This window comes from Hylobates moloch, unplaced genomic scaffold (genome assembly GCF_009828535.3).
Source record: "Hylobates moloch isolate HMO894 unplaced genomic scaffold, HMol_V3 SCAFFOLD_3, whole genome shotgun sequence".
Lineage (NCBI taxonomy): Eukaryota > Metazoa > Chordata > Mammalia > Primates > Hylobatidae > Hylobates > Hylobates moloch.
The window spans coordinates 93,574,780-93,718,958 of NW_026652278.1; the positions used below are offsets into that span (position 1 = coordinate 93,574,780).

General features: G+C 41.1%; 1 protein-coding gene and 1 pseudogene across 3 annotated transcripts; both read left to right on the forward strand.

The window, feature by feature from the left end:
- The first annotated feature begins 19,534 nt into the window (after positions 1 to 19,534).
- LOC116479553 (small ribosomal subunit protein eS4, X isoform-like) lies at positions 19,535 to 20,303 on the forward strand (annotated as a pseudogene).
- A 46,803-nt stretch (positions 20,304 to 67,106) lies between these two features.
- On the forward strand, positions 67,107 to 114,859 carry KIF5B (kinesin family member 5B). Of its 3 annotated transcripts, none has more exons than XM_058436568.1 (26): positions 67,107 to 67,249; positions 74,710 to 74,797; positions 83,125 to 83,198; positions 84,157 to 84,261; positions 84,768 to 84,816; positions 85,376 to 85,431; positions 85,989 to 86,076; positions 86,218 to 86,342; positions 87,931 to 88,035; positions 88,259 to 88,404; positions 89,084 to 89,232; positions 89,885 to 90,078; positions 91,156 to 91,224; positions 92,986 to 93,192; positions 95,694 to 95,837; positions 100,880 to 101,068; positions 101,659 to 101,776; positions 102,631 to 102,696; positions 102,791 to 102,896; positions 103,959 to 104,060; positions 105,355 to 105,415; positions 105,530 to 105,601; positions 105,767 to 105,871; positions 106,563 to 106,779; positions 108,212 to 108,362; positions 112,348 to 114,859. In XM_058436568.1, the coding sequence occupies exons 1-25, from the start codon at positions 67,124 to 67,126 to the stop codon at positions 108,340 to 108,342; spliced, it is 2,892 nt and encodes a 963-aa protein (XP_058292551.1). In that variant the 5' UTR covers positions 67,107 to 67,123; the 3' UTR covers positions 108,343 to 108,362; positions 112,348 to 114,859. The 3 variants fall into 3 exon arrangements, with proteins under 3 accessions (XP_058292551.1, XP_058292550.1, XP_058292552.1); XM_058436567.1 differs by having other exon boundaries at positions 112,354 to 114,859; XM_058436569.1 differs by lacking the exons at positions 67,107 to 67,249; positions 74,710 to 74,797 and adding an exon at positions 81,216 to 81,233 and having other exon boundaries at positions 112,354 to 114,859.
- The last annotated feature ends 29,320 nt before the right edge of the window (positions 114,860 to 144,179 follow it).

Sequence of the window (144,179 nt, forward strand, 5' to 3'; positions counted from 1 at the left end):
CCCGTGGGAGCTGGGGACAAGTGGAAGCGCCATCCCTTCTAAGTTGGGGTGGGAGCTTCCTGGGTGCTGCTGCAGCCGCCCAAACCTCAGCTGCAGACCTGGGCCTCCCACTCCACAGAGTAGGCAAGGTCCCCACCCTCCCAGGCACAGCTGCAGCTGCCCAAGCTGCAGCTGCAGACCTAGGCATCCCTGCACTCTTGGAGGCCCAGGAAGGCACCCCCACCCCCACCTTTATAGGCTTGGTAGTGCCTGCTCCACTGCCTGGCTTCTCCCTGCTGTTAGTGCCTGGTCTGATCTTGGAGCAAAGTTGGCGGGAGCCTGGGCACTATGAATGGCAGCAGGAGGCAGACAGATTCCTGGGCAGAAGGGGGGGCAGGTCCCTGGTAAGTTCCCACCTTCAGGCCAGGGAGGGCCTGAAAGCTGGAAGCTGGGCTGCCAGTCCTGCAGACCGCAGTGGGAGCTTGTGGTGGCTTTTCTGGGCCCATCCATGGCTGCTCACGGACCAACTGTTGCACACTTCCTCCTCTCTGAGGCCCATAAAAGCCCCAAGCTCAGCCAGAACTGAGCAGATGTTAGGACAACCAGCAGCACAGAGAAGCTACCCACTCTGAGGCCTCCTCTATGCTGAGAGCTTCAGAGACTTGCAGAGACATTGGGCAGCCAGCTGTGGAGAGGAGCAACCCACTCCAGGGCCTCCTCTCTGCTGACAGCTGCAGAGACAACAGGACAACCTGCCTGCAGAGAGGAACTTCCCACTCCAGAGTCTCCTCTCTGCTAGGAGGTGAACACTCATCAAGACACCCTGGCTGTGGAAAGGAGCTGCCCCTGGCGGGTCTCCTCTGAGCTGTTCTATCGTTCAGTAAGGCCCTTCTTCATCTTGCTCACCCTCCACTTGTCTGTGTACCTCATTCTTCTTGGTCCCGGGATGAGAACTCAGGGCCCATCAAATGGCAAGACTAGAGAAGTTGTAACATAAACAGGGCTGAAGCCTGCCCCCTGCTCATCATGTTGTGGGTGAAGAGAAGGAGAGAAGAGCTGTGGCCCTTTGGGGAGCCCAGACCTGGGAGCTCCCTGAGCCAGGGATGTGACTCTCTCTTTGGGGCCCTGAGGTTCCTGGTGTCTCCAAGCTTCTAGGCACCACTGCAATCCCCAGTGCCAGCTGAGGAAGCTGCTTGTGGTGCGCCTGGTCTTGCTGCAGCCTCATGGAGAGCTGGTGCTCATGCCGGCACCTGGAGCTGCTTGCCCCCGGCTGGCACGTCTGACCGTGCACAGTGGCCAGACCTCACGCTTGCTCATACACTCCTCGCTGTCCCGCACCTGGCTCACCCTTGGCAGGCATGGGATCCAGGCCGGCAGCATGAGCAGAGCGCAACCTGCCAGGTCAAGTGGGCGGAATGAGCCCAGTGGGCCCAAGCAAAGATCGGGTAATGGCGCCACCAGCCACAGAGGTTTCCAGCCAGAAAAGCAACACCCGAAGATCCTGTAACAAAACTACTCTTTGTTTTCCCCCAAAGCCTTGACATATCAGGAAGGGCAGTAAGTAGTGGCTCTAAAATCCCTGCTGCTTTTGCATGGGTACCCTTCCCTCTCCCTCTGGAATCCCTGGAAACCAAGATTTCTGATCATATCCTAAAGAGACCTGTGCTTTTGTTTCCTTGGCCTGCTGAAATCCTATTCACCCTACAGGGTCCAGCTCCAATCTACGAAATTCTTCCACCCTAGTCCTTTGCCTACACTGCTAAGCATGTTATTAATCTTCCAAATTCCTCTCCACAGTGCTGGGAAGAGCCAGCCTTAGCTCCTAATAGACACTTATTAAGTATGTGCCAAATGGAACCAAACTAATGGGCTAACAGATCCTCCCACCCCAGGACCTCTCACACAAACTATGGCAACATTGACAGCTCTAGGGACTGCCACAAGGAGCTTATGCCCACGCCATTATTTTAAATCAAACAAAGAGGCAGCTATTACAATACGTAAATCCACCCTTTCAGATAGAAAAGGAGGTAAAATAATGATCCAAAGAGTAATCACAGTAGGTTCGTTGCCTGACACATACCACAAGTCAATATGCTGAGAGATTGGGTTGCAGCAGAGAAAAATGTAATCCTAGGGTCACCAAACCAGGAGATGGGAGGGAACCTCAAATCCATCACCCCAAGGAATTTGAAATTAGGGTTTTTAAGGGGTATTCAAACTGGTTGCTGGAATTCTGGGTCTGAGAAACATCTTAAGCAATCCTTAAACAAAAGCCTTATGATTCTAATGTCAAAGATCCTGTATGTAGGAGCAATGGGGATGCAGATGTCAGCATCTAGTGCACCTGACTTTTAGCAACAAGGAAATAGGTTAGAGTGTAGCCTGATGAATGCTTAATTGTAATTATATTTTTGTCCAGAACCATGGACAAAATCCTTGCAATCCTTGTCAACCCTGTAGGAATGGTTTCAAAGATAACATTGAAAAGACACAGTCATGTTTTTCCTCCTTTTAAATGTTTTCATTCATGTTAAATATCTAAGCATTGGCCTGGTGTGACAGCTCATGCCTATAATCCCAGCGTTTTGGGAGGCCAAGGCAGGAGGATTGCTTGCGGCCAGGAATTAAGAGACCAGCCTGGGGAACATAGTGAGACCCTGATCTCTACAAAAAATTCAAAAATTAAAAATAAATTTTAAAAAGCATTTAAGCACCACTTCTGGTCTTCCAAGTCCTCCACTGGCTCCCAGCTTGGCAACTTCAAGGTACCGTTTGATCCCAACTTTAACAGGGGCCACCTCCCTCTTTGTCAAACTTCAAAGAGTAGGATGTAGGAAAAAGCAAACTTTTTTTTTTTTTTTTTTTTTTGCCAAAATTCTTTCTTTGAAATTTGTTTTTCTGTGATGTCTGGGAATTTCTAGTGAGAAACGATAAAGTAAAATAAGACAATCTCACTCCAGCCTTTGCCTTCAAAATCCCCCTTCATCACCTGTGTTTCTGCATCACCCCCAAACAGCTAGTGCTGTGTTCTGACCTTTTCTTTCTCTGCATTCCTACCCTGGCACCAGCTGCAAACAGGGTCAGACATTGCCCCTATAGGCCTTAAAAACTGATGAACAAAGACAGCCAGATACTCTCTTCTATTGTGGGGAAATGGGGTGGGGGCATTTTTCCCTGGCAGAGACTCTCGAGTATGTTACCTTCCAGTTTGAGCCACAATCACCATCATTCCCAACAACAAAACGGTAGTTCCCCCCACACAAAGTCACTGTGCTGCAAGGACCCTCTCTCCCCTAACGCTGCAAGCCAGTGGCCTATGTCTGCTGGCTCGCAGGGACCTCTAGCACCGAATGTCTTACCCAGGGAGATAGTACCCTGTGGTGGGAGCAAAAGTCACCTCTTTTTTTTTTAAATTTATTTTTATTTTACTTTAAGCTCTGGGATACATGTGCAAAACATGCAGGTTTGTTACACAGGTATACGTGTGCCATGGTGGTTTGCTGCACCCATCAACCCATCATCTAGGTTTTAAGCCACACATACATTAGGTATTTATCCTAATGCTCTCTCTCCCCTTGCCCCACAACCCCTGACAGGCCCCAGTGTGTGATGTTCCCTTCCCTGTGTCCATGTGTTCTCATTGTTCAACTCCCACTTATGAGTGAAAACACGTGGCGTTTGGTTTTCTGTTCCTATGTTAGTTTGCTGAGAATGATGGCTTCCAGCTTCATCCACGTCCCTGCAAAGGGCATGGACTCATTCATTTTTAGGGCTGCATAGTATTCCATGGTGTATATGTGCCACATTTTCTTTATCCAGTCTATCATTGATAGGCAAAAAGTCACCTTTTTGCTCCTGGCAACCTTTGCCCAGAGCATTCCGGTTTGTCTTTGTGTCTAACAACTCAAGAGAGATGGCTTTTTGTCCCGAGATATCACTTTCAATAGGATGGTGCTTATGTGGTACTTAAGTAAGCACAACATAAACAGTATCGCTGAGAAGGACAGTTCACGTTTATGTTTTAATTTGGTGGAGTATTATTGTTTCTTCGTCATTTGCTTGAATCACCATCTTTGGCTATTTTAGGAAAGAACAGAAAGGGAGAAGTTTCCTGATCCACCTGATAAGTTCTGGGCCTGCACTCTCCCTTGGAGTCCACAGGATTGAATTTAAAGAGCCAGCAGACTAAGTTTAAATAGAAAAGGATATTTTCAAAAAAGGCAAAGTGAGACTCTTTTTTAAAATGAAACCTGAAAACTTACCTTGAAAGAGATTCTATGAGTAAAGCTGCCTAAGGGAGTTTATTAAATTTTTACTCTTTGATTCTTTGTTTCATTTTTGTTTTAGGTAAGAGCAATCCAGGTTTCTGTTCAGAATATGATATTTTTTTTGACGGAGTCTCCCTCTGTCATTCAGGCTGGAGTGCAGTAGCATGATCTCGGTTCACTGTAATCTCTGCCTCCCGGGTTCAAGCAATTCTCCTGGCTCAGCCTCCTGAGTAGCTGGGATTACGGGTGCCCACCACCATGCCCGGCTAATTTTGTATTTTTATCAGAGACAGGGTTCCACCATGTTGGCCAAGCTGGTCTCAAACTCCTGACCTCAAGTGATCCACCTGCCTCAGCCTCCCGAAGTGCTGGGGTTACAGGTGTGAGCCACCGTTCCCAGCCAGAATATGATTTTTGATACCATTATTAGTTGGACTTCATATTCTCTTTCACCATCAGCAAGCAATTTTGTTCTCTATATAGTTATAATTTATTTACAAACAGAAGGTGTTTTATGGAGACCTTTGTTTACCAATCATAGCTTGAGAGTACACTGTATTTCTGGAATTCTCTCGTCTTCCTTTGAAGACCTACCTAAGAAGGCTACAATGATGGATGTGTGAAAGACTTCAAGTTTCTTAATATGGCTCATTACTTTCATGAGAAGAAAAATTACTATAGACTTAGTTAAAGCAAGAAAAAGGCTTTCTATTGGAGTGGTCATTTCACAGTTTTATATCAGAATTATTTTATTTTAAAGGGAATTACAGGTAAACCTCACAAGGCTGGGCACAGTGGCTCATGTCTGTAATTCCAGCACTTTGGGAGGCCAAGGTCAGAGGATTACTTGAGGCCAGGAGTTTGAAACCAGCCTGGGCAACATAGCAAGACCTGTCTCTACAAAAAATTAGCTGGGCATGGGTGGTGCACACCTGTAATCCCAGCTAGTCAGGTAGCTAAGGCAGGAGGACCACTTGAGCCCAGGAGTTTGGGACTGCAGTGAACTATGATTGTGCCACTGCAGTCCAGCCTAGACAACAGAGAGACCCATCTCTGACATACAGAACAAACTACAACAAAACAATAACCAAATCACACGAACATGGAATTTTCTTTGTGAACGCTTACTGACTTGGTTTCTAAAGGGCAGTGGAGTCATTTGTCTGTACCTGATTCAACAATATCCATCTTAGAATTCATGAAGATCCAATTAAAATGCCCCTCATTCCCTCCTGAACCCCCTTCACCCTCTGCCACACACAGATATTAAATTGTGACATCCCCCAGCACAACAGCATGTGCCCCCAATCTATTCCAATCTATCATAATCCTTTGTGTACAGTCCCAAGTCACCTAGTAGACGATGTGTTCTTTGAGTGCAGGGGCTATGTCATACTCTTCTTTATTTTATTTTTTTATTTTTTTGAGATAGAGCTTCTCTTTTGTAGCCCACCCAGGCTGGAGTGCAGTGGTGCAATCTCGGCTCACTGCAACCTCCGCCTCCCAGTTCAAGCGATTCTTCTGCCTCAGCCTCCCAAGTAGCCGGGATTACAGGCATGTGCCACCACGCCTGGCTAATTTTTGTGTTTTTAGTAGAGACCGGGTTTCGCCATGTTGATCAGGCTGGTCTCGAACTCCCGACCTCAGGTGATCGACCCACCTCGGCCTCCCGAAGTGCTGGGATTACAGGCATGAGTCACCATGCCTGGCCAAATGTCGTACTCTTCTATTTTGCATCTTCCACTGAACCTATGACTGTGGCTGTTACATCAGAAAAGAAATTAAATACTTGCTGGATTTAACTTATTTCAGTGTCTCCACAAAATCCCATTACCCTCATAGCACTCTTTAGAAGTTGCTATTTTCCCTCTAGAGTGACAGTGTACTGTGACTGTCACTCTGGAGTTATTGCAAAAAGGAGAGAAGTTTAGGAGGGACACAGTAACACACATGACATTTGCCTTTGTTGTCTTCCTGCTATTTTTAATAAACATTTTCCCCAGGTGCCCAATTCTGCCATGGAACCCTCACCTTGGCACCTCATAAGGGCCGGCTCAGTGCCATCAGTTCCTGTGACTTTTGTATTCATTTATTTGTTTCAAATGTCTTTTATACTGACTTTTTTTTTTTTGAGACAGGGTGTTGCTCTGTTGCCCAGGCTGGAGTGCAGTGGCACAATCTCAGCTCACTGCAACCTCTGTCTTCCAGGTTCAAGTGATCCTCCCATCTCAGCCGTCTGAGTAGCTGGGACTACAGGCACACACCACCACACCCAGCTAATTTTTGTAGAGATAGGGTTTCTTCATGTTGCCCAGAATGGTCTCGAACTCCTGAGCTCAAGTGATTGGCCAGCCTCGGCCTCCCAGAGTGCTGGGATTGCAGGCGTGAGCCACCATGCCTGGCCTATATTGACTTTTTAATGATATGTTCATTTAAGAAAAAGTTAGCAATACAGATAAGCAAGATAAAAACCACCTGTGAACCTACTCCTCGGGTGGGATCGTGTGGCATAACATTCCTGTCTATAAACAGAGTGAGTTTTGTTGGCTTGTTTTCTAGAATGAAGGTATCAAGTAACCTCTGAACAAGGAGAGACAAAAATTCCCCTGGCAGGGATCTTCCTTGTCCTGTGACTGTCGCTTCATCCATCCTCTTAGTTTTGCACTAACACGCTTTGGTAGAAACAGGTCCTGATTAGAGTTGAAGTGGATTTCTCTTTGGTTTTACAAAGCTGACCCTCCCTCCTAAACTCCTTCCCATTGACAGCAGTAAGTAGAATTTGGGGGAAGCTGAGCATGAGGGGATTGTGGGAAAACCATATGTGACCCAGCATGTGGTTGCTATTTGAAGCATCTGCAGACCTGCTCACCTCGGCACAGTGAGTTGCTTTGGGGAGCAATGGCTGGGTAGAAGAGTGTTCATTAAGAAGAGTTGTTAGGGCCGGTGCAGTGGCTTACGCCTCTTATCCCAGCATTTTGGGAGGCTGAGGCAGGAGGACCACTTGAGAACAGTCGAGCATGCAGTGAGCTATGATGGTGCCACTGCCCTTCAGCCTGGGTGACAGAGTGAAACCCTGTCTTCAAAAAAAAAGGAGAAGGAAGAAGCAGCAGAAGAAGCAGAAGAGGAAGAAGAAGAAGAAGAAGGAAGAGGAGGAGGGAAGAAGAAGGAGGAGGAAGAGGGAGAAGAAGAAGAAGAGGAGGAGGAGGAAAGAAGAAAAAAGAAAGAAGAAGAAAAAGGAAAGAAGAGGAAGAAGAGGAAGAGGAAGAAGAAGGAGAAGGAGGAGGAGGAGGAGGAGGGGGAGGAGGAGGAGGAGGAGAGGTAGTTAGTATCCAATATGGGTTGCATCTGAGACTCTGGGAGAAATCTAGACCAACCAGTGGGGTCATTCTAACAATGGTGGATAATGATTTTCCTTCAAAAGGTAGTAGGACAGCCTTTAGCAAAGACCCTGTGAGGCTGCAAGAAGCAATGAGGTGGGTTCGGGGGAGGGACTGTTGAGTCTAACTCCTGCTCTGCCTGGCATGGAAGCAGATGTGCATGTGTAGGAGGATGCTTGGTATTTAATAAGTTGGGTATTTAATAACTTTTTTAAAAAGGTAAAACATCATCTTAATGAGGTAAGAATTATGTTTTACCATAAAAAAGTAAAATGTAATAATAATAATAGATTGGGGGATTTGAACACATGGAGGTGAAAAGACCCCTTAAGAAGAGTTCTTTGGGATAAGAGCTAATAAAAAAAGAAAAAAGAAAAGAAAAGAAGATGTTAGTTTGCCTGGAAGTGGAACAAGTAGGCATTCAAGCAGTGAACTCTCTAAATGAGGCAAGATTATATTTGTGCACCAAAGTGGAAAAGCAAGTTATACCATGTGTGATTGCGCCTGCGTAAATGTGTGTGTAATTTTTATTGAGGGCATCACATAAACTGGTGCTGATTGCTTTAGTTCAGGGAACTTCAGGCATGCATGGCAGAGCACAAGAAAGATATTTCTGGATGAAATGGCCTTTCTGATCTTCCTCTTAAGCATGCAATGATTTCACTGATAGGTCAGTCAGATTTAGCCCATCTCATAACTGGTTATAGAAAATCAGGAGAGGCTGAGCGCGGTGGCTCACGCCTGTAATCCCAGCACTTTGGGAGGCCGAGGTGGGTGGATCACAAGTTCAGGAGTTCGAGACCAGCCTGGCCAACATAGTGAAACCCTGTCTCTACTAAAAATACAAAAATTGTCTGGGCATGGTGGCATGTGCCTGTAGTCCCAGCTACTCGGGAAGCTGAGGCAGGAGAATCACCTGAACCTGAGAGGTTGTATGAGGAGGTTGTGGTGAGCTGGAATGGCACCACTGCACTCCAGCCTGGGCAACAGAGAAAGACTCCATCTCAAAAAAAAAAGAAAAAAAAATCAGAAGAAAGCCCTAAAAAAGGTTCAGGAAAGAGCAAGGAGAATTGCTGAATTCTCTTACCAGACTCCGACCTGGAGTATGCTAAGTTCTGATAGTTCTCCCAAGCCCCAAATCCCTGAAGTCTTCCCAGCCACTGCCATATGCCATTGGCTTGTTAATAGTTGCAGCCTCTTCTCAGTCACAAGTTTTTATTTTTGCTTTTTCACTTTTGCTAACATTTAAAAACTTTTAAAATAAAAATTTCCAAACACAAACAGAAGCAGAAAGAATGGTACAATGAACTCCCATGTACACATTACTCAGCATCAAGAATTATCAGTGAGGTTCCATCTGTACTACCATCCACTCCAACAATCATTTTGAAGCAAACTCCAGACATCATATATATATATATATATATATACCTTAAAAGCAAGGATTCTTTTTTAACATAAACACAATACACAATACCACTAACACCTAAAAAGTTAACAAAAATCTCTTAATATCAAATATTTAATCAAAGTTCGGCTTTCTCCAATTGTCTTATAAATGTTTTTGTAATAGCCTCAAGTTTCATATGCTGATAGTGTGTTAGAATATTTTGTTTCTATCTTTAAAAATCCATCAATAAACGGGGTGTGATGCATGCCTACAGTCCCAGCTACTCGGAAGGCTGAGGTGGGAGGATTGCTTGAGCCCAGAAGTTTGAGGCTGCAGTGACCTATGATGAATAGTCACTGCACTCCAGCCTGGGCAAAGTAGCAAGACCCCCATCTCTTAAAAACAAAAAACTCATCAATAAGTGTGCATATATTTACTATGTGGTCAGCCTTGTTTTAAGCACAATAAGGAGCTAAGTGCCCATGCTGGGGAGTGGTGAAAAATGGGATCAAATAGACAGGATAGGGCTAGACTATGGAGGATATTTAAAAACAGCAGAGGAGTTTCAACTTGATTTGGTAGAGAATGGAGAACCTCTGAAGATTTTTGAGCTTGGCATGACAAGAGGAACTTCAGCTTCTCTGGTGAATGACATATTATAGTGACAATTCCCTTCACCTCTCACAATGCCTGACTTCCTGAAGAGTTGAAAGAGTAAGTGAGGTAATAAGCATTCTGTACAAACCTCAGTTGTGTTGATGGGAGTATAAAGATAGAAACTTGCCTTTATAGTCAAATGTTTTAATACAGATATTCTGCAAAGCAAGGGATATATTATATATATGTATAAATTGAAATGAAATATAAATTATATTTCAATAATGACATTTTAATGAAGTTTAAAAATAGTAAAATAACCATATGCATAGTGTTAATATAAACAAAGAGCATTCTTTTTTTTGAGAGGAGTCTTGCTCTGTTGCCCAGGCTGGAGTGCAGTGGTGCAATCACTTCTCACTGCAGCCTCAACCGCCTAGGCTGAAGGGATCCTCCCACTTCAGCCTCCTGAGTAGCTGGGACTACAGGTGTGCGACACCACGCCTGGCTAATTTTTTGTAGAGACGAGGTTTCGCCATGTTGTCCAGGCTGGTCTCGAACTCCTGGGCTCAAATGATCCTCCCACCCTGGCCTCCTAAGTTGCTGGGATTACAGGTGTGAGCCATTGTGCCTGGCCTCAAGAGCATTCTCGATGGTCAGGAGAGACAACATAAAAGAAAATAACTTTGAAGACTTAGAAAGTGAGTGTTTTTCTGACATCTTCTAAATATGCATCTTGAGTTTTTTAATTGTATAAGTCCTAACCAATAGCCTAAGAGCTAAGTATACAGATGAATACCATATAAAGGCAATCTAAGTCTAGTTATTTTTAACTCAGTGGATTATAAAATAAACCTAAGACCTCATTAGAGGTCAAGTTTTTGCAAAGATATAAAAATCGAGCTAGAGTTGGCAGGGGCATATGTGGTAGAATTTTGAAACACTTCGTAATCCGTGAGTCAGTGCCTCTGGAATGCTGGAGAAGAAAGAATGGCAGTAATCAATCCAAGAGGACCCAAAGGCATGCACTCTGTAGGCTGTTCCAAGCCTATTTTAGCAAGTGCACATGTCTCCAAAATAAAAGGTACTCTCCAAGTGGCGAGATGGCATCTGGATCATACAGGGTTTTGTGGTTTTTTAAAAAGTCATTTAAAATTATTGAAATTCAACTAGACCCTCCAACATCTTCAGAAGAAAAGAACAAATTTCAAATTTTAGAAAGCAGTTTAAGAAAAAGACATAATGGGACTGAGGTTTATCAGTATACATATTATCATGATCAATCTTTAGTATTATTAAATGAAACTGATGGATGTTTCATAAAAACACATGGATTCTGGGCAACCTTCCCTGCTGAAAGGCTGAGAGGTGGACCCTGGGGCAGACAGCTGGGCTCAGAGCGGAGCAGGGTGGGGATGGATGAGGATGCGCTGACCACCCCGAAGATCCTCATCATTGGCGAGAGTGGGGTGGGCAAGTCCAGCCTGCTCTTGAGTTTTGATCCAGAACTTGCAGCAACAATAGCATGATGTAACTGCACACAGTATGATGAGAATGTATGCCAGGTGAAACACAGGGATCACTGTCATAGAAGTTGCCTCAAATTCCAGTTGTCTGGAAAGCGATGTAAACTGGACCGCCTGCCACAAAAATATACTCAGTAAAGTAAAGTCTATAATATGTCAAATGTGCCAAGAGAAGATAACGGTAAACATATGTCTCTTTCCCGCTGTCTCAACTAGTAATTCAACGCTCTGCTCTGTATTTGCTTCTTCCAGGCAATCCAGGAACCACATCAACCTGGCTATTCACAGATGAAGGGGTAAAGAAACTGCTGTGTAGATATACAATGGAATACTCTTCAGCCATAAAGCTTCTGGAAACCCTGTCATCCGCAGCCACATGTAGAACCCTGTCCATCCACAGATGAAAGGATCAGGAAATTCTAACATATATACTGAAGGGAATAGCCTTCAGCCACCAAAATAATAAAACTATGTCGCTTGGAGCAATACAGATGAACCTGTCCATCCACAAATGAAGAGATCAAGAAACTCTAGTATGTACACAAGGCAAAACCCTTCACCCACCAAAATCATGACATATGTCACTTGGAGCAACACAGTTCAGCCGCCGAGGATGCCTCGTCCTCCACAGGCGGATGAAGGCTGTGGCCGCCACTCCTGCCTGGGTTGTGCCCTGACACCCCCACTGCTTCTCTATTTATACATCTTAATAGGGTTGCTGACCCAGCAATAACTGAACAGCTGATATGTACTTCACACTAAGCCAGGTGCTTCATATGTATCTAATTTGAAAAATGCTGAGCTAGTTACCTTCTTAACACCATGGAACTTCTACTTAAAAGTTTGTTTTTTAATCCCAGTGAGCTCCAAGCAAGTTTTAGGGGGCTCCCCAAAACCAGTAAGACTTTAACTAAAAGTAGAATTTCAGAGGACTATAATTTGATTAGAAACCAAACCCTAAAATTAAACATGAAGATCAATGTCTGTACTGAACCGGCCCATCTGGTGGACACAGGATTTGTGTTATTGACTAGAATGTTACCGAAAATTCACAATTTCTGGCATCCGTCGGTGTTCAGAAAACTGGATTAAGTACCAAATACAGCAGAGCACACCCAGCTTTGAGGCAAGGACCCCGTCAAGCAGTCAGGCAGTGCTTCTGTTAGGGTTCTGGGCACAAGTCTTCCTCATCGCTCCCACCTTCTCCTGGCCTCCCTGTAAACCCGAACCGCCAGGTACCTCAATTTTCTTCAAGGCCAGGCTGTTCTTAATGTTGGTAAATTGGTCAAGGAAATGGTGAGCCACTGCTTGCTCTGCACGTCGTCCTCAGGGTGCTCGGTCTTCAGGCAGTACAGCAGCCGCATGGCTTTGGCCCGCAGGAGTAACTGGCCCATTCCTAGGCTGTCCCCCAAGATGTGTCCTCTGAAGAAGCCGGTCAGGTAGAGGGGATGCCCGCCCTGTTTGTAGCTGGGGAAGGAGATGCTGCTCAGTTCGAGCGTTTTGTCCACCTGCCAGGCGTACAGGAGCGGGTTGGGGGGCACGCAGAGCGCCCTGTACCTCGCACACACCTGCTGGTACTGGATCTGGCTTCCATTTCCCCGTGCCACACGCAGATCCTGCACCGCGCCGTCCAGTTTGCTGACTTCTGCAAAGGTGGCCGGGTCCAGCAGTGAGTCGCTGTGGAAGACCGCCAGAAGCGAGGCGAAATTGGCCTCAGTGCTCATCCTGGAAGCCGAGAAGACGTAGGAGTCGTTGTTGGTGAAATGGCTCTGCAGGAAGCACCCAGGCCTTGGCAGGTGAAAAAGCAGCCGCGGGCCAGAGCTCCCCCTACCCAACCGTTTCCTGGAGAAATTCTAGGCGAGTCTATTTGAGCTCCGCCCCGAGCTGCCGGCGGAGGCGGCGTTTGGAGCACGTGGTTGGCCCCAGTCGCCCGACGGATCTGGAAGGTGTTTGTGGCCTGCCTGACATCTCAGGGGTTCGGCAAATACAAGGATCGCTTCTTCAAGGCCATCAAATGCGTGCCTATCCTACGGGACTCGCAATTTATTGGGAGAATTTGGGGGTTTCTCCTACACACACAAATGGCACCGAAATTCCACGTGTCCTGAGAAACAGATTTTACCTTTCCTGGTGTTCACCCTGTAGCAGTTTCAGGTAAGGCTTTTGTGAACCTGGTGCACTTGACTTAGTTATTGTTTTTATTCTCTGTCCACAAATGTAACATGAACATACATTCTCCTACTAAAAACAAGTAAACGCATAGAATGAAAAGTGGAAAAAAGAAATCAAAACCTTTCTATCCCATTCTTCTTAAAGGAAGTGTTAAAAAGTGTGTCCACATCCTCACAAACCCTTTCTATGCATATACGTGTATATCAAAGATATAGCAAATATACCTTTTCATAAATATTATTGTGCTATTTGTGCTATGCAGATTACATTTTTCATCTACAGTGGCAGAGGGTTTGAACATGTCAGTGCGTATATATTTATTTATTTATTTATTTATTTATTTTTGAGGCAGATTCTTGCTCTGTAGCCCAGGCTTGAGTGCAGTGGCATGATCTTGGCTCAATGCAACCTCCGCCTCCCCGGTTCAAGCGATTCTCCTGCCTCAGCTTCCCAAGTAGCTGGGATTACAGGCATGCGCCACCATGCCTGGCTAGTTTTTGTATTTTTAGTAGAGATGGGGGTTTCACCATGTTGGCCAGGCTGGTCTCGAACTCCTGACCTCAAGCGATCCACCTGCCTCAGCCTCCCACAGTGCTGGGATTACAGGCATGAGCCACACCACGTCCGGCCTTATCTTATTTTTTTGAACTGCTCTATGCTTTTCCAGTGTATGGATGAAACATAATACAGCAATAATTTTGTTGATGGACCCATAGATTGTTTAGACATTTGCTTTTATAAACAGCATTCAGTGAGTGAATGTCTTTTATTTAACCTATACTCAGGAACCATATCTGCGAGATAGTTTTTTAGAGTGGATTCACTAGGCCAAAGGATAGGTTATTTAAAATTTTTAGAACTATTGAGAAATCAAAATCCAAAAAAGTTGTATTAATTTGTACCCTCATAAGCAATATATAAATTTACCATAGCCTATCCCACAATGTTGGCAAAGCATTTGGTTTGTGCCATTGGTATCTTACTTTGGTTTAATTTTGATTTTATTGCTTAGTATCCTTATCTTTCCTTTCTGAGTGAACTATCATATCTTTTGTGTGCGTAATCCGTTCAATAGTTTTTCTATTGGATTGTTGGGATTTTCTTCTTGGTTTATAGGAACGGTTCATATGTTAAATAAATGACCACTTTTCTTGTGATCAGAGTTACAAGGGTCCTCCCCACCCACCTGCATTTTGCTCATTGCCATGGATTATTATTTTATTTTATTTTTTTGAGACGGAGTCTCGCTCTGTCGCCCAGGCTGGAGTGCAGTGGCACAATCTCGGCTCACTGCAAGCTCCGCCTCCCAGGTTCACACCATTCTCCTGCCTCAGCCTCCCGAGTAGCTGGGACTACAGGTGCCCGCCACCACGCCCAGCTAATTTTTTCTATTTTTAGTACAGACGGGGTTTCACTGTGTTATCCAGGATGCTCTCAATCTCCAGAACTCATGATCTGCCCGCCTCGGCCTCCCAAAATGCTGGGATTACAGGCATGAGCCATAGCGCCTGACCTTGCCATGGCTTATTTTTGTAGTTCATTAATGAATACTTTTCTTCCCTGAGATCCAAGTTTTTGTCATGATATGTTTTTGTGTGTGTGTGATTAAAAAAAACCCACATGGATTCTGATCATGAAAAATGCAGAAAATAGCGTAAGGACTATTTCCGAAGATTTTGTCTTGTCTTTTGGTGGTTCACCAGATGGACGCACAAGACTCAGTGACAGGGCCTTAAGATTCATTGCAGCAAAGCATACTGAGCAAAAATAGCAGGGAATGTACAAACAGAGGAGTCCAGGCAGGGTCCTGGGAGGCCCAGCATAGGCCTCTGATTTCCTTCCTCATTCACAGCTACACAGGAGCACTTTCTCTCTGGTAGAGCAATCTGGTATATATGAGTCTCAGAATCTGAGGGCTTTGTAACAGGTGGGTCACAAAGGTACCTCCTGCTATACAACCAGTCATGGCAACTAACACTCAAGATCCCAGTAAAAAAACCCAAGTGTCTTGATATTTGTGCAAAGAACCTGACAAACCAGTACAGTGTGGCCCATTGCTCCAAGTATATGTAGCAAAACCATCAATCATAGCCAGGTGCATTGGCTCTCACCTGTAATTCTAAAACTTTGTGAGACTGAGGCAGGAGGATCACTTGAGTCCAGGTGTTTGAGACCAGCCTGGGCGCCATAACGAGACCCTGTCTCTATGAAAACAAAATTAAAAATTAGCTGGGCATGATGTTGCGTGCCTGTAGTCCTAGCTACTTAGGAGGCTGAGGTGGGAGAATTACTTGAGCCCAGGAGATCAAGGCTGCAGTGAGCTATGATCACACCACTGCACTCCAGCCTGGGTGATAGAGTGAGACTGTCCCAAAAAGAAACAAAAACTATCAGTCACTACCATAAAGAACATTTCAGGAGCCATATGCCCAGTAAAGAGTCAATCATGGTGTCCTTGGAGACATGTAAGGACTAAGCATACAGACCTGTTGTGGTATTAGTTTGGTGCAAAAGTAATTGCAGTCTTTGCCATTACTTTCAATAACTCTTTCATTAGGGATATTCTGGAATGAACCAAAGGCAGCAAGCTTGCAAGATGGTATTACTCAAGAGAGTGTGCCCAGTATGCCCTACCACCCTGCCTTTCCCCATGTTTCTCCCTATGCCTACTTCCTCTCCTGTCCTTGTTTCCAGATCCCATGTACCTTTCAAGCTTGCAGAACTTTGAGACAAACTCCCAAGACTCTCATGCCCAGCTGGTAGCCATCGCTTGTACAGTCAGGACTGGCTATGCAATTTGTAGGATCTGGTACAAAATGAAAATACCCAGTTCCTTGTTAAAAAATTATTAAAGAACTTCGGGATAGTGACAATAAAGCATTAAACCAAGAGTAAGGCCCTCCCTAGAGTAGGTCACAGCTACACAGATTGCAAAAGCCCGAGGCCAGCCCCAATTTTTTTCTTTCATATTCTGTCACCGAGGCTGGAGTGCAGTGGCTCCATCGCTGCTCACTGCAACCTCGACCTCCCTGGCTCCGGCAATCCTTGGGATTTGGAGAAGCTGGAATACCACCACACCTGGCTAATTTTTGTATTTTTTGTAGAGACGGGGTCTCACTATGTTACCCAGGCTGGTCTCCAACTCCTAGGAGAGCCCTCTTTCTTCTTCCTTCCACTACATCCTCTTGCCTTGGCCTCCCTAAGTGCTGGGATTACAGGTGTGAGCCACTGCCCCTGGCCTTGTAGTGAGTTTTCACTGGCGTATGTGAGACAGCTACAGGGAACTGGAAAGTACCCCACTCACCTTCAACTCAGATCACTCCTAGGTCTACTCCATTGACAAAGTGACCTTGGAAAGTCACTTTGCCTCCAGACTCCATTTCCTCCTCAATAAAACAGGAATGATAATGATAGCATGTTTATGGGGCAATTGTGAATGTTGAAAGAGATATGTACATGAAAACGCTTTGTAAAGTAAAGCACTATGCAAATATTAGCTTTCTCTCTGGGGCTATGTCCATCTAGATAACAAACACTGGTCTATTATTTTCTCTCCCTTGGACAGTGCTGGAGGCACACTAGCAGATACTTTTCTTTGTTGTTGTGAGTTTCGCTCTTGTCACCCAGGCTGGAGTACAGTGGCGCAATCTCGGCTCACTGCAAACTCTACCTCCCGGGTTCAAGCAATTCTCATGCCTCAGCTTCCCAAATAGCTGGAATTACAGGTGCCTGCCACCATGCCCAGCTAATTTTTGTATTTTTAGTAGAGATGGGGTTTCACCGTGTTGCCCAGGCTGGTCTTGAACTCCTGAGGTCAGGTGATCCACCCACCTCAGCCTCCCAAAGTGCTGGGATTATAGGCATGAGCCGCCACGCTTGGCCAATACTTTTCTTTTTCACCCTTTCTCCCCAGACATGAATGCTTTTGTTATTATAGTAGTACAACATAACCTCATATTATGTTTCCCCAATTACAAAACTAATTTGTGTCAGTCAGGTTGAGTAACTTCTATGGATGGCGAATCTTATGCACTTTATGTTTCATTCCAATTCAACTTCAGAGAATGTCATTTTCAAAACTTGTCCCTAAATTGTCACTTTGTCACACCATGTAATACTGCGGTCACCTCTCTACAGAATATACTTTGTGCTTGTTAATTTCTCACCTTCCTAACTGCTGCTATGTGCACATAAAGATCTTGATAAATATTTGCTAAATAAATGAATTGGCAAATGAATAAAGAAAGAAAGAGAAGGTCATAGTCTGGATACATAAAAGGATTAAATGATGGAACTGGTTTATGATCACCAAACATAATTTCTTTAATGTCAGAAATAGTAGTTCTCCTAGTTGCTACCTAAAGACTTCAAACACACAGAAATGCATCCCAGATCATTGCAGCACTGGATCCAGAGAAGACGAGGTCCTGGTGGGGCAGACATGGAATAGGGTGGAGCTAGGTGAGTCACTGATTGGCCCACATGTATCACTATTCCCTGAATGGGAATAGTGCTCCAGCCTTGGGGTTCGGGGTCTGTTCCAATATATTCAAAGGGGTCATCCCCAGGCCAGATTAGGGGCTCAAGTTCACTCCAGGAAGAGCCAGCCCAGAAGTCTGTGGTCTTTCCACTTCCTGACTGACTTTCCTCTTTACAGAGCCCTCTTTCTTCTTCCTTCCACTACATAACCAACACACAATCAGGGCCACTGCTGATCCCTCCTAGACCGATTTCAATCCATGAGTCATCTCTAGGACTGACCCCATTCCCATGCAACACTCAGGAGTTGAGTTGATCCTCTTAGAAGTATAGTCCTTGTTATATAGTCCTTGATTCTGAAAGGCTAGTCTAGCTTTTAGAGGTGGCTTAAAGGAAAGAAACAAATGTTTTTCATTTCTGAACTTCTAGTTCCTATATGTATTTGGGCCAGGTGTGTAAGAGAGACTCACTAAATGTGTGTTGCCAAGCTGAATAGAGTTTCCTCTCTGATCAACTCAGAAATGAAGAGCTCACAATTCAGAATGTGTCTCTGACCCCCAGATAAGTCTCTTGGCCTGCACAGCTGGAGACTACCCAAGAAATTCCAATAAAATAAATTGCTTGCCCTAAAATAAAATTTATTTTATTGCAATAAAATAAATTGCTTGCCCTAAAAAAAACATTTTTAATGTTGTAAAAGAAACAAGTAAATGCCTCACAGCATACAGCGTTTAGGATGGCTAAGAAACCCAACATTATGATGACATTAAGGCTCTAAATGAGAATTGAGACTCCTCAGCAAAGTTTTTGAGTTAAAATTTTTATTGCTTGTGTTCCCGGGATCCTTAGATAACAGAGTTAAAATAATTAAAGTGCGGTTATGGCAACCCTTCCAGCTTTCATGATTTTGGAGATTGCTATGATTTGGGTATGGTTTGAGTTTATTTCCCCCAAAAACTCGTGTTGAAATTTGATCTCCAAGGTGGCAGCGTTGGGAAGTGGGTCTAGTGGGAGGTGTTTGGGCCACAGGGGTGGATCCCTCATGAATGGCTTGGTGCTGTTCTCACGGTAGTGAGTGAGTTCTTGAATTAGTCTTGGATTAGGTCTCTTGGGAATGGATTAGTTCTCAGAAGGGCGGGTTGTTATAAAGCCAGGACATTCCTCAGGTTTTGCCTTTCTTCACATATGTCCATTTCACCTTCGACCTTTCCACCTTGTTTGCTTGTTTTTTTTTTTTCTTTTGAGACAGAGTCTTGCTCTGTCACCAGGCTGGAGTGCAGTGACACGATCTCGGCTTACTGCCACCTCTGCCTCCTGGCCGCAAACAATTCTCCTGCCTCAGCCTCCCGAGAAGCTGGGACTACAGGCGTATACCACCATGACCAGCTAATTTTTTGTATATTTTTAGTAGAGACAGGGTTTCATCATGTTGGCCAGGGTGGTCTCGAATTCCTGACCTCAAAGGATCTGCCCACCTTGGCCTCCCAAAGTGCTGGGATTACAAGCTTGAGCTGTCGTGCCCGGCCTCTCCAACATGTTTTAACCTACCATGAGCCCCTCATCAGAAGCCAAGCAGGTGCTGGAGCCTTGCTTTTCATACTTCCTAGCCTGCAGAACCAACTAAATAAACCTCTTTTCTTTATAAATTACCCAGCCTGAGTTATTCTGTTATTGCAAAAAGAAAAGGTTAAGACATAGGTGATCTTCCTTCCTTGCCTAACACAGCCATGGCTGTGTCCCAAGAAGCATCTGAAGTGGGTAGCAGCTCCAAAGCATTGGATGCTGGATAAATTGACCAGTGTGTTTGCTCCTTGTCCATCCAGTGGTCCCCACAAGCTGAGAGAGTGCCTCCCCCTCATCATTTTCCTAAGGAACAGACTTAAGTGTGACCTGACAGGAGAGGAAGAAGATTTGCATGCAGCAGTTCATTAAGATTAATGGCAAGGTCTGAACTGATATAACCTACCCTGCTGGATTCATGGATGTCATCAGCATTGACAAGATGGGAGATAATTTCTGTCTGATCTATGACACCAAGAGTTGCTTTGATGTACATCTTATTACACCTGAAGTGGCTAAGTACAAGTTGTGCAAAGTGAGAAAAATCTTTGTGGGCACAAAAGGAATCCCTCATCTGGTGACTCATGATGCTCGCACCATCTGCTACCTTGATCCCCTCATCAAGGTGAATGACACCATTCAGATTGATTTGGAGACTGGCAAGATTACTGATTTCATCAAGTTTGACGCTGTTAAGCTATGTATGGTGACTGGAGGTGCTAACCTGGAAAGAATTGGTGTGATCACCAACAGAGAGAGGCACCCTGGATCGTTTGATGTGGTTCATGTGAAAGATGCCAATGGCAACAGCTCTGCCACTCGACTTTCCAACATTTTTGTTATTGGCAGGGGCAACAAACCATGGATTTCTCTTCCCCAAGGAAAGGGTACCTGCCTCACCATTGCTGAAGAGAGAGACAAAAGACCGGCAGCCAAACAGAGCAGTGGGTGAAATTGTCCCTGGGTGACATGTTAGATCTTTGTACATAATTAAAAATAACGTGGCATGATTAATAGCCAAAAAAAAAAAAAAGACATAGGTGATCTTCAGTCTGACAGCTAAGTCCTCCTGCATCTGTGTTCAGAATGCGTCAGTTATGTACTTGTTTAATTAAATAGAATAGTAAGTCAAAATGTTTTATTTGGGGGGAACTCATATTTCCTGGGAGGAGTTTTGTGAAATAAATGTTCAGCAGTTAGAGATTTTCCTTCTTGTTGCAGGGAATGGCTTTTCTCAGTTAGGCAATGATAAAACTTTCTACTATTAGGAAAGTAGAGTATAGTAACATCATGTATTTAAATGGAAAAATCAGTATAAGCTTTTGGCTTTAAAAAAGAAATATATTTTCTAGCTCTATCACTCTTGAATTTGGTCCCATGGCAACAGCAGCACATTTACGTGTAACCAGCTGCAGTGATTGTTAAACTCCTATCTTCCTTGTTGTTGTATGTGACCACTGGGGACAGTAATTCTTCCTGTCTTTTGTATAGTCTCTACAATTTCTGGGACTTTTTAACAGTGTTGTATTCAACATTTTTCTTATACAGATAGATGTAAGTATAAGTTGGTCTCTAATACTACTGCCTACCAAAAAGAGAAAGACTCCTAGAGGACAGCTGATTCCATGTCTTGCGGCAAGAAAATTCAGGATGGTTTTTGGAACTTCATGTCTTGCCAAAAAGCAAGAATGTCTTTAAGGATGCCAGAGCAATGCTATAGGGCAAAGTAACTTGCTTAAATGGTTTCCCATCATGAACAATAACAATTATTGTTAATAAATTAATTAGAACAAATTGAATCTATAAAAGGCCAAGGGTTTATGATACCTGAAAAGGGAACATTAGCATAAATTATACAAAAGTTAATGTACTGAAAAATAAGAGTGATTATAAGAAAATATGTTTTATTTGTATTGATTTTAATAAGTAAAAGAGGAAGTGTGTGTGTTTTCTTTCTTTCTTTAAGTTTTTACCTATTTATCGAGTATGGATGTATAATTCTTTCTATCTGCATAAGAAAAATGTTGAATACAACACTGTTAAAAAGTCCTAGAAATTATAGAAACTATACAAAAGACAGGAAGAATTACTGTCCCCAGTGGTCACACACAACAACAAGGAAGATAGGAGTTTAACAATCACTGCAGCTGGTTACACATAAGATGCAAAAAAGAGTTCAATAGAGTTAAATGTGCCAAATGTCTTAGAGAGGAAAGCTAACTGTGCATCTCCTAGGTAATTAAACTTCTTGATAGCCCTACTGGTTATAGTGAAATAGAACAAGAAATGAATACGGTTTTAATATGAAAACAGACTAGGTGAATATATAATAGCAGAACATGTTATCTAACACTAGCCAACCAGGACCATAAAGAAAAAGTAAACGATTTGGATTTTTGCTTGTTTTTGTGTTTTAGAGACAGGGTCTTACTCTATCGCCCAGACTGGAGTGCAGTGGGGCGATCCTAGCTCACTGCAGCCTCCAATTCCTGGGCTCAGTTGATGCTCCCACCTCAGCATCTCAAAGTGCTGGGATTGCAGCCATAAAGAAGAATGAGTTCATGTCCTTTGCAGGGACATGGATGAACCTGGAAACCATCATTCTCAGCAAACTAACACAGGAACAGAAAACCAAACACCATATGTTCTCACTCATAAGTGGGAGTTGAACAATGAGAACACATGGACACAGGGAGGGGAATATCAGACACCAGGGCCAGTCAGGGGGTGGGGGACAAGGGGAGGGAGAGCATTAGGACAAATACCTGATGCATGCGGGGCTTAAAATCTAGGTGACAGGATGCCGCAAACCACCATAGCACATGTATACCTATGTAACAGACCTGCAAATTCTGCACATATATCCCAGAACTTTAAGTAAAAAAAAAAAAAGAAAGAAAAAGTGCTGGGATTACAGACATGAGTCTCCGTGACCTGCTCAAAGTAAACTATTTTGAAGGAAGATAGCAAGTTGCAAAAAATAAAACATAGGCTAAAAATGATCTTGAAAAGTTTTACTGAGATGATAAATGGAGCCTTACTGTAAACAAGAAGGTCAGCCCCCATGACCAGAGATCAAATTAGACTCACCTAAGAAGCCCTCAAGTCCTGTGCTCTGATGAATAATCTTTAATAAGCCACATCTTACAACTTTGGCTGGACTATGGAGTATTTTTCTTTTGGGTCTGGTAAGATTACTGCAATCCTGAGAATGTATCAAAAAAATTGTTATGAAAACTCAAGATGTTATTAAAATAAAAATAACTATAACCCAAAAAAGGTATAAAAACAACTACAAACATAATAAAGTTAGCCCATTATTCTGATGTCTCAAAAATAATTTAAGTATAATAATACATTTTATTATCGTTTGTATGTTTTATTTACCATCTGAAGTGTTTGAAATGTCTTAGAAATCAACCATACTAATAAATATATTTGTAATTATAGTTTAAAATTTTGGGGGGAAATGTAATTAATTAAATTCTTAAATGTTCAAGAAAATTTAGTTTTCAAATATTAGATATATGAAGTTTAATAATCTGAGCATTAAACAAAGTACACATAACTATGAGTATTCTTCTCCACATCCCAAAGCTCCTGGTCATTGAAGAATGTACCCAACAGTTCAGAGGGATAATGATATGGTTAGGCTTTGTGTCCCCACCCAAATCTCATCTTGAGTTGTAATCCCCATAATCCCCACGTGTCAAGGGCAGGACCAGGTGGAGGTAATTGGATCATGGGGGGTGGTCTCCCCCCTGCTGTTCTCGTGATAGTGAGTGATATCTCATAAGATCTGATGGTTTTATAAGTGTCTGGCACTTCCCGTGCTTGCACTCACTCTGTTCTGCCACCCTGTGAAGAAGGTGCCTGCTTCTTCTTTACCTTCCACCACGATTGTAAGTTTCCTGAGGCCTCCCCAGCAATGCAGAACTGTGAGTCAATTAAACCTCTTTCCTTTATTAAATTACCCAGTCTCAGATATTTTTTCATAATAGTGTGAGAATGGACTAATACAGTAAATTGGTACCAAGGTAGTGGGGCACTGCTATAAAGATACCCAAAAATGTGGAAGTGAATTTGGAACTAGGTAACAGGCAGAAGTTGGAACAGTTTGAAGGGTTCAGAATAAGACAGGAAGATGTGGGAAAATTTGGAACTTCCTAGAGACTTGTTGAATGAATGGTTTTAACTAAAATGCTGATAGTGATATGGACAATGAAGTCCAGGCTGAGGCTGTCTCAGATGTAGATGAGGAACTTATTAGGTTCCTATTATTAGGAACTATAGCAAAGGTGACTCTTGCTATGCTTTAGCAAAGAGACTGATGGCATTTTGCCCCTGCCCTAGAGCAATGTGGAACTTTGAACTTGAGAGAGATGATTTAGGGTATCTGGCAGAAGAAATTTCTAGGCAGCAAAGTGTTCAAGATGTGACTTGGTGCTCTTAAAAGCATTCCGTTTTATGCATCTGCAAAGACATGGTTTGGAATTGGAACTTATGTTTAAAAGGTAAGCCAAGCATAACAGTTTGACAAATTTCCAGCCTGACAAAGCAATAGAAAAGAAAAGCCCATTTTCTGAGGAGAAATGCAAGCCTGCTGCAGAAATTTGCTTAAGTAATGAGGAGTCAAATGTCGATCTCTGAGACAATGGGGAAAATGTTTCCAGGGCATGTCAGAGGTCTTCTTGGCAGAACCTCTCATCACAGGACCAGAAGCTTAGGAGCCAAAAAATGGTTTCATGGGCCAGGCCTAAGGCCTTGCTGCTTTGTGCAGTCTTGGGACTTGGTGCCCTGCATTCCAGCTATGGATAAAGGGGCTAAGGCAAAGCTCAGGATGTTGCTTCAGAGGGTGCAAGCCCAAAGCCTTAGTGGTTTACATGTGGTGTTGGGCCTGTGGGTGTACAGAAGTCAAGAATTGAGGTTGGGGAACCTCTGTCTAGATTTTGGAGGATGTATGGAAATGCTTGGGTATCTAGGCAGAAGTTTGCAGCAAGGGCAGAGCCCTTACAGAGAACCTCTGCTAAAGCAGTGTGGAAGGGAAATATGGGGTCAGAGCCCCCACACAGACTCCCCACTGGGACACTGTCTAGTGGAGCTGTGAGAAGAGGGCCACTGTCCTCCAGATGCCAGAATAGTAGATCCATCAACAGCTTACACCAGGCACCTGGAAAAGACACAGACACTCAATGCCAGCCTGTGAAAGCAGCTGGGAGGGGGGCTATACTCTGACAAGCCACAGGAGTGGAGCTGCCCAAGACGATGGGAACCCACCTCTTGCATCAGCGTGACCTGGATGTGAGACATGGAGTTAAAGGAGATGATTTTGGAGCTTTAAGATTTGACTGCCCCACTGGATTTTGGACTTGCATGGGCCCTGTAACCCCTTCATTTTTGCTAATTTCTCCCATTGGGAATGAGTGCATTTACCCAATGCTTGTACCCCCATTGTATCCAGGAAGTAACTAACTTGCTTTTAATTTTACAGGCTCATAGGTGGAAGCGAATTGCCTTGTCTCAGATGAGGCTCTGGACTTGGACTTGGGTTAATGCTGGGAATGAATGAAGACTTCGGGGTACTGTTGGGAAGCCATGATTCGTTTTGAAATGTGAAAGGGATATGAGGTTTGGGAGAGGCCAGGGGTGGAATTATCTGGTTAGGCTCTGTGTCCTTACCCAAATCTCATCTTGAATTGTAATCTTCATAATCCCCATATATCAAGGGCTAGACCAGGTGGAGGTAATTGAATTAAGGGGACGGTTTCCCTCATGCTGTTCTCCTGATAGTGAGTGAGTTCTCACAAGATCTGATGGTTTTATAAGCATTTGGCATTTCCCCGTCATGCACAAAGGAGAAGTGTCTGCTTCTCCTTTGCCTTCTGCTATGATTGTAAGTTTCCTGAGGCTTCCCCAGCAATGCAGAACTGTGAGTCAATTAAACCTCTTTCCTTTATAAATTACCCAGTCTTGGGTATTTCTTCATAGCAGTATGATAACAGACTGATACAGGTAACATGTAGCAAGAATAACTGGGATTGACGTCAGTATCCAGTGAGAAAAGTGGGAACGAGATGGGGAGGAGTGCACAGAGAGTTTCAGTTATGCCAAGTTTACAACTTTAAATGGGGCTTTTGGCTGAATAGGTGCCCATTACATTATATGCTATATGTTTTTCTATGTTAAAATATTTCAAAATAAAACAAGTTTACAACTGTACTTGAATGAGGAGAAAATCTCCCAATCAAAAATATGGTTTTAGTCCTAAATAAATGGCTAGGTTGGTTAAATTCACATTGAAAAACTTTTACATGTTGTAATCTTACCTCAAAGGCAGAATTTTACAAGTTGAAAACCATTTTAACTGGTCAAGTGAGATAAGTACGTTGCAATTAGCTTTAATGTTTGATCTTAATGGCACTAACCATTAAATATATATTTATCTATTTCATGTCTTAGACATTCATGAAACCCTTAATTTCCTAGAAATTAAGTCACGATGCCTCTGTGGACTTTTGACTTGTGCTATACCTTCAAAAACTGTTCATATAAAACATTTACTGTACTAACATGTTCCATAAGTTGGGTTAACCAAGCAAGTTGCCAGTAGTAAACTACTTTTACATTAACTTTGGGAAGCAATAGCTATCATGGAAAACAAAAATACAGCAGTAAATAAATAATCTTTCAGTGCATTGTAGTGGATTCACATCACGGAGAGAAAAGAAATATGAAAACATATATAACTAGTGCTATTCTGTACCTTATACAGCTTTGCAGTGGCCAAAGCCATCATAATATGGGCTGAGAATTGTCATCAGGCTAGGTCATGTACTGGGCCATCATCAACACTGGGAAGTTTGTTACTCACAGCCACTTAAAATGCATTCTGGCGGATCACTTGAGGTCAGGAGTTCAAGACCACCTTGGCCAACATGGCAAAACTGTCTCTTTTAAAAATACAAAAATTAGTTGGGTGTGATGGCATGTGCCTGTAATCCCAGTTACTCAGGAGGCTGAGGCAGGACAATTGCTTGAACCTAGGAGGCAGAGGTCGCAGTGAGCCAAGGTCATGCCACTGCACTCCAGCCTGAGGGACAGAGTGAGACTCCATCTCAAAACAAAAACAAAACACATTCTTCACAGTAGTCTGCAGAGGGAAGCTCTGTCTAGAAGGTATTGGCAGGGCTCATGTCTGAATTGAGAGCTCAAAATCTCTGGAATTGACCAAGCTGAAAGAAAGATTACTTGTTTTCTCACAGATGCTGTATTAGTCTGTTTTCACACTGCTGATAAAGACATATCCAAGACTGGGCAATTTACAAAAGAAAGGGGTTTGGTAGACTAATAGTTCCACATTCCTGGGGAGGCCTCACAATCATGGTGGAAGGTGAAAGTCACATCTCACATGGTGGCAGACAAGAGAAGAGTGAGAGCCAAGCGAAAGGGGTTTCCTCTCATAAAACTATCAGATCTCGCGAGACTTATTCACTACCATGAACAGCCCCCATGACTCAATTATCTCCCAGTGGGTCCCTCCCACAACACAAGGGAATTATGGGAACTACAATTCGATACAAGATTTGGGTGGGGACACAGCCAAACCATATCAGATGTCAGCTGAGATCTGGTGGCAAAGTGGAACCTCCAGGAATTCTGAGATGAAGGACCTGAGTGCCAAAGTGCCCATACATTTACTTATTTCGATTGTATTGATTCCAAGCAACTATACTTAATGCATGTGTACTGACACCATGGGTCATCATTTCCACGATCAATTCTGTATTCGCTGATTCCACGCTTTCAGAAACTTCAGAAATTGATGTTTGCTATTTGAGTCCAGACTGGCTCTCAAAGATTTCTTTTTCTTTGTTTGTTTCTTTCTTTTCTTTTTCTTTTTTAAGACAAGGTCTCACTCTTTCACCCCAGCTGGAGCACAGTGATGCAATCACAGCTCACTGCAGCCTCAAACTTCTGGGCTAAGGTGATCCTCCCACCTCAGTCTCCCAAAATACTCAGATTACAGGCTTGAGCCACTGTGTCTAGCCCAAGATTTTATTACTTTTGTAACTTGTACCCTTAACTTTCTGCTTGTAATATGACCTTTTTTTGTTTGTTTTACTGTTAAACTAAACTCAAGACAATAGGATTTGAGGATACCTCCCTTTATTGACATAGTCAGTATTTGCTAAAAGTGGAAAGCAAGTAAGGAAGACAGCACAGCACTCACCACTGCAGCCAGGGGACCTCAGCCCTGCAAGGGTGCTGCAGTGGAAAGGGGCACTGCCTTATGCACTCGAGGGGTGGGGGCCCTGGCTCCTGGCACTTGCTGGCTGTGTCAACTTCACTTAGTAATGTTACTTCTCTGGACTGCAGTTTTCTCAGTGAAAATGGATTAACAATACCTTTCTTATTCAGGGCCAGGGTTAGGGTGAGGTGAGTGAAACCAGATCATGCAAGCACAGCCACATTCTTTCCCTAAAATTTTGACATTTTGCTCATCATGGATTTTCTTGCAGTTATTTTATTTATTTATTTACTTTTTTGAGACAGAGTCTTACTCTGTTGCCTAGGCTGGAGTGCAGTGGTGCAATCCCAGCTCACCGCAACCTCCACCTCCATAGTTCAAGCAATTCTCCTCCCTCAGCCTCCTGAGTAGCTGGTATTACAGGCACCCACCATCATGCCTGGCTAATTTTTGTATTTTTAGTAGAGATGGGGTTTCACCATATTTACTAGGCTGGTCTTGAACTCCTGACCTTAAGTGATCCCCCACCTCGGCCTCCCAAAGTGCTGGGATTACAGGCGTGAGCTACTGCACCTGGCCTCTTGCAGTCATTTTAATTTTGCAAATATTGCATTAAAATATTATTTATCTTACTGAGTTTTTGGGCATCCCCCTTAATTATGTGCCTGAGGCAAGTGCCTCACCTCCCTCACCCTAGTGTGAGTTGTACCATCACCCAAGGCAGAGTCGTGGGAATAATCCTAGATTCTTCATTCTTAACCCCACCCCACATCCAAACAATCTCCAAGTTTCATAGAATCTAGTCTCTCTCTCTCATTGCTTTCTTGTTCTCTATTACCATTTGTTTCATCTCTCATCACTCCCCTGTGAGATGACTGCAAGAGCATTCTAACTAGTCTATTCTGACTAGTTCACCTGTCTTCCCTCCAATGCATTCTCCACGTCACTGCCAGTGAGGCCTTTCTAAAGGGCAAATCTGATCCCACCACTCTTTGGCTTTAAAGCCTTCAAGATGTCCTCTAGCTTTCAGGATAACCTAAACTTATTCCCACGGTCTTTCACATCCTGGCCCTTGCCTAGTTCTGTAGTCTTGTTTCCTGCCATAACCCCCACTCGCACAAGCATGGTGGTATTTCATGCTGCCAGGCCTTTGCGCATACTATTCTCTGTCCCTGGAATGCCCTTCCCCATTTCCTTATCTAGCAGACTTATATTTCAAAGCTCACCTCAAGGATACTTCCTCTGGGAAGAATTGGCCAGCCAGATAGTTGAATGTATATATCTAGTCTCTGTGTTCCCAGAGCACTTCATGTGTCCTCTATCATCGCTTCCATCATGTTAGACTGAATTCATTGATGTACTTGCTGTATTGCTCTCCTAGCACAGCACTAGTGAGACTCAATAAATGTTTGTTGAATGACTGACGGACTGAATTACATAAAAGGACATAATAATGCACTGTACATAGTAAGTACTTGAAAGTATTATTCTCTTTCCTTTTTTGGTTTTGCACCCAGCTACTGCAACAATAAACGTATGGTTGTTGTCTTCAACAACCAGATACTTTTTAAGAACTGATACTTTTCTTCAAGGATCTCAGGGTATTTGCTGAGTCTGTCACTGCTGGTTGGAGGCTTTGATTGAATGTATTCCATTTTACTAAATAAACAGTGCTGATCCCAGCAGTCTAAAGGGTGGATGAGAACTGATTCTTGCTCTTTAAGAATATTCAATCTAATATAACTGAATGTGACAAATACTCAATTTATGCTAACATAAGGCATTTTGCAATAAAGTACCATACAAAAGGCTGTGGGGGTTATATCACTTGGACTTGAAGAATCAGTGGAGTAAGAGATGGAGACAGAAACTTCCACATGGGGGACACAGAGGCACAGAGGTGGTGAGCCATGGAACATTTGGAAATAGAAAGTAGGTCTGATGGGGTACATAAGAGGACCTGAATAAGCAAAATTTGTAAAGGTGGTTGAGAACACATTTCAGAAACCCTAAAATATCACATGGAGGAAATATGTGCTTCACCTGAGACAATAAGAAACTATAGAAGGGCCGGGTGTGGTGGTTCATGCCTGTAATTCCAGTGCTTTGGGAGGCCTAGGTGGGCAGATCATGAGGTCAGGAGTTCGAGACCAGTCTGGCCAACATGGTGAAACCCTGTCTCTACAAAAAATACAAAAAATTAGCCAGGCATGGTGGCAGGTGCCTGTAATCCCAGGTACTCGGGAGGCTGAGGCAGGAGAATCGCTTGAACCTGGGAGGTGGAGGTTGCAGTGAGCAGAGACCACGCCACTGCACTCTAGCCTGGGCAACGGAATGAGACTCTGTCTCAAAAAAAAAAAAAAAAGAAACCATAGGAGGTTGTTGAGGAGTGTCATAACCAGATAATTTCCCAAAGAAAGTTTAGTCAGGTAGTATACTGTCATGGATATGTACTACATAAAAGGAATCCAGTCATTGTGAACTACTTTTATTTAAAAAAAAAAAAAAAAAAGGCCGGGCGTGGTGGCTCACGCCTACAATCCCAGCACTTTGGGAGGCTGAGGCAGGTGGATCATGAGGTCAGGAGATCGAGATCATCCTGGCTAACACGGTAAAACCTCATCTCTACTAAAAATAGAAAAAATTAGCCGGGCGTGGTGGCTGGCGCCTGTAGTCCCAGCTACTCGGGAGGCTGAGGCAGGAGAACGGTGTGAACCCGGGAGGCGGAGCTTGCAGTGAGCCGAGGTCGCACCACTGCACTCCAACCTGGGCAACAGAGCAGACTCCGTCTCAAAAAAAAAACCAAAAAAACACACAAAAAAACAAAAAACAAACAAAAAAAGAACTTGGCCAGGTGCTGTGGCTCACGCCTGTAATCCCAGCACTTTGGGAGGCCAAGGGGGGGTGGATCATGAGGTCAGGAGTTCGAGACCAGCCTGGCCAATATGGTGAAACCCCATCTCTACTAAAAATGCAAAAATTAGCCAGATGTGGTGGCACACACCTGTAGTCCCAGCTACTCGGGAGGCTGAGGCAGGAGAATCACTTGAACCGGGGAGGCGGAGGTTGCAGTGAGCTGAGATTGTGCCATTGCACTCCAGCTTGGGCAACAAGAGCAAAACTCCATCTAGAAAAAAAAAAGGCACAGAGTGGCAAGTTGAATAAAAAAACAAGGCCCATTCATCTGCTGTCTTCAACAGACCCATCTCACCATAACAACACTCATAGACTCAAGATAAAGGGTTGGAGAAAGATCTATTACACAAATATAAAACAAAAAAGAGCAGGGGTCGCTAGTCTCATATCAGATAAAATAGACTTTAAACCAACTGTAAAAAAGGACAAAGAAGGACACCACATAATGATAAAGTGTTCAATCCAACAAGGTGACTTAACTATCCTAAATACATATGCATCCAACATTGGAACACCCAGATTCATAGAACAAGCACTTTTTGACTTACAAAAAGACTTAGACAGCTATACAATAATGGCAGGGGACTTCAATACTCTGCTGACAGTGTTAGATCACTGAGGCAGAAAGCTAGCAAAGAAATCCTATACTTAAATTTAACACTTGTCCAGTTGGACCAAATAGACACACTCCACCCATCAACCACAGAATGTACGTTCTTCTCATCAGCACATAGAACATAGTCCAAGATCAATCACATGCACAGCCATAAAACAAGTCTCAATAAGTTCAAAAACATTGAAATCATAGCAAGCATACATTCAGACCACAGTGGGATAAAATTATAAATCAATAACCAGGAGATCCCTCAAAACCACAGAATTAAATGAAAATTAAATAACTTGCTCTTGAATAACTTTTGAGTAAACAATGAAATTAAGAAGAAATTTCAAAATTATTTGAAATAAATGAAAATAGAGACACAACATACCAAAATCTCTGGGATAGAGCTAAAGCAGTGTTAACAGGAAAGTTTACAATGCTAAACACCTATATCAAGAATTTAGAAATATCTCAAATTAATAATCTAACATGGCACCTAGAGAAACTAGAAAAATAAGAATGAACTAACCCCAGAGCTAGCAGAAGAAAATAAATCAGAACAGAGCAAAATTGAGACCCAAAAATGTATATAAAGGCTCAACAAAATCAAAAGCAATTTCTTTGAAAGAATTGAGATTGATAGACTGCTACTAGACTAATGACGAAAAGAGAGAGAAGAACCAAATAAACACAATCAGAAACAGCAAAAATGACATTACAACTGATCCCACAGATAATACAAAAGGTCCTTAGGCAAGATTATGAACACTTCTATGCACATAAACTAGAAAATCTACAGGAGATGGATAATTTCCTAGAAACATATAAACTCCCAAGACTGAATCAGGAAGAAATAGAAACCCTGAATGTACCAATATCAAGTTCTGAAATTGAATTAGTAATTTTAAAAAAACTTACCAACCAAAAAGAGCCTTGGACCAGGTGGATTCATAGCTGAATTCTACCAGACGTACAAAGACAAGCTTGGTACCAATCCTATTGAAACTATTCCAAATAGTAGAGGAGGAAGGACTCTTCCTTAACTCATTCTACAAAGCCAGCATCACTCTTATACCAAAATCTAGCAAAGACACAACAAAAAAAGAAAACTACAGGCCAATCTGCCTGATGAACACAGACACAAAAATCCTCAACAAAATGCTATAAACCGAATCCAGCAGCCCATCAAAAAATCAATTCTCTATAATCAAGTAGGCTTTATTCCTGGGATGCAGGGCTGGTTCAACATACACAAATCAACACATGTGATTCATCACACAAATAGAGTTAAAAATGAAGGCCGGGCCGATGGCTCACACCTGTAAAAAACAAAAACAAAACAAAAAGCCATATCATCTCACTCAATAGGTGCAGAAAAAGCTTCCTTTTTTTTTTGTTTGTTTTGAGACGGAGTCTCGCTCTTTCAGCCTGGAAAGCAGTGGTATGATTTTGGCTCACTGCAACATCTGCCTCCCAGGTTCAAGCGACTCTCCTACCTCAGCCTCCTGAGTAGCTGGGATTACAGGTGTGTGCCATTATGCCTGGCTAATTTTTTGTATTTTTAGTAAAGACAGGGTCTCACCATGTTAGCCAGGCTGTCTCCAACTCCTGTCCTCAGGTGATCCACCTGCCTTGGCCTCCCAAAGTGCTGGGATTACAGGCATGAGCCACCACGCCCAGCCATCTCAATAGATGCAGAAAAAGCTTTTGATAAAATCCCAAATGCCTTCGTGATGAAAAGCCTCAATAAACTAGGCACTGAAGGAACACACCTCAGAATAATAAGATCTATGACAAACTCACAGCCAACATACTGAATGGGCAAAAGCTGGAAGCATTTGCCTTAAGAACTGGAACAAGACAAGGATACCCTCTCTCACCACTCCTATTCAATGCAGTACTAGAAGTCCTAGCCAGAGAAATCAGGCAAGAGAAAGAAATAAAAGGTGCCCAGATGGGTAAAGAAGTCAAATTGTCTCTCTTCACTGATAATATGATTCTATATCTAGAAAACCCTAACAACTCCACCAGGAGGCTCTTACTGCTAATAAATAATTTCAGTAAAGTTTCAGGACACAAAATCAATGTATAAAAATCAGTAGCACTTCTAGACACCAATAACATTAAAACTGAGAGGCAAATTAAGAATGCAATTCCATTTATAATAGCCACATTAAAAAATACCCTGGAATACATTTAACAAAAGAGTTGACAGATCTCTACAAGGAGAACTACAAAACACTGCTGAAAGAAATTATAGATGATACAAGCAAGTGGAAAAACATCTCATGCTCATGGATCAGAAGAATCAACATCATTAAAATGACCATACTGCCCAAAGCAATCTGCAGATTCAATGCTATTCCTATCAAGCTATTGACATCATTTTTCACAGAATTAAAAAACTATTATAATATTCATATGGAACCAAAAAAGAGCCCGAATAGCCAAAGTAATTCCAAGTGAAAAGAACAAAGCTGGAGGCATCACACCACCCAGCTTCAAACTATACAACAAGGCTACAGTAAACAAAACAGCATGATACTGGTACAAAAACAGACACATAGACCAATGGAAAAAGAGAGAGACCCAGAAATAAAGTGCATACCTACAACCATCTAATCTTTGACAAAATCAACAAAAACAAGCAATGAAGAAAGAACTCCCTATTCAATAAATGATGCTGGAATAACTGGCTAGTCATATGCAGAAGAATGAAAGTAGACCCCTACATTTCACCATATACAAAAACTAACTCAAGGTAAAAGAAAGACTTATATGTAATATGTAAACCTATACAAATCCTAGAAAAAAACCTAGGAAACATTATTCTGAACATCAGCCTTGGCAAAGAATTTATGACTAAGTCCCCAGAAGCAATGGCAACAAAAACAAAAATTGACAAGTGGGACCTAATTAAACAAAAGAGCTTCTGCACAGCAAAATAAACTACCAACAGAGTAAACACACAACCTAAAGAATGGAAGAAAATATTTGCAAACTATGCATCCAACAAAGTTCTATTTTCTAGAATCTATAAGGAACTTAAACAATTCAAAAAACAACCCCATTAAAAAATGGGCCAAAGACATGAACAGACAGTTCTCCAAAGAAGACATACATGTGGCCAACAAACATATGAAAAAAATGCTTGGCATCACTAATCATCAGAGAAATGCAAATCAAAACCACAATGAGGCCAAGTACAGTGGCTCACGCCTGTAATCCCAGCACTTTGGGAGGCCGAGGCGGGTGGATCACAAGGTCAGAAGATCGAGACCATTCTGGCCAACATGGTGAAACCTTGCCTCTATTAAAAACACAAAATATTAGCCAGGCGTGGTGGTGCACACCTGTAGTCCCAGCTACTTGGGAGGCTGAGGCAGGGGAATTGCTTGAACCTGGGAGGCAGAGGTTGCAGTGAGCTGAGATCGCACCACTGCACTCCAGCCTGGTGACAGAGCAAGACTCCACCAAAAAACAAAAAAAACAAAAAAAACAAAAAAACCCACAATGACATACCATCTCATGCCAGTCAGAATGGCTATTATTATTATTATGTTCTTTGAGATGGAGTTTCACTCTTGTCACCCAGGCTAGAGTGCAATGGCAGGATCTCGGCTCACTGCAACATCTGCCTCCCGGGTTCAAGATGTCTCTTGAACCTCAGCCTCCCGAGTAACTGGGATTACAGGCACCCACCACCATGCCTGGCTAATTTTTGTATTTTAAGTAGAGACGGGGTCTCACCATGTTAGCCAGGCTGGTCTCAAATTCCTGACCTCAGGTGATCCACCTACCTCCGACTTCCAAAGTGATGGGATTACAGGCGTGAGCCACTGTGCATGGCCTAGAATGGCTATTATTAAACAGGCAAAAAATAACAGATGTTGGCAAGGTTCTGGAGAAAAGGGAATGCATATACACTGCTTGTGAGAATGTAAATTAGTTCAGCCACTGTAATTTGTCAAAGAACTTAAAACAGAACTACTGGCCGGGTGCGGTGGCTCAAGCCTGTAATCTCAGCACTTTGGGAGGCCGAGGCAGGTGGATCACGAGGTCAGGAGATGGAGACCACCTGGCTAACCAGGTGAAACCCCGTCTCTACTAAAAATACAAAAAATTAGCCGGGCGCGGTGGCGGGCCCCTGTAGTCCCAGCTACTCGGGAGGCTGAGACAGGAGAATGGCGTGAACCCGGGAGGCGGAGCTTGCAGTGAGCCGAGATTGCACCACTGCACTCCAGCCTGGGTGACAGAGCGAGACTCCGTCTCAAAAAAAAAAAAAAAAAAAAAAAAACACCAGAACTACCATTCAACCCAGCAATCCCACTACTGGGTAGGTACCTAAAGAAAACAAATTATTCTACAAAAAAGATACATGCAATCGTATGTTAATTGCAGCACTATTCACAATAGCAAAGACATGGAATCAACCTAGATGCCCATAAACAATGGACGGGATAAAGAAAAGGTGATACATATACACCCTGGACTACTACATAGCCATAAAATAGAACAAAATTGTGTCCTTTGCAGCAACATGGATGCAGCTGGAGGCCATTATCTTAAGCAAATTAATGCAGGATCAGAAAACCAAATACTGCATGTTCTCACTTATAAGTGGGAGCTAAACATTGAGTATACACAAACATAAAGATAACAGCAATAGACACTGGGAACTACTAGAGGCAGGAGAGTGGGAGGAGGGCAAGGACTGAAAAACTACCTATTGGAAACTATGCTCACTGCCCGGGTAATGGAATCATTCATATTCCAAACCTTAATGGCACACAGTTTACCCATGTAACAAACCTGCACACGTACCCCCTGAACCTAAAAGTTGAAAAAAAAAATCCCCAAATGATTGCAAGAGCTCACAATTTAAAAAAAAAAAAAGGACTACGAACTATATTTGAGCAACCTAAGATCTTTTGAATTTAGGAATATTTGTTGTGCAGAATGTGAGTTTTATCAAGTTAGAAGGAAAGACTGGTAGAAAATTGTCACTTCATTTACTGAGTAGGTGATGTTTCCATTCCTCCTACTCAAGGAAAATTTTTAGTTTGGAGGCCTTGCCGTTTAATCCACCTAGATCTTGCAATCAGCAGAGAAGATGGCTAGAACTCATCTCCTCTGTTCCATTCTTTTTTTTTTTTTTTTTTTTTTTCAGAGACAGGGCCTTGCTCAAAAAATAACTAAAGATAGATTACAGACTTAAATGTAAGACCTGCATGTCTTGCTATGTTGCCCAGGCTGGTGTGCAGTGGTGGAATCACAGCTCACTACAGCCTTGAGCTCCTGGGCTCAAGCAATCCTCCCAATTTTTTTGTAGAGATGGGATCTCTCCAGGTTGCCCAGGTTGGTCTCCGACTCCTGGCCTCAAGCAATTGTCCCTCCTTGGCCTCCCAAAGTGTTGGGATTACAGCCATGAGCCACTGTGCCTGGTGTCTGCTCCACTTCTGTCAAGACCTCAAATGTGGCAACCTCTGTGGAAGAGATATGCAAGATAGGCCAATTTCTAGAAGCCAGAGTAACTATTTCTCTAGAAAGTGACGTATTCAAAGTAAAACACCAGTGGCGTGCATTAACTATTTGAAAATACATGCATGTGTGCCATACCTTAAGGAAATCTGATATGAAACCTACAAATCTGAAGACATAAGAGATGAAGAGATGAGGATGAGGGGTTTTTTGTTTTGTTTTGTTTTGTTTTGTTTTGACAGAGTCTCACTCTGTTACCCAGGCTGGAGGGCAGGTGTGCGATCTCAGCTCACTGCAACCTCTGCCTCCTGGGTTCAAGTGATTCTCCTGCCTCAGCCTCCTGAGTTGCTAGGATTACAGGCATGAGCCACCACACCCAGCTCATTTTTATATTTTTTGTAGAGACAGAGTTTCTCCATGCTGGCCACACTGGTCTCGAACTCCTGACCTCAAGTGATCCACCCACCTTGGCCTCCCAAAGTGCTGGGATTACAGGCATGAGCCACTGCACCCGGCCAGGATGAGATTCTTCATCCTCATTTAAGATAATTAGGTGTACGCATAACTTTGGGGGAACAAATGAGTGATAAAAAGCCAAGTTTTCCATACCACATCTATCTTAAAAAATCTCAGGTCACAAAGAATCAGGTGGCACAAGTGTCAGACATGAGTTGGGAGGGAAAGAGAGAAAACTAGTTGGAAGCTTTTGAATCATCATCACTCCTAAGAAAACAACTTCTGGAGCAACAGGGCAATGGTGTCTACTGATTCTCAAACTTCGGTATAAATTGGAATCACAAAGCAATTTTGTTAAAAGTACATATGCCTGGGTTCCATCTCTGGAGATTATTTCTGTAGGTCTTGGAGTAGGGGTGTGGACGTGGAAAGGAATCAGATATCTGCATTTAAAACATGTACATGCATTTGTGGGGCGCCGTGGCTCACACCTGTAATTCTAGCACTTTGGGAAGCTGAGGTAGGAGGATTGCTTGAGCTACGAGTTTGAGACCAGCTGGCAATATAGTGAGACTTCTGTTTCCACAAAAAATAGAAAAAATAGCCTAGGATGGTGGCATGAGCCTGTAGTCCCAGCTACTCAGGAGGCTGAGGTGGGAAGATCAATTGAGCCCAGGAGGTTGAGGCTTCAGTGAACCGTGATCATGACAGCATATTCCAGCCTGTGCAACAGAGCAAGACCCTGTCTCAAAATACACACACACACACACACACACACACACACACACACAGAGACAAACAAGTAATGTTGATACCAACAAAATCTGGGAATCACTAAAAAGAGGATTACCGAGCTCTGTATCTCCCAAATCCCCAAGCACCCAACTGCAACTGTCGTCTTTTTTTTTTTTTTTCTGAGATGGAGTTTCACTCTTGTTGCCCAGGCTGGAGTACAATGGCGTGATCTTGGCTCACTGCAACCTTTGCCTCCCAGGTTCAAACAATTCTCCTGCCTCAGCCTCCCCAGTAGCTGAGACTACAGGTGCCCACCACCACGCCTGGCTAATTTTTGTATTTTTAGTAGAGATGGGGTTTCACCATGTTGGCCAGGCTGATCTCAAACTCCTGACCTCAGGTGATCCACCCACCTCGGCCTCCCAGAGTGCTGGGATTACAGGCGTGAGCCACTGTGCCCGGCCCAACTGTCATCTTTTTGTGTTGGTGTTCATGTAGTGTTTTCTAATGGAAACACTTGCTTTGAATCCTTCACGGTTAGAGTAAAATTCTTCCAGATGTCTGCAATCCCATTATCTTCACATTCTTCCCGTCTCTTCCAATGAGGTGACATGGAAAACTAAGAATAGAAACAAATGTGCCTTTGGAAGATGTGTTAGTCCAGATGCACCGAGATGTGGCTGCCAAGATGGGATAAAATGTACAAGGGTTTTATTAAGGAAAATGACTAGTGAAGGAAAGTGGAGAGAGGCCGGAGAAATCTGGGGAAACGCTCAAGCCACAGGCAAATTTGACTGTGAAAGAGGAACACAGAGAGGGAATCTTTGGTAGAGGTGTCCCAGACCACCATGTAGTCCATTCAGCAAAGTTGGCAAACAGTCCCCAGGCCAAAACTGGTCACCAGAGGAGCCTCCTGTCTTCTAGGAACAGATCTCCCAAGAATCCCTGCTGCACTGTCATTGGCTGGGAGCAGCCTAAGGGAATGGCACCCCCAGAGCCATGGATTTCAGATCCAGCAGCTGGGCCCTTATTCAGTCGCAATCCTTGCAGCTGAACTGAGACATTCTCATGGTCGCCACAGAAGAGCTCAGTTTTGGTCGACAAACTGAGAAAAGAGAAATGAGGACTATGTGACAAAGTGTTATATGTTGGTTGCTCTGATCAACAATAAGACACACCCCACCATGTTCGCTTTTGAACATTTTTATTATTTATTTATTTATTCAAGACAGGATCTTGCTCTGTCGCCCAGGCTGGAGTACATTGGCATGATCATAACTCATTGCAGGCCAGGTGCGGTGGCTCACTCCTGTAATCCCAGAACTTTGGGAGGTCGAGGTGAGTGGATCACTTGAGGTCAGGAGTTCGAGACCAGCCTGGCCAACATGGCAAAACCCCATCGCTACAAAAATACAAAAAAATTAGCCAGGCGTGGTGGCGTGTGCCTGTAGTCCCAGCTATTGGGGAGGCTGAGGCAGGAGAATTGCTTGAACCCAGGAGGCAGGGCTTGCAGTGAGCCAAGAGTGAGCGAGACTCCATCTAAAACAACAACAACAACAACAACAAAAACTCGTGGCAGCTTCAACCTCCCCAGACTCAAGCAATCCTTCCACCTCATCCTCATGAGTAGCTGGGACTATAGGTGCATGTCACCACTCCTGGCTAATTTTTTAAATTTTTTGTAGAGATGGAGTCTTGGCATGTTGCCCAGCCTGGACTTGGACTCCTGGCCTCAAGTGATCCTCCTGCTTTGGCCTCCCAAAGTGCTGGGATTACAGGCGTGAGCCACTGCACCTGGCTTGAAATTTTTTTAAATTAAAGAACATTACTCTAGTGGTCCATTAATCTTTCTCCTCTCTTTCCCTTTTCCTTTCTCCCCACTCTTCAGTCCCCATATTAGGATGTGGAGAAGTTTCTAATTTACATTTATTTATTTATTCAGTTTAACCCTATATTACCTGTCAGCTTTTAATTCTCTGATATTCTCCATCATCAGTGGGTCTCTCAGCCCACTGAGCACACCACATATATCACTTTCTCCATCTGGGTTTATGCTGCCCTGACAATCTGTCAAGACAATACATCTATACTGGCTGGACAAAGAGCTTGTGTCAGGAGAGGCAGGGTGGGCTGGAGTGTGGAAAGCTGAAGACCACCACCTACCAGTCATTTCTAACCCCCTTCCTTCCCCAAGGCCTGTGCCTTTCCCATTGATTTTGTATTCCTCTCAGCATCTGGTTCAAACTGAGCATATGGTAGGTAGACAAAGCACACAGAAATTCCTCTGCAAAGATGGCCACAAAATTCTATGCATGAGATTCAAACAGTCAAATTACTACAAAGTTTTCAGCGAAAGCTTCAAGATCCAGAAGAAAGTGGAAAAAATGAAAATTTGTGCAGAGAGTGGAGGTGATAACTTCTAACCAGCATGCATAGAAAACTTGTGGTCACTCATTATTTTTGAGGTATCATTTTGTGAACATTCACAGGTGCAAAACTACATAATAAAGCGAAAGTAGACGACTCTCGGTGTACTGCCTATGGGGTAGCCCTGTTCCAAAGGGGCAGTCAATCCGTCAATCAATATGTTGATTCTAATACAGATGATGTTATTGGTTACTTTGGAAAGATCTCAAGTGGATTTATGTAAACACCTTTGCAAATTTAAATTGCCTATAAGACAAGGGCTTCTTCACTTATCTATAGGTTTTTTTTTTTTTGAGATGGAGTTTTGCTCTTGTCGCCCAGGCTGGAGTGCAATTGTGCAATCTCGGCTCACTGCAACCTCCACCTCCCGGGTTCACATCATTCTCCTGCCTCAGCCTCCCATGTAGCAGGGATTACAGGCACCTGCCACCATGCCCAGCTAATTTTTTGTATTTTAGTAGAGACAGGGTTTCACTGTGTTAGTCAGACTGGTCTTGAACTCCTGACCTCAGGTGATCCACCCCCCTCGGCCTCCCAAAGTGCTGAGATTATAGGTGTGAGCCACTGCGCCCAGTCCACTTATCTTAGATTAATCATTAACCTATTTTGTAGCATCTATAACCTAATATATCCTATTTTTGAAGATTTAGATTCTTTCTACCTGTGTGATAATCAGAATTCTATAGACAATGACTTTGAGAAAAAAGTGACTTTGAAGTTAATTGTATCTTCTAGAGATTCTCTCGCTTATCAGTGAAATCTTGGAATTTTTTTTCTATAATTAATAATGTAAGCTTCACACCTGGAGAAGAAAGAATCCACGTCATTCCAGTGGACATGTTATATTATTCATTCATTAAATTAACAAAGCAAAGAAGATTCTAGAAAAGGTTACTTAAATATGGCATTTTGCACACTCCTGGCCATTATTAATACCTTGGATGTTCCTGTACATGTCACATACAGTCATGGACTCTCAGACAGATCCTGGGATGACACACTGTCGATGACTGTAATTACTGATAACATTTCGATAGGGTAGATGTTTACTGTTGTTTCCTGAGCACCCAGCAACTTATTAGGATCTGTCTAATCCCTGCCATTTTAGAGCTTCCTTTCCACATGGTATCTATTTACCCTCCAATGACACCGTGCTTACCATTTCAATCTGAAGTTTCCAAAGCACTTTACAAAGTGACTAAACATAACTTGTATCCCAAGAAGTCTTTTCAAGAGAAGGGTTGCAGATAGTTCTCACTTTGCACAGTTCCTACAGGCCCAAATTTCAGTTACTGCAGTTTAGTTAAATAACAACAGTCCCCCAACAACATGGTTCGAATTTCAATTCCATGCCTTACAATATGGCACTCCGTATTTTTGCAACTGCATAAAGTACAGACTTTGCCACTAGGTCTTCAGTCCACACATCACTTTGTAAGTAACTGATGTGCACTGTGATCAGTGGCCAATCACATCAATTATTTCCATGTCTGTGCATTTTTGGTCACTGCTCATCTGTTATTCGGTTCATCTACAGATGGCAAAATGGGGAGGTGTGTTGCCTCCCAGTGATAAATTCACATGACATTTTACACAAATGGGTAATAGAAAGAAGGAACTGGCTAACAAAGATGAAAATAGAGCAAAGAAGAAGTGATAATTCTGGAAGTGAAATTAGAATAGTGAACACTTTAGCTATAGAAGAAATAACCTGTTGCTGGGCATGGTGGCTCACACCTGTAATTCCAGCACTTTAGGAGGCAGAGCTGGGTGGATCACTTGAGGTCAGGAGTTCAAGACCAGCCTGGCCAACATGGTGAAAACCTGTCTCTACTAAAAATACAAAAAATTAGCCGGGTGTGGCGGCACACGCCTGTAATCCTAGCTATTCCAGAGGCTGAGGCATGAGAATCACTTGAACTGGGGACGTGGAGGTTGCAATGAGCTGAGATCATGCCACTGCACTCCAGCCTGGGTGATGGAGTGAGAGTCCGTCTCAAAAAAAAAAAAAGAAGAAGAAGAAATAGCTGTCCATGGGAATGCTGACCCTGCTACCATTAGAGCCTTCAACATGAAGCCAGAGGAACTTAGTTAAGGTGACTTAATTTAAATGAGAAAAGCAATGTAACAGAAAGAATGAAGATGTCACAGAGGCAAAAAAAACTTTACACTAAAGGAACTCATGGAGACACTGCATGATATAAAAGCACAAAGGATAAAATGTCAGAACCTGACCCAGACTTAGAAAGGCACATGACAAGGCCGGGCACGGTGGCTCACGCCTGTAATCCCAGCACTTTAGGAGGCCGAGGTGGGCGGATCGCTTAAGGTCAGGAGTTCAAGACCAGCCTGGCCAACATGGTGAAACCCCACCTCTATTAAAAATACAAAAATTAGCTGGGTGTGGTGACACACACCTGTAATTTGGGAGGCTGAGGCATGAGAATCACTTGAACCTGGGAGGTGGAGGTTGCAGTAAGCCGAGATCACACCACTGCACTCCAGCCTGGACTACAGAGTGAGACTCCGTCTCAAAATGAAAAAAAGAAAAAAAAAAAAAGGAAGGCACATGACAACAGAAAACATTCTCACTTCATATTGTAAGTTACATGGAGAGAAAGAGACAAGCACTGTACGAACTATGCTTCATAAGTTTTTTATAAAGAAAGAAGACACTTTAATGTGTAATGTTTCTAACGTTTTAACTTATATTAAATATTCATTTTACTATTTTTTTCATTTTCCTATATCTTTATACCTGACAGAGAGTTTTTACTGTTTTGACAAACTTTTTTAAATGTTATGGAACAATTGTAATTTTTCCCATTCATAGCTAACATTGCTTTGCATGGCTTTATACAGTCATTCTTTGTTTTGTTTTGTTTTGTTTTTTTGAGATGGTGTCTGGCTGTCGCCTAGGCTGGAGTCCAGTGGCATGACCTTGGCTCACGGCAACTTCCACCTCCCGGGTTCAAGTGACTTTCCTGCCTCAGCCTCCCCAGTAGCTGGGATTACAGGCGCATGCCACCATGCCTGGCTGATTTTTGTTATGTTTAGTAGAGACAGGGTTTCACCTTGTTGGCCAGGCTAGTCTCAAACCCCTGACCTCAGGTGATCTGTCCACCTCGGCCTCCCAAAATGCTGGGATTACAGGCATGAGCCACTGCACCTGGCCTGTACGGTCATTCTTATGGTGCTACATGACTGTGCAAGGTGAGGACTGCCTGTACAAATTTAAATATCTGGTAACAAAGCCGTATAAATCCATATTCTGCTGATTGTCTCTTCTATTACAAAAACTACTCCTTTATTCTATTATTACAGATAGTCATTTCTGAACTTTTCTATTCAAGGAAGCAACTGTTTTTAAATGTTTTTCAGAGCAGAAACCATTACAAAGCATACATGTTTCACATGTTTGACCACAGATCCAATGCAATTGGAAAGGTAATTTCTTGTGTTTGGAAGTTGCAACCTTCAACTTTCTGGTCTTCTCCTCATATATTCTTTGTCCTCTGTTGTGCCTCCTGTGGAAGTGAACTCCCCAAATCCAATCTCTAGCCCTGGATGCTCACTAAGCCAACATTAGTGAACAAGCAGGGATGGGCCCATGACATCTCATTCACAACAAGTCTAAAATCCATGTCTTTATTCTTAAAATCCTCCCTCCTAACTTACTGATTTTTTTATTTTTATTATTATTTTTGTTTTCTTGAGACAGAGTCTCATTCTCTTGCCCAGGCTCGAGTGCAGTGATACAAATATAGTTCACTGCAGCCCCGACTTTTGAGGCTAAAGCGATCCTCCCACCTCAGCCTCCAGATTAGCTGGGACTACAGCACACGCCACCACGCCTGGCCAGTTTTTTTCATTTTTCTGTAGAGACAACATCTTGCTTTGTTACCCAGGCTAGTCTCAAACTCCTGGGCTCAAGTGATCCACCTGCCTTAGCCCCCCAAATTGTGGGGATTACAGGCATGAGCCACTGTGCCTGGCCATATATTTATTTTGATTGATTTTTGCTTTTTATTTTGGCTATTTGAATTTCAAAACTTGGAGTTAAAAACTCCTCATTCTTCCTTTTACATAATGTACCTTTAAGATATCTGTTCGTTGGTACATTAATTTAAACTAATTAAACAGTGCACTTATTTGTGGATACCACTGCACTAAAGGTTTTAAAAAATATTATTTTCTTTTTTCTTCTCTTTTTTCTTTCTTTTTTTCTTTTTTTTTTGAGATGGAGTCTTACTTTGCCACCAGGCTGGAGTACAGTGGCGTAATCTCGGCTCACTGCAACCTCTGCTTCCCGGGTTCCAATGATTCTCCTGCCTCAGCCTCCTGAGTAGCTAGGACTACAGGTGTGCGCCACCACGCCCAGCTAATTTTTTGTATTTTTAGTAGAGACAGAGTTTCACATGTTGACCAGGATGGTCTCGATCTCTTGACCCTGTGATCCCTCCACCTCGGCCTCCCAAAATGCTGGGATTACAGGCGTGAGCCAACGTGCCCAGCCCTCTTTTCTTTTCTTAAATTTTTTTCTTTCTTTCTGTCTCTGCTGCTTGAATCAGAAGAGTTTAGAGGTACGAATATTCCACATGTATATACATATATGCTTACTTATGTAAATGATTATATGAGAAGGGGAACTGGAATCGTGCTCATGGTTTGAAGGAAAGGTGAATGAAAGAGAAAAGCTTTCTATCCACCATGACCTTTATGCCATCAAAGCAGCCAGTGGCTTGGCAGAGATGGAATTCCCTAGAGGCTTGTCCTGACACAAAATCAAGCAGGAATGCCAAGGGATGAGTCAGAGGGTGGACAGGGATCTGCTTCTCCCAGCCTCCACTAAAAGAATGAAACTTTGAGGCATTTCACAAGGGCATGTGGACCCTCAAGTCGCCAGGGTACATGTGGCCATGAAAATGTGTAACCATGACTACATCCCTGCTCTGGTCTCTCAATGCCAGCGTCATCCACTCCCAGGAAATGTCCTAGACCATCCCCTCTTCCCACTTTTCATACTAATCAGTCTTTTTGTTCTGTAGGCAATATTGGAATTAGGTTTTCACGGAAATAAGTGGTTAGATGATCACAGCTTGGCAGACAAGGAGAATGGCAATTCCATAGACAGAAGTTCCTCTTTTTATTTTTTATTTATATTTTTTGTAGAAACAAGGGTCTCACTTTGTTGCCCAGTCTGGTCATGAACTCTTGGCCTCAAGCAGTCCTCCTGTCTTGGCCTCCCAAAGTGCTGGGATTACAGGTATGAGCCGAGATCACAACACTTAACTCCAGCCTAGGTGACAGAGCAAGATCCTGTCTCTAAAAAAATAATAATAATAATAGTTGAAAAACAAAATGCTTTTACCTACTTTCTTTTTTATTTTTTTGAGGCAGAGTCTTGCTCTGTCGCCCAGGCTGGAATGCAGTGATGCAATCTCGGTTCACTGCAACCTCTGCCTCCTGGGTTCAAGCAATTCTTCTGCCTCAGTCTCCCGAGTAGCTGGGATTACAGGTGTGCACCACCATGCCCAGCTTATTTTTGTATTTTCAGTACAGACGGGGTTTTGCCATGTTGGCCAGGCTGGCCTTGAACTCCTGACCTCAGGTGATCCGCCTGATTGTCTCCCAAAGTACAGGGATTACAGGCATGCGCCACCTCGACGGCCAATTCAATTCACTTCTGACACTACCTGGAAACAGCATCAGATCCCTTAAACCTGCGCAACTTCAGTTGCCAATCTTTTTTTTTTTTTGAGACAGAGTTTCCCTCTTGTCTTCCAGGCTGAAGTGCAATGGCACGACCTCCATTCACTGCAACCTCCGCCTCCTGGGTTCAAGCGATTCTCTAGCCTCAGCCTCCCGAGTAGCTGGGATTACAGGCACCTGCCACCAGGCCTGGTTCATTTTTATATTTTTAGTAGAGACGGGGTTTCACTATGTTAGTCAGGCTTGAACTTCTGACCTCAGGTGATCTGCCCACCTCGGCCTCCCAAAGTGTGGGGATTACAGGTGTGAGCCACCGCGCCCGCCTCAGTTGCCAATCTTAAGGACTAGTTTGGCACCTATACTTCTGATCGACCTGCTAAAAAATCAGAATTTCCACACAACTCTCTCCTTAGGTTCCATTAATTTGCTAGGATGGCTCACAGAACTCAGGGGAACACTTTACCTACATCCATCCAGTTATTATAAAAGATATTACGAAGAAGGATGCAGGTGAAGAGCCCAGGGAGAGATGCCCAGGGTAAGGCACGTGAGAAGAGTCTGGGAGTTTCCTCCAGGAGCCTCCATGTGTTCACCTCTCTGGAAGTTCCCCAACCCTGTCCTTTTGGGTTTTAGGGAACCTTCATTACGGACGCATGATTAATTAAATTACTTGCCATTGGTGACCAACTTGACCTTCAGCCTTTCTCCCCTCCTTGGAGGTTGAGGAATGAGGCTGCAAGTTCTAACCCCCCAGTTTTGTCTTTTTAGGGTCCTCTAGCCACCAGTCATTTTATCGAATACGAAAGACACTTAAAGGCCAGGGGCAGTGGCTCACGCCTGCAATCTCAGCACTCTGGGAGGCTGAGGCAGGAGGATCTCTTGAGTCCAGGAGTTCCAGACCAGACTGCGCAGTATAGCAAGACCCCCGTCTCTAAAAAAAAAAAAAAAAAAAAAATATATATATATATATATATATGTAAAATGACCTAGATGTGGTGGTGCACACGCCTGTAATCCCAGCTACTGGGGAGGCTGAGGCAGGAGAATCATTTGAACCCAGGAGGTGGAGGTTGCAGTGAGCCGCCACTGCCCTCCAGCCTAGGCAACAGAGTGAGACTCCATCTCAAAAAAAAAAAAAAAAAACTTACTATGACATTACAATAATTTTAAAAGTATAATGTTATTAGGGAAAAGTGTACTGATGTCTGTAATTTAATTGGAAATGCACCAAAAAGAAGGTGGATCAATGTATAGATAGAGTGATTGATAGCTGTCAGGATACATGATAAAGGGAATATAATTTCCCACTAGTTTGCATTTATTTCTCTGGAAAATTAAATAATCACAATAATTAGAAGGCACAACAATAATGTTTTGTAATAATATGTATCTCAGATATACCTGATATCTTTTTGTTTGGTTTGGTTTTTGTTTGTTTTTGAGACAGGCCTCACTATGTTGCCCAGGTCGATTTTAAACTCCTGGGATCAAGGAATCTTCCTGCTTAGACCTCCCAAAGTGCTGGGATTACAGGCATGAGCCACCTTGCCCAGCCTACCTGAGGTCCTTACCATGTGAGATTTCATTCCCCTTTATGCTGAAATATAAATCATCTGAACCTTCATCCTATATGACATGGAAGTCTAGTATTTTTATTATTAATAATGATTAACTTTTATTGAGTACTTATTATGTGCCAGGTCCTTTGATTTTTTTTCTTTTGAGATGGAGTCTTGCTCTTGTCACCCAGGCTGGAGTGCTTCGACACACTCTCGGCTCACTGCAACCTCTGCCTCCCGGGTTCAAGAGATTCTCCCGCCTCAGTCTCCCACCAGGTAGCTGGGATTACAGGCACCTGCCACCATGCCTGCCCAGCTAATTTTTGTATTTTTAGTAGAGATGGGGTTTCACCATGTTGGCCAGGCTGGTCTCTAACTCCTGATCTCGTGATACGCCTGCCTCAGCCTCCCAAAGTGCTGAGATTACAGGCGTGAGCCACCGTGCCCGGCTCCTTTGATCTTTAAACAAGAAAACACACAGTACACATATACATCTATAAGAATAATCAATAATTTTCAAAGACAGCAAAGAACAAAGCCATATTTAAGAAAGAAATATTATCCTAAAGAAATCAATTTACAGGAATATAACTCCTGCAATGAAGACAAATGTTTGAAATATGCAGAACAGCATAACTCCTCATTTTGTTGTATCTTTTTATTACAAAATAGAATCTTTCTTACCAAAAAATTTACCATCCTGTTTTTCCAAAAACCAAGAAAGAAAGGAACAGCCTGCTCTCAGAGAAAAATCTAAGTCTCCCCTTCTGGTAACATGAAGCGGAGTGTTTGAAATTGTTAAGTTTCTCATAATTGTAAGGATCCCAGGATCCAGATAATCAGGGTAGAGTTATCTGAGCTCCCTTCTCTCCCTTTGGCCTAGAATGGAGACCCCAGGCTTCAGAGGAATCTCTGCTGCATTTTCCCCTCGCTATACAAGCCTTTGAGGTCCCAGTTTTGTGGGGTTTTTTTCACTTTTCAATATCTTAATAGGAAATTACTTTAAGTATCAAATTTTCTGAGCTACATAATTGAAAAATTCATTTGGGATAACAGTAAAACTATAAACTTACTGTGAAATTATAATTTTTAAAGTATAGTGCTATATTTAGGGAAAAGTGTATTGATAGCTGCAATTTAATTGGAAAGGCACCAAAAAAAGGTGAATCAATGGATGTAAAGAGCGATAAATAGCTGGGTGAATACATGATAAAGAAAGGATAGTGAAGTGTTAATCGTAGAATCTAGGCAGCAGGTATACAGGTGATCACTATAAAATTCAACTTTGCTGTAAATTTTTAAATTTATATGGTGAAGGAATATATAAATAGATTAATAGAATCTTCGAAGCTTTCATCTTAGAAGTCCAGAAACACACCTGTGAATATATGGAATCTTGTTGTATGACAGTAGCATCAGAAAGTTTTGAGAAATAATGATTTAATAAATGGTGCTGAAGTCTGTTCATTTAAAAAAATTAGATTTCTATCCCAATTAGCCTTACAGTCTAGTGTTTTCCATTGAACTCTAAGTTCCATGACAGCAGAGTCTAGGTCTATTTTTCCTCCTATTATAATCCCAGGGCATGGTGTTTAGTAGGTGGTCAATAAATACTTGTCAAATGGTCAAATGAAGAATATATTAATGAAGACCTTAGTCCTGGAAGATATGCTGTGGGTTGTAGGATTCCTGTGATCTGTGCTGTTGCCAGGCATTGGAGGAAAGAGCCAAGCAGCTGAGTCTGGAATCTGTCCACTTCCCTGTCCCTTCTTAGCTGAGCTAAAGCAACTGTCACACTGACTGCTGATTGCAATAAGCAAACTTAATGATGAGTTCTCTGAGGTTGTCCTAGACTTTATTCAGGGCTGACAGAGCTCCCTTGAAGACTTGCTTATAACTTTGGACTTGCAGGAACGAAGTTTGTAGCTGTTTGCGCTTTCTAAGTCTGTAACAAGTGGGACGGGTGAGCAGGATTTGGGGTGGGGGAGAAATAATGATGTAGAAATAAATGATTGATCCAAGTTCATTGTATATACATATAATATACATCACATATATATGCATTATAGATGTATGTATAAATGTTACATATATTATATATATGTTTGCATGAAAGTGTGTGTGCATAAAGAAATAGCAAAAATTTTTTCCATGAGCTTAGCCAGATCTCACATACATTTTCCTTATAGCCTTGAAAAAGGAGAGCAAGTTATTTCACAGGGAATCAAATTTGGCAACTGATACTTTGAACTACTTTCACATATTGATTTGATGATTTTGTTGTTAGGACACACATTGTACTTTGATTCTGGTAAGTCATGTGCTTATTCTCAGCACACCAATCATAAAATGAAAAAGCTGCATTTGAATTATAGATACTGCACTTAGAGTTTCCATTTTGACTGCTAAATCAATCAAAGTGTGTTTTGTTCCATTGTATGATAAACATTGGTATATACATTTTAGTATAGTTGAACTTTTTTTTTTTTTTTTGGTGGACCATGGGCACAATGCCTCCAAAGCCACAGGGGCTTCCTTTAATCGAGACACTATTAAAACAAATGTTCTTCTTTTAACACACAGCCATTGAAAAGACAACACATTAAGAAACATGTAAACACTGCAGCTGCTTAGTTACAAATTGCACTGCTTGATTTAGTACCTATGCGCTCCCAGGTTTGGGGACGTTAAAAGAAGGGGACAGGCGCCTCCCCTCACTTTCACAGTTGGATAGAGAAGGCAAGAATGTGGGTAGAGTACAGAAAACAGAAGACCTGGCTTGTGCACAGCACCTGAGAGAATCAAAGCAAATTCTATCTTCTAGTTCTTCCAGAAGAAAGGTTTAAGATGTTAGGAAGGTTGGAAAATGAATGTGTGTTGTCATTTGGGAGGCAAAGGAACTGACAAATGCTTCTAGTTAGAATACCAGCTAGGAAAAGGAGGCATACAGAGCTGACCTCATGCTCTGAAAAGGCAAGGAATCCAGAACCTGCCTCCCTCATCCACTTAAGCCCCAACCTTGATCATCAAGGGCAGGGCATAGGTGATCCTGTGCATCACACCTGAACACACGACCCAGCTTAGGGGAAACACCTTGCCTTCTTTGGTTCTGCTGCCCCCAGTCACCCTCCCAGGCCACCCCAAATGCCTCTCCCTCCAGTCTCAGCTCTGATCCGTGAGCCCTGACAAAGGCCTGAGACTGCACTGATCTCAGGAAAACAGGAGTCTTCCTTTCCCACACTAACTGAAAGGTGACACAGGAACCAACCCCTTAACTTTCCAAATTACTGAGCACTCAGACCACCGAATACCATACCTGTTGGCCAGTGGAGCCTGCTTGGTCTTTCTATAAAGGGAAGGGAGGCCAATAGGAGAGTAATGCCTGTCATTTCCAGGGGAGACAAAAAAGGACAGTAAACTTTACTACTGTAGGCCCCAGCACAGAGCCATAGAGGGAGATGTGCCTTCCTCTCTAGCATAAAAAGAATATTCACAAGAGTTTTGTATATGTGTTTTTTAAACAAACAATACCAATAGTCCTAAACTTGGGTCAGTCAACTGGTGAAGGTGACTGGCAAGATTCTGGCAAGCAGAATGATTCGGAAGTTTGGCAGCAGAGTCTTCTGCAGAGGTCCCTGTGTAACCTGTAGGGAGAGGGGTAAGGTGGCTTGGGCATTAGTACAAACAGCCTTGCAAGGGTTCAAAACTAAGCCCCAATTCCCAGAAATGAAATAGAGGGCGAGGAGAGACGAGGGTCCACTCTCAGGGTGGAGGGATCAAGGCCCTTTCCTGGGATTGCTTCTTACGGAAAACAGGCCCTCTTGCTAAGGACTTGTTGGGGCACATGGAGCAATACCTAGAACAGCCCAGACCTTGGGGTTACCAGGTGGAGCCATGTGAAGGGAGGCAGTTGCTATGCACTGGTCTTCCTTGGTGGGCCAGGCTGAGCCTCCTGGGTTAGTTGAACATTTTTTAAGTCTACATAATCCTAAAAGTCAAAAGAATAAGCTGAATAAAAGTGTTGTACAGATCTTTAGTTTTCCTCCAGTATAACAGAAGGTAAAGTGGATACTTCACAAATATTCTCTGTATCACTGTGTATTATAGAGACTGCATATTACGTAGACAACTAATACAAAAATGCATGCTTTCCACAAACAGGAGTGCATGTTGTCTTTGCTTAGATAAGCCATATAAGCAGCATAATAACTGTTCTCTTTATTTTAAGACATAAGTCTGAATATTTCTTAGAGTGCATCAAAGAAGATGAAGTGTGACCCATAAAAGAACTACTTAACAACAAAGATTCTTCAGAGTGAACCATCCTAAAAACAAACAAACAAAACAAAAAAAAAAAAAACAAAGATTCTTCCCACCTAAAATCTTTGTCTTTTTATTGATCTGAATGAAATACATTTTCCTTTTCACGGTTTCCCCATTCATCAATAGTAAACTCAGCTCCTTTATCTCATGAGCATTAGAACTACTAACTGCAAATGTGCTGAGTACAAATCACTTTCAGAAATGTGCAACAATCACACCCATTTTAATGCTGCGAATGAAAGATTTGATGAACCTAATTGGTTCATCTAGCAAGCAAGCTATTATAACACTATTTTACTGCTGGTACTATTCAATTACCACCCATAAATGATGTATTTAAAGTTCCAGGATCTTGAAAATGAACAGAGCCCTTGTAAAAAGTGTGTTTATACATTTTGCATATTAAATAACTTAACGATTACTTTGAGTATTTGTGCAGCTGAAACCCAGGGGTGAGGCTGCAGTTGTCCTGATTAAGGCAGTACATTCCTGCAAAAGGCTTAACTGCAATAGACATGTTACAACATAAACACAATTAGGATAAGAGAAACATCACCATCTTGATTTAAAGTGGCTATTTTAATTTTGTCTATGTCTATGATAAAACATCAGACTATACTTTTACATAACACTTCAAGGCCTCCAAAATAAGACAGAAAATTATATTACCTTTCTAAATAGGTATATCGATATAATATAAATCAATACTTTTGTCTTGATTCCTAAACTTGTGGAGTGACAGTAATAAGCAGAACTGAAAAGAGGGTGGACAGTTGTGACACATCCAGGTTCCATATTCCAAAGATTCATTAATGCTAAGAAACACATTTAGGGCTGGGCACAGTGGCTCACACCTGTAATTCCAACACTTTGGGAGGCCAAGGAGGGAGGCTCATTTGAGTCCAGGAGTTTGAGACCAGCTTGAGCAACATAGGGAGACTCCATCTCGATAAAAAATCTGGCCAGGCACGGTGGCTCATGCCTGTAATCCCAGCACTTTGGGAGGCCGAGGTGGGCTGATCACCTGAGGTCAGGAGTTTGAGACCAGCCTGGCCAACATGATGAAACCCCATCTCTACTAAAGATACAAAAATTAGCCAGGTGTGGTGACGGGCACCTATAATCCTAGCTACTTGGGAGGCTGAGGCAGGAGAATTGCTTGAACCTGGGAGGCCGAGATTGCAGTGAGCTGAGATTGTGCCACTGCACGCCAGCCTGGGCGACGAGAGAGACTCCATCTCAAAAAAAAAAAAAAAAATCTAGAAAATTACCCAGGTGTGGTGGCATGTGCCTGTAGTTCCAGCTATTCAGGAGGGTGAGGCAAGAGGATCACTTGAGCCCAGGAAGACAAGGCTGCAGTGAGCCATGATCAGGCCACTCCACTCCAGCCTGTAACAGAGTGAGACCTTGTCTTAAAAAACAAAACAGCCGGACGTGGTGGCTCACGCCTGTAATCCCAGCACTTTGGGAGGCCGAGGTGGGTGGATTACCTGAGGTCAGGAGTTGGAGACCATCCTGACCAACATGGAGAAACCCCGTCTCTACTAAAAATACAAAATTAGCCAGGCATGGTGGCACATGCCTGTAATCCTAGCTACTCGGGAGGCTGAGGCAGGAGAATCGCTTGAACCCAGGAGGCAGAGGTTGTGGTGAGCCAAGATTGCACCATTGCACTCCAGCCTGGGCAACAAGGGCAAAACTCTGTCTAGAAAAAAAAAACAAAAAACAAAAAACAAGAAATACACCTAGGAGGAGTTTACTACGCCTATCACTTAGAGAAGGTGGAAGCATCTGAACTCTGGGAAATTGTTTGCTGAAAATGAAATTCAAATTGTCTGCCTTTCAATTTAACTATTCAGCCACTTGGTTTTGGTTTTGTTTCATTTTTGATAAAGAAAAAAGCAGTTGATGGAAGGGCACAAACTGACAGTTCTTACTGTATTAAAAATCAAGTCAGCTGGGCACGATGGCTCACGCCTGTAATTCCAGCACTTTGGGAGGCTGAGGTGGGCAGATCACGAGGTCAGGAGTTTGAGACCAGCCTGGCCAACATGAAGAAACCCCGTCTCTACTAAAAATACAAAAATTAGCCGGGTGTGGTGGTGCGTGCCTGTAATCCCAGCTACTCAGGAGGCTGAGGCAGAATTGCTTGAACCCGGGAGGCAGAGGTTGCTGTGAGCCGAGATCGCGCCACCGCACTGCAGCCTGGGTGACAAGAGCAAGACTCCGTCTCAAAAAAAAAAAAAAAAAAATCAAGTCTTTGCAGAAATAGACAATATAAAGGCTTCCTAAGTGTCCTGCAACACTGGCGTTGTAGATGCTGTGCTGTGCCGCCCAAGCACCCAAATTCCCAATTTATGACCGAGGCAGTGGTAGCTTTCAGTCTCCTTGGGAATTCCCTTTTACAGAAGGGAGCTGCTTCATCTAAAATTATGTCCATTCCCCAGGGACAGCCAGCCTGCAAGACCTAGCCCCTTGTCCCAGTTAGCACTGGGATTCCTCCATAAGATCAGCTGAGGCCTCCGTGCCAACTGCATCACAGTCCAATGTCCCTGCTTAATCCTGCTGTTGATAGCTCTCCCCAGTTAACCTTCTGCAAGCAAATTTCTGCCTGAGAGACTTTTCCACATCAAACTCAACCTAAGACACACGGCAAAATTCTTTGATACAATTAAAGATAACCATTTTTGGCCGGCGCAGTGACTCACGCCTGTAATCCCAGCACTTTGGGAGGCCTGAGGAGGTCAGGAGTTTGAGACCAGCTTGGTCAACATGGTGAAACCCCATCTCTATTAAAAACACAAAAATTAGCCGGGCATGGTGGCGTGCTCCTGTAATCTCAGCTACTGGAGAGGTTGAGGCACAAGAATCACTTGAACCCACGAGATGGAGGTTGCAGTGAGCTGAGATCGTGCCACTGCACTCCAGCCTGGGCAACAGTGACACTCCATCTCAAAATAATAATAATAATAATAACAATTTTTATGTAATTGTAGATTACTACTCTATTAATTGGGTTTAAGTGAAGGCACTGGTTGTGGTAACATTCCTGCCAGTTTTCTTATAAATCTGTCTGCTTAATTCTAGGTGTGTGGACTTGACTTTACAAATGTTAATTTCTGTAGGCCGGGCACAGTGGCTCATGCCTATAATCCCAGCACTTTGGGAGGCCGAGTTGGGTGGACCATCTGAGGTCAAGTGTTTGAGCTACTCAGGAGGCTGAGGCAGGAGAATCGCTTGAACTCAGGAGGTGGAGGTTGCAGTGAGCTGAGGTCATGCCACTGCATTCTAGCCTGGGCGACAGAGCAAGATTTTGCCTCAAAGAAAAAAAAAAAAGAAAAAAAGAAAGAAAGAAAGAAAGAAAGAAGAAAGAAAGAAAGAAAGAAAGAGAAAGAAAGAAAGAAAGAAAAAGGAGTCTGAAAAAAATGTAAAATGTATACAAGTCTTGTTTTTTAAAAATAGAATCAATTAGCTTGTCAAACACAGTAAAAATATGAATAAATAGGAGAGACTCTCCAGTTTATTTCTCAATTATGTCCATTCTCCTTATAAGTATTAATATCGGGTGACTTGCTGAGTAAGAATGAAACCTTGGTCATTGAAGACATGAGGAGGCTGGGAGCAGTGGCTCATACCTGTAATCTCTGCACTTTGGGAGGCCAAGGAGAGAGGATCATCTGAGCCCAGGAGTTGGAGACCAGCCTGGATGACATAGTGAGACCCTGTCTCTACAAAATACTTTAAAATTAGCTAAGTATGGTGGTGCATGCCTGTAGTTCCAGCTACTCGGGAGGCTGAGGCAGGAGGATCACTTGAACCTAGGAGCCTGAGGCTGTAGTGAGCTGTGATTGAGCCACTGCACTTCAGTCTGGGCAACAAAGCAAGACCCTATCTCTAAAAAAAAAAAAAATACAAAAATATATGAGGGAAGCTGCTACACCTGGTCAACCAATGGTACATTTAACCTAACATTCTGCATAGAGAAGCAAGTTTTGTTAAACATCTTGACAGGCATCCCTGATATCAACTTTAAATTGTCAGGAAAGTTTTCCAAAATATCCATTCTTTGTGCTCTCATGGCCCTGCGTTTATAGAACCTATCCCTATGGTTTCTACTGTCCTAACTCCCCCACTAGAATCCTGGCCTTTTTCAGTGGGAACCTGTTCATATTTGTATCCCACCACCTTTTGAGCAGAGCATGTTAATTAATAGGCACTCGTTGAATTCCAATTTCAATCAGTACAGAGGACTTATTAGCATTTGTGAGATCCTGAGCACTGAGCTAAGCATTGTTGAAGGAAACGAGCCGTAGTCACTGCCCTCAAGTAACTTATATCCTCGGAGTGACAACATAATTAAACTAGAGACCCAGATACAAACTATGGCAGATTAAATATGGAAGGTTGAATATTCACATTTCTCTTCAAACCCCTTGAAGCTCCACTGAAATGTTAGTAAAGAAATACCAGGCCGAGCGCGGTGGCTGAAGCCTAGCCTGTAATCCCAGCAATTTGGAAGGCCAAGGCGGGCAGATCACTTGATGCCAGGAGTTTGAGACTACCCTGGCCAACACAATGAAACCCTGTCTCTATTAAAAATACAAAAATTAGCCAGGCGTGGTGGCATATGCCTGTAATCCAACCTACTCGGGAGGCTGGAACAGGAGAATCGCTTCAGCCTGGGAGGCAGTGGTTGCAGTGAGCCGAGATGGCTGCACTGCACTCCAGCCTGGGTGACACCGTGAGACTGTCTCAAAAAAACAAAAACAACAACAACAACAACAACAACAAAAAAACCCCCAAAAAACAAAATACCAAAGCCTAAAGCCACGATATAAAGAAAACTTGAAGGAAGACCATCAGCAAACAGGATTTCAACAAAATGTTGGAAATGTGTACTACCTAAACAGCCTGGAGAAAGCTAAAAACCTAAACTTGCAGGCAGAATGTCAAGAAGTAAGTTAATTCCCTATATAGAACACCAGACAGCCTCGGGAAATGTAGCTACCAGGACGCTGAGGTGCAGGGTACAGCTGAAAATAGGAGGGTTTAGTTAAAAATGTATATAAAGATCTGTTGGAATGCAATTCCCCCCCCCACCAAAAATGCCAGAAGATTGTCCTCTCCCCCAGCACAACAGAAATAAGGAAGCTCACTCTCTAGAGAAGTTGAACCAGGGAGGCTGTGGACTCAGGGACACCACACACACAAAGATGGGGTGAGTCGCCTTACTGAAAACAGGGAAATAAAGCCTACAAACTGAATGTTAAGATTGCCTAACCCCATCACTTCTGAGAAAACTGGCAGCCAGACTTATGTAAACCTGGCAAAAAATTAGAGAACTCCTTTCTAGGGAAACCAACCAATTCAAAAGAAATGTTATAAAACCACATTGGGTCTACACTACACAAAAAGGTCTATAGATTCAATATAATCCCTATCAAAATATCAATGACATTCTTCACATGAATAGAAATTTTTAAAAATCCAGAAATTCATATGAAACCACAAAAGAATTTAAAGTAATCTTGAGCAAAGAGAACCAAGCTGGAGGCATCACACTACCTGACTTCAAAATATACTAGAAAGTTATAGTAACCAAAACAGCATGGTCCTGGCATAAAAGCAGACACATAGACCGGTGGAACAGAATAAATAGCTCAGAAATAAATCCACACATTTATAGCCAACTGATTTTCGACAATAGTGCCAAGAACACACAATGGGGAAAAGACAGTCTCTTCAATAAAAGGTATTGGGATAACTGAGTATGCATGTGCCAAAGAATGAAATTAGACCCTTATCTCATACTATATTCATAAACCAACTAAAAATGGATTAAAGATTTAAATGTAAGACCCAAAACTATGAAACTACTAGAAGAAAACAGGGGGAAAGCTCCATGGCATTGGTAGGGGCAATTTTTTTTTGGATATGGCCCCAAAAGCATAGGCAACAAAAGCAAAACTATTTTTAGATAAATGGCATTATGTCAAACTAAAAAAGTTCTGTACAGCAAAGAAAACAATTAACAGTGGCCAGGCACAGTGGCCCACACCCATAATCCCAGCACTTTGAGAGGCTGAGGTGGGTGGATCACCTGAGGTCAGGAGTTCAAGACCAGCCTGGCCAACATGGCGAAACCCCGTCTCTACTAAACATAACAAAAATTAGCCAGGTCTGGTGGTGGGCACCTGTAATCCCAGCTACTAGGGAGGCTGAGGCAGGAGAATCACTTGAACCTGGGAGGCAGAGGTTACAGTGAGCCAAGATCATTCCACTGCATTCCAGCCTGGGTGATGGAGTAAGACTTTGTCTCAAAATAAAAATAAAAATAAACTAAAAAAGACATTTAGAATTTGCCTAATGAAATGACTAGTTCCTGCCCAATCACACCTTGGTGAAACCCATTGATCTCTAAACCCTACCAACACGCACAAGGTTTTCCAACACGTTTTAGTTTCTCACTCAAGTTGTTAGAATACCAATGCCCACCACTCATGTGAGGAAATCCTCTGACATGAGTGGCAGATTCCAGAGAAAATCTGGGAAACAAAAACTAAATAAAAAATAAAACATGCCAGGGGCAGTGGCTCATGCCTGGAATTCCAGCACTTTGGTAGGCCGAAGTGGGTGGATCGCCTGAGGTCGGGAGTTTGAGACCAGCCTGACCAACATGGAGAAACCCTATCTCTACTAAAAATACAAAATTAGCTGAGCGTGGTGGCACATGCCTGTAATCCTAGCTACTTGGGAGGCTGAGGCAAGATAATCGCTTGAACCTGGGAGGCAAAGGTTGCAGTGAGCCGAGATCGCACCATTGCACTCCAGCCTGGGTAATAAGAGGAAAACTCCGTCTCAAAAAACATATATATATTATCTGAATAATAAGAGAAGATATTGGTCTGTGAATAGAAATATTTCATGTAAAACATCCATTTGGAGAATTAAAATTCAGAGAGCTTTACACACACACACACACACACACACACACACACACACACCCCATAGGGTGGGATCAGCACATCAAAGATATTTTTTTGTTTGTTTCAGACAGGATCTTTCTCTGTTGCCCAGGCTGGAGTGCAGACACGCAATCACAGCTCACTGTAGTCTTAACCTCCCCAGGCTCAGGCGATTCTCCCACCTCAGCCCTCTGAGTAGCTAGGACTACAGGTGCATACCACCATGCCCAGCTAGTTTTTTTGTATATTTTGTAGAGATGGGGTCTTGCTATGTTGCCCAGGCTGGTCTTGAACTCCTGAGCTGAAGTGATCCTCCTGCCTTGGCCTGTCAAAGTTGTGGGATTACAGTTGTGAGCCATCATGCCCAGTCCATCCAAGAGATATTATCCTCCTAATTACACACACACACACACACACACACACACACACATTGCCAATAGAAAACAGTTGAAAATAAAGTTAAGAGAATATCTCAAAAAGGAGAACAAGAAAACAAAGAAATGGAAAACAGGAAAGAAAAGAGGAATATAGACAAAAAGAGACTAAAAGCTGCCTGGAAGAAAAATTCAGATCACATACAAATGATTAGGACTCAGAATCAGACTTAACAAAAGGAGCAATACCTTCAAAATATCAAGACTAGCTTTATACTGCTGGTGGCTATTTGGAATGTGTTAATAGTAAACTGGTAGAAAAAGTTAGGCAATTTTTAAATCCAGAAAAAACCAAAAAGTTGTACAAGGTAGGCAATGTAATTATAGTGTAATATATGGCTAAGCTGGGAATAATAATAATGTAGCATGTAAATGCTGTGTATTAATTTAACTAAAAATAGTGATAGAAATATATATTGAGAAGATAAAGAAAACATGTTGATTCAGATGGAGGCTAGTGTAAAGGAGCTATAACCTCATTTAATAATAATAATTCATAAGTCAAGAAGCAGCAATAAAATCATGTTATTTAGAAACACGGAGATAAATACTAGAAGAAATTGCTAAAAGATTTAAAGTAGTTGCCCTGGAGAACAGAAATGGAGGTTGGATTGAACGGAATCAGAACTTCTATTTTTCAGGGTTGTAGTGTAGTTTTCACTTTTTAAACTATGAATGTGTTTCTTTGATAAAATAGAAAAAATACATAGGTTCTAAAGAATTAAATGTAGCTGGGTGTGATAGTGTGTGCCTGTAATCCTATCTACTTGGGAGGCTAAGACAGGAGGATCGCTTGAGCCCAGGAATTTGAGACCAGTCTGGGCAACACAAAGAGACCTCGTCTCAAAAAATTAAAAATAAGGCCAGGCGCAGTGGCTCACACCTGTAATCCCAGCATTTTGGGAGGCTGAGGTGGGTGGATCACCTGAGGTCAGGAGTTTGAGACCAGCCTGACCAACATGGTGAAATCTCTTCTCTGCTAAAAATACAAAAATTAGCCGGGTGTGGTGGCAGGCGCCTGTAGTCCCAGCTACTCAGGAGGCTGGGACAGGAGAATCACTTGAACTCAGGAGTGGAGGTTGCAGTGAGCCGAGATAGCGCCACAGCACTCCGGCCTGGACGACAGAACAAGACTCCATCTCAAAAAAAAAATTAAAAATAAATAAATAAATAAATAAACTATGGTATTAAATACCATGTAGGAGTTTTCTCTCTGACCTCTGAAATAATTCTGTGTGGTACAAACCACTCGCAGAAGGCGGGACCTGAGGAAAGATGGATGGGATTTGGACAAGCACAAAGGAGAGAGACATACACAGTGAGATCAGATTGGCTTTGAAATTAACAAATTATAATGAAGGACAGTGAAAAAGACCAGTTTCCAGGAGTTAAGAATGTAAGCTGTGGAGCAGTGGAAAACCCTAGTTATGTAATGGGGAGTCAGTGCTAGAAGAAGGCCTTGGAATCTAAGCAGAGGAATTTGAATTAGTTTGAGTAGGAAAAAGGGGCATTGTTGTAGGTCCTTGAGTAATGAAATGATGTAATAAAGGTAATGCTTTCGGACACTTAATCTGAAAATTGCACGCAAAACAGTGGACATGGGAGGAATTGTTTCGTCTTTTTCACTACTGTATTCCTACAGTCTATCTCAGCACCTGGCCCATAGTGGGAACTCAACCTATAGTTACTGAGTGTTCGAATGGGAAAGAGGCTGAGACCTCCTGTAGTAACCTCGGCCTGAAGTAGTGAAGCCTTGGACCAGGATGGGGTCCTAGAGCTAGAAAAGAGCAGGTGTGTCTTACACAGATTTGAAAAAGAAATGCTATAATTTTCTATTCCAAAAGCCCATTTCTGGTCATTTCAACTGGAAATAGTAAACAAATTTTCTTACAGCAATAATGTTAAAAATAAACATACTTTTATAAATGTACTTATAATAAATAGGTACATTTAATTTTAAACAGTGGTGATGTTCTTAGATTCCCTCCAACCATTTAATTTATAATTAATTTAGAATATAGCCCAATCTAATACATTTATTACATTTTTACAGGATTATTTCCAGGAGAAACATTTTAAGTTCCAAATTTTAGGTTATCATTCCAGGGATCTACTGCTATGTAACAAATGATTCAAAATGGAGCAGCTGAAAACAATAACCATTTTATTATATCTCATGATTTTATGAGTAAGGAATTAGGACAGGCCTTAGCTGGGTGATTCTTCTACTCCAAGCATGTTAATTGAAATTACTCACTGGTATTCAACTGGTGGGTGTGCTGGCATGGATGGTCCAAGATGGCTTCACTTACAAGTCTGGTCTCTGGATGGAAGGCTGAGATCAGCTGAGACCATTGCTTAGTGCCCACATACAGCCTCCCCAGCATGGTAGTCTCAGGGTGGTTGGTCATCCTAGATGGCAGTTCAGAGCTCCTAGAGTATTCCAAGAAACTAAGGTGGAAGCTGCAAGGCTTCTTCTCACCTAGTCTCAGCATGCGGTGTCATACTTCTGCCACATATATTGGTTGCAAGTGAGTCATAGGGCCAACCACGCACGATTTAAGGAGAGAGGCTGCACAAAGGTGTGAACCCAGGGAGGCACAGTTCGTTGGAGACTAACTTCCATAGTGGAGTTTTTTTTTTTTTTTTGAGATGGAATTTCACTCTTCTTGGCCAGGTTGGAGTGCAATGGCAGAATCTCAGCTCACTGCAACCTCTGCCTCCTGGGTTCAAGCGATTCTCCTGACTCAGCCTCCTGAGTAGCTGGGATTACAGGCACCTGCCACCATGCCTGGCTAATTTTTGTATTTTTAGTAGAGATGGGGTTTCACCATGTTGGCCAGGCTAGTCTCAAACTCCTGACCTCAAGTAATCCGCCTGCCTTGGCCTCCCAAAGTGCTGGGATTACAGGCGTGAACGACGGAGCCCAGCCCACAGCGGAGGTTTAATGTTCTTAATCTGTATAGGTGAAAGCACCACTTGCATTTCCATAAGAAAAAGTTATGCCAATAAGTCTCAAAATGTGCTCTCAAGGAAACCTGCTGTTTCACTGCTAATGCTGAATAATGGCAGTCTGTTCTATATTCGGAAGAATTACTAGGATTAACTAGGTTTAAAAAAAATTGATCTTTTGCTTCCCCATGAAAATATTTCTTAAACCCTTATTGCCTGATACCATTATTTTTTAGTAGTGTGACAGGACAATTTTAAGAACGATTTTGTTTTTCCATAGCATTTTTCTCCTTCCTGGTTCTGTGATAACATTCAGGCTTTTTGTGCTCTCTTTCTCAGGAAAAGTATGTATGTCAGGTCTGAAAGCAGAAGGTTCTTGCAGACACTTCCCTTTCTGGCTTTTATTTATTTATTTATTTATTTATTTATTTATTTATTTATTTATGAGACGGAGTCTCACTCTGTTGCCTAGGCCAGAGTGCAGTGGTGCAATCTTGGCTCACTGCAACCTCTGCCTCCTGGGTTCAAGCAATTCTGCTGCCTTGACCTCCCGAGTAGCTGGGACGTCAGGCACACGCCGCCACGCCCAGCTAATTTTTTTGTATTTTAGTAGAGATGAGGATTTCACCATCTTGCCCAGGCTGGTCTCGAACTTCTGAGGTCAGACAATCCACCTGCCTTGGCCTCCCAAAGTGCTGGGATTACAGGCATGAGCCACTGCGCCCAGCCTCTGGCTTTTATTTTTATGAAGACTGAGCTTCCAGAATCTGTTGTGCAGGAAGAGGGGACAGGCAGGGGTTGAAAGGCAACAGAAGCTGACCAGTACCTTTGGTAGCAGAGGTTTCCAGAGCTTCACTCCCTTCCTTCTACCTCCTTTCCCTGCCCATACGCGTGACGTCTCCTCAGTCACCTCTTTGGAACCTCTGTTTCTATGGAGTAGAATTTGAAACTTCCTGCTCTGGATCAATCAATCCTCAGGTCTTCTGAGTTGAGGAACATAGGGGAATGGTAGAGTTGAAGTTCAGGAGCTTCAAATACAGACTACCATGTTTCTCTTTTGCAGGTATAGGGGATAAAGGTAAGAGTAGAATTACAGGTGATTGGAACTTTCTTAGCCTGGAAGTATAGAAGAATGCTGATACCAGTCATGAATTAAGTATTGGCAGGGAGCGGGGGATAATTCGTTTCATTTCTGGAATGCTAAATTTGAGGTTATGGTACAGCATTCTATACAAGGTGGCCTGTAAGCAGCTGGAGAGATGGCAATGTCAACATAGATGAAAATGTCAGGGTTGTAGATAAGAGACTCCAGCAATTGTTGAAGAAGTGAGCCCAGAGATAACAGAGCCAGGGCTGGGGACAGAGTCCTCACAACATCCTGCTCAAAGATTGCAAACTGGAGGCCCACCTGCCACATCCAGCCCACAGGGATGTTTTACTTAGTTCACGCATTATTTAAATTATTTTTAAATTGATGGCCAATTTAACTTAAAAATGGAGAGTTTTAAGGAAATCTGGATTATGTCTTTCTGGAAAAAGGAAAACTTGGTAGTGTTGGGCCCACAATTCTCCCTTGGTAGAAGCTGCATAGCCACTGCTGTCTTCGGATGGAACTGCCTCTGAGCAACCACAGTCCCTTCTAGTCAATTTCACCCACTAAATGGCAGCAAGAAGTGGCAAAGATTCTCCCCTTGACCAAACTCTAGCCAGGCTCCTCTGAGCCTTTCTTGAATAGGCCTCAACCATGACCTATAAAGACTTGAACAAAACATGAACATAGTTTAACAGCTCAAGGTCACATTCCTGGGATGACCCTTACCTCCTTTAAAGTGGCTTCCTGAGAAAATTCAAGACTACAGAAAAGATACTGTTTGTTTCAGCCAATACCTGAAGATAGGGTCCCTGTCTCCTAGGCTCTGTGGGAGGGCAGGAGCCTAACCTCCATAAGGACCAGTTAGCAAACCCAGATGGGTTCCATGTGGACCAAACCCCACTTCTTGCTTTTTGCAATTTTTCACTTCCCAAGCTCCAGCTAATCCCCCTTTGTATTTCTTTGTGCTCCTTTTAAAGCGTCCAGTTACCTCTATACAAGTCAAAGTTGAGTTCAGTTGACTCTGGCTTATTTTCCCCATTGCAATAGTGTGTTATGCATGAAAATTTGTCAATACCACTTTAGTGTCTGGCTTGTTTTATCTTTGACGGAAGGCTACTGGTCAACAGGAACCAATGACGGTATTAGGTTTCACTGTTGTTTTAAAGAGGGGCTGGCTGAGAGTATTTGTTTCCCTTTTTTCTTCAGGGAAGCCAAGAAAAGGGAGAAATCAAAGATGGAAGAAGATGGTGGCCATTGGTATTGGACGAAGTTGGAAAGAATTTTGAATGCAACTGAGAAATTATTTTTGAGAGGGACAGTGCTGACTTTTTCTGCAATTAAAGATAAGGATGACAGGATATAAATATGATGAAGGAACCAGGTAAAGAATAATAGGACTGAAAGAGTGAGAAAGTAAGACTCTACCTGCATTGATCAGACTGGACTAACAGACAGAGGTAAAGCCAGCTGAAAGGTAAGCAGAAAAGTATTTCTCTCAAGGACATATTACATTTATAAAGTGTCACACAAACTCCTTCTTTGAGTGACCTAATTTCTTTTTTTTTTTTTTTTTTGAGACAGGGTTTTGCTCTGTTACCCAGACTGGAGTGTAGTGGCACGACCATAGCTCAGTGTAACCTTGGCTCCTAGGCTCAAGTGATCCTTCTGCCTCAGCCTCTGTAGTAGCTAGGACTGCAGGCACACACTACCACGCCCGGCTAATTGTATTTTTTTATTATTTTGTAGAGACAAGGTCTCTCTATGTTGCCCAGGCTGGTTTCAAACTCCTGGCCTCAGGCAATCCCCCTTCCTCGGCCTTCCAAACTTCTGGGATTACAAGCACGAGCCATCATGCCTGGCTTACTGATTTCTTACTGAGAAAACCGATTCTACAAAAATCATAGATTAGAAACTGTTGCTTGAAATTATATCAGTAAGAATAAAAAATTCCACTCTTGCTTGGAGGACCTAAGACACAGAGAAGCAGCCTTGACTTCCAAGGCAGGTGAAGAGTTTTGGAAAAACGGGTTTCTGAAGACAACACTTACCATCTATCTTAACTGTAGTATTCGCGAAAACAGAACCTGGGGTCCATGGTGGTCCAGACCTGATGTTAATGCCTTTATTTGCAGCTCTGCTTTGCCTGGGGCCTCTCAAAAACACTGCTTCATTTAAATGTTATCAGAACTCCACACCTCCCAGAAAGCCCTGGGTTAATTCCATCTATTCCTTTGTTTGGTGAGATGCTCCAAGGTTCCTTGAGCGTGAACTCTTCTTCAAGGCAGTAGATTAATAAACCTGAATCTGTTGAACTCTGAATTTGTTTCTGGAGGTATTAGGCTGATTGGGTGAGCACAGGTAGCCCTGGAGGTTTTCATAGTTCAGTCCTTCATTTTACAAACAAAAATTGGGGACCAGGGGGAGGAGGTGTTACTGCAGTTCTGCAGCACCTCAGAGCCACTTCCCCGTGGAATTTTATGGTACTCATCTTCTAAAACTAGAAGGCAAAGTCAACTATGGAGTGGTTTTCCTTGGATATGTAACGAGCAAATTTACCTAGGCCTTTTTATAAAGACCATCTTTAGGCTCCAGGTCAGTCATTCCTCCAGCATTGGGATTGATGAGTTCCGTATGTTCATTGCCGGGGAAGTGCGGGAATTCGCTGAACTTCGTGGGGGCGGCGAGGGTGCGGGTTGGATGCAAGGCACTGGGCGGCTGGAGTGACAGAGATGCTGTGTGATGGGGGTTGAGGGCTCTTCCCCCTCCTCACCCTATTGTTCCACATTTCTTCAGCAACCTTCTTCATTCCTTAGGAAAATTTTCCTTTTTCTTTCTTATTTCTGTTTCCCCACATCCCAGTCTCTCAGGAAAGAGCTACCCTTCGTTGAATTCTTACTTTTTTCTGGCAACGCGCTCTAAAAAGGTGGGCCAGGAATGATTCCCCCCCACCCCCAGACAAAAATGAAAGCAACACTTCCTTTTAGGAATATAGTACTTTATGTTTTTAATTTTAAAGCTAGTCAGGTGACACAGTGCGAGTGGAGAAGAAACAAATCTCTGGCTGTGAGCAATTAGTTGCAAACACCACCGCACCCGGACCAGCCTAGTAATTTATTTAAACAAACAACATTAAGTAGTTAAAGCAAACCCCTTCTCCCTCAAAGAAAAGAAAGCTAAGTGCGTCTGCCTTAGCTCTGGGGAATTCTTCCGCGGCTTGGGATGGCGGGTGAGAGCTGCCTCCCTGCGTCCCCAGAAACTTCTGCGAGAGGGGCAGTGCAGTAAAATTTGAATCTGCGACCCCGGGCCAGGAGTGGCGGTGGAAACGGCAGCCCGGCCGCAGCGGCCGGGTGCGAGCGCGGGCACCGATTGGTCGCCGGGCCGCCCGGCCCACTGCGCCTGCGCAGTCCTCCTCCCGCACCGCCCAGTCGCCCAACAGCGGCCGCAGAAGTGATCGGGCAGCAGCTGGTCAGCCGGCCAGCGGACAGCAGAGCGGGCGGACGGGTAAGCCCGGCCTGCTCTTTGCGAGGAGGAAGAAGGTGGCCACTCTCCTGGTCCCCAGAACATCCCCAGTCCCCGCAGTCCGCCCATACTGTCGAGGGGGACGCTGAGGAGCCGCGGACGCTCTCCCCGGTGCCGCCGCCGCCATGGCTGCCATGATGGATCGGAAGTGAGCATTAGGGTAACGGCTGCCGGCGCCGGCTCTTCGAGTCCCGGCTCCCCGGCCGCCTCCGCCCGGGGAAGTGCAGCGCGGCGCAGCTGACTGCTGCCTCTCACGGCCCTCGCGACCCCAAGCCCTCAGCTCCGGCGCGTTCCCTGCAAGACTGAGCGGCGGGGAGTGGCTCCCGGCCGCCGGCCCCGGCTGCGAGAAAGATGGCGGACCTGGCCGAGTGCAACATCAAAGTGATGTGTCGCTTCAGACCTCTCAACGAGTCTGAAGTGAACCGCGGCGACAAGTACATCGCCAAGTTTCAGGGAGAAGACACGGTCGTGATCGCGGTGAGTGACCCCCGCCGGCACCCCTCATTCCGCTTCTTCGGGCCGGCCTGTGCGGGGAAGTGGCAGGGTGCAGAATTGAAAGGGAGCGACGGTGTCCCCAGCCCTCCCCGGCGGGGTTTGCGGGTTCAGATAACCCAGTGGAGGGAGACTGCGCAGCTTCGCGTGCGTTCCTGGATCGCCCCTACCCCAGTCTTCGGCGCCGGGAGACGGGAGGCGCCCAGCCTCAGCCCTGGACACTCCCCCACCTGGGGCAATGGAGGAACGTCCGGGCAGCAAGTTCAGTGCACGTTTGTCTGCGTTTGTGTGTGTGCAATTACGGATACTGTTGGTGTTTTGGGTTAACCCCACATTTGCCATTCAGAAAATATGTAATGCTAATGTAAAGTTCAGCTGGGGACATTGAGCTCTGAGATAAGCCGTAGTATAGTAAAGATACTTAGTTTTATAGAAACATAACCAGTCCTTGAACCGTATTGTTTCCCTCTGGGAGAAGGAAAAAGCACCAGATACAAAAAAAGCACCAAACAGATAACAGATATTATCTATACCTCAAACTTCCACCACTTTTTGAGTGATGAAAGACTTTTCATGTTAACAATTACAAATGGCAAATCGATGATTGTAGAAAGAAATAGTTGAGTTTTTTTTTTTTTTTTGAATCGGGATGATCAATTTTGTTTAATCTAGCAGACCTAGCCGACTTTGGTTGGGTCCAATAAGTGCTCCGAAAGACAAATCGCACTCTTGCTAGGTTTTATGGGATAACAGCTTAGGAAAAAGTATTAATTTTTTGTTTTTATATCAGACAGAAAGTATTATAAAAACAAGCTTATAAAAAAGATAAAAATTGACCAGTGTTAGATTCATACTTATGCAGTTAAGGTCCGTCTTGAAGAAAATTGATGTTTGGTAATCCCAAGAATAGTGAGATACTATTTTTTTTTTGTAATGAAAAACATAACTAGAGTTGAGTGATCATTGTCAGTGAGACCAGAATGTGAGAGTTTTTTAAGGTCTGATCTCTGGCATTGAAAGGTCTGAGAAAATAGCACTCCTAGTTGAAAGAGATTAAAAATTAATTGTGAAGTATGACATACCAAACAGTGAACTGTGACTAAATTATGTTGCTCTTTGTTGGTAATGCTGTGTAGTAGAACTAACTTTCTACATTGTTACCATGGTATGAAATTTTAATATGTTGATTTTTCCTCTACTGCCATTCTATAGTTAATACTGTATAGGGGCTATTTAATTTGGAAATAGGGCAGAGGTCACAGGAGATAGGACATGGATGATTGAAAGCATTGACACTGAGGACAGACTAAAGTTCTTTAGGGTTTTGACGTGAAAGTTTCTCCAAAGTTCAGCTCCAAAAAAATGAATGTCTTAGCTCCTTGGTAGGCCTTTGGCAAACAAGTCATTAGGCCACTAACAGTTGCCAACTATTACTGTGTAAAGACTGTCAGGCCAGTTCTTTGTTAACAAGTCCACTAGAAAAACTCTTGTGTAAATGACATCATAGCCCGGCAGAGGCGGAGTAGTTAAGCCCAGTAATCCTTTTCCTTTGGGATGGTATATTTTACATATAGTCAGGAGGCTTTCAAGGCCTGGATTAGTTGTCAAACTTGAGACTATTAGTTTCTTAAGAGTTTTTGTGATTTACAGTACTCAGCTTCTGCAGTGGTTGGCACATCAAACCTATTTTTCCTTTTACACTTGTTTTAAGAATGTCTTATTTCTTCAGATTTTGTGTTTACACAGATCTGTAGTTATCACTATGATTCTTTTTGTTGGAATGCTAAAATTTAGGATTCATAAAATGTACTAAGATTAGAAGGTAAACTTTGATGAGGCCCAAATATGACATCAACTATGAAGAAAGAACTAAAGGAAAATGAATAAAGGAAACATACATTTATTCTAGGTTTCCATTGGGAAAAAGTTGCTTATAAGTTCTGTTTCAAAATTTCAGTACTCTATATAAATGATAATATTAGGGATAATGGATAGGTTGTTGGTTTGTGAATCCGTAATGAACAGTTAACCTTTAGGTAAACTGATAAGCGTTTTAGTTGTTTTTTGGTTGGTTGGTTGGTTGTTTTTTTGAGATTTTTTTTTTTTTTTTTTTTTTTTTTTTTTTACGTGTAAGCAAAAATACATTACAACTGAATAACATAGTCTTAAAAAATGAAAGGCAACATGTTTTGGTTCATTGTTTTCAGAAACTAGTTTCTTGCATATAGTAATGACATTAATTACTGAGGTCTCATATTTTTGTTCAATTTTTTAAATGAATTATTTCATTTTGTAAAAGGTTATAAGAGCAGCCAGGAGGAGCGGAATTGGAAAATCTCTGGGTAAAATCTTCTCGGTTTGGTTTTTTTCATTTTACTGGTTCCTAATCCTGATTCATAATGAACAGTTTAAGAGAGAATTGCTGCAATGCAGCATTTAAAACTAAATTTTTAAAAACATGATTTAAGAACATTTTGTATACAATCTTCTGTTTAGATCAAAATTGAAAGAATATTTTAGTTTATGATGTTAGAAGCATAATCAGTGCTCATGGAGAAAGTAATTTTTAAGGATTCTGATTTTCTTCTAACTTGAGTTTTTAATACTTTGTCTAAACTTTTTTCCTGCTACTCATGTAATCAGTGATTTTAATATGACACCATGGCAGGCAAATCTTTCATAGTGTTTCTCTGTATGCTGTACAGCCTTTAATACAGAATTTATTTTTAATTAAGTGCTTGGTGAAGTGCTATAAATGTAACATTGAATGAAATGAATTATTTTATGAAAGTCTTCAAGTGATATAAACTATTTGCTTTAAATTAGGGAACTTGTTACCCGCAAAGCAAGGACAGGGAAACAGTTTATGTCTTTGAAATGAGCTTGCTGAAAACACTAGAAAAAAATCAATAGAAAAAATTAGGAGCTTGCTAAAAAGACCAGGAAGAAAAATCAATAAAAAAATTACATCTATCTATTTATGAATCATGAAAGTAGAATATGGTTATTTGCATCAAGTATCTTTACAAATCATTATTCCTTATATGGTACACCCTAAAGGCTGCCAAAAACAAGCTGTGGTAGTTCCGAGAAATTAGAAGAGAATAAAACTAATTAGATGATCTTGCCCAGTTCCTTGCCTAACCAAAACAAGATTCTCCCTTTTCAAGTGGATGATTTGGTGTTTGAACCTTCTTGATTACCTTAAGAGGGAAAAATGAAGGAGAGGAGGGAACCATCATTACATACCTTTACAGTTGTGGAATGTTAGCCCACTATAGTGTCTAACTAAGGAAAATCTAATATAATACACTCCCAAGTGATCTGAAATGATCCGCTATTTAGAATTCCAGAGAAAGACATATCCCTGCCAGAAGGGTGTCCTTCATAACCAAATTTGGTCTTCAGCCTGGTCGGTGCATACTCAAACAGGAATCACTTCCCTTAAGAAACCTAAGGTATGCAGTTGAGATCAACTTACTCCTTTTTGATTTGTCCCCTTAAAGCATCAGTCGGATGTGAATGCATCTTGTGACTTGGAGTTATTAGTAAAATTGAAATCTGAAACTTGGAAGATCTTTGAAGATATATGGGATTAAAAGCTGCATAATGTACATTTCGAGGCTAAAAACCAGGTTTGAAAAATACAGATGTCCAGATGAGTTTTTCTTTAATTTATTTGAAAAATAGAGATATGCCTTAATTATGGACCATTAGAAATAATTTTTATGTTTCACAAAGTCTTGATTTTCATTCCAGAAAGCCAGAGTCAGTCAGTAATTTATGGCTAGATATTTAATTAAAACATTTGCCTGGCCAGGTGCGGTGGCTCACGCTTGTAATCCCAGCACTTTGAGAGGCCAAGGCGGGCGGATCACGAGGTCGGGAGATCGAGACCACGGTGAAACCCCGTCTCTACTAAAAATACAAAAAATGGGGGAGGGGGGAGGGACAGCATTAGGAGATATACCTAATGCTACATGACGAGTTAATGGGTGCAGGAAATCAACATGGCACATGGATACATATGTAACAAACCTGCACATTGTACACATGTACCCTAAAACCTAAAGTATAATAAAAAAAAAAAATACAAAACAATTAGCCGGGCGTGGTGGCGGGTGCCTGTAGTCCCAGCTACTCAGAGAGGCTGAGGCAGGAGAATGGAGTGAACCCGGGAGGCGGAGCTTGCAGTGAGCCGAGACTGCGCCACTGCACTCCAGCCTGGGCGACAGAGTGAGACTCCGTCTCAAAAAAAAAAAAACATTTGCCTTACTTAGTATTACAAAATCATAATTTGGTTTTGCAATCAAGATAAGAAGACTGTTTTGTCAACTTAATGCTAAGCACTTAATTTTTATTTAACAATAACTTCTAGAAAGATAATCACTCCAGTCTCAATTATTTTTGTTGGTGTGTTACCTTTTAATAGTTGCCATTTATATTATTTTAGTAAGGTTGTAGTGGTAGTTTATATGTTTGCTTTGAGTTGATAACTAGAGTAAGCAGCTTCATAAAGTACTTCTGAAGACAGGCTTCACTATTAAAACTGTTTACTATTATGAAGCTGTTTACATTATTTCTGGCATATCTCTTGGTAAATGGTTTAGGAGCACTATTTTCTGTTGATGTAAAAATTGAGGCCAGGCATGGTGGATCATGCCTGTAATCCCAGCACTTTGGGAGGCTGAGGCAGGTGGATCACTGGAGGTCAGGAGTTTGAGACCAGCCTGGCTAACATGGCAAAACCTCATCTCTACTAAAAATTCAGAAATTAGCCAGGCGTGGTGGCACATGCCTGTGGTCCCAGCTACTCAGGAGTATATTTGTAGATACATATAAAATTCTCTTGACATTACTTGATCACTTACATTAGATCCAAGTATATAACTTATCTTAGTATTCAAGTTTTTATCTGGCCTTATCCTCTATTACTCTTTGAACCCTACAGTCTGTACTAATTATTTCTAAAATTGTGTTACTCATCTACAATATCTCGTATCTTTATAGTCACTAAATGAATGTCTGCTGGATAAATGAGGGAAAATTACTTTCTTTTTGCATAGAAAAACTATTAGTATGGTTCATTTTTGGGTGGCGATTGTTATTTTGATTGTACTTCACATTTGTTTTCAGAATTGTTCACCATGAATATATCTTGTGTCAGCAGTAAAATAATAGATTTCTTTTAGCCACACCTGTAGAATTGAATGTTAATTGTTTCAGCATCTGAGAAAAGGATACGTTCACATGTGTCATAACTAAAGAATAATCAGACATCGATGCCTATTTTAAATTGATGCCAAAGTGAAATCAGCTTCTTATATCTGTCAGTAATGCTTTCAGCTTTAGGGGGAAAACAAACAGCTAATAGTGGCTTAAATAAATAAGAGGATGTTTTTCTCACATAACAAAAAGCCTGGGTATAGGCCCTTCATGGTTCCTCACTCTGTTATACTTTGTCATCCTTAGCTGTTGCTTTTCATCATCCTGTTTGTCATATTTGCAAGATGGATGCTACAGCTCCAGGCATTCATTCCAGGAAGGAGAAAGGGCAGTTTTAGCTGAGATGGTCCTTTTTATCAGGATAACAACACCCTTCTCAGAGACCTCAAACAGACCGCCACTTCATATTCAGAGCTTGGTCATGTGACTACTAGTTGCAGGGAGACTAGACTAACAGGTATTTGGCTTTCCAGCCTATTTATTGGGAGGTAGCAAGGGAAAGGGGAATTGGAAATGGCTTTAGGAGTGTCTGGTTCATTGTTACTTTTATTTCAGACTTTGAGGTGGGGATGTGGAGGGTAGTAGGTCTTTTTCAGCTAAGACTTAGGAAGTATTTTCTAATGTTAAGGGCTTTTTCTGGGGTCATGATTGTTTTGTGTTTTAGGGCCCAGCTTCCTTCCTTTCCTTTAGAAGAAACTAGAGAACAGGCAGATACTTGCAAATACCTAGAACCCCTTGCCTCTTATTTTTGGATACCTACTCTTTCTCCTAGATTATTAAATTGTTCCTGCAAGCATTTAAACTTCCTCAGGTCTTACAAGTCTTAAAAAAAAATGACTTTCTTAGACATACAGCAGATTTTCTGCACCACTTGGTTACCTCCCATTCTTTTCAATCCATTCCAATCTGACCTTTGTCATTGAGTACTTTTTAGTTTTGTCTTGGCCTCACAACTGTATTTGACATAATCACTCCCTCCTTGAAAATTATTTTTTTTTGACTTGCATGGACACCACTGATTTTTTGTTGTTGTTCAATACCCCTGGCTCCTTCTCAGACTGTATTAGTGGTTCTCTGAGAGTGGTCCATGGAGTCCCCAGTATCATTTCTGGGGTCCAGAAGATCAAAGCTGTTTTCAGAATAAGATGATGTCTTTTTAACTGTTTTGATATTTGCATTTGATCCTTGCTCCTTGTGCTTCAACTTAACAACTTCCGTTGGTTTCTTGAATGCTACTCTGTTCTTTCTGCCTTAGGATCTTTAAGCATCCTCCCAATGCCTAGACTACTTTCCTACATGAAACCTTTTTCACCCTTCATGACTAATACTGGAGAGAGTGATGATGAGTTAGTTGCCGCTTATTCTTCAGTTCTTAAATATTCTTTCTCCAAGGGTGTTTCCCTGATATTCTGCTTTCCTGTAGACTTAGGTTCTCCTCCTGTATTCTCTCATTGTACTTTCATAGCACTCAATTGCATGAGTCAGAATTCTGGTCACTTAATTGTTTAATGTCTACCCCACTATTATTTATGCTCCACTAAAGCAGAGAGGGAATCTGTCTTGGTTATCATTCTAGCATGTCATCTCACATTCCATAAGTATTTGTTAAATGAAAGAATGGTTGAAAAGCTGTTGCAGGACAGGCATGGTGGTTCACACCTGTAATCCCAGCACTTGGGGAGGCTGAGGCAGGAGGATCTCTTGAGCCTAGAAGTTCAAGACCAGCCTGGGCAACATAGCATGGTGGCACATGCCTCTAGTCCCAGCTGCTCAGGAGGCTAAGGTGGGAGGATTGCTCGAGCCCAGGAGGTTGAGGCTGCAGTAAGCAGTGATTGTGCCACTGCACTCCAGCCTGGGTGACAGAACCGAGACCCTGTCTCAAAAATAAATAGGTATTTAAAAAAATAAAAATCACTCAGCAATATTTGGCTGCCATAGTAGTGCTAATTATAATTACTGGGAATTATAATTGTAATCACTGGGCCCTGGGATTGCAGCAAAGACTAAAGACCATTCTTGTTTTCCTGGAGTTTATTCTAATGGGTTTGTACATGGTGATCCCTAAGATCCCTTCCACTTCAAAGATTCAATGATATCAAATTATGCATACTAGGTATACTATTTTGAAGATTAAATATATTATATGATGGCATCTGTAATGGTTAGAAATGTCCATTTACCTTTAATTTGTATAGTTGAAACACTTTTTTGTTTTTCAGTCCAAGCCTTATGCATTTGATCGGGTGTTCCAGTCAAGCACATCTCAAGAGCAAGTATATAATGACTGTGCAAAGAAGATTGTTAAAGGTAAATATATTTAACCTGCTGAGTTGTCTCAGCAATAAGTAAATAAGTTTGTGATCTTTTCTACTATTCAGCTTTCTTTTTTCATTTTAATGCCCCTTCTAAGTTAATTGCAGAAGAAAGTTGTTTAAATAATAAAAAGGTCAAATACAATTAGTAAATATTCTATTGCTCAAATTCCATGATCTAATTATATACAGTACCTAATTAAGGGTATTATGAGAACTATGTTACACACTTATTAAGAGATGCATTTGTATTAGATATTCCCAGGAGAGTTTCCAAGGTGGCAGTTCTAGAAAGAGAACAGTATGAGAATGAAAACAAAATGGCTAGACATATTTCTAAAAAGTAGTGGAAAATGGCAGTCTATCATTCTTCCATTCCATTGTTATTCCTTCCCCAAAGACTTACCTATCCCTTGAGGAATTTAACAAGGGTTGCCAAGGGTGAGAAAAGTATGTACATTCCAGTTAATATTATAACTTATACAAGAATATTTATAATTTTATATATTCTAAAACCATTGAATTTTAAAGCTGAGAGAGTGCTCATTGTTTATCTGGACTCTTAATCAAAGGAATGGCTGTTACTTTGTGATATGATTTATTTCATTTTTTGACAGCTGTAGTTCTTACAAAGTGCTTCTTAGATTGAGGCAAAATCTGTGTTGTGGCATTCACCACATTAAAGGATTTGGGATTCAGTATAAAAGTAGGTGGATTAGGATAGCATAGGAGCACAGATGTTCATCCTAGTAACAGGAGATAAAGTGGAGTTTTAGAAGGTTTATAGATGAGGTGAGGGAGGGAAAATGTGGATGTACTCATTATATCAATTCCATATTATCTAATACAGGGAGCAAAGTCATCATGGAGATGAGGAAGGGGGAAGAGGTTCTAGGAAAAGGCATGAAATGGATGGATTCAGGCAGTGTGAGAGTATTGCCAGGCAGTATTAAGGGCCCACTCAAGGTTAGCTGCTGGAAGAGTTGAATTTTTGCCCATTTGGAGTTTTGCTAGGTGAGTACAAAAGAGGGAAGTGGGGGACAAGAGAATTGAGGATATTGTCAAAGGAGTGATTAGAATGGTGGACCATGGGATCTAAGGTGGTTAAGTTACAGGAAGAAGGATATGAGGGAGGCTGAAGGGCAGTGAAAAAAGGTGGTAACATTAGAGGGTTGTAGATCTCAGTGGGGTCAAAGATTTGTTGGAATCAGGGTACTGGACGGAGTAATAGAAGGTGAATACAGACAGTCCCTGACTTAGAACAACTTAAAATTGTTCGACTTTACGGTGGTGCAAAAGCAATACACATTCAATAGAAATATTCAATAGAAATATTTCTAGCACCTGTACAACCATTCCGTTTTTCTTTTTTTTTTTTCTTTTTTTTTTTGAGATGGAGTCTTGCTCTGTCGCCCAGGCTGGAGTGCAGTGGCGCAATCTCGGTTCACTGCAAGCTCCGCCTCCCAGGTTCACGCCATTCTCCTACCTCAGCCTCTCCGAGTAGCTGGAACTACAGGCACCCGCCACCACGCCCGGCTAATTTTTTGTATTTTTAGTAGAGATGGGGTTTCACCGTGGTCTCGATCTCCACACCTCGTGATCTGCCCGCCTCGGCCTCCCAAAGTGCTGGGATTACAAGCGTGAGCCACCGCGCCCGGCCAACCATTCCGTTTTTCACTTTTAGTATAGTATTCAATAAATTATATGAAATATTTAACACTTTATTACAAAATAGGCTTTGTGTTAGATGGTTTTGCTGAACTGTAGGTCAGTGTACGTGTTCTGAGCACATTTAAAGTAGGCTAGGCTAAGCCATGGTGTTTGGTAGGTTAGATGTGTTTGATGCATTTTCAGCTTAGGGTATTTTCAACTTACAGAACATTTATCAGGAAGTAACCCTGTTGTAAGTTGAGTAGTGTCTCTACTTGAAATTGAGATTATGGAAGCAACGCAGTTAGTAATGAAAAGGTAAACGTGTCGTCATGGAGTTGACTTCTGAGGTAGTAAAGAAAGGGTAAGGCCAGACATGGTGGGTCACACCTGTAATTCCAGCACTTTAGGAGGCTGAGGTGGGAGGATTGCTTGAGGCCAGGAGTTTGAGACCAGCCTGGGCAACAGCGAGACCGCATCTCTGTTTTTAAAATAAAAATGAGAAAGAATAAGATCGCAGAAAATTTGGTCAAGGAGCTGAGAGGCAGGGTATTTTAGTGGGATTATCTGCTACAGACTTTGAAACCACCAGTACTGTTTTATTACAACAGTAATGGTATTGGTGAGAGAGAGTGAACTGGGTACTGAAATCTTCATAAAACGAAGGGGAATTAACACTTGTAATTGTGTAAATGACTGCAACAAAGAGGAACAGGGTCATCATGTTGTAAGCGTCATGTGGTTTTCCAGAGGGATCTATCATAGAACACAATTTTATTACATTCTTTGATTGAGACATACTTCTGTCTCATCAGTACAGTTTAAGATTACATTAGCTTTCTAACTAATAGAAAGTTACCGATTCATGAATTCGTGGGCAATTTGAATATACAGGTCTTTTTTGTATCTCTTGCCGCCAGCTTTAAGCCCCATTCCATACTTTCACTTTGGAGAGCAAACCTTTAAAGTGCAGATTCCATTTTGTTCATTTTAGCTCTTAATCATATTTTGAGTTTTATTTTTATAATTATCTTACCGGGGATCTAGTAAGTTGGCTGTCAGCACATTTGATAAGTCTATTAAAGTGTCAAAGGCTTTGAAGTTTGAAAAATATGATTCTAAATCATTTATAAAGTGCTTAATGGGTCATGGTCCCTAGGTTAATCTTCTAAAATGAATAAGGTTGTTGGCAGTTATTTCAATCACACTGTTTGGGTATTCAGCCGACTTCAGAGCCTCTTACCTATACAATTGGCTAGTCCTTAGTTTGTCAACATACTCACAAGAAAATGATGAAAAACTTGAATCCTTTTATCAAGTGATGGTGCATGACTCTAGTATTTGCCCAAGGTAGCAGTTGAATAACAATATCCAAACAGGAAATGAGATTAGTTCAACCATACTCTTTACTTAATACAATTTTGGCATACTTATTTCCATAATCTATCCCTTTTCTCATTTTGAAAATGTAAATAACATTAGTATCTTTTATTACCTTTGTTCTCTTTGGCTTTTAAAACTAACCTACAGTAGCTGTGAGATTTTTATCCCTGGAATGTAATCCTCCTTAGTAACTAGAAACTTGGGCTCATTTGAAGCCATTCTTTTGCTGTCATACTATCCACATCAACCTTAAAGTCTCTGTCAACAATGTTTATTCTGTTGTTCTGTTTTGAGGATCATATTTGTGGAAGATGGTAGTAAGTAGAAGTACTTCTGTTTTAATATCATCAGTTAATATTTTATGGTCTTTCCTAAGCAATGCAGGTTCATTCATTCATTATTTTTTTTCTGAATATGACTTTTAAAGTTCTTTTTAGGGCCATAGTTTTTATTTTGTTTTGGTCTTAAAGTTACTTATCCTGGACTTTTATCTTTCTCATGCTCTTCTTGTGAGTTCTGTCTCTCTTGTATATCCTTAGTTACATAGTCTCTTAATAATAGGCTCATACTCAGAGTTTTTCAAAATCTGTTGTTTTTTAAGTGGTACCTAATCTTAAGGAAAAGAAAAAGATGAAGTCTGTTTTCCTGACGTTTAGGATACATGCATCTATTACTTTTGTTCTGTTTTATTACTATTTGCAGTTCTAAGATGAAATTGTTTGCTTCCTGAAATTTCTCTTCTTTTCTCAAAATTTCAGTCCCTTCGTCATCCTGCTTTACTGTTTGGAACTGCGTTCAGGATAATAGTTCCCTTCTGTGTAATATGGTAAGAGTATAATCTTTGGAATCAGACAGTCCTAGATTGAATTCTAGGCTCTGCCACTTTCTTGCTGTGTGACTTTTAGCAAGTTACCTAACCTTTCCAAGTCTCCATTTCTTCTTGTGCAAAATAGGTACTAGGAGTTGTTAAGCACAATACAGGTATCAACTGCTAATTGTGTCCTCTGCCGTCTTCTTTTTTTTTGTTTTTTTTAATTGAGACGGAGTTTCGCTCTTGTTGTCCAGGCTGGACTACAGTGGCGCCATCTTGGCTCACTGCAACCTACCTCCACCTCCCGGGTTCAAGCAGTTCTCCTGCCTCAGCCTCCTGAGTGGCTGGGATTACAGGCATGCGCCACCACGCCCTGCTAATTTTTGTGTTATAGTAGAGACGGGGTTTCTCCATGTTGGTCAGGCTGGTCTTGAACTGCCAACCTCAGGTGATCCGCCCACCTTGGCCTCCCAAAGTGCTGGGATCACAGGCGTGAGCCACCATGCCCAGCATGTGTCCTCTGTCTTCTTAGAGGACATTATTAATTCAATCAGTCGTGTTTGTATTTGGGATAAACTCATAGTCTCAGCTATTTCTACTGTACAAAATTAGACTTCCAGCAAGTGTTAGAATACAAAGTTTCTATCATAATCTCTTCTTCTATGCAGCCTTTGTAATTTATGTCAGTATCACCTGGCCGTGATTTCCTTTTATCTTTACCCAAGTGCTCTGTACCATTTTGGAGGAGACTGTATGTGGTAGCTGGTGGGACTTGTCCTGGACAAGGATTTCAATGTGGTAAAGTTACCAATAAATACACGTATTTAAGGAGAAAGATGGCATAGGGGTAGGTGGTGGGTACCTAGGGAGGTGTGAGGACAGGAAAGCAGTTAAATACATGGTAGGTTGTACTTGGGACAATCATTGTTAAACAGATTGGATGAGAAGCCATGGTTAGAAATTGTTGGTAGGCAAAGATCGGCAGAGTGATGGGCCAGCTGGGATTTCTTTTGAGATAGGGATTTGATGAGCAAGTTGCCAGTAATGACCTGAAAGCAGATAGTACTCTCTGGGTACTCCGACAAGTTCATTGAGAATGCACTGGCTCATAATTATCTGGACAAGTTTATAACTTGATTTTACATAGGGCTATTACCATTCCCTATTTGTAGATTTGTTAGATACAATTGTTTCTTTTGAATAAGGTTTATCCACTTGTATTCTCTTGAATTCTGAATCTGAGTGATTTGTTTCCCTTGTGTTAAGTAGCTATTTATTCAGTGCTCACTATAAGCATCTCATCAGGTCTTTGTAGATTTCCTGTTTTTTCCACCATGGCTTCCTGACCTAAACTTTCTGCCGCTGTATTCACCTTTGATTTTTCCAGATGTAGCCTGCCTTGTATTTATTTTGGTTCCTCTGCTCCTTGAGTATATAGTACAGTGGTTAAGAGCAGGTCTCTGGAGCCAAGTCTATTTGCATTTGCGTCTCAGCTTCATCTTACTAGCTCTGGAGTTACAGGCAAGTTATTTAACCTCTCTGTGTCTCAGTTTTCTCATCTGTAAAATGGGACTAATAATAGTACAGTGCAGACTGGGCGCGGTGGCTCACACCTGTAATCCTAGCACTTTGGGAGGCGGAAGTGGGCGAATCTCCTGAGGTCAGGAGTTGAAGACCAGCCTGGCCAACGTGGTGAAACCCCGTCTCTACTAAAAATACAAAAATTAGCCGGGCGTGGTAGCACACGCCTGTAATCCCAGCTACTTGGAAGGCTGAGGCATGAGAATTGCTTGAACCTGGGAGGCGGAGGTTGCGGTGAGCCGAGGCTGTGCCACTGCACTCCAGCCTGGGTGACAGAGCAAGACTCTGTCTCAAAAACAAAAAGCAAATAGTACAGTGTATGGGGTTTTGTGATGATTAAATACAGTAATATATAAAAAATGGTTAGAACCCGAGTCATTGTAAGCTCTCAGATGTTAACAGTAACTTTATATGATGACTTCTAATTCTCAGAGCTTTTCCCTAAGTAGTCATTTTGCTGGGGAGGCTGAAGTTCGGGGAGATACAAAGTGACTTTCTAAAACGTGATGGGCTGTTAATCTCACTAGCTAAATATGTTTTTTTCTGTTGATAAAGTATGAAAGAAGTAATACTTGTTCAGAGTTGTCCACCTCTGTTTCTCACAGGAATGACAAAAGTATATTTAAAAGGGTGAGGGAGGCTTTAGAAAGATCCTGTACATTGGTGATGGTAATAAATATTCAGCAAGCATTTGCGTTCCTCTGGAGTGCCAGGCACTGTGTTAGGAGTTAAACACAGTCCTGACTTTGAGTTGACAGGCTGGTGAGTAAAGCAGACAAGTAAATTGACAGAATACTCATTGGTAAGTATTATGATTAAATGCAGATACTGTAAGAACACATAGGATGAGACTTTTACCCAGATATTTTGGGGGTGGGTTGTGGAATTGGGTTAGAGGAAGAGGTAAATGTGATACATGAAATAATTTTGCTTTCCTTCTCAAAAATGAAAAGATTTTGAAAGAAAGTTTCAAATGTTCGGAGTCTCTTAAAATCTTCCCAGGGAAGTAAGTAATGATGTCTTTTTTTCTCATTAATAAATGTTTCTGTAGGAAATTTGTTATCCAGTTAGTTGTGCCCAATGTTGGGGTTATTTTTTTCTTTTTAAAATAATGAATAAAAACAAGGATCGGCTTGCTTATTGGTTTACTTTTCACTGTTATATGCTGTTTCCAACGAGTCGTCTCTTTTTATTTTGGCTTCCTGTAGAATAGAATGTAATTTCATAGTACCTTTCTTGTCACCAAAAACAAACAACAAACAAAATCCTCAAAAGCCAGAAATCAAAGGATTGCCTTTTTTCCCCCTTTGACCTAATAAAGGAATATATTTAAATGGTAATGTCAGAGGCTAGAAAAAAATTTCATAGGAGGGTCAGGTGCAGGCGCTTACTTAGGCCTGTAATCTTAGCACTTTGTGAGGCTTGAGGCAGGAGGGTTGTTTGAGCCCAGGAGTTTGAGATCAGCCTGGGCAACATAGCAAGACCCTGTCTCTACAAAATTTTTTTTAGAATTAGCCAGGCCTGGTGGCATGTGCCTCTAGTCCTGGCTACTTGAAGCTGAAGCAGGCGGCTTACTACACCCAAGAGGTTGAGGCTGCAGTGACCAGTGAGCTATGATTGTGCCATTGCAGTCTGAACAGAGGGGAGACCCTGTCTCATAACATTTTTTTCATAGGAACTTCTTGGTAATTGATTTTGGGGTAGGACTGAGTGTTATACTTTGTGGGTAGGATAAAGAGGAAGGTCGGGGTTTGTGAGGATTAGCTACTAATTAACCATCAATCAGTCTTGTTTCTAAAATCTCATCTGTGTGTAAATTGGCAGAGAATTTTTTTCTTTTTGGTCACATAAAGCTTTGGAGTGTAGATGTGATGACATTTGAGATGTACACTGATAGAAGAGATTCTTTATTATAAGCAGTGGAATTTAAAATTTGTTTCTTAATTGACCACAGAAATAGCAGTCTGGGTCCGGAGAAAATTGCTTAGATGGGTCATCACTAAGAAAATTACTATTGTTGTATATTTCCTTTAATGTCTTTATAAATCCTTTGTGTACTAAACTTTGATGGAGTTTTTCATATTAGCATAAAGAAAATCTGAATCTTTCTTGCCACTCTTTCCACAAATAATTTTGGTATTTTTTTTGAGACAGAGTCTCACTCTGTCACCCAGGCTGGAGTGAATGGCTTGATCTCAGCTCACTGCAACCTCCTTCTCCTGGGTTCAAACGATTCTTGTGCCGTAGTCTCTCGAGTAGCTGAAATTACAGGCCACGTACCACCACGTCCAGCTAATTTTATTTTTTTTATTTTTTTTTATTTTGAGATGGTGTCTTACTCTGCCCAGACTGGAGTGCAGTGGCGTGATCTCGGCTCACTGCAACCCCCGCCTGCCCGGTTCAGGCAATTCTCCTGCCTCAGCCTCCTGAGTAGCCAGGACTACAGGCATGTGCCAGCAAGCCCAGCTAATTTTTTGTGTTTTTAGTAGAGACAGGGTTTCACCATGCTGACCAGGCTTGAACTCCTGACCTTGAGATCCGCCTGCCTTGGCCTCCCAAAGTGCTGGGATTATAGGAGTGAGCTACTGCACCCAGCCACTCCTACAAATATTTTATTATACGGAATTTAGTATGCAAGGGTTAGGAAGAGGGCGTGTGTGTGCACGTGTGTGTGTGCGTGTGTGTGTGCGTGCGTGTGTGTGTGTGTGTCTTTTAGGGTGTTTTATACCTCACTAAGAATAAACATCTGACATTTTCCTGTAACATTCTTTAAGTAATTTCTTTTTTTTTTTTTTTTTTTAACCTTTACCCTATCATCCTGTAGTTTAAGTAATTTCTTAGGAATCTTGCTTAAGGAAAAAATCCCCTGAATTATAAAATCTCTTATTTTCTCATAGATGTACTTGAAGGATATAATGGAACAATATTTGCATATGGACAAACATCCTCTGGGAAGACACACACAATGGAGGTAACATTTTATAATCTGTACTTAGATGTAGTTTGCAATACATACAGCATTCATTTATTATTTGTGATATTATTTCACCATGCATAAACATTTTAATTTACTCTTTATTGCCTTTTCTCATACAAATAATACACATGTAACATCATTATTGGAATCTAATCAGTTCCTGAGTTTAAATAGTAAGGGATATCTGCATTTGAGATTATATTTGAGATTGTTTTATCAGTTAGCATAACCATAAAATAATGAACATTTTAGACAAGAATTTTCTGTCACCCTGTTATATGGGAAATTTTGAATGCTTATGTGTTGTTGATTTTATTTAGTATAAATAACGTTTTCCTGTTCTCCTTGGCTCCTCCTGCCTCAAAATAACTGTCACTCTTCTCTGATAAGAATGTTGCCATAATTATCAGTGCTGCTGTTAATAATAGATGTGGACCCACTATAGCTTTGCTTCTAGAAAACAGCCTGTGATTTTCTGCCACTGCTAAAGAGCATCTGTTTTTATCATTTATTTGAGTGTACTATATTAAGTAAATGACTGCTTCTTTTAGTGTGATTCATATTACTGATTTTCATAAAGTCATAGAGAATAAGGACATCCTAGTATTTGCATGAATTTGCCTTGAAGTAGAAGGAACAATGTAGAATTATATGGAAAGAAACTAAAACCTTTTTAATTATGTTCATTTTATAATGAACATTTTACGAGCATGGATAATCTAAATCTAGTGATTAAATGAAGGGTTAAGATCTGTTGGTAACCCGTGTGGTTGATGTGCAATAATATGTGTATGTGTAATAGTTGAATTGGATTTTTTAGGTATTTACAGAGCCATTTCCACAAAAATACAGTTCCTGTCCTTTCTTGACTATAAGTTGTAGATTGAAACTCTTTGTTTTTACTTCATATTTTATAATTTATTTAAGAAGTCTAGTTTTGTTTTTTGTTTAGGGTAAACTTCATGATCCAGAAGGCATGGGAATTATTCCAAGAATAGTGCAAGATATTTTTAATTATATTTACTCCATGGATGAAAATTTGGAATTTCATATTAAGGTAAATTCCTTGAGGAACGATTATATTTTATTTTACAGCGAGAATAATGTAAAAAAATAGTAAATGTTAGTTTCTTTAAAGTAATTTTAAAAATTGTTTTTATGGAAAGGTATAGTTGAAAGATCATTCAGGTTAGTAAACTTGGATTTTTGTTCATCTGCCATTAGATGAACAGGAATGTTAACTAACGTAAATGATTAAGTCTTTAGCCTCCTCCATAAAATAAAGGAGGTTGCTTTACTGCGGAACTCTAAGGTTTCTACTACATAAAACTATTCTAACTCATTTTAGATGAAGATAATGTAATTTATGTCCAATGGGAAGACTGCTTAAATAACTAAGCTAATTTGGCTAATTTATGTCTTCCCATTAGAATATGAGCTATGGCTGGTATGTTGATAACTGTCTCTCTAGTCTAACAATGCCTAGCACTCAGACCTCGATACTAATATGCGAATAAGTTATATAATTTTAGTTGATTGATTTTTTTAAAATTTGCCCTTTAGGTTTCATATTTTGAAATATATTTGGATAAGATAAGGGACCTATTAGATGGTAAGTTAAATTCTTGCTAATCAGTTTTAAATAACATCTGTTAATTCCTTTTTAATAGTAGATGTGAGACTATTTCTTTGTAGCCTGTATGAAATTGTCTTAAGTTATTGGAAATAGACAAAATTTTTTTTCTTCTGAAGTTGTAGTTGAATACCTTTAAACAGAATAACTAGTTTAAAGTGGTGTTTATGGGTACTTCTTAGTAGTAACCAGAGCATTGGACTGGGAGTTACATGATCTGAGCCCTGAGTTCTAGTCTTCTGTCAACTGTCAATTAGATACATTGTCCTTAGGCAAATCATTGAACCACTCACGGTTAATGTTCTTGTTCATAAAATGTGGGTGGTAGGTTGGAATGGTCCTAAAATTCTATATTGTTGCATTGGTTTCTGTTTAGATCTCCTGCTATGTCTGTAAGGTCTGCTTTAGAGCAATGTTTTAATATTTTTTTAGAGTTCAACTATTGCTGTTAGGCTGCTCAGGGAAGCCTATCAGTTATTTCATATCCAGTGTTAAGAGTTTTAGGAGAATGTTGTTAACATTTGTTTTTCTTTTTCAGTTTCAAAGACCAACCTTTCAGTTCATGAAGACAAAAACCGAGTTCCCTATGTAAAGGTATTTATAGTATAGTTGTCTAGAAAAACCCTGTAATACTTTTTTTTTTTTTTTTAAGACAGAGTCTCACTCTGTTGCCCAGGCTGGAGTGCAGTGGTGCAATCTCAGCTCACTGCAACCTCTGCCTCCAGGGTTCAAGCAGTTCTCCTGCCTCAGGCTCCTGAGTAGCTGGGATTACAGGCATGTGCCACCACGCCCAGCTAATTTTTGTATTTTTAGTAGAGATGAGGTTTCACCATGTTGGCCAGGCTGGCCTCGAACTCCTGACCTCGTGATCTGCCCGCCTCTGCCTCCCAAAGTGCTGGGATTACAGGCATGAGCCAATTTATTTAATATATGGAGTCTCAGTCTGTTGCTCAGGCTGGAGTGCATGGCATGGTCTCAGCTCACTGCAACCTCTGCCTCCCAGGCTCAAGCGATTCTCCTGCCTCAGCCTCCCAAGTAGCTAGGATTACAGGCACCCGCCACTGTGCCCAGCCAATTTTTGTGTTTTTATTAGAGACAGGGTTTCATCATGTTGGCCAGACATTAACATATTTTAAAAAATTATTTCACAGGGGTGCACAGAGCGTTTTGTATGTAGTCCAGATGAAGTTATGGATACCATAGATGAAGGAAAATCCAACAGACATGTAGCAGTTACAAGTAAGTAGAAAATAACACTGGTTAGGATTTAAAGCCAGCTTAAAATATCCTTATCCAGGTGATTAATTATAAGATTGCTTCAGGGAAATTGTTAAGGGGAAATCATGTTTATTTATATTTGTTTGTGTAATTTCCTTGCAGATATGAATGAACATAGCTCTAGGAGTCACAGTATATTTCTTATTAACGTAAAACAAGAGAACACACAAACGGAACAAAAGCTGAGTGGGAAACTTTATCTGGTTGATTTAGCTGGTAGTGAAAAGGTAAAGTCTTCATGTATTTTGACAAATATTTAAGCATCTTTGTAAACTTTAGTTTGAGTTGGGAGTTACGCGGGATTCATTGTTGCATCTGACTTACCAAACTGGATTTGGTAACCTGAGATTTGTAACTGCTGATGCCAGTGCTTTATGATGACATCAACTGAATAATCAGTTCCAAGTTACTGTTGTTTGACCATACTCTAGTTCAACCCATAAGTGGTTTCTATGACTTAAGATATGTTCGTAGTGAGAACTTGTTCAGCATATGTTGTTATAAACTTTATTAGGTATCCCTTTTCTAATTTTTGATACGTATTTTGTCCATATTGGCAGTGAGGTCCCTATTAAAACTGGTAACTATCCATTAGTCTTTTCTGGTTTGGTTGGACATATTTCTTTCCTTTGGATGATTGTTTCATTATTACAATTCTATACAGTCTGATTCTAGTCTATCTCAAATTAAATGTAAATGTTATAATAGGGACTTCTGTGACCATTTTTGCTGTTGTGCTAATTTTGTTTCTTCTGCTTAGAATGATATATCTATTCCGTTATACTCTGAAGTCTTATACACATCTTTCAAAGATTATCTAATCTGAGAAATCTCCTAAGCTATTTCTTCAGCCAACATTGCTAATTTATTGTTCTGACCTATCTTTAACATAGATACTAGCTGGGCGTGGTGGCACATGCCCGTAATACCAGCTACTGGGGAGGCTGAGGCAGGAGAATTGGTTGAACCCAGGAGGCGGAGGTTGCAGTGAGCCGGGATCGAGCCACTGCACTCCAGCCTGAGTGACAGAGTGAGACTCAGTATCCAAAAGAAAAAACAAAAAAAAAAACCAAAAAAACCACAACATAGATATTTAGATATTTTATGTTTTTTTAAAAGAAGCAGGTTTGCTTATATAATGTGTTTAAACTCAGTCTCTGTTTTCTAACAGTTACAACATCAACATTATGCCTTAGCCAGTTTTAGAAGGTTCCTGTTTTCTTTTTTTTTTTGAGACGGAGTCTCGCTCTGTCGCCCAGGCTGGAGTGCAGTTGCGCAATCTCGGCTCACTGCAAGCTCCGCCTCCTGGGTTCACGCCATTCTCCTGCCTCAGCCTCTCCGAGTAGCTGGGACTACAGGCGCCCGCCACCACGCCCGGCTAGTTTTTTGTATTTTTAGTACAGACGGGGTTTCATCATGGTCTCGATCTCCTGACCTCGTGATCCGCCTGCCTCGGCTTCCCAAAGTGCTGGGATTACAAGCGTGAGCCACCGCGCCCGGCCAAGATTCCTGTTTTCTAATGTAGCAAAGGGGACTAACAGATTAATGAACTACAAATTTACATTTAAATTGGTTATTTTCAAGAGTACCTACAAACTACAGATAAAATTTGATGTCTCTCTAATCAAACTCTTAAGAGTAGTACTCAAGAAATGGTGGTACCTAAGAGTAAATGCTTGGCAAATAAGATCATGAAGCTTTTCATGTTCTTTTTTCTTTTTTGCTGGTTATTGATGACATATGAACATTTTAGAAAATTTAAAGAAAATTATAAACTTGTAATTTTGTTTCATTCTTTTGAAATCTTACGTATAGGTTAGTAAAACTGGAGCTGAAGGTGCTGTGCTGGATGAAGCTAAAAACATCAACAAGTCACTTTCTGCTCTTGGAAATGTCATTTCTGCTTTGGCTGAGGGTAGTGTGAGTATACATGTCTTCCATCTCCCTGTTACCTTATGGGGCATTATTTAAATATAGGTGTATATGTGTGCATGGCTGTGTATGTGTGAGAGAGAGAGAGATTGAGATTCAATGTGTTTGAATCAGTTATATGTAAGTTAGTTGTCTTTTGGGAGTTTATTTTATAATAACATTTTATTATACAGAAACCCACTGGTCTTGTTTTCTTTGTTTTTGTATGCAGACATATGTTCCATATAGAGATAGTAAAATGACAAGAATCCTTCAAGATTCATTAGGTGGCAACTGTAGAACCACTATTGTAATTTGCTGCTCTCCATCATCATACAATGAGTCTGAAACAAAATCTACACTCTTATTTGGCCAAAGGTTTGTTGTTAAGAAAGTACAAAACCTAAATTTAGATAGACCTTTTGTTTATAAAATGTAGGAAAATGTGAGCTGTTATTCCAACCTGTACATATTGTTTTGTGCTAGACACACTCAGTTTGAATTGATGACAGATAATACAAGGTGGGTCTGTTTTTTAGACTGCTTGGTTTAAGTTTTAGTACACATTAAAGTCAGATGTAATTTTAGTCAAATTTGTGTGACAAGCTGTAATTTGGTATTAAAATAAGCATTTGAATCAGATAATGAGGTCAAAGCCTGGCAAACATAATCCTCTGTGAGGCCTGTAGACATGCATGACAGGTTAATATAATCTATATGAGATGATTAGGAAAATCAGTAATGATGATTCCGTCTTTGACTTTCAACAGTAATTTCTTAATTCAGCCTTGCAAACAAATTGGAAAAATATAGGCCTTTGTCGTTTATTTTTAGTGGTTTGTTGATTTTTTTTTTTTTTAAGCTATTCACAGATTTTGGAGCAGACTCAAATTTACGTGGGTTGTAAATAACCTCATATGTTGCGGCTTTTAGTATTTAGTCTAAGAGATTACTGGACAAGAATAAGTTTCTTAGCCATATATACATATATTCCATATAGATAAAATTAAAAATAATTTCAGTCTCATCCTTTTTTTCCTCCAATTACATCTCTTAGGGCCAAAACAATTAAGAACACAGTTTGTGTCAATGTGGAGTTAACTGCAGAACAGTGGAAAAAGAAGTATGAAAAAGAAAAAGAAAAAAATAAGATCCTGCGGAACACTATTCAGTGGCTTGAAAATGAACTCAACAGATGGCGTAATGGTAATAACTTAAGAATTTGTCATCTTAAGTTTGTTAAATACAGATTTAGAGCATAGAAACGTAGAAATAGTTCAGCAAAATCAGTGACTAGATCAAGAAATTTAATAGACATCGAAATAATTTTTTAAAAATTAATAGAAATCCTGGAGCTGAAAAATAAAATGAGCAAAACGCAAGAGACCATCAGTAGTAGAATTAATTAAGCAGAAGAAAGAATCTGAACTTGAAGACAGATTATTTGAAAATAACACAGAGAAGAAAAAGTTGAAAAGAACGAGGCTAGGTGCAGTGGCTCATGCCTGTAATCCCAGCACTTTGAGAGGCCGAGGTGGGCAGATCCCTTGAGGTCAGGAGTTAGAGACCAGCCTGGCCAACATGTTGAAACCCCATCTCTACTGAAAATACCAAAATTAGCCTGGCATGGTGCTGAGCGCCTGTAATCCCAGCTAATCAGAAGTCTGAGGCAGTAGAATTGCTTGAACCCTGGAGGCAGAGGTTGCAGTGAGCCTAGATTGCACCACTGCACTCCAGCCAGGGTGACATATTGAGACTCTGTCTCAAAAAAAAAAAATTTTTTTTTCTTAAAGGAATGAAATTGAAATTAGCTTTAGACATGTCATTTTTTATTAACCACTTTATTGTCTTATTTTAGGGGAGACGGTGCCTATTGATGAACAGTTTGACAAAGAGAAAGCCAACTTGGAAGCTTTCACAGTGGATAAAGATATTACTATTACCAATGATAAACCAGCAACCACAATTGGAGTTATGGGAAATTTTACTGATGCTGAAAGAAGAAAGTGTGAAGAAGAAATTGCTAAATTATACAAACAGCTTGATGACAAGGTAGGTATTGTATTGTTTGATTTAGGTCTGTTCTATCTTAGGATACTATGGACATGGGTGTTTTTATTTTCTGACTTTTCTGATTTCAGTGCTGTGGGCACTTAGGATCTTTATACATCTTCCTTGATTTCTCTTAATCTTGTAAAAATTATTGTATTAACAAAATAAAAAGTCATAATTTCAATTTCTGTGTGGAAACTGTATGAGGGTGTATCTTTTTTTCCCCCTCTTTTTACGCTAAAAGAACTTTATAAGGCAGCAGTCCCCAACCTTTTTGGCACCAGGGACTAGTTTCAGGGAAGATAGTTTTTCCATGGATCAGGGTGGGGGAGATGGTTTTCGGATGAAACCTCCACCTTGGATTATCAGGCATTAGATTCTCATAAGGATCCTCTAACCTAGATCTTTTGCATGCACAGTTCATAATAGAGTTCGTGCTCTTAATGATATTCTAATGCCGCTGATCTGACAGAAGGCGGAGCTCAAGTGGTAATGCTTGCTGCTCACCTCCTGCTGTGCTTCCTGGTTCCTAACAGGCTTCCAGTATTGCTTTGTGGCCTGGGGGCTTGGGGACCCCTGTTCTAATGAAAATTTGGCATTGGGTCATTGGGAGCCTCAATTATACTAACTGTTAGAATCAGGGCTCTGAAGACTCCAATAAAAGATAATGTAAGAGATTAAGGGAAACACAATAGAGCGGAAATAATATCTTCCTGCTTTGCATATAGAGGTAATGTCAATAGTATGAATAATAGCAAATTAAGAATGTAATAAAATGGAAGGCAAGAACAAGAGCAGTAAAGAGATTAGAAGAAAATATTTTCTTAAGTTGATATTTTTAATGTATTTTAAGCAGAGATGGCAGGTTCGAAGTACATGACCATTATAAGTATTGATAATTGAAAGAAATTCCTTTTGTTTTGCTATTTTCTTAAAAGAGATTAAAATAAGCAATGTTGAATTTGGAGAAATGGTTTTGAAATATTTCTGGGGGAGTAGTAATCTTATAACCTGTATTGGGAAACAACTAGAACCAGGTTGTTAGCTACTGGTTAACTGGATACTTCAAAATTCTAGGATGAAGAAATTAACCAGCAAAGTCAACTGGTAGAGAAACTGAAGACGCAAATGTTGGATCAGGAGGAGGTGAGTTGAATACCTTTTATGTTGCTTCCAGAAAAGCTTTATAGTTTTGGTTTCTGAATCCCATTGACTTTGTCTTTAATAGTTGTATAATTTTGGGTATGACTCTCTTAGTGGGAATAAGAATGTCACATGGATAAAATGAATTTTTACTCATTCATCTTATCTACCCACATACAATTGTTGTTCATTTCTGCCATCTTTCTTTTCATCCTGGTTCTTGACATTGCTCTTCTTGTCACTTACTTTGGATCCTCATTTTATCTTCTCACCCAGCAGAGCAGGGGGATAATTGAAAAGCAGTCCTTTAAATTTTTTTGTGGGGGTAGTGGGCAGGGTGAAGACAAAGACTGCTTTGGTAAGAGATACTCTCCATCAGTGAACTTAATCCTGGTCAGATCATCTTTCAACTATAGCATTTCATATTTCAACTATAGCATCATTCCTCAAAGGGGCACTATTGACATTTTGCATTGGATAATTTATGTTATTCTGTCCTTTGCATTACAGGACATTAAACATTCCTGGTCCCTACTCCTAAATGCCGTTAGCATTCTACCCTATTATTAACACTCCCACAGATTTCCAGATATCCCTACAGGAGAGCCACTAATGTGGATGATTATGGTGTTCTCCTAACCAGTCTCTTGGCATCCCTGCAGTCCAGATTTTATGTGCTGATACCAGATTTTGTTTTTGTTTTTGAGACGAAGTCTCGCTCTTGTCCCCCAGGCTGGAGTGCAGTGGTGTGATCTCAGCTCACTGCAGCCTCCACCTCCCAAGTTCAAGCGATTCTCCTGCCTCAGCCTCCTGAGTAGCTGGGATTACAGGCGCCTGCCACCATGCCCAGCTAATTTTTGTATTTTTAGCAGAGATGGGGTTTCACCATGTTGGCCAGGCTGGTCTTGAACTCCTGACCTCAGGTGATCCACCCGCCTCAGCCTCCCAAAGTACTGTGATTACAGGCGTGAGCCACTGCACCTGGCTGATACCAGGTTTTTCTGCGGCATAGCACAAATGTCATCACTTGTTGCCCAAAGCAAATCTAAAAATTTTTTTTTTGAGTCGGAGTTTCACTGTTGTTGCCCAGGCTGGAGTGCTGTGGCACGATCGCGGCTCACTGCAACCTCTGCCTTCTGGTTTGAAGTGATTCTTCTGCCTCAGCCTCCCGAGTAGCTGGGATTACAGGCGCCCGCCACCGTGCCTTGCTTATTTTTTTGTATTTTTAGTAGAGATGGGGTTTCACCATGTTGGTCAGGCTGGTCTCAAACTCCTGACCTCGTGATCCGCCCGCCTTAGCCTGCCAAAATGCTGGGATTACAGGCGTGAGCCACCCCACCCGGCCCAAATCTAAATTTTTAAGCAACTCTCGTAGAATGCCATTTTCCTTTATTACATTAATTTGCATGTGACTGCAATCGATCTCTCCTAGCCAACTTCTCCATGAATGAATACCCTTTCCTGTATTACTAAGCACTTTATCTGTCCTGTCCCTCTCTTATGGTTCTGACCTTCTGTCTTGTATTGCGCTTATTCATGTGCCTATCTTCTCTTCTACTGTGTTCCTTAAACACACAGTTTTTGATTTTCTTTCTGCCTTGCAGCATCCAGCACAGTGCCGGCACATAGTTGACATTTAGTAAATCTGTTTAATGAATAAATGTTGCCACACTCAATACCATCCATATTTCACTCCATTTGTTCTTGACAAATGGTGAAGCTTCATGGGTGTTTTTTGAAAATAAATTATTTTCTGTCCTGTAGCTTTTGGCATCTACCAGAAGGGATCAAGACAATATGCAAGCTGAGCTGAATCGCCTTCAAGCAGAAAATGATGCCTCTAAAGAAGAAGTGAAAGAAGTTTTACAGGCCCTAGAAGAACTTGCTGTCAATTATGATCAGAAGTCTCAGGAAGTTGAAGACAAAACTAAGGAATATGAATTGCTTAGTGATGAACTGAATCAGAAATCGGTAGGATATAGTTTTATTTTCTTTTTTAATGCTTTAGTACAAGTATTCTTAACCTAAAAACTACTTAAATAACTTATTTTTCTATGTAAGTCAAATATCGATAACATCAACTTTCAAGGACTCGGGTTTCAACTTCATTTCTTTCTGTATATGAAGCCTTAGAGGTGAAGGAAGACAGTTATCTTAGTTCCTAAAGGTCTGTTAATATCTAATTTAAATGCTATTTTAAAGGATGTTTGCTACTCCTTATGTTTTTTTATTTTTTTAATTTAGTATATAGCATATAGAATCTAATGTTACTACTAATGTTAAAGGAAAAATAATTTAAAGCTCCTAGTTGCCCAATAAAGCTATTAGATGATTGTTCAAACAATAAATTAAATATGCAGTACAAATTAAAATGCTATTTAATCAACTATGTGAATTATTTGGAATAGATGTAAGGATATGTAACTTAATACAATTTATGTTTTACTTACTGTTACATTTCCACTACCTGGAACAGTGCCTTCTTAGCACAGTGTAGTGGTTCCCCAATAGATGGAGATTTTTTTTTTTTTTTTTTTTTTGAGGCGGAGTTTCACTCTGGTTGCCCAGGCTGGAGTGCAATGGCGCAATCTCGGCTCACTGCATCCTCTGCCTCCTGGGTTCAAGCGATTCTCCTGCCTCAGTCTCCCGAGTAGCTGGGATTACAGGCGCCCGCCACCACGCCCAGCTCATTTTGTATTTTTAGTAGCAACAGGGTTTCACCATGTTGGCCAGGCTGGTCTCGAGCTCCTGACCTCAGGTGAACCACCCACCTCAGCCTCCCAAAGTGTTGGAATTACAGGCGTGAGCCACCGCGCCTGGCGATTAGATGGAGATTTTTACTTGCTGAAAATTGATACAGGACAGACATCGCCAACCTCCAACAGTGATGACAGAAATAATACATAGCTGTGAATGTTTCAACATCATCATGGAGGAGCTATTTTGTGGTTTTGTTGTGGTTAATGCTAGCTTCTTGTTTAGAAATCAGCGTCTAGAGTTGCACTCAGGACCCGTGTCCACCACTTATTTCCCTGCTCCCATTAACTTGTCTGAAAGAAAGCAGTCAACAGTACAAAATAATGCTTTTAAAAGGTTTCCTGCCCCTATGAGTTCCTTTTCTTTTTTAATCTACAAAGTTACAGTTAGCTTGAAGTTAACATTCAGTACTGTACAGATCTAAGACACCATTATAACTAACTCTTACTGAATTGCATTACTAACAAAGCTAATTGTTGTATGAAAGAATAACAGGAGTTTTTTACGACTCTGAAAGGTGGTCCTTGGCCGCTGATTTTAGTTTTTAAGACAGTTATATTTATGTTTCACTTGTGGAGCTGAAATCTATCAGCATTACATTGATAATAGGAGTTAGAAATCCCTAGTGTTTAGCATCTGTTTATATGCTTAGACAGTGTTCCTGTTCAGTTAAGAGAAAGTGACTGGTAATTTAATCAATTATGGTAGAAGCATGCTATATTATGAGACTTGAAGATAATTGGTATCATATTGTAGATTAACCTGGGTGGATACACACTCTACTGATACTCAGAAACTTAAGGAAATGAACAACTACCATAAGAAGTAAGCAGTTGGAATGATGGCATCTTTACTAAAAGATATTGATGAAAAGTCAATAAATGGCATTACAAATACAGTATAGTACAGGCATTACAAATACAGAAGCCCCAAGCATTTCAGATTTTGGAATGTTTGCATTATGCTTACCAGTTGAGCATTTCTAATTGGCAAGTCCAAAATGCTTCAGTGAGCATTTTCTTTGAGCATCATGTAAGCACTCAAAAAGTCCCAGATTTTGGAGCACTTCAGAGTGGGGATGCTCACCTTGTATCTGATCTGCCATATGAGTTATTTTAAAGTGGGCACCAAACTGGGTTGGACTTTTCAAAATTTGGTGATTTTGTAGCTGTTAAGCTATCTATGATTTGAGATTTATAATGATAGTCAATAAACAGATAATATTACTTTAACACTAGCTCCTGGATAATTGTCTGTATCATAGTATTATCACATGGATTCTTTCCAGTGAGTAAGTATATAGAAAGTAGATGAAGAAAGCATCTAGAAAACAGTGTCATTGTAATGTTAATTTGCTGACTCACTTTCTAAAGATAAGACATAATATAGTAATAAATGATAAATCTAGTTAAATTTGAGGCTTCCCATTTTTAGACAGAAAATATTATTCAATCTCAGGAATTTAGTGAAATAACAGAAACTGCCTGCTCTTAATTGAAAACAATGTGGCTACTTTTACCATAGCCTATTAGGTCTAAAATATTTTTTAAGTTTGAGCTGGGAGCCCAGAACCTGGTAGATAGTTCAAGAAAAATGAAAGCAGAAAAGGCATGGTTTTGTAAGGGCTTGGTGTAAAACTTGAAACACCTATGAGTATTTGATATGAATTTTCATGTAGTAGATTTAACTATACTTTTTGTTTTGGGTTCTCTTAGGCAACTTTAGCGAGTATAGATGCTGAGCTTCAGAAACTTAAGGAAATGACCAACCACCAGAAAAAACGAGCAGCTGAGATGATGGCATCTTTACTAAAAGACCTTGCAGAAATAGGAATTGCCGTGGGAAATAATGATGTAAAGGTAAATATAATGACTAAATATTAAGGACAATTATCTATATACACTTGCACTTTTGTTTACTACTAATACTTTGTAAAGTTTTTTGTATTCGTGATCTCATCCTCACAAACAGTCTTGTGTAGTAGATGTTATTAACTGTATTTTAAATAGATCAGGAGAGAGCAAGAGAATAAGGGCACCTAAATAGATAAATTCAGTAGGCGGCATTTATTGGACCTCATGTTTGATTCTTTACTATAACATTTTCCCCAACCTGGGCAATGTGGCGAAACCCTGTCTCTACAAAAAATACAAAAATGAGCCTGGCATGGTGGTGTGTGCCTGTAGTCCCAGCTACTGGGGTGGAAGGATTGCTTGAGCCCGGGAGGTCAAGGCCGCAGTGAGCTGCGATCGTGCAGCTGCACTCCAGCCTTCGCAACAGATCAAGACGCTGTCTCCAGAAAAAAAAAAATTCACGCTTAAAAATTACGTTAATAAATTCCCATAAGTGAAATGATTGGAACAACAATTAAGATTAGTTCAGGGACCAGACATAGTGGCTCAAGCCTGTAATCCCAGCACTTTGGGAGGCCAAGGTAGGAGGATCAGTTGAGCCCAGGAGTTCGAGACCAGCCTGGGCAACGTGGCGAGACCCTATCCCTACAAAAAATTTAAGAATTAGCCGAGCATGTAGGCATGGTGATAACGTGCCTGTAGTCCCTGCTATTTTAAGAGACTGAGGCAGGAGGTTAAAGATGCTGTGAACCATGTTTGTGCCATGGCACTCCAGCCTGAGCAACAGTGAGACCCTATCTCAAAAAAAAAAAAAAAAAGATTAGCTCAGGGAATAAATTTATAATGAATGGGCTTGTGGTTGCTTTAAATATTTAAAGAAAAGCTAAAGATGAGCACTGCTTTCTTAATTTTTTATTTTAGTGTGAAAAATTTCAAACATTTAATAGAGAGAATAATATAATGAACTCTAGAGTTTTCAGTTTTCAAAATATGGCCATATTTTCTTTATACCTCTTTGTCCTAATCTTTTTGAGGATACTAATATTGGTTGTTAGCATTAGGCATGTGACTTGGTGGTAGATTTAAAAACTAAGACCAAAGAACCAAACTAAGACTCTTAACTGAAAAACCATGCATATAACGTGAAAGATTTGTATGTTGCAGTAGCTGTTTAGACTTTACCTTTTTGATTAAAGCCTAATTACAATAACAAAGAGAGCACATACACTTGGGTTTATATTGAGAGCCTACTAAAAAGCCCAGTCTTTTAACCAGAGTTGGAACTGACATAAAAGTTTTCAATATGGAGTACACATTTCTGTCTGTTGTATTGTTTAATGTTGCTGTTTGCTGTTAACTGATTCGTCAGTTTAAAAATGAAGAAAAAGAAAATATTTTTAAAAAATACAAAAAGAATAAAAGATAAAATCAACAAAATGAAAGTTAGTGTTTGTTGATGGAGGCAAAGATTCTCATGACTCGTCTCTTCATATGTTATTTCTTCAGTGGACTCACTATCGGGCCACTTGACTTGCTTTCCCTTCACCATCAGTCTGAACATTTCTGCCCTATTCTGTTTATGGTGAAGTAATGTGAGATTAGAGTAATGTGAGATGTAGAGAAATCTCTAGGATGGAAAAGTACATTTATTTCATATCGCAGAACACCAGAGAGATGCTGTTCAAAATTTGCTTTGTAGATTTGCAACGTTTTAGAAAAATCTTATATTTTATGTTCAAATAATTATGATTTAAGTTAAAAAGTGTAAAAAGAGAGAGTAGAAATGGCTTATGTTTAGTGGCAGAGGGATGAAATCCAGGTTCCATGACTACTAGACTTTTTTTTCCACTATACCATAGCATTTTGAAAATAAGTCGTCATTGCAAATAGCTATTCTAATTAAAAAAAAAAAAAAAAGGATCCTCAGTATTTTTGTCATTAACAAGTAATTCTTTTCCTCTCATCATATATAAGCTCTGTTAGAGTGCTACTTTTTTTTTTTTTTTTTTTTGAGATGGAATCTCGCTGTGTCTCCCAGGCTGGAGTGCAGTAGCACGATCTTGACTTATTGCAGGCTCCGCCTCCCGGGTTCACGCCATTCTCCCACCTCAGCCTCCCAAGTAGCTAGGATTACAGGCGTGTGCCACCACGCCTGGATAATTTTGTTTTTGTATTTTTAGTAGAGATGGAGTTTCACCATGTTAGCCAGGATGGTCTTGATCTCCTGACCTCCTGATCTGCCCACCTTGGCCTCCCAAAGTGCTGGGATTACAGGCATGAGCCACTGCGCCCAGGCTGTTGTTGTTCTTAAGTTACAGTTTACAGTTTTATGTTACAGTTTACAATGATTGTTGTACTCATTGTATTCTATAGTTGTGTGGATTTTAAGGAGTGCATAATATTATAGGTCCAGTATTTAGAATAGTTCCCACACCACCCTAACAAATTCCGAGTGTTTTTGCTATTCACCTCTACTTCTTGAATTTCTGGCAACCACTGATGTTTTTACTATCTCTATAGTATTGCTGTTTCCAAAATGTTATATAGTTGGAATCATACAGTATGTATATGTAGCCCTTTCAGCTAGCTTCTTTCACTTACCAGTATGCATTTAAGATTCTTCATGGCTTTTCATGGCTTGATCATTTTTTTAAATCACTAAATTATATTCCATGATACGAATGTACCACAGTTTGTTTATCCATTCACCTATGTGGTTACTTTGAGGTTTTGGCAATTAATGAATAAAGCTGCTATAAACATTCATGTGTAGGCTGAGCATGGCGGCTCATGCCTGTAATCCCAGCACTTTGGGAGGCCGAGGAGGGCAGATCACTTGAGGCCAGGAGTTTGAGACCAGCCTAGCCAACGTAGTGAAGTCCCGTCTCTGCAAAAAATAAAAAAAACTAGCCAGGCATAGTGGTGCACGCCTATAGTCCCAGCTATTCGGGAGGCTAAGGCACAAGAATCGCTTGAGCCCAGGAAGTGGAGGTTGCAGTGAGCCAAGATGGTACCACTGCACTCCTTCCTGGGTGACAGAGTGAGACTCTGTCTCCAAAAAAAAAAAAAATAATTCATATGTAAGTTATTCTGTGGACATAAGTTTTCAATTCAGTTGAGTAAAAATACCTAGAAGTGCTAGGTTGTATGTTATGACTATGTTAGCTTTGTAAGGAACTCCCAAAAGGTCTTCCAAAGTGGTGGAAACATTTTGCATTCCTATCAGCCATGAATAAGAGTCTGCTGTTCCACATCGTTGCCAGTGTTTGCTCTTGTCAGTTTCTTGGGATTTTACTAATGTATGGTGTTATTTTATTGTCATTTTAATTTGCAGTTGTGTCGCCCAGGCTGGAGTGCAGTGGCCTGATTTTGACCCACCACAACCTCTGCCTCCTGGGTTCAAGTGATTCTTCTGCCTCAGCCTCCCAAATAGCTGGGACTACAGGCGCATACCACCACGCCTGGCTAATTTTTGTATTTTTAGTAGAGATAGGATTTCACCATATTGTCCAGGCTGGTTTCAAACTCCTGACTACAGGTGGTCTGCCTGCCTCAGCCTCCCAAAGTGCTGGGACTACAGGCGTGAGCCACTGCGCCTGGCCCTATTGTTGAGTTTTGTTTTGTTTTTTTTATTTTGTTTTGAGACGGAGTCTTGCTCTGTCGCCTAGGTTGGAGTGCAGTGGCATGATCTCGGCTCACTGTGACCTCCTCTTCGTGGGTTCAAGCGATTCTCCTGCCTCAGCCTCCCGAGTAGCTGGGACTACAGGCTCCCACTACCACACCTGGCTAATTTTTTGTATTTTTAGTAGTGACAGGGTTTCGCCATATTGGCCAGGCTGGTCTTGAACTCCTGACCTCAGGTGATCCGCCCGCCGTAGCCTCCCAAAGTGCTGGGATTACAGGCGTGAGCCACCATACCTGGCCTCCTATTGTTGAGTTTTAAGAGTTCTTCATATGTTTTGAATATAAGTCTTTTATCAGATAGTGTTTTGCATTATTTCTCAGTTTGTGGCTTGTTTTTTTTTTTTTTTTAACTCTCAACGTCATTTTTTGAGACTAAAAATTTTTAATTTTAATGAGGTCCAACTTACCAAGTTTTTCATTAATAGATTGTGTTTTTGGTATCGTATTTAAAAACTAATCACCAAACCCAATATCACCTAGATTTTCTCCTATGTTAAAAGTTTTTTTTTAGTTTTGCATTTACATTTAGATCTGTGATCCATTTGGAGTTAATTTTTCTGAAAGGGGTAAAGTCTGTACCAGGATTCATTGTTTCACATCTGGATGTCCAGTTGAAGAGACTGTCCTCTCTCCATCAAATTGCCTTTGCACCTTTGTCAGAGATCAGTTGACTGTATTTTGTGGTTTTATTCCTGGGCTCTGTATTCTGTTCTGTTAACCTATTTATCTGTTCTTTGCCGGCACTGTACTGTTTTGATTATTATAGCTTTACAGTAAGTTGCATAGTGTCAAGTCCTGTGACTTTGTTCGTCCTTAGTGTTGTGCTAGCTATTCAGGGTCTTTTGACTTTACATGTAAACTTCATCAATCATGTCATCTGCACAGTTTTATTTCTTCCTGAAAGTTAAGCAATATACAGTGACCACAATTCCTTCTGGTTGAGCTTAAAGGTCATCCTTTCCCTGCCACCTAAACATCCTCTTGTTAAATTTTAAGCTGAACGTGTACATGATTAACAATGAATTTACTGAAGAGGTCCTGTAAAGAGGAAGTGAAAAAATTGAAAGAGGCAGAATTTATTAATTTGGTTGTATTTTTGTGTTTTCTTTAGGTTTACATTTTTTGTTGTTGTTGGCATGTATTAACATTATTTTCAGTTTTAAAAAAAAGGAAGGCAAAAAGTAAGCTGTATTTATTTACCTTTTGTTGAAAACAGTAATAAAAGAAAAAAAATAAGATCCAGACTTTGTATGAATATTGAGTAATACTAAAATACATTTTATAAAAAGATTTTACAGCCTAATTGGGAAAACACACATTGAATATTTTTGGCTTTAATTTTTTATTTTACTTTTTCCTCACAGCAGCCTGAGGGAACTGGCATGATAGATGAAGAGTTCACTGTTGCAAGACTCTACATTAGCAAAATGAAGTCAGAAGTAAAAACCATGGTGAAACGTTGCAAGCAGTTAGAAAGCACACAAACTGAGAGCAACAAAAAAATGGAAGAAAATGAAAAGGAGTTAGCAGCATGTCAGCTTCGTATCTCTCAAGTATGTTATAGAACAAAGTTTATTCATTTGAAACAACCACATAGAAGTTTTATTTATTATACAAGTTTTCAGAAAAATGTGTCTGTAGGTGAAATTTAGTTGTTTTTTTCCTAGTCTAGCTGCAGTAAATTTGAATGATTTAACTGAGTTATATTTGCCTAACATAAATACGGGTTATGTATAGAAATTTACCAGAAAGATGTGACTGGTAGTAACTTGTTAAAGACTCCAGAATTCCAGGGTGGGCAAAACTGCAGGGAACCAGTTTCCTGGCTTGGCAACTGAATGAATGGTGCCATTCACCACTATCAGAATTTCACAAGGAGGGAAGATGGTAACGTTAGATGGCGGCATCTGTAAAATTAGTATTTCATATTTGAGTCTTCAGTGCCTTAGTTTGCAAGTTATGATCACCATTGAATTAATTGATTACATTCTTTTAACATTTCAAAATTGGCTCCTGAACATTTTAGTTTTAAATATTCCCAAATTTATCATGTATAGATAATAAAATGTTTACTGTCAAATATTCTTAAAGTGTATACATGAGATATGTTTTCCACTTCATATCAGTATATTTTTTCCAAAAGCATGAAGCCAAAATCAAGTCATTGACTGAATACCTTCAAAATGTGGAACAAAAGAAAAGACAGCTGGAGGAATCTGTTGATTCCCTCAATGAAGAACTAGTCCAGCTTCGAGCACAAGGTATAGCTTCCAACTGTTTATGAGTTACATCTGTGTTCTTATTTTAGTATAACTGTAAACTTAATATTCACACTGAAAGAAATAGTAGGAATATGGCTGACTTGGAATGGTAAACAAATCATACATATTAATATTGCTTTGAAACATATTTTTTTTGTTGTTTTGAGACGGAGTCTTCACTCTGTTGCCCAGGCTGGAGTGCAGTGGCACTATCTTGACTCACTGCAACCTCCACCTCCTGGGTTCAAGTGATTCTCCTGCCGCAGCCTCCCTAGTAGCTGGGGCCACAGGTGCATGCCACCACGCCCGGCTAATTTTTTACATTTTTAGTAGAGACGGGGCTTCACCGTGTTACCCAGGATGGTCTCGATCTCCTGACCTTGTGATCTGCCCGCCTTGGCCTCCCAACGTGCTGGGATTACAGGCATGAGCCACTGTGCCTGTCAAAACATTTTTTTTTTTTTTTTTTAAGATTTTGTTTGAATATGGAAATAGCCAGTCTGGGGATTTCCCACAGTTATGAAGGGGTGTGTGTGTGTCTTAACATAGGGGACTTAGGAGTTATCTCATTTCTTTACCATTCCCTTAACTAATCTGTTCTGGATTAGGCAAAAAAAACAACAAAAAAAAAAAAAAAAAAAAAAACCATAAAGGAATACATAATACCAACACAATGGATATAACTTGTATACTAGTCTACATGTCATTGAACTTGGAGAGCAGGTGACATTTGGGTAATTTGAAGTTGAATATTGCTAAGGAAAATGCTTATTGTAAAATCCATTTGCTCCTTGGTTTATATGAGGAACCTTAAAGGCTTATTTCACTCTTCTATTTTCTCTCTATTCAAACAGAGAAAGTCCATGAAATGGAAAAGGAGCACTTAAATAAGGTTCAGACTGCAAATGAAGTTAAGGCAAGTTTGATGTCACATTTCTAACGGCTTTAATTCATCAGTATTAATTTTGATTAGTCTGACTTTAACATCCTTTTCCCCCTCAAAATTTTAGCAAGCTGTTGAACAGCAGATCCAAAGCCATAGAGAAACTCATCAAAAACAGATCAGTAGTTTGAGAGATGAAGTAGAAGCAAAAGAAAAACTTATTACTGATCTTCAAGAGTAAGTATTATACTTCTCTAGTTAGGAGGAAAGAATCGGTTACTCATAGACATGGTATATATTCTTACTAGAAAGCTACAGTTTTCATCAAAATTACATTTTTATCTTGGAAAATAAAGAATTTTCTCATTTATGAGTAAAACTTCTAAATTCCAGGTGAAATTTTTGAGGCTTTTTTTAGGTCTTTTGATCTAAATTATTCAGTAAAAAGTAAGAAAAAAAATCCCCAACCTAAGTCCATTATTGCATACCACAGTCTCCTCCAAATCCTTTATTTAATTTCCTTTTTTAAAAAAATTCTTGGCTGGGTGCAGTGGCTGATGGCCTGTGACCCCAGTGTTTTGGGAGGCTGGGGCGGGAGGATCACTAGAGGCCAGGAGTTCAAGACCAGCCTGGGCAACATAGTGAGACTCCATCTCTACAAAAAATAATTTTTTAAATTAGCTAAGCTTGGTGGCACATGTCTGTAGTCCCAGTGACCCAGGAGGCTGTGACACGAGGATTGCTTGAGTGTTGGGAGTCTGAGGCTGAAGTGAGCTATGATTGTACTATAGCCTGGGCGACAGCGAGACCCTGACTCAAAATTCTTAACTGGGAAAAACTTTTCTGGAAATTCTATGGATTTTCAAAGGTTTTTTTTTTTTTCTTTAAGTTGTCATCTTAGTTTATCTAGAAGCAATTTCCCTGCCTCCATAACCATGTGCACATACATAGAGTTTATGGAAGTCAGAGTTTGCAACAATTTGAGTAGGAACCAAGAAGAGAATAACGCAACAAAATAATGATGAGGTTTGGGGCATAGGTCTTACTGTGAATACCTGATGGAAGTAGGCATAAGGATTCAGGAAGATGAAAGACAGAGAACAAAATCATGATTTCAAACCAAAATATGAAAAATTTTGTATGTCCCCAAGTAGCCAGGTCCCTTCCCTCTTTTCCTCCATGGAGGATAGGATAACAGAAAATTCCTTGATGAGATTATAGAATTTAAAAGTTTGGAAATTTTAATGATGACATTGAGAAAACTGTGATACTGATACTGTGTTTTTTTTCTTTTGTCAGCCAAAACCAGAAAATGATGTTAGAGCAGGAACGTCTAAGAGTAGAACATGAGAAGTTGAAAGCCACAGATCAGGAAAAGAGCAGAAAACTACATGAACTTACGTGAGTAATTGTTTTTAATTAAAGTTTAAAAATAAAAGCTAAATTAGAGGATTATAGGCATTACCTTTGGATATAGCCAGTGGATACATATTTTACTTTGTATGGGCTAAAGGATTTTTTCTTAAATACACTGAGTTGGTTTGATTTGTATCTAAATACTTGGAATATATACTTGTATTTTGGTGAAAGCAAGGTCTTATATTTCATTGTGGTTAAGATTAAGATTTCTGTTTATCAATCTGCTTGCTGTTTCTTTATCTCCATATTAGTTCAGGATCCAGTATAAAAATGAACCTAAAACAATATATTAAGTAACTTAGAAGATTTTAAGATCTAACACAAAAACTGAGTTTTTGTTAAATTTTCTCTTGCATAAAAGAGCAGTGTGGTTTTTAACCTTGCCATTTTGAACAGAGGTTTTCATGGTTTACCCTTTCTCATTTTCTCAAAACTCAGTTTTCTAGAATCTTAGCAGGTAGAAAATGCATGATTATAATTTTTCACATACCTTGAGTTTGTGAGACAATTTGCAAATCAGCTGCTATTGTTAGGATAGTTAGAACATCAGGACCAGTTCAGAGTGGATTTTATGAAGATTCTACTAACTTGCAGCTGTAATTTTGTTTAGAATACTTTTAATGTAAAGTATTTTAGTCTTTGATAGTTTATAATCAGTATCATTTTGGATAAATAGCAGTATAATACATGTGGCATATTTTAAAATACAAATTATAGAACCATTCCTTATTCTTTGAATTCTGCCACATTTTATTTCATCTCTTCCGTTGCTATATATGGAATGTATAACAATAGACAGTTGTTTTAGAAGGCATATGAAAATTTTTTGAAATTGCAAAGCTGCAGTGGCTCACACCCATAATCTCAGCACTTTGGGAGGCCAAGGCAGGAGAATCAGTTGAGCCCAGTGTTTGAGAATCAGTCTAGGCAATGTAGCGAGACCCCGTCTCTACAAAAAATTTTTTAGACAGGCCTGGTTGTACATGCCTGTAGTCCCAGCTATTTGGGAGACTGAGATGAGGAGGATCACTTGAACCCAGGAGGTCGAGGTTGCAGTGAGCAGTGTTTGGGACAGAAACTCTGTGTCAAAAAAAAAAAAAAAAAAAAAAAAAATTTTTTTTTGAAAGACAGCATGGATAAATTGTTTAAAATAGGCATCTTGTATTTATTTAAATTTAAGAATTTATCCTTTCAGGTACAAAATATTCAACTCTCATGCTAAGTACAATTTTACAGAATAAAATTTGAAAATACATGTTTGTTCTTCTACTGTTAGGGTTATGCAAGATAGACGAGAACAAGCAAGACAAGACTTGAAGGGTTTGGAAGAGACAGTGGTAAGAAAAACATGAAAATAAATAGGATTGGGGAATATTTTGTGGGTTTTTTCTACCATGATTATTCTAAGTTTAAAGTCTGAGCTCCAAAAATATCGCTGTTCTTAATCCAAGGCAAAAGAACTTCAGACTTTACACAACCTGCGCAAACTCTTTGTTCAGGACCTGGCTACAAGAGTTAAAAAGGTAATGTAACTATGCCAAGGTGGGCGTTTGCATAAATGGTGCTTACTTCTAGGTAATTCTTTGTATTCAAAGTGAAATAACTTTACAGTCACGTCAATTTTTGTATAGTTAAGCTTAGTTTTTTTTATTTTTTTAAATTTTTTTTGTAATACCTTCTTTCCTCAGAGTGCCGAGATTGATTCTGATGACACCGGAGGCAGCGCTGCTCAGAAGCAAAAAATCTCCTTTCTTGAAAATAATCTTGAACAGCTCACTAAAGTGCACAAACAGGTACTAAAGAGTATATTTTCTGGTAGCTGCAAGATAGTAAAAATCAAAAATTGAGGATTGGCAAGTGAGTATTTCAATCTTTCAGAGTCCTCAGGAATTTTTATACCCTGAGCCATTTTATCAGAAATTATATAAAGAAACCACAAGTAACATTTAGAGGAGTTAATATTTTTAACAACCTTATTATCAAAAGAGGCAGTGAAAACATGTATTCTCATTTTCTCTTTAGGATTTTAAGACTGTGCATTTTCATAATTTATTCATGGTAATTTTGAAATCTCTACTACACAAGACTGCAGTTAAAATACTGCAAAGTCTTTAGGGGAGAGTAGTCTTTTTATACCTAATACCCCAGTGTGTCAAACATAATGACGCAGTTTTCATTTAATCAGATTAGTTGTCTTATTGAAGAAACATAGCACTATCTTGTAATTTATTGTCTTTGCCTAGTAGAGGGAAAGAACAATTCTCCGCCTAAAAAATTAAAGGAAACTACACCTTTGTGAATAAATACATGTGTGTATGCTGTGTAGAGATGGATGTATTCTTTGCGTGTTTCTGCCTAAATTAGATAAATGGGAAACAATATACAATGCAGTTTTACTTTTCTAAAGAGCAATTACGAAATGCTCATACGTTTTCAAATCATCCTGTTAAATCTGGAATCCTTGTTTTCTTTGTGTATGTTTAGTTGGTACGTGATAATGCAGATCTCCGCTGTGAACTTCCTAAGTTGGAAAAGCGACTTCGAGCTACAGCTGAGAGAGTGAAAGCTTTGGAATCAGCACTGAAAGAAGCTAAAGAAAATGCATCTCGTGATCGCAAACGCTATCAGCAAGAAGTAGATCGCATAAAGGAAGCAGTCAGGTCAAAGAATATGGCCAGAAGAGGGCATTCTGCACAGATTGGTTAGTAGAACACATTAAAACCTTTAAACCTTGCTCAGTTTGAATGCCTTCATTTAGTGGAAAACATAATCCGAATTTTACGTGTTGTCATGGTGCATCTGTCTCTATTTTCTAACTTAGCAGAGTGGCACTGTTGGGAAAGAGGAATAACCACATTAGCAGAACAAGAAGATAAATGAGAACTAGAGAAGCAAGCAAGAATGGTCATGGAATGGAGAAACTATATAGAGCAATATTATTAAAGCCAACAGAATTACAAGAAAATAAGCCATCAGCAATGATTTAACGTTTAAGAATAATCATTGGTGGCTGGGCACAGTGGCTCACGCCTGTAATCCCAACACTTTGGGAGGTTGAGGTGGGTGGATCACCTGAGGTCAGAAGTTTGAGACCAGCCTAACATGGTGAAACCCTGTCTCTACTAAATACAAAAAAATTAGCCAGGCATGGTGGTGAACACCTGTAACCCAGCAACTTGGAAGGCTGAGGCAGGAGAATTGCTGGAACCTGGGAAGTGGAGATTGCAACGAGCCAAGATTGCACCATTGCACTCCGGCCTGGGTGAGATTCCATCTCAAAAAAAAAAAAATTGGTGCAGGAAGTGTTTTTTTTGTTGTTTTTTATTTTTATTTTTTTGTTTGTTTTTTCAGACGGAGTTTCACTCTTGTTGCACAGGCTGGAGTGCAATGGCGTGATCTTGGCTCGCTGCAACCTCTGCCTCCTGGGTTCAAGCGATTCTCCTGCCTCAGCCTCCCTAGTAGCTGGGATTGCAGGTGCAAGCCACCATGCCGAGCTAATTTTGTATTTTTAGTAGAGACAGGGTTTCTCCTTGTTGGTCAGGCTGGTCTCGAACTCCTGACCTCAGATGATCCACCTGCCTCGGCCTCCCAAAGTGCTGGGATTATAGGCGTGAGCCACTGCGCCCAGCCGTTTTTTTTTTTTTTAAAATGACACAGGGTCTCGCTTGTCACCCATGCTAGACTGCAGTGGTGCAGTTATGGCTCACTGCAGCCCCAACCTCCCAGGCTCATGCGATCCTCCCACCTCAGCCTTCCAAGTAGCCGGGACTACAGGTGCACGCCACCACACCCAGCTAATTTTTTTATATTCTGTAGAGACAGGGTTTTGTCTTATTGCCCAGTCTGGTCTTGAATTCCTGGACCCAAGTGATCCACCCAACTCAGGCTCTCAAAGTGCTGGGATTACACAGGCATGAGCCACTACGCCTGGCCAGGAAGATTTTTAAAGGCTAAGAATTGTATAGGTCCTAGAGAAAAAGATGCTACAGAAAAGAAAAAGTGATGGAGAAACAAAAAGGCAAAGAAAAACAAAACATTTGGGAATTTGTTGTGAATAAGAGAAGAAACCTTAACAGTCATTGCAGTCACATCTTAAACTTTATTCTAAAGTCTGTCTTTATTTTTCATATTAGCTAAACCTATTCGTCCCGGGCAACATCCAGCAGCTTCTCCAACTCACCCAAGTGCAATTCGTGGAGGAGGTGCATTTGTTCAGAACAGCCAGCCAGTGGCAGTGCGAGGTGGAGGAGGCAAACAAGTGTAATCCTTTATACATATCCACAGGTTTGTTATTTATATCTGGCTTTTCATATCTGTTTGTGGAAAATTGGTTGTTAAATAGGATTTTGATTTTAAAAAATTCTCACATTAGTGTTATGATTTTTTTAAACTTAAGCATTATAAAAGTAATTTAGCTCGATCTTTTTGTGTAGTTTAGATCATACTATATATTCAAATTTGTGGTCTTGTTTTGAAATCTAGTATTGGACCATTTGTAATAGCTCTTGATATTGTCTAATGGATGTACCATGGTTTATAAACATTCCTTTCCTTTTTGCTAGACATGTAATTATATTAATTTTTTCCATAATTGAAATTTTCAAAAACCAAAATTTTCATATATGAAATTTGAAACATCTTTTTTTTTTTTTTTTTTTTTTTTTGTTTTTTTTTTGAGATGGAATCTCACTCTTGTCGCCCAGCCTGGAGTGCAATGGCGTGATCTCAGCTCACTGCAACCTCTGGCTCCTGGGTTCAAGCAATCCCCCTCCCTCAGCCTCCCAAATAGCTGGGATTACAGGTGCCTGCCACCATGCCTGGTTAATTTTTGTGTTTTTAGTAGAGACAAGGGGTTTCACCATGTTGGTCAGGCTGGTCTCAACTCCTAACTTCAGGTGATCTGCCCGCCTCGGCCTCCCGAAGTGCTGGAATTACAGGCGTGAGCCACCGTGCCCAGCCTGAAACATCTGTATTCCCTAACCTGTTAGAGATTATTTCCAGAAGGTTCCCAGAAATGCAATTATAAGGAAATATGAACATTTTTAAGGCTCTTGCTACATATTAACACATTGGTTTCTAGAAAGACTGCACCAAATTGCATATGAGCCCAGCTTACTAACAGATTTCTGAGTTTTATTTATAAGTAATATCTGTTCTTTGTAGGGCATAAAACAGTCACAAATTAGAAAAAAAACCCTAGAGATACTACACAATATACTATCTCTCTCTTTCTGGAGCTTTCTGTATTAGTTGTTAAATTTAAAAGTTTAAACTGTTGATAACTATTCTAATAGACTCCACTTATTCTACTACATATGCTGCTTTGGAGCCTGCTTTTCTTTCCAGCCCCCTGCCCCCACACACCCCACACACCCCTGCCCCACTCCGAGACGGAGCCTCGTTCTTGTTGCCCAGGCTGACGTGCAATGGCTTGATCTTGGCTCACCGCAACCTCCGCTTCCCAGGTTCAAGCGATTCTCCTGCCTCAGCCTCCCAAGTAGCTGGGATTACAGACGTGTGTCACCACGCCCGGCTAATTTTGTATTTTGTAGCCTGCTTTTTAAACTTAGCAATATATTCGGAACACTTTTCTTCTACAGCGTGATTGGTTAGTGGTTGCCTAATAATTCGTCATATAGTAGCAACTCTGATTGTAACTAACTCTTCAAGAAGTCCCTGATGTGTGTATATGCTTTGGAAATAAAAAATACTAGATAGTTATGAAATGATTAGCTGTTTCTGACAAATACTAAAGCTAGTTTATTTTAATGTTGCTTGTTTATACTTTGACATTTTGCATAATACTGGCTCTAAATTGAGTAGAGAATTAAGAAATATTCTGAAGGATTCACATTTCTAGCAATTTTAAACATTTTGTTCACACAATGTAGGATTTAAAACAGTGGTAGAGTGAAAAGAACATGGACTATGGAGTTCCATCCAAGTTGAAATCCTGACTACATTAATAGTTTCTTTCTCATTCTGACTTGTTCTACAGTACTTCATAAAAGTTACGGATTTATTGCTTAACTATGTAATGAATCTCTAAAACAACATGTTTCTACATAGCCACAATATTATCACACCCAGTAAGATTATATTTTTAATATTATTTAGTATCATTCCATATTCAGATTTTTCCAATTTTTTTTACTATCCTGTACAGCTGGTTTGTCTAAACCAGAGTACAATTCAGGACTACTGTTTGCATTTAGTTTTATCCCTTAAATCTCTTCTGATCTTGAATGAGCACCCTCTTTAGTGATACTGACTTACTGAGTAGGCCCAGGTATCTTGAGGGTATAACACCTGTGTGTTGTGTCTGATTGTTTTTATGTGTAGTCACCTTGTTCTTTCTCCATTTCTATGCAAAAGCATTGATTAGACTCAGCATAAACATTTTTGACAAAGTTATGTCATAGATAATATGTACTTAATATCAGTAGACATACAATAGCTGGTTTTCCTGATAATTAGAGATAACTCCTGTGTTTTTCCCCTTCGGACTAATAACTCTGTTTTATTAGTAAAATGGAAGTCATTCTTAAGAATTACATGAGTTGGCCGGGCACGGTGGCTCACACCTGTAATCCCAGCACTTGGGAGGCTGAGGTGGGTGGGTCACCTGAGGTCAGGAGTTCGAGACCAGCCTGACCAACACGGAGAAACCCTGCCTCTACTAAAAATACAAAATTAGCAGGGCGTGGTGGCTCATGCCTGTAATCCCAGCTACTCGGGAGGCTGAGGCAGGAGAATCGCTTGAACCCAGGAGGCGGAGTTTGCGGTGATCCGAGATCGTGGCATTGCACTCCAGCCTGGGCAACAAGAGCAAAACTCCGTCTCAAAAAATAAAAAAATAAAAAAAATAATTACATGAGTTAAGATGTTACCCAGCACACAGTATTCAGTAGATGCAAGCCTTTTCCTACCTTTCTGGAAGTGGGAGCTGGGCAAGGGGATTTTCAAAGCATAGATAGAAAGTTTATCCTTTTTGGATATTGTCCTCACATTAAAATTCATATGTCAACTTTAAACTTACCTCATTGTAGAGAGAGGACAGACCATACTTTTGTTAACTATTGCTGATCGCGGTATAGTGACACCAGCTTAGCACATAAGGGAGATAGCTAACCCAGCCAAACTAGGTTTTCAAGACTTGAAAGTTATGATGTAAAAATATAATTATTTACAGGTTTGTTTTGACACTCGTCCAAAGATAGTGGTTCTTAGTTTTTCAAACTCTTGTAATCTATCTTAAACCATGACTGGGGAGTATATGATTCACTTAAGTGATAAATTGTTTAAATGTTAAATAATTTGTACTGGAGTGCAGTGGCAGGATCTCGGCTTACTGCAACCTCTGCTTCCCGAGTTCAAGCCGTTCTCCCTGCCTCACCCTCCTGAGTAGCTGGGATTACAGGCGCCCACTACTACGCCCGCCTAAGTTTTTTGTATTTTTACTAGAGACGGGGTTTTGCCATGTTGGCCAGGCTGGTATTGAACTCCTGACCTCAGGTGATCTGCCCCTGTCAGCCTCCCAGAGTGCTCAGATAACAGGCGTGAGCCACTGTGCCAGTGAGAAATTTTTTTAATGTTAAGAAAAACATTTCAAGTCACTGTGTTTATTTTTGGAAAGGATGACATTTATAATACTGATACTTTTAGTTCCCAGTTTTACATGGCTAGTCTTCTGCCTTGCTTAGTACTTTAAATAGATTGTTTTTCTAAATGCATAGATAAGTAGGCGGTTTAATACAAAGATGTTTAAAATACTACTAGAATTATTTATTTCCCTGTTACTTTTCCTACTGTATACACCTCTTGTTTATCCCTATTCCTCTCCCCCTCTTTTTTTTTTTTTTAAAGCTTCTATGTATATAACTAGTAGTTGCTGGTTAGTGTTCCTTGGTTTAAGAATGTCACTGACCACTGTCTGCTGGTTAAAAGATTAGCCGCCTTTTTCTTTTTTAAACAAATATAATTCATAAATGAGCTTACCCATAGCTTTATTTGGGAGAATAAAAACAAAGGGAGGGCTGACCTCCCTTTAAACACTACTGCTACTAAACAGTTCTACTTAGGCAGTATAGAAAAGGAAACCAAATCATTTAATATTGCCATCCTTCTAATTTTGGGGAAAATAGCCACAGATGTTGGCTAAAATGTTTATAAACTGTTGGCATATTTTATTTGCTTGTTTTATTCTTCATGATTATCTCAAACACCAATTTTGTAAAACTAAACATATTTACTCTATGCTTTCTCCCAGTTTTAGGTGTTAAAAAGTAATCGAAGTATGAAGAGGACATGGTATCAAGCAGTCATTCAATGATTATAACCTCTACTCCCTTGGGATTGTAGAATTATAACTTTTTAAAAAATGTATAAATTATACCTGGCCTGTACAGCTGTTTCCTACCTACTCTTCTTGTAAACTCTGCTGCTTCCCAACACAACTAGAGTGCAATTTTGGCATCTTAGGAGGGAAAAAGGACAGTTTACAACTGTGGCCCTATTTATTACACAGTTTGTCTATCGTGTCTTAAATTTAGTCTTTACTGTGCCAAGCTAACTATACCTTATAGGACTGTACTTTTTGTATTTTTTGTGTATGTTTATTTTTTAATCTCAGTTTAAATTACATAGCTGCTACTGCTTCTTGTTTTTCTTTTCCTATTAAAACGTCTTCCTTTTTTTTTTTCTTAAGAGAAAATGGAACATTTAGGTTAAATGTCTTTAAATTTTACCACTTAACAACACTGCATGCCCATAAAATATATCCAGTCAGTACTGTATTTTTAAATCCCTTGAAATGATATTATCGGGGTTAAAATGACTTGTATTGTTTCTGAAGTTTGCTCCTGAAAACTACTGTTTGAGCACTGAAACCTTACAAATGCCTAACTAGGCATTTGAGACTGAGCAAGGCTACTTGTTATCTCATGAAATGCCTGTTGCCGAGTTATTTTGAAAAGAAATATTTTAAAGTATCAAAAGCAGATCTTAGTTTAAGAGAGTTTGGAAAAGGAATTATATTTCTCTTTTTCCTGATTCTGTACTCAACAAGTCTTGATGGAATGAAAATACTCTGCTTTATTCTGGTGAGCCTGCTAGCTAATATAAGTATTGGACAGGTAATAATTTGTCATCTTTAATATTAGTAAAATGAATTAAGATATTGTAGGATTAAACATAATTTTATACGGTTAGTACTTTATTGGCTGACCTAAATTTATAGCGTGTGGAAATTGAGAAGAATGAAGAAACAGGACAGATACATGACGAATTAAAAATATATATAGGTCAATTTTGGTCTGAAATTCCTGAGATGTTTTTAACCTGCTACACTAATTTGTACACTAATTTATTTCTTGTTTAGTCTAGAAATAGTAAATTGTTTGCAAGTCACTAATAATCATTAGATAAATTATTTTCTTGGCCATAGCCCATAATTTTGTAATCAGTACTAAGTGTATACGTATTTTTGCCACTTTTTCCTCAGATGATTAAGTCAACAGCTTATTTTAGGAAACTATAAAAGTAATGGGGAAAGAGATTTCACTGTTGCTTCATCAGTGGTGGGGGGCAGTGACTGCAACTGTGTTAGCAGAAATTCACAGAGAATGGGGATTTAAGGTTAGTCAGTAGAGAAACTTGGAAAGTTCTGTGTTAGGATCTGGCTGGCAGAATTAACTTTTTGCAAAAGTTTTATACACAGATATTTGTATTAAATTTGGAGCCATAGTCAGAAGACTCAGATCATAATTGGCTTATTTTTCTATTTCCTTAACTATTGTAATCTCCACTTTTGTAATAATTTTGATTTAAAATATAAATTTATTTATTTATTTTTTTAATAGTCAAAAATCTTTGCTGTTGTAGTCTGCAACCTCTAAAATGATTGCATTGCTTTTAGGATTGATCAGAAGAAACACTCCAAAAATTGAGATGAAATGTTGGTGCAGCCAGATATAAGTAATATAGTTAACAAGCAAAAAAAGTGCTGCCACCTCTTTATGATCGTTTTCTAAATGGAGAAACATTTGGCTGCATTCACATAGACCTTTATGTTTTGTTTTCAGTTGAAAACTTGCCTCCTTTGGCAACATTCGTAAATGAAGCAGAATTTTTTTTTTCTCTTTTTTCCGAATATGTTAGTTTTGTTCTTGTAAGATGTATCATGGGGTATTGGTGCTGTGTAACGAACAACGAATTTTAATTAGCATGTGGTTCAGAATATACAATGTTAGGTTTTTAAAAAGTATCTTGATGGTTCTTTTCTATTTATAATTTCAGACTTTCATAAAGTGTACCAAGAATTTCATAAATTTGTTTTCAGTGACTGCTTTTTGCTACAGTAGGTCATTAAACACGGCACTTATTCTTAAAAATGAAAATTTCTGATCATCTAGGATATTGACACGTTTCAATTTGCAGTGTCTTTTTGACTGGATATATTAACGTTCCTCTGAATGGCATTGATAGATGGTTCAGAAGAGAAACTCAATGAAATAAAGAGAATATTTATTCATGGCGATTAATTAAATTATTTGCCTAACTTAAGAAAACTACTGTGCATAACTGTCAGTTTGTGCTTAACTCCATTTGACATGAGGTGACAGAAGACAGTCTGAGTCTACCTGTGGAATATGTTGGTTTATTTTCAGTGCTTGAAGATACATTCACAAATACTTAGTTTGGGAAGACACCGTTTAATTTTAAGTTAACTTGCATGCTGTAAATGCGTTTTATGTTTAAATAAAGAGGAAAATTTTTTGAAATGTAATGACTTTCTTAAAACAAGTGTTAGGTTGATTGTACATGACTGAGTTCAGGCCTTCTGTCTTGATAGAATAGTGACTGATATGTCATTATATTTATGTATATTTTGTTTCCTAATGTCTTGCAGCCTTTTGGACAGCAGATATTAAATGTGTAGGCTAAAGAGCTAGAAATGAATGACCAGTCTCACACATAAAACTTTTTTAATTTTTTTTTTTGAGATAGAGTCTTGCTCTGTCGCCCAGGCTGGAGTGCAGTGGTGTGATCTCGGCTCACTGCAACTCTTACCGCCTGGATTCTAGGGATTCTCCTGCCTTAGCCTCCCAAGTAACTGGGATTACAGGCATATGCCACCATGCCCAGCTAATTTTTGTATTTTTTAGTAGAGATGGGGTTTCACCATGTTGGCCAGGCTGGTCTTGAACTCCTGACCTCATGTGATCCTCCTGCCTCGGCCTCCAGAAGTGCTGGGATTACAGGCGCGAGCCACTGCGCCCGGCCGGTGTCACCTACATTTTACTTTGTATAGTCCCCATTGTTCATCTGAGTCTGGTTGTTTGATTAACCAGGATATAAGAACACCTGTTAACGTTTATGTTTTAGACACTTCCTCAATGATCATTCAGGTCTAGCTGAAGAATAACTTTAAAAAGACTTCCTAAATTCAGGTCGGTATTTTTTCTTGTTTTGGGGGGCATTGGGCTTTATATGTTTTTATACTGTTGTGGAAAATTTTAATCAGATACGAAATCAGACAGAATAATAATGAAACCCCAAGTACCAGTTACTTAGTCTCAACAGTTATCAACTTACAGCTAATCTTGTTTCATCGGTAATCTACTCATCTTCTCCCAACAACCCCCTGTATTATTTTGAAGCAATCCTAGAAAACATGTTTTTTTTTTTTTGAGACGGAGTCTCGCTGTCGCCCAGGCTGGAGTGCAGTGGCACCATCTCAGCTCACTGCAAGCTCCGCCTCCTGGGTTCAAGCCATTCTCCTGCCTCAGCCTCCTGAGTAGATGGGACTACAGGCACCTGCACCATGCCCGGCTAATTTTTTGTATTTTTTTTTTTTAGTAGAGATGGGGTTTCACCGTTTAGGCAGGATGGTCTCGATCTCCTGACCTCGAGATCCGCCCACCTCGGCCCCCGAAAGTGCTGGGTTTACAGGCGTGAGCCACCGGGATAAGTACTTAAGTATGTATTTTTAAAAGATAAGGACTCCTTAAAACATACCCAACGAATACCATTATCACATCAAAAAATTTATAATTTCCTGATATTCAAATATTTAGTTTTTGTAAACAGTTTGAGTCAAGATCCAATGGAAGTTCATATATGAATGAAGAGTCTGACTCTTACATTTTTTCATTGCAATGTATGAAGAAAATAACTTTTTTGCCCTGTAGTTTCCCAGATATTGCAGTTGCATCCCTTTCATATCATTTAACGAATTTCTGTGGCTTTTATGTTTCCTATAAATTTGTTTCAGATCCACAGATATAATCAGATTCAGATAGTTGTTTTGTTGGATGGGGACAGTATTTATAGGTGGTGGTATTCCATCAGGTGGCACATAATGTGTACTTGTCTCTTCTTGAGCTATTAGTCACTATTGATCAGTGCCTAGATCCATCTAAATAGAGGATATAGAATTACAGTATTTTTTTCATTTGTTTGCTGCAATAGGGAAACTTGGTCTCTTACTTGGTTATCTAGTGGGTGTGTGTGTATAGTTTGTATAGTTACCTAGTGGGTGTGTGTGTATAGTTTGTATAGGAAAGACAAGGTAAATGCTTCTTTCCATTTATTTGTAAGTTTCAAAATGAGCTGCTTCACTACGATCTTCCAGTACTGACTAGTTTTGTATTTTTTCCTTTTTGGTTTTTTATTATTTTATTATCTTTTAGGTGTGCTCTATGAGCCTTTGTATTAATTTTTTTTCCTTTCCTGGAGGAATTTGAAAACAAGTTTTTTTCCAAATTAAAAAAAAGTCGCAGCACATCTAAGGAATAGGATGCAAAAGGGAATATAGGAGTGATAGAAACTAGTGAGAAAATTTATACACTCAGGCAGGCAAACTAGGATAGGGGATGGATGATTAATACAGTATCATAACTGATGGCTGGAGAACTTGATTTTTTTTTATTTTTGAATTGAGACGGGGTCTCTCTTTTTTCTTTTTTTTTTTTGAGACAGGGTCTCACTGTCACCCAGGCTGGAGTGCAGTGGTGCAGTGGTGTGATCTCAGTGCACTGCAACCTCTGTCTTCTCAGCCCAAGTGATTCTCCTACCTCACCTTCCTGAGTAGCTGGGATCACAGGCATGCACCACTACGTCTGGCTTTTTTTTTTTTTTTTGGGTAGAAATGGGGTTTTGCCATGTTGCCCAAGCTAGTTTTGAACTCCTGAGCTCAGAAGATTCACTCACCGTGACCTCCCAAAATGCTGTGATTATAGGCGTGAGCCACTGCGCCCGGCCTCCAATGCTTTTTTTTTTTTTAGATGTAGTTTCTCTCTTGTTGCCCATGCTGGAGTGCAATGGCGCAATCTTGGCTCGGCACAATCTTGGCTCACCGCAACCTCTGCCTCCTGGGTTCAAGCGATTCTCCCCTCAGCCTCCTGAGTAGGTGGTATTTTAGGCATGTACCACGCGCAGCTGATTTTGTATTTTTTAGTAGAGACGGGGTTTCTCCATGTTGGTCAGGCAGGTTTTGAACTCCCAACCTCAGGTGATCTGCCTGCCTCGGCTTCCTGAAGTGCTGGGATTATAGGCGTGAGCCACTGTGCCTGGCCCGATGCTTTTAAAATTTTTCTTGAGAGAGGGTCTGGCTCCGTTGCCCAGGCTGGAGTGCAGTGGTGTGATCTTGTCTCACTGCTACCTCTGTCCCCCAGGCTCAAGCTGTCCTCCTGCCTCAGGTTCCCTAGTAGCTGGGACTACAGGCATGTGCCACCATGCCTGGCTAATTTTTGTAGAGACAGAGTTTCACCATGTTGCCCAGCCTGGTCTCAAACTCCTGAGCTCAAGTGATCCACTCCCTTCGGCCTCTCAAAGTGCTGGCATTACAGGCGTGAGCCCCCGTGCCTGGTCAGCTTTTTTAAAAGATGGGGTCTTGCTCTGTCACCCAGGCCGGAGTGCAGTAGTGCAGTCAGTCTACTGGGATCCCATGCTGGTGGATCATACAAAACTCTCAGTGGCTGCTTGAGGCTCTGTCGTCAAGAAAGGCAAGCTCAAATTTTTCTGTTAGAACAAATTGCAGGCCCTCCTGGGATAGGAGACTCAATGTACTCAACTTACCACCAAGTTGCTAGTTGGTTTCTTCAAGGGACAATTGAACTCAATATTGCTGGTAGGATGTTAGGCAGCAGCAGTAATTGGATCTGCCTTTGTAAGTGGGAACCCTTGGTACTGGATGTGCATAGCTTTCATCTCCCACTGGCCACACTATTCCTGTGCTCACGATACCAGCACTGCAGCGATGGATGACAGACTGGCTGATGTCAACCATTGGTTAAATTCCTCTTCCCTAGTAGATACTGTCTGGTAGGCATTAACATGTCACACAAGATCCTCACATCCTTTGCTCGTACCCCTGTCTATGTCTATGGGAAGGGCAGGCACAGCAGCTTGAGACTTCTGTTTGGCCTTTGTCACTATACAGGATAATCTGTATCCAACAGGCCAAAGATGTAATGTAGGGATCATGCCAGTTACTAAGTGTGTCAATTCTAGTTACACATCAGAGACACGGAAATGACCAGCAGAGGGATCCACAGAGCATGTGCTGCTTTAATGTGAGCACTATACGTTACTTAAATAGAACAATACCTCCATGTGCGCCCCCTATGATGATGCTTTAGGTTTCTAGGTACAATGTCAGCTTGGACCCTGTATCCAACAGCGTTCAAAATATTTGGGTGTTCCCTTTTATCCACTGTCCAGTAACCTGAATAAATGGCCATCATTCTTTTGAGGGCAGGACTGGGGAATTGTAGTCTGTACTGGGTTGTTGCAAGGTCTTTCCTCCCGGGGACTGAACCTCATGACTGCAGAGGTAATCAGGTTAAAATGCAGTCATTTTCCAATATAACTTAAAGGGAATGCATAGAGGGGAGATGATGGGCAGAGATGGCATCTACAGGCTAAGGAAAGAGGCCTTGAACAGCTCCTTCCCTCACAGTCCTTAGAAGGAATCTATTCTGCCAACACCTTAATTTTGGACTTGTAGCCTCCAGAACCATAAGACAATACATCCTGTTGTTTAAAGCCACCCAGTCTGTGGTATTTAACAGCAGCCCTAGCAAACTAACACAATGGCCTGCTCTGATAATTCAGGACCCTCTAAGCATTTCTCCTTAGCATGGTCAGCATAAGCTTTGTACAGTTGAGCTTTGTCAGTACAAGAGAAAGGGGCTACTTTTCTCAGGTCTGGCATGCTTGCCCTGGCTGCTTATTACCATCCTTTGTCAGGCATGGCTCAGCCCCAGCTGTGACCCGAGTATGCAGTCACTTAGCCAGCTTGCAGCTCTGGCCTTGGCCCTGTGAGTACCTCAGTAGCTGGCAGGTGGCTCCTTCTGAGCCTGTCCTTCAGCCTCAGCTCACACATAGCCTGGAGAGGCACTCCCTGCTTGCGGCTGCAGTTTTCTGTCCTCTTGTACTCTAGAAGAGTGTGCCAGCCTCAGCCCATGTGTACCCCAATGATGTGTTTCCTTCTTGCCTGTCCTGGCCATGATTCCCTGCTTGCCAGTGGCAGCCTGACTGCACCTCAAAGGAAAGTTCCCTGGTGACTGACTCAGCTGTCACCCAGGGCAATCCAGCAAATGTCCCTGCCATACAGTAGGCTACAGCCACACCTCCGCAAGATCTGAAACCCAAACTTGGGGAGGGACATCCCTATCCAAGAGTTTGATCCTTCCTTGGGTACTTTCCCTTAACCCTAGGGTATCCTATAAAGTTTTCCGTATCCATTGTAAGGCAATCCCCTTGGACCTTGACTGATACAAAGGGTGATATGTAAGTTTATACTCAATCTTATTTATTATTTATTTACTGAGACAGAGTTTTGCTCTTGTCGCCCAGACGGGAGTGCAATGGCATGATCTTGGCTCACTGCAACTTCCACCTCCCAGGTTCAAGCGATTCTCCTGCCTCAGCCTCCTAGGTAGCTGGGATTGCAGGCGCCTGCCACCACGCCCAGCTAATTTTTTTTTTTTTTTTTTAGACGGAGTCTTGCTCTGTTGCCATGCTGGAGTGCAGTGGCACAATCTTGACTCACTGCAGAAAGTAGGAAAGAAAACACCAGAACAAAAGGTCTCAGATCTGAATAATAAGCATGCCATAAAGAGAACAGAAGAAACAGCAGAGGAAATCACTAATGAAACTGAAAGCCATGGCTTTCCGACGCCCAGCACAATATATAAAAACAGACCCACCCTAGGGTATGCCATTGTGAATTTCACTACAAGGAATACCTGAACTAGAAAAATTTTTTAAAAGTTTCATACAAAGGACTGAGAATCCGAATGCCTCAAATAACATCAGATATTAGAAGAAAGTAGATCTATATCTTTAAAATTCCAAAGGAATGTTATCTCCAGCCTCAATTAGTGTAAGGGTAGGTGAAATAAAAAGGTTTCCAGGCACACCAGTTCCCAAAAGTGTTACTTATTTTTATTTTTTAAGACAGGTTGCGGTGGTGCAGTGGTGTGATCTCAGCTCACTGCAACTTCTGCCTCCCAGGTGCAAGTGATTCTCATGCCTCTGCCTCCCAAGTAGCTAGGACTACAGGCATGCACCACCTCCCGGATTCAAGCAATTCTCCTGCCTCAACCTCCTGAGTAGCTGGGACTACAGGCGCGTGCCTCCACGCCCGGCTAATTTTTTTATATTTTTAGTAGCGACGGGGTTTCGCCATGTTGGCCAGGCTACTCTCGAACTCCTGACCACAGGTGATCCACCCGCCTTGGCCTCCCAAAGTGCCAGGATTCCAGATGTGAGCCACTGCGCCAAGCCCATATTCAGAATATTTAATGCTTAGCCCTTTCCCCTAGTTGGCTGTCTGAATGCTGGTAGCCAGGCTTATGCTTCCAGCCAGGAGATGAGAAGATTCTGTGCAAAATTTGGCAGCTGATATTGGGGGTCTCCAGGGAAGCAGCAGTTTCAGGAATGCCACAGTCAACAAATCCTATTCCTGTGAGCCAGTTGCTTCCAGTCAGCTTATTGTCCCCCTCTTCAATATGTGCAGATAGGCAAGGATCACTAGCCATTTGAGGAATACCTCTACGGTGAAAGGTAGAATCAAAACCCACAACCCAAAATGGAGCAAAGTGGGACTGTGAAGGGAGAAGAAAACATTTTTAAGGAACTGCCACTAATATCCTCAGGTTTTGAAATTGTAACAATGTTCAGAAAACAAGTCCTGAAAATAGAAATTAAAAACTCAATAGAAGGGTGAGAAGATGAAGTTGAGGAAATCTCCCATAAAGTAGTACAAAAAGAACAGCTGGAAAGTAGGAAAGAAAAGACCAGAACAAAAGGCCTCAGATCTCAATAATAAGCATGCCATAAAGAGAACAGAAGAAACAGCTGAGGAAATCATTAGTGAAACTGAAAGCCATGGCTTTCCAATGCCCGGCACAATATATAAAACACACACACACTAGGGTATGCCATTGTGAATTTCACTACAAGGAATACCTGAACTAGAAAAAATTTTAAAAGTTTCATACAAAGGACTGAGAATCTGAATGCCTCAAGTAACATCAGATATTAGAAGAAAGTAGATCAATATCTTTAAAATTGCAAGGGAGTGTTATCTCCAGCCTCAATTAGTGTAAGGGTAGGTGGAATAAAAAGGTTTCCAGGCACACCAGTTCCCAAAAATGTTACTTTATTTTTATTTTTTAAGACAGGTTGCGGTGGTGCAGTGGTGTGATCTCAGCTCACTGCAACTTCTGCCTCCCAGGTGCAAGGGATTCTCATTCCTCAGCCTCCCAAGTAGCTAGGACTACAGGCATGCACCACTATGCCCGGCTAGTTTTTTTATTTTTGGTAGAGACGGGAGTTTCACCATGTTGGCCAAGCTGGTCTCAAACTCCTGTCCTCAAGTGATCCACCCACCTCGGCCTCCCAAAGTGCTGGGATTACAAGCATGAGCCACTGTGCTGGCCAGCAAAAATGTCACTTCTTAAGTACCTTTTATCGGGAAGCTGTTCCTCAACCACAATAAGGGACTAAACTAAGAAAGATGCAGGTCATACAAAAGAATGGAACCCCCAAGGTGACAGCATACACAGCAACCAGTCCAGACGGGAGCCAGTCAGAGACGCTTCCAAGACAAAATGGAGAGTAATTGATATATTTGAACATTTTGAGAGGAGATTTATAAAACTGGAGAGTTTAAGGTGGAATAAATGATTGGTACAAAGAACACTAAGAAAAAATTACTATTCATAAAAGAATCATATAAGCAAGAAAGGGAAAGTCATAGTCTAATTACATGGCTCAGTTGTGATTGGCAGGTCATTGTCATAATAATGTAAACAAGGATTATTAACGAAATTCATGATATGACCTTATTGGGAAGAGGAGGAGTTGAAGGGTGTGTGTGTGTGTGTGTTGATGGTAGTGAAAGAGTTAGTCCTCATCTCCCTTAGTGATGAGACAACTGATAATGCTTAAACATGAATAATTCAGAAGTACTGGAGATCTGGAGATGAGAATAGAGAAAGTGGTTGCTTCTGGGGAGTGCAAAGAATGTGAAGTGGGGAAAGAACTGCTGGTTTTGTTTTCTACAGCTTGTTTGACTTTTCGGGCCTCAGATTGTATTTTGCCATCAAGCTCCCTGGGAAGTACAGTCAGCCCGCCATATCCATGAGTTCCACATCTGTGGATTCAACCAACCACAGATGAAAATATTCCAGGAGGGAAAGGCTGGGTGCAGTGGCTCACACCTGTAATCCCAGCACTTTGGGAGGCCAAGGCAGGAGGATCACTTGAGCCTGGGAGGTCGAGGCTGCAGTGAGCTATGATCGTGCCACTGCACGCCAGCCTGGGTGACAGAACAAGACCCTGTCTCAAAAAAAAAAAAAAAAAAGTCTTGAAAGAGAAAAAAGAAAAAATATTCTGGGGGGGAAAAACAATAAAAATAATACAATTTTTAAAATAATGTAATAAAGAATTATTTATTTACCTAGCATTACATTGCAGTAGTTGTTATAAGTAATCTAGAGATGATCTAAAGTACACGGCAGGTTGTGCGTGGGTTATATGCAAATGTTATGCTGTATTATATCAGGGACTTGAGCATGTGCGGATTTGGATATCTGTAGGGGAGTCCTGGAACCAATCCCCCCTCAGATCGAGGGACAACTGTACTTCTTTTTCTTTTTTCTTTTTCTTTTTTTTTTTTTTCTGAGACGCGATCTCACTCTGTCACCCAGGCAGGAGTGCAGTGGTGCCATCACATCTCACTACAGGCTCAACCTCCCCAGGCTCAAGCGAGCCTCCCACCTCAGCCTCCCAAGTAGCTGGAACTACAGGTGCGTGCCACCATTCCTGGCTCATTTTTGTATTTTTTGTAGAGACAGGGTCCCACTATGTTGCCCAGCTTGGTCTTGGACTGCTGGGCTCAAGTGATCCTCCTGCCTTGGCCTCCCGAAGTGCTGGCATGAAGTCACCATACCTGGCCAACTGTACTACTTACTTCACCAAATAAATGCTTCCAAATTTTGAAGATATGGAGGAGAAGCTTTTTTAAAAAAATGTAAAATACACATAACATAAAATTTACCATCATGACCACTTTTTTTTTTTTTTTTTCAGAGTCTCACTCTGTTGCCCAAGCTGGCGTGCAGCAGTGCAATCTCTGCTCACTGCAACCTCTGCCTCCTGGGCTCAAGCGATTCTCCTGCCTTAGCCTCCTGAGTAGCTGGGATTACAGGCGCAGGCCACCACGCCTGGCTGATTTTTTATTTTAGTAGAGATGGAGTTTCACCATGTTGTCCAGGGTGGTTTTGAACTCCTGAGCTCAGGCAATCTGCCCGCCTCGGCCTCCCAGAGTGCTGGGATTACGGGTGTGAGCCACCGCGCCCGGCCTTGACCACTTTTAAGGGTACAGATCAGTAGTGTTGGAAAGAAGCAATTTTTTAAAAGGAAATGTACAAGGAAATCAGTTCAGGACTGGAAGTGCTAATATCTTTTGCTGTATTTGTTTCATGCTCTGCATTGAAATGTTTGTTTAATGTTCTTTAGTTCATATTAACTTGCCAGAATAATGTTAACATAAAAACTTTCAATTGTTTCCACTGTAGGTAAAATTAGAACCAATTACAACTATTTAAAATATTCAATAAATTAACTCATTTTTCCCCCACTTCACAGTTAAGAGCCATTTGAAATGAAAAATAAAGGAATGTTACTAAATCTAAGCAATCCCAAATAAATGCTCATTGTTTCTTGAGAGATAGACAAGACATCACCAGTATGAGTGACAGAAGAACACCCACAATAACATCTTGGATATACTATTTGCTCTCTGAATAAAAGGCGCATAGCTTTTCTATACAATAACTGGAATTGTGCATGGTCCCCCTCCACATTGCTCTGAAAATGAACTTTTGTTTTATGCAGATGTAGGCGAATTAGAATGAACAAAGGCCCACATTTTAAGGCTGAGAACATTCAACTGAAAATGAAAAATGGATTTTTCTTCTATTAGACAGGAGAGCAAATGTAAATGTTTTGCAGCGGGCAGGCTAAGGCAGACCTGAGGTCCCAGAGTTGTCTCCTTTGAAAGTGGCTGGCTATTGGCAAGTACTAATACTTCCTGAATGCTCCCATCAAGGGTCCTCACATGGCCCATCAGAAGGGAGAAACAAGAAGTCAAAACCACTTTCCTGTCTCCTCTGGCCCACTATCTGCAAAAGGACCAACTGCTTCTCACACTCATTGTAGTAGCTGGTTCATTTCAAGGTCTGGACCACTTGCTAGAGGATTGGACCTACAGAGATCTATCTATGGGGCTGGAAAACTGTCCAAGACCCTTCAACAGAACTTTTACAGGAGAAAATCCTGGAGACCATTCTTAAGAGGGCTGATGACTAGTTATTAAGGAATGTTGAGGTCCAGATCCCTGAGCCTGGGCACAGAGGCAACCTTCAAATCCCCTTCCATCTCCCTTCCCTGCCCCTCCCCAACACCCCACAAGGCTAAGTTCACTCTAATACCTGACAATAGCTCCATGGAGAATTCACAGCCAGCAAACCTCTACTGTGTTGTCTTCAGCTGTAGTCATTGTTCACAGTCCAGAATGACCGATCACCCCTCTGCTCTGTCTGATTCATCCTTTCCACTCCACAATTGGCTTTCCTCACTTCCTACCTCATCATAGACACTCATTTACCCCTTAAACTCTGATGTTCTCACCACTCTTTTGGCAACACATGCTTTCTGACATACACCCATGTGATTTTAATTTAACTCTCATCTATATGCTGATAAATATAAACCTAAAATCTGCTTCTCCAACCCCAATTTCCCTCATAAATTTCTAACTCATATATCCAACTGCATGCAGGCCATATCCAGGTGAAGCCTCCACAGGCACCTACAACTCAACATATCCAAAGGTGAACCAACAAAGACACGTATGGGTAAACAAAATTCACAACCTCTTACCTAAAACCTTGGGACAAATGTTTTATGAAATTGTAAATTTTCAGAATTTAGAAAAGGTAATACACAGTATATAACACCACCAGTTATTTATGTATTTATATCAAACACAAGTTTTCATTCAGCAAAAGTTTTTTCTTCCAACTCTTTATATGCAGTGGAATATACAAAGAATAGAAACGGCCTAATGTCAATTGAGATCATGTTATCAAGTGAGTTTGTACCACATTTACAAAAAAAATTTTTCAGAGCTTTTTAGATACTGGAATTGTGAAACAGTGACTATTAAACTTTACTTGTCACATGTATGACATTAAAGGGCTAATATGGTTAATACACACAGGGCTCTTAGAAATAAAGAATAAAAAGATGAAAACCCCACAGGAAAATGGACCAAGGACATGAATAGACCATTTAAAGAAAATATGTTTTAAATGTTCAATTTTAACTTATTGTAAAAAAGAAAAAAAAAGGCAACTTGAAATAGTAAGGTATTTTCTGCTTATCAGATGAGCAGGGGTAAAAAGTTGGCAAAAGTATGGAGAAACAGGCACTCGCGCTATTAGTAAATGTTTGTAAAAAGCTTAGAACAGTTGTCTAGTAAGCACATAGTAAGTTTTATATAAGTGCTTGTTAAATAACTTGGTGGAAGTTTATAGTGGTACAAATTTTGGGGAGGACAACTTATCAATATCTACTGTTTTTTTTGAGACGGAGTTTTGCTCTTGTTGCCCAGGCTGGAGTGCAATGGCATGATCTTGGCTCACTGCAACCTCCACCTCCTGGGTTCAAGTGATTCTCCTGCCTTGGCCTCCCAAATAGCTGGGATTATAGGCATGCACCACCATGACCGGCTAATTTTTGTATTTTTAGTAGAGATGGGGTTTCTCCATGTTCATCGGGCTGGTCTTGAACTCCCAGCCTCAGATGATCTGCCCACCTTGGCCTCCCAAAATGCTGGGATTATAGGCGTAAGCCACTGCACCTGGCCAATATTTATTAAAATTTTTAATGTGTATATCCCATTATCCAACACTTCTAATTCTAAGAATTTATTCTACCAAAACTACACAGATGTGCAGAGCTCAATTGCGTGGAAAGATGTTCACTGAATCACTCTAATAATGAAATCTGAAAACAACACTGCCAGCGCTTGTGCTGTGTTTTTCCTCAGGCCAGTGGGAAGATGGCCACATCACATTCAGATGCATCGGTAACCAGAGGATGGAGAGAGAGTGTCTCTCTTTCTGTGGCTCTGTCTTACAAGTGGAAAAACTTTTCCCAGAAGCTTCCCATCAGATTCCCTCTCCTGTCTCAGTAGACAGAACTGGACCACAAGAAAATTCCCAAACCAATGCCTGACAAGGGGATGGGATTATTCTAGGCTAGTGGTCCTCAAATATTTTTATCTGAGGACCCGTTTGGACTCAAAAATTAGGGCCAGGTGTGGTGGCTCATGCCTGTAATTCCAAAACTTTGGAAGGCCAAGACAGGAGGATTGTTTGATGCCAGGAGGTCAAGGCTGCAGTGAGCTATGATTACCTACTACGCTCCAGCCTGGGTGACAGCAAGACCCTAAAAAAAAAAAAAAAATTGAGGATCCCCAAAAATCTTTGCTTTTATGAGTTATATCTATCACTAAAATTTTGAAATATTTATTGATATAAAAATAAGAAATCTGGGCCAGGCGCAGTGGCTCACACCTGTAATCCTAGCACTTTGGGAGGCTGACACAGGCAAATCACAAGGTCAGGAGTTTGAGACCATCCTGGCCAACATGGCGAAACCCTGTCTCTACTAAAAATACAAAAAATTAGCTGGGCATGATGGCAGGCACCTGTAATCCCAGCTACTCGGGAGGTCAAGGCAGGAGAATTGCTTGAACCCAGGAGGCGGAGGTTGCAGTGAGCCAAGATCACACCACTGCACTTCAGCCTGGGCGACAGTGCGAGACTCTGTCTCAGAAAGAAAAGAGAAGCGAAGCGAAGCGAAGAGAAATCTGTTACATATTCATATGAGTAACATTTTCATGAAAAATAGTAACATACTCCAAAACTAAAACATTTAAGAAGAGTAGCATTGCTTTACCTTTTAAAATCACTTTAATATTGGGCTTAATGTAAGACAGCTGGATTCTCGTATCTGCTTTGGCATTTAATCTGCTGCAATCTGTTAGTAGAAGTATATATACATTTTAAAAACCCAGCCTCATTAGGATATGTAATTGCGAAACAGAAACTCACAGAGCCCTGAAATGAATCTCAGAGACCCCAGGAATGTTCAGCCAAGGTTGTTTTTTTTTTTTTTTTCCCTTGAGACAGAGTCTCACTGTGTCATTCAGGCTGGAGTGCAGTGGCACAATCATGGCTCACTGCAGCCTTGACCTCCTGGACTCGAGCGATCCTCCTGCCTCAGCCTCCCAAGTAGCTGGGACTACAGCCATGTGCCACCACGTCCAGGTAATTTTTGTACTTTTTGTAGAGAGAAGGTCTCACTGTGTTGCCCAGGCTGGTCTCAAGCTCCTGGGCTCAACAGATCTTCCCTTCTCAGCCTCTTCAAGTGTTGGGATTACAGGCGTGAGCCACTGTGCTTGGCCCTCAGCCACATTTTAAGTACTACTGCTCTAGGCCAGTGAGACCTCCCGTGAAGAAGAGGTTGGAATCATCCTTTCCTAGAGCACAAGGCTACAAGGCCATCTGGGGAAGGGGTGGATGCTTGAATTTCCCACTATGCTAGGAGGGAAAGAGGAGGAAATGGATACTGTTAGGAAGAAGGGAAGATATTGACCGATAACCAGCCATGCCCCTTTCCAAACTCTGCTCTAGAACATACTCAGAGTAAACTTTTTTGTTTTTAAATTTTCACTGTGACAAAATACACCTAACATATAATTTACCTTACTAATCTTTTTTGTTTGTTTGTTTTGAGACAGAGTCTTGCTCTGTCACCTAGGCTGGAGTGCAGTGGTGCGGTCTCGGCTCACTGCAACTTCCACCTCCCGGGTTCAAGCAATTCTTTTACCTCAGCCTTCCAAGTAGCTGGGACTACAGGCGCCTGCCACCATGCCCAGCTAATTTTTGTATTTTTAGTAGAGACGGGGTTTCACCATGTTGGCCAGGCTGGTCTCAAATTCCTGACCTCAGGTGATCCGCCCACCTCGGCCTCCCAAAGTGCTGGGATTACAGGTGTGAGCCACTGTGCCAAGGCTTCCTAGCCATTTTTAATGCACAGTTCAGTGGCATTAAGTGCATTTCATTGTTGTGCTACCATCACCACCGTCCATCCAAGAATGTTTCCATTTTGCAAAACTGAAACTCTATACCCACTAAACAATAACTCCACAGCCCCTTCCAGCCCCGGTCTCTATGAGTTTGGCACAAAGTTCTACTTTCTCTCTCTGTGAGTCTGACTACTCAAAGTATCTCATGTAAGTGGAATCATACAGTATTTGTCTTTTTGTGACTGCCTTATTTCACTTAGCATAGTGCCCTCCAATTTCACGTACGTCGTAGTACATACCAGAATTATTCTCTTCTTCTTAAGGCTCAGTAATATTCCACTGTGTGAAGAGACCACATTTTGTTTATGTATTCATCTGTCAATGGACATTGGGTTGTTTACACCTTCTGGCTATTGTGAATAATGCTGCTATGAGTGCAAATATCTATTCGAGTCCTCGCTTTCCATTCTTTTGGGTATATACACAGATGTGGAATTGCAGGATCATATGGTAGTTCTATTTTTGCTTTTTTGAGCAACTGCCCTACTGTTTTCCACAGAGACTGCAACATTTCACATTCTTGCTGGCAGGGGATAAGGGTTCCAATTTCTCCACGTCCTTGCTAACATTTTTTGTTGTTTTGATAGCAGCCATCCTAATGGGTGTGAGGTGGTTAGAGTAAGCATAAGTTGATAATGTCATTTTCCTGGTAGAATTCTACCACGGCTTTTAGCCACCTTGTAAAATTGAAGTTCATGATGATTAGGACTGGCAAGGCCCTATTGTTCCGACTCTGCCCTCCCTTCCACCCTCATCCCTTATTCTCTCCTTTGCTCACTGTCCTCCAGCACACAAACCTTTCTGTTTTTTGAACACGCCAACGGGCTTCCATCTCACAGCCTTTGCACATCCTCTTCCCTCTGCCTGGAAACCTCCATCTACAGCTTCCCAAACACTTTCCCTTACTCAATTCTCAGCTTCAATGCGGGGACTTCCCGAACACTCCCCCGCCAATCACTACCACATCACCTTGCTTTCAACGTTTGACAAATACTTTTTTGAGCACACATTCTATGACAGGCCCTATGCTAGGTGCTGGGGATACAGCAGTGAACAAAGCAGGCTAAAATCCATACTTCTATGCGGCTTACATTCCAGTGATGGTCTTCAGTGCATAATCACTACTGCAATTATCTTGTTCATTTTCCTAATGTTTGTTGCACTGGCTGGTCATTTCAGCAGTGTTTATAAAGCAAAAGAGTTGGAAATAGCCCAAAGGCAGAATACTAGAAGTTAGTTTTTAAAATTTATAGTTCACCCTTATACAAAGCCATAGTTATAACATAAAATGAAATATAAAATTATAGTTCATCCTTAATACAAAGCCAGAGTAATAATATAAAGCCTTATAATGTAAAGCCATACTTCTGTTTCATGTGCTGCCATGGAAAGGTGACCAAGATATACTTGTATCAGACATAAGGATATATTCCTTCTCGGTCTGCTTAGCACCACTACCTCCTAGACCCTCAGCCTCTTGTTCCTGCTTAACACATAGTTCTACCACTTGAGCCCAGTTGCTCTGGGAGACCAAAACTGTCACCTCTTGCTACCACTACAAAGCCAGGCCAACCAGATACCCAGAGTTTCTACCTACTCCTCCTACTTTTGGACTTGGATAAAACCACACAGCTGGGCATGGGATCTGACATCCTAAACATCTACCCAAGAGTATAGGTGATGCAATTCAGGAGCTTGAATGACTAACACTCCATGGGACATTTTTGCTTTTCAAAATTATTGAGATCTTAAAAAAGATTCCTTTTCTTTTCTTTTCTTTTTTTTTTTTTTAAGAGACAGAGGGGTCTCACTATGTTACCCAGGCTGGACTAGAACTCATGGGCAGAGAAGGGAAGATGGAGCTGCCATCTTGAACTTGTCTGATCCCCTAGTTCCTGCTGGCATTCACCTGTGCAAGCTCCCAGCTTGCTTGTCTCTGCCTGCAGCTCAACCTTACAGGCTGCTCTTTGTTACAAAATGATTTGGGGCTGCTTTTCATTAAAAAGAAAAGCCTTGCTGAGGACTCCCATACCCTTACTATCTGCCTAAGTGATTTCTTCTTAACTCCTATGTCACTTCCACCTTGGCCTCCTGAGTAACTAGCTGCATGCCACTAGGCCCAGCTTTAAAAAGCTTTTCTTGATGTGGTTTACATCTGTCCATGTTTATCATATTCAAAATTAAAGCTGGGAAAATTTAAAAGTATTAATTGATTTTTAAATAATGTCATTATTTGCTAACATAAGTGACATATTTTATATAAAATAAAATATATTTTTCCAAAACAAAATTAAGCAAGAAGAATAGTATTGTTTTATACTTTGGCGAATCTCTTTAATATCTGGTTTAACAGAAAGCTCAATTCTCATCTGCTTTGGTATTGTCTGTTGCAGTATCTTGTTTTGGTTTAAGTATCCGAATAGTTTAGCCTTATACCAATGTGTGGTTGGAAATGAGAAACATAGCTTTTTCAAATAACTGGATATTCTTCTTTGATATTACACCAAAACTTGACAGTAGTACTTTCTGAAAGGCTAGTTGCAATGCAGAATCTGAAACCAAATCAATGAACTTTATGTATTTCCTTATATTAAATTCCATTGTTCATTTGTACTCTTGTTGAATCTTTTACCCATGAATAATATTGATCTTGCAGATCCTCCTGAAAGGGTCTTACAACCTCCAAAGGTCCATGGACCATACTTTGACAAATGATGATTGATTGGTTTACTTGTTCCTAGTTGGCTTCTTCCAACTCTACCCTCTAGAAGTAAGCTTTTAGAAGGAGCAAGAATCATGTTTATTTGGTAACCCCTGTACTTATCATAAGATCTAGCTCATTGAGGGTACTCAATAATCACGAGTTCAGTGAATGAACCTCCGTGATTCTCCAAGGGGTGTCCTGTGAAGTCATCTGTTATTTCATGGAGGTGGTTAATGGTTCTATGTGATGTTGACACTACATCAACCAATTTCCCCAGGTTTTAAAAATCAATGTCATATAGATAAATTCACTTAACACTAACTGGCTACAAAATCATCAAATTTTGCCCTTCAGAAACAGATTGTGATTTTCAATGACCAATATTTATTTCAGTAATCATTCAATACAATATTACAATAATCCAATGTCAATACATTTTATGAAATCTGCAGTATAAAATGCTATATGTTGGAAACAAGTTTATCTAACCAAAGATTTATGAAGCAGTTCTCTTTCTTTAAGGGTGCAGTATTGCTGGGTGCAATGACGTGCCTGTAGTCCCAGCTACTTGGGAGGCTGAGGCCAGAGGATCACTTGAGCCCAGGAGTTCTGGACTGTAGAGAGCTGTGCCAATCAGGTATCTGCACTAAGTTCAGTATCAATATAGTGACCTCCTGGCAGTGGGGGACCAGCAGGTTGCCACAGGAGGGGTGAATTGGCTCAGGTCTGAAATGGAGCAGATCAAAACTCCTGTGCTGATCAGTAGTGGGATTGTGCCTGTGAATACCCACTGCACTCCAGCTTGGACAACATAGCAAGACTGCTTCAAAAAAAAAAAAAAAAATGGCTACGGTATTATGGAGAAAGAAGAGTAAATGAGATTAGACTAAAAGAATGTTGTAATTTTTAAAAAGATGGAAACAAAAAATGAGAAAAATTTACATGGCATCTTTCAGGAAGATCCATAATATTCATGTATACATGCATGTGTATTCTAACCACTTCCAAAACAATCCAAAATAATCTTTGTAATAGAATTTGACTTCATTATGTGATCTAGACCCTTGCTGCTCAAAGGACTCTGAGCAGCACTGGTGTCACCTGGAAGTTAGAAGTGAATGAAGAGTCTCAGGCGTCTCAGGCTCCACCAGAGCTACGGTGGCAGATGACACTTTCCAAATATGGCCGCCACAATATGTTCCTCCCCACATGCTGTTCTTTCACTGTGAAGTTGACAATCCCCTGTGAAATGATGAGGTCAATACCCCCTCCCCTTAAACCTAGGCAGGCAGACCTTTATGACTGCCTTGCCCAATAGGGTATGGCACAAATGATGTTAAGTGACTTCTGAGGCAAGGTCATAAAAATGCCAGGCAACTGCCACCTTGCTCTGTCGGGATACTTGGTGGAACCTACCACCACATTGTAAAGGAGCCAAGCATCCCCATGGGGAGGATACCTGTGGGTTTTGTGGTCAAGAGCCCCACCTGGGGTCTCAGTCAACAACCAGCATCAACCACAATGAGAGTACATGAGCCTCCAGGTGATTTCAGTTCCCGGCCATCAAGTCACCTTCCGAATCAAACTTTCCCATTTAACCATGAGTGGGGACAAGACAACCCCACCAAACCCTGCCCAAATTCCAGATTTGTGAGCAAAATAAATGATTACTCCTTGAATGGCTGTTTTAAGGCACTTGTTTGGGAATATCTGCTATATAGCAACAGACATCCAGAACACCTACTCTATCATGATTTGCATTTCATCAAGATCCTCAGTGACTCACATGCACATAAAAATGTGAGAAGTCTTGATTTTATTCACTTATTTTTTAGAGAAAAAGTCTCGCTCTGTTGCCCAGGCTGGAGTGCAGTGAAATCACTGTAACCTTGAACTCACTGTAACCTTGAACTCCTGGGCTCAAAGGACCCTCCTGCCTCAGCCTCCCAAGTAGCTGGGACTACAGGCATGTGCCACCATGGCTGGCTAATTTTTTTTTCTGTATTTTTTCGTAGAGATGAGGTCTCACTATGTTGCCCAGGCTGTGCAACTCCTGGCTTCAAATGATCCTCCTGCCTTGGCCTCTGAAAGTCCTGAGATTACAGATATGAGCCACTTGCCCCTGGCCAGCACTGATTTAAAGTAAAATTGTGTAACGTTTAATTTTCCTACAGCTCTTAACAACATTGATGGCAAATTATGAAAGGCTGCATAATGAGTGAAAATCATATTTAAGGTAATTGTTTCCAGAAAGAAAGCTGCATTATAACTGCCTGTTAAATGCGCTGTGTTCTCCAGGTGTCAAGACTGGTCCAAATCTTGGGTCAGACTCACATTTGGAGAGTATCATCTCCATGAGAGTCAGAAGAAAATGGGCAAAGTAATTGAGGATGCAAGCTACAAGATTTCCGAAGCTGACACTCCTGAAATATAAAGATGAGGACTGAGGGTGGGTGACTAATATCTAGCAAACCTTGTATCAAAAGCAGTCATCATTTTAGTAACAGACGGCACAAAAAATCTTTTGAAAACAAATTATGTCATGCTGCCCAAGTCAAGGGTAGATCAATATGTGCAGGTGTCTGCTGTTGTTAAGGCATAACAACAAAGCTACAATTCCTATTGCTTTCCTGAGGTCATGCTTTAACAGTAAATAGCTAAAAGTCCACTGTCTCATATTGCAATATATAGGGTAGCGTTGGTACCCACTAGTTACTGTGTGTGTGGTTCATTAGCCTATACTGAAGGTCTTTGTCCATTTCACTTTAGCATTTCCCTCACCGTATTCTAAATTCTAAATAAGTTCAAATCACAAAGATCAAAGAATAACAATCATCATGGCTAGGTGAGGTGGCTCACACCTGTAATCCCAGCACTTTGGGAGGCCAAGGCGGGTGGATCACTCGAGCTCAGGAGTTTGAGACTAGCCTGGCCAACATGGTGAAACCCCATCTCTACTAAAAATACAAAAAAATTAATGGAGTGTGGTGGCGCGTGTCTGTAGTCCCAGCTACTCGGGACGCTGAGGCAGGAGAATCGTTTGAACCAGGGAGGTGGAGGTTGCAGTGAGATGAGATCACTCCACTGCACTCCAGCCTGGGCAACTCAGTGAGACTCCGTCTCAAAAAAACAACAAAAAAACCCAATCATCAGCTGTCACATCATGTTGAACAACTGGATATCTAGGAACATCTAAAATGGTCAATTTAAGTGAATTAATTTCATCAATTAGTTTTTAAGTTATGTAATGCATTTTTCTAGTTTCCAACCAGATGTTTTGCAGCCTGGTCATTTAGCATTTACTCTGAGTCATCTCAGGCTCACCTGGGTTTAGACTATTCCTGCAAAGAAAGGCTCCATAGCTGCCACAGCTTGCTTTATTCATTTTCCAGTTTTTAAAAGTAACTTGTTAGTAAAAGTTTTTGGTTGTGGGCAACAGAAAGAGATTCTGGCTAACTTAAGCAGAAAAGGATTTATTGACAGGCTAAGAGGGGCTCATGAACACAGTGGGAGGAGAATGACCCGGCTTGGGAACGGGCAAGGACCAAGGAAGTCCCAGGGGATGAGACACTGTCAGTAGAGTCACATTACCAACCCCACCCACTCCCCACCCACAGTGCTGCCAGGACACTAACAATGCCCTCCAAAATATCCACCATTCTTGTAGCACAGCCTCTGGGATCAAAGCCTTGTGGCTTCCGTAAGTGAGAGGTGGATATGAGATGTGGGAGCCAAAAATCGCCTTTCTGGCGGAGGGGAAGGGATAATTCCACATAAGAAAACCAGGATGTTAGAGGGAAGTGGGCTGATGCTGGACGTGCAAAACCTAATATATGTCTGCTACAGATAATATGCACGCTTTGTATAAAGCACAAAATAATGCATGCTTATTGTGGAAAATACATAGTATAGCCTTCCTGTATTTTTTTCTAAAATTGGGATATTGTATATATTCTTATTTTTATTTTTTATTTTTTGAGACAGGGTCTCATTCTGTTGCCCAGGCTGGAGTGCAGTGGTGCTATCTTGGCTCACTGCAACCTCCGCCTCCCAGGGTCAAGCGATTCTCCTACCTCAGCCTCCTGAGTAGCTGGGATTACAGATGCCCGCCACCGTACCCAGCTAATTTTTCTATTTTTAGTGGAGATGGGGTTTCACCATGTTGGCCAAGCTGGTCTCGAACTCCTGACCTCAGGTGATCCGCCCACCTTGGCCTCTCAAAGTGTTGGGATTACAGGCATGAGCCACTGTGCCTGGTCATATTCTTTTTTTAAAATTTAATTTAAAGTTCTGGGATACATGTGCAGGACATGCAGGTTTGTTACATAGGTAAACATGTGCCATGGTGGTTTGCTGCACCTATCAACCCATCACCTAGATATTAAGCCCCACATGCATCATTAGCTATTTATCCTGATGCTCTTCCTCCTCACCCTGCCAACAGGCCCCAGTGTCTGTTGTTCCCCTTGTCCATGTGTTCTCATTGTTCAGCCCCCACTTATAAGTGAGAACATGCAGTGTTTGGTTTTCTGTTGCTGTTAAGTTTGCTGAGGATAATGGCTTCCACTTTCATCCATGTCCCTGCAAAGGACATGATCTTGTTCCTTTTTATGGCTGTATAGTATTCCATGGTATATATGTACCACATTTTCTTTATCCAGTCTATCATTGATGGGTATTTGGGTTGATCCTATGTCTTTGCTATTGTGAATAGTGCTGCAATGAACATATGTGTACATGTATCTTTATACTAGAATGATTAATATTCCTTTAAGTATATACCCAGTAATGGCATTGTTGGGTCAAATAGCATTTCTGGTTCTAGGTGTTTGAGGAATTGCCACAGTCTTCCAAAATGGTTGAACTAATTTACATTCCCACCAACAATGTAAAAGCATTCCTATTTCTCCACAGCCTCACCAGCATCTGTTGTTTCTTGACTTTTTAATAATGACCATTCTGACTGATGTGAGATGCTATCTTATTGTGGTTTTAATTTGCATTTCTCTAATGATCAGTGATATTGAGCTTTTTTTCATATGTTTGTTGGCCGCATAAATGTCTTTTTTTGAGAAGTGTCTGTTCATGTCCTTTGACCACTTTTTAATGGGGTCGTTTGGTTTGGCTTTTACTTGTAGATTTAAGTTTCTTATAGATTCTGGATATTAGACCTTTGTCAGTTGGACAGATTGCAAAATTTTTCTCCCATTCCTTGGGATGTTTGTTCACTCTGATGGTAGTTTCTTCTGCTGTGCAGAAGCCCGCTAGTTTAGTTAGATCCCATTTGTCAATTTTTGCTTCTGTTTCAATTGCTTTTGATGTTTTTGTCATGAAGTCTTTGCCTGTGCCTATGTCCTGAATGGTATTGCCTAGATTTTCTTTTAGGGTTTTTATAGTTCTGGGTTTTATATTTAAGTATTTAATCCATCTTGAGTTCATTTGTATATAAGGTGTAGGAAAGGGGTCCAGTGTCAATTTTCTGCATATGGCTAGCCAGTTTTCCCAGCACCATTTATTAAATAGGGAATCCTTTCCTCACTGCTTGTTTTGTCAGGTTGGTTGAAGATCAGATGGTTGTAGATTCTGTTCCATTGGTCTATGTGTCTGTTTTTGTACCAGTACCATGCTGTTTTGGTTACAGTAGCCTTGTAGTATAGTTTGAAGTCAGGTAGCATGATGCCTCCACCTTTGTTCTTTTTGCTTAGGATTGTCTTGGCTATACAGGCTCTTTTTTGGTTTCATATGAAATTTAAAGTCTTTTTTTCTAATTCTGTGAAGAATATTAATGGTAGTTTGATGAGAATAGCACTGAATCTATAGATTACTTTGGGCAGTATGGCCATTTTCACCATATTGATTCTTCTTATCCATGAGCATGGAATGTTTTTCCATTTGTTTGTTTCCTTGAGCAGTGGTTTGTAGTTCTCCTGGAAGAGATCCTTCACTTTCCTTGTTTTGTACATATTCTTTATAACCACCTTTTAAAATGTTATTTTATTTTTTTTTGAGATGGAGTCTTGCTCTCTTACCCGGGCTGGAGTGTAGTGGTGTGATCACGGCTCGTTGCACCCTCCACCTCCCCAGCTCAAGCAATCCTCTGCTTCAGAGTAGCTGGGACTACAGGCATGTGCCACCATGCCTGGCTAATTAAAAAAAAATTTTTTTTGTAGAGATGGGGGGTCTCCGTATGTTGCCCAGGCTGGTCTTAAACTCATGGATTCAAGCAATCCTCCCACCTTGGCCTCCCAAAGTGCTGGGAATACAGGCATGAGCCACTGTGCCCAGGCTATAACCAATTTTTTTCACCTAACAATATATTGTGATCATTTTCCGTATCATTAACTATTCATCTGCAACGTGATTTTTAGTGGTGGTATGGAATTTTTTCTTTGTACTTATTTTAAATCACTTAGGTACTTTCTATTTTACTTTTTATCACTGTAAATACTGCTGGGATGAACATATACTTCTTTTTTCTTTTGCTTAAGTATACTGAAGTCTTACCATGCATCAGGCACTATGCTAAAGTGTTTTCTGCATTATCTCATTCATTTCTCACACTAGCCCTGTAAGGTAAATGCTATTATCATGTCCATATTACAGATGAGGAGCGTGCTGCATGGAGGCTGGGAATAATTCGCCTAAGATCACGCAGTGCTGATGCCCCTAATTCACCTGAGGGTCACACTGCAAGCAGATAGCAGAACCGGCTTTAGTGTGAACTCAGACTTGTCTGACTGGGGAGCTCAGGCTCTGAGCATCTTAACTTCCTTCCCAAGTAGATATTATTGAGTAATCCATGAATATTTCCTTACAGTAAGTCAGAAGTGGAATTGCGGGAGTAAAAGCACTTAATACATGCTGTCAACCTGCCCTCCGGAAAGTTTGCACCAATTTACATTGCCCCCAGAAATAAAGTGCCTATTTTTGCCTGAGCAAGGTGGCTCATGTCTATAATCCCAGCACTTTGGGAGGGTGAAGCTGGAGGATTGCTTGAGCCCGGGAAGTTTGAGATTAGCCTGCACAATATGGCAAAAACCCATTTCTACAAAAACTAAAAAATTAGCCGGGCATGGTGGTATGCATCTGTAGTCCCAGCTACTTGGGAGGAGGAGGTGGGGGGATTGCTTGAGCCTGGGAGGTTAAGTCTACAGTGAGCCATGATCATGCCACTGCACTCAGCCTGGATGACAAAGCAAGACCCTGTCTCAAACAAAAATTCAAAAAAAGAAAAAAAGTGCCTATACTCTTGGCCCATACCTGCTAGGGATTATCTTCATCAGAGAATCTTTGCCAATGTAGCTAGTGAAAAAAGCTATCATGGTTTTTAGTTTTCCCATATTTTGTATTATAGTATAATGCTGGCTACCTTTTATGGTGGTTTACTGTGTGTTAGGAGAATGTAAACCCTGAGAGGTTTGAGATTGTTGTCTGTTTTGTTCACTGCAGTATCCCCGGCACCTGGCAGAGGATCTGGTACACAGTAGCCACTCAATAAAAATTTGATAAATAATTGAATAAGTGAGTGTGCTGGTCATTGAGGTCAGCACTTTACACAGATAATGTCATTAGTCTTCACAGCACTCCGAGGCCTTGGCTAGTATTCATGCCATGTGCGCAGTCCCCTCTGATCCAGTGGGCACCCTGAGGGCCTCACTTTGATGGTCAGGTTCAGCTGCTTCAAAGGAGGATTGCCCATCTCCCTTGATTTCCCTATAATCCCCCAAAATGAATTTATTTTCAATTTTTAATTTTTTAAATTTTTTGTAAGATGGAGTCTCACTGTGTTGCCCAGGCTGGTCTCAAATTACTGGGCTCAAGCGATCCTTTCCCCTTGGCCTCCCAAAGTGCTGAGATTACAGCGATGAGCTGCTGCACCTGGCCAAAATGTACTCTTTGTACAACACATAATCTATATTTCAAGTCAGATCACCCCAATATATATCTACATTTGGTGAAAATATGCCCATCCATTTCCCCATAATGTAATGACAGAAACACAATTGTTTTATAAGTCTTTTGATTTAATTATTCAAAAAAGCTTCAATTTAAAATTTAGCTTTGTGGGCCAGGCATGGTGGCTCACACCTGTAATCTCAGCACTTTGAGAGGCAGAGGTGGGCGGATCACGAGGTCAGGAGATCAAGACTACTCTACTAAAAATACAAAAAATTAGCCGGGCGTGGTGGCACGCGCCTGTAATCCCAGCTACTCGGGAGGCTGAGGCAGGAGAATCGCTTGAATCTGGGAGGCAGAGGTTACAGTAAGCCAAGATCGTGCCACTGCACTCCAGCCTGGGCAACAGAGCGAGACTCCGTCTCAAAAAAAAATGTAGCTTTGTGACTCTGCTCAAGCCTTCAACGCTTTCACAGTGATTTTCTGCTCCTCACTAAGAAAAGCACACTGATCTTGCCACAGATATATTTAGTGCACATCGAAGCACCACGGGCCCTGCTAACATGCTTTTCTTTGTTTTAGACAACATGCTAAGAATTTTAGGTCTCATGGCATAAACCTCTCCTGGTCGGCCTGAGCACATCCCACACCCAGATTTTGGTGCTGTCTCACTCCTCATGGTATAAAGCTAAACAATTCCATTACCAGAGGCTCAGGCCAGCCTGGTCTTTTTTGCTTTTGGTTTTGTTTTGTTTGAGACAGGTTCTTGCTCTGTGGCCCACGCTGGAGTGCAGTGGCACAATCTCGGCTTACTGCATCTATCTTCCAGGCTCAAGTGATCCTCTCACCTCCACCTCTCAAGTAGCTGAGACTTCAGGTGATGCCACCACATCCGGCTAATTTTTTTATTTTTTGTAGAGACAAGGTCTCAATATGTTGCTCAGCCTGGTCTTGAATTCTTGGGCTCAAGTGATCTTCCTACCTCGGCCTCCCAAAGTGCTGGGATTGCAGGTGTGAGCCACCTCACATGGCCTACCCTAGTCTTATTGGCAGCTATATCGTAGGATAGCCTACAAGGGCATATCAAATGCTGGACCATTTTGAGTGCTTCTAGAAAAGGAAAAAGAATCAGAAAAGTAATTATATTTATAGAGATTGGAAAGAGCTCTATTAAAAACATTAACGATAATCCTTTTTTATATATTTTGCAAATATCTTCCATTATTTTCGTTTGCTTTTTAATTCTATTTATGGTGTTTTGTTTTAACTTGCAGATGTTTTACCTTTTCTGGTAGTAAAATCTATCAGTTGCTCCTTTATGGCTTCTTTGCTATTGTACACAGAAGGCTTTTCTACCTTAAATTGACTAATAACCTCACATAGTAACCATTTCTCTGTGGAATTCCCTGGAGTTGGAATACAAGCCGTGGCTTTCCAATGTAAAATCAAGGTGGCGGTGCACAGGACTCCATTTTCACATAAAAGCACCAAATGAGCTTTGCCACTGCTCCAAGGTGATCTCAACCGCCCAGGCCTGCGGTGCCAAGGTGCTTGACTCTGGGTGAGGATATGGGAGTATCAGTTCCATTTCTTCTCCAGGTCCTACAGGCTGGTGCTATACTCTCTGCAAAGCATCCACCACAAATACTACTGCAGACCCTTGGGGGTAAAACGCTGGGTTTTACCTAAACCTACAGGTAATAAGGATGTAAGTTTGTGCTATATTAACATGTGTATATTCATTCATACAATTTTCCTCATAAGGCTTCAAAGGACTGGACAACAAAAACTAAATAGCTTCAACACAGTCTCCTACAGTAGTAGAAAATTAGATAAGGATGGAAAAGAACATTAACAAACTAAACCAAATGTCATTATAGGTCAAAAACCAGAATTTTCTATGTATATGAGCAAGAATTAGTGAAGATGAAGGAATTTACAACATGCAAATGAGTTAACTGTTAATGAGTAGTAATGAATTCTAAGTATTTATTGAATTCTAATGAATTCCAAGTAAAGGGCCCTGCTTTCAGTCCCTTGTGAGAAAACACGGAGCCTACAAGAGGGAGGATGGCATTTTTGTTTTTGTTTTTGTTTTTTGAGATGGAGTCTCGCTCTGTTGCCCAGGCTGGAGTGCAGTGGCGCGATCTCGGCTCACTGCAAGCTCCGCCTCCCGGGTTCCCGCCATTCTCCTGCCTCAGCCTCCTGAGTAGCTGGGACTACAGGCGCCTGCCACCACACCCGGCTAATTTTTTGTATTTTTAGTAGAGACGGGGTTTCACCATGTTAGCCAGGATGGTCTCTATCTCCTGACCTCGTGATCCACCCGCCTCGGCCTCCCAAAGTGCTGGGATTACAGGCGTGAGCCACCACGCCTGGCCGAGGATGGCATTTTTAAAGGCCTTTATTTTGATTCTACATTGAGCTCAGGAATGGTCTGGATACAGTTAAACCTTACAGAAGTAACAGTGAATGTAATATTGTTCCCTGTGCTACACAGTTACCAAAAGCACCTTCAGAACTTATTGCAGCCTCCCTCTGTCATATTAGAAGACATAAAGTTACAACGGCAGCATGAGCGTGTGTGATGACAAGGTGGAATGGTAATTAGTTGCTAATTAGAACTTTCTGAAACATTAGGGTAATCATCGTAGGAAAATCCCACTCAATGTTGTATGTAAGTTAAAAATGCCCCAGGGTAGCTATTAATTCCTGAAAATAGCAGCAGGTATGAGCACTTCAGCTGAAGTTAATCAACATTTCTATTACCTACTCAGTTTCTAGAGGTTACAATTTTATATTTTTCATGGTGCAACATCAGTCTGGTATTTATACCCAGATTAGATGATTTATAAATTTAAAAACATCTCATTTTATTGTAAAGCTGCTGTCAAGGAGAAAACAGGTTTTAAATAAAATTTGCCTTAACTTTTTTTTTTTTTTTTTTTTTGAGACAGAGTCTCACTCTGTCACCCAGGCTGGAGTGCAGTGGCGCGATCTCGGCTCACTGCAAGCTCTGCCTCCTGGGTTCATGCCATTCTCCTGCCTCAGTCTCCCGAGTAGCTGGGACCACAGGCACCCACCACCACGCCCGGCTAATTTTTTGTATTTTTAGTAGAGACAGGGTTTCGCTATGTTAGCCAGGATGGTCTCGATCTCCTGACTTCGTGATCCACCTGCCTCGGCCTCCCAAAGTGCTGGGATTACAGGCGTGAGCCACCGCCCCCGGGGACATTTTTTTTTCATACTGGATGTAGTCCACTTTGTTTTTCCCTTGGAGATATTTTCCTTTTCATCAAGAAAGGTACTTAAGTAACCCACACACATGAAGGCATAAACAGATCTCAGAGACAAGTCACGTGGTCCTTATGTGAACCTTTACTTCGTGTTGATACATTTCAGATCTTTAAACAATTAGAGGCCAGGCATGGTGGCTTACACCTGTAATCCCAGCACTTCGGAAGGCTGAGGCAGGAAGATGGCTTAAGGTCAGGAGTTTGAGACCAGTCTGGTCAAAAAGTAGTAAGACCCTGTCTCTACAAAAAATTTTAAAATTAGCTCGGTGTGGTGGCACATACCTGTTGTCCCAGCTACTCAGGAGGCTGAGGCAGGAGGATTGCTCGAGCCCAGGAGCTCAAGGCTGCAGTGAGTTATGATCGGGCTACTGCCCTTCAGCCTGGGTGACAGAGCAAGACCCTGTCTCTTATTTTTAAAAATGTATATGATATCTTAGTTTTTGGGTGAAGACTCTGGGAACAGCCAGGTGTCTCAGGCTCTAGGTCTCTCATGAGCCTGCAATGAAGCTGTCAGCCAGGTCTGCAGTCTCATCTGAAGACTACAATGGGGGAGGGTCCACTCCTAAGCTCACATACTTGGTTATTTTCAGTCTCAGTAAATACACTTCCAAGCTCACTTACGTGGGCCTCTCCACTGGACTGACTCACAAGGTGGCTGGCTCTCCCCAGAGTGAATGACTCCAGAGAAGGCCAGAAAAAGTCACTGCATCTAAAAAGGAACCTGCAGTATTTTGTAACCTCATCTCAAAAGTGACAAACCATCACTTCTGCCATAGTCTTGTCTTTAGAAGTCAGTCAATTCAACCTACATAGAAAAAGGGGATTGCACAGCAATCCCATTACTGGTTATATACCCAGACAAATATAAATCATTCTACCATAAAGACACATGTTTGTGATTGTGAATGTTCACCGCAGCAAAGACACAGAATCAACCTAAAGGCCCAACAATGACAAATTGGATAAAGAAAATGTGCTGCATATACAACGTGGAATACTATGTAGCCATAAAAAAGGAGATCATGTCATTTGCAGGAACATGGATGGAACTGGAGGCTATTATCATTAGTAAACTAACTCATGAACAGAAAACCAAATACTGCATGTTCTCACTTATAAGTGGGAGCTAAATGGTAAGAGTTATGAAGACAAAGAAGGAAACAATAGACACTGGGGTCTACTTGAGGAGGGAGGGTGGGAGGAGGGAGGAGCAGGAAAGATAACTATTAAGTACTGGGCTTAATACCTGGTGATGAAATAATATACATAAAAAACCCCTGTGACATGTTTTTACCTATGTAACAAACCTGTGTATCTACCCCCAAACCTAAAATAAAAGTTAAAAAAAAGAGGGGATTATACAAAGGTGTTAATACAAGGAGCCAGGGATCCTAAGGGGTCATCTTAGAGGCTGCCTACCACAACTGGTAACTGGTATTTTTAAAATTTTATCTACTGATCTATCAATC

Excerpts from the sequence above, each read along its gene's own strand:
- KIF5B (XM_058436568.1), top strand. The coding sequence starts at position 67,124 with ATGGCGGACCTGGCCGAGTGCAACATCAAAGTGATGTGTCGCTTCAGA. Across the intron at positions 83,199-84,156 it reads GGAAGACACACACAATGGAG|GGTAAACTTCATGATCCAGA; the intron begins GTAACATTTTAT and ends TTTTTTGTTTAG. Across the intron at positions 95,838-100,879 it reads TGGGAAATAATGATGTAAAG|CAGCCTGAGGGAACTGGCAT; the intron begins GTAAATATAATG and ends TTTTCCTCACAG.